The sequence below is a fragment of the Antechinus flavipes genome, chromosome 3 (assembly GCF_016432865.1).
Source record: "Antechinus flavipes isolate AdamAnt ecotype Samford, QLD, Australia chromosome 3, AdamAnt_v2, whole genome shotgun sequence".
NCBI classification, from domain to species: Eukaryota; Metazoa; Chordata; class Mammalia; order Dasyuromorphia; family Dasyuridae; genus Antechinus; species Antechinus flavipes.
The window spans coordinates 201558482-201680377 of NC_067400.1; the positions used below are offsets into that span (position 1 = coordinate 201558482).

Consider the following 121896-nt stretch of genomic DNA (forward strand, 5'->3'; position numbering starts at 1 on the left):
TTGAAATATTCATGTTTCTTTTCCCTTTACTCATATCCATTGCCACCAATTTTTTTTTTCAATTCTTCTCTTAAAATGCTTCTTGCAATTAATGGAATAGTATTGATAATAAAGATGTAGAAGCTAAGCCATACACTAGTACCCCAAACACAAACTATAGGAAGGACTTTTGAGGCAACACACTGTAAAATAACTGGAAATAAATTTGGTGAAAAATAATTTTAAATTTAGTTTCTTTCCTATGTAGTATAATTAATTCCAAGCAGATAAATGATTTAATTGAAAAACCACTTTTTTTTAACGGTTACATCTTTCAAAACAATGAATAGATGAAAAATTTATAAGCAGATAGGAAATAAGAAGTATTATAAAAGACAAAATATCAATCTTGATTGTATGAAATTTAAAAAATTTTAAGCAAATAAAAGAAAGCAGACAGAATGAAAAGAATATATGTGAATTCATCAAAATTCGAGCATTAACCATACCTGATAAAAGTCTAGTATTTTTAATTATAGGAAATTGACAAAAATTCCTAATATTAAAAGGCTTTCTCCAATAAACTAGTAATCAACATATATGAACAAATGGTTTTCAAAAGAACATATTCAAACTAAAAATAATCACCTGAAAAAATTGTTCAGTCATCGGGAATCAGAGAAACTCAAATTTTAAAATTCTGAGTTGTTTACTTTACACAACTTAAAACTACAACTATGAAAAAAGTTGGGATTAATTAAATGTTTCAAAGTGGGCACTGTGAGAGAATAGACATGATAATTCACTGCTTGGGAGTTGAAAATTAATCCAAATGTTATGAAAAATTGAAATTATTCAACAAAAGCCACTAGTTATTCAATTCCCAGTGACCCTTTTCCTTGAATGATGCTACAAGGGGAATAAAGACAACAAAGAATGACTAATATGTACAAAAGTATAAACAGAAGATAATTTGTGATGTCCTTTGTTAACAATGGGTTATAGCTAACTAAACTGTGATTTATTGATGTAATGGAGATTAGTGAAGTGGACAGAGCACTTGACTTGCAGTCAGAGAACATTGGTTTAGATATTGATTTGTTAGTACCTATATGACTACCCAGATCAAATAATTTCCTTTGCTATAAATTTCCCCATCTATAAAATGAGGAAATTAGATTAGATGATCCCTGAGCCTTGTTCCTGGCTTGAATTGATTAAATTATGATTATAGAATCATAAGTGATGATGGCATGAAGAATTCAGAGCAATATTTGAAGATTTTAATGAAAGGAAGCAGAGTAAAGAAAACAGAACCAGAAAAATGATATCCACAATGTAAAGACAACATCAATAAAAGGTTAATCAAATACTGTGGACAATGTTGACATTATATTACTTTAAAACCAAAGTACTTTATTACATATTACTTTAAAACCAAAAAACCTTTCTTTACATCAACAATTGGCAAGGTACAAAAGAACTATGTATGCTGTCACAGGAAACAGCTAGGTGACGCCATAATATACAGAGTATTGGTTCTGGAGTCAGGAAGATTCATCTTCCTGAGTTCAAAACAAAAGTCAAAAGTCCACTTTGGGTTAGTCACTTACTTCTGTTTGCTTCAGTTTCTTTGTCTATAAAACGAGCTGGAGAAGGAAATGGCAAACCATTCCAGTGTCTTTGCTAAAAACAATAACAAAAATCAAACAGGGTCACAAAGAATCAGACATAACTGAAATGACTCAACAATAACAATACTTTATCTTGTGTTTTGTCACTAATTTTTCTATTTTATTATCCTAAAGATCCATAATTTGATCTGAATGGATATCTTCAGGCCTTAATTAGTGATCTTCATGATTTGCAGTGGCCAAAATAATTTACACTTGGTAACTAAACTTATAGTGATTGATTTTCTTTACTTTTTGGTTTTTTTGCAATTTCATGTCTTTTTAATCTATTCTTCTTTTTTGATAGTATTTTATTTTTCCAAAAACATGCAAAGATCATTTTCAGCATTCACTTTTGTAAAACCTTGTGTTTGGAAAAAAAATTTTCTCTCTCATCCCCTCTTTTCTCCCCAAAAGAGCAACCATACAATATAGGCTAAACATGTGCAGTTCTTCTAAACATATTTTCATATTTGTCATGCTGTGCAAGAAAGATCAGATCAAAGAAGAAATAACATGAGAAAAAAAATTGAGCAAACAAACAACAAAAGTGAAAATGCTATGCTTTGATCTATATTCAGTCTCCATAGTTGTCTCTCTGGAAGCAGATGGCTCTTTCCAACACAAGTGTATTGGAATTGCCTTGAATCACCCTATTTTTTGAAAAGTGAAACCCATAGTGATGAATTTTCCAAACTAACTTTGCCTGGTTCTGAGATGATCCTTCCAATGAAGTCATACCCCAGTGGATACCTCTTCTTGATGAAGGAACGTTTCCTTCTTCCAAACTATGCCAGCAGAGTACAAACCTGATAGGTCCTAATAAACTAGAAAGACTTTGAGTATAGGTCATTTAATCTTCAAATAATCTCAACCTTCATGTCATTCACTTGCTCACAAGCCTTTAATGGATTCCCATTGCCTACAGGACAAAACCTGGATTCACCCTAACCTTCAAAGTCCTATATAGTCCTGCCCCAAACCCATACTTTTGCACAAGGAAGTGAAGAAGCACAATTCTATCAGCAAACTATTGGTTATAGTCTGAGTTGTGATTTTTCTGTGACCCCTATAACATACACATTGTATGCATATTCAAGGAGTAAATTGGTCATAATAGCCCTATTTCTTTGAACTATATCATCAGCTAAGTTTGTTCTCCATTCCCTATTCCAGGAGAAAGATGTTTCTTCATCAGCAGCATCCTTGGATAACCTAGTATTCTATCGCCTTTTCTCATATCAATCAGACTATGTCATCTTTTGCTTTTTCACTTCAGCAGGTAGAAGAGGTTCTTCTTCACTCCCTTGCACCATCCTCTCCACCTTGCTAAACCCTATATATTTTTAAAAGACCTATTCAAATCTTGTCTCCTCTGTGAAGCATTTCTTATCATGGAAAGGGACAGCTCCTCTCTCTGAAGTATTACCTCTAACATTTGATCACTTATTTGCTACTTATCCTTTACCACCTTTATTATTTTTACTTCTTTCAATTAAAAGTTTCTTCTTTACCTTTCACCTTTCCTCCTACTGGAAAGAAAAAGTTGTAATAAATATACAACTGAACAAGTTAAAAAAAACACTCATGTTACATTATCTTATTTGTAATAATTTTATTTCTAATCTTTCAAACAAGACTCTAAGCTCTTTGAAGGTAGGGACAGAGTTTTTTCCCTTTCAGTAACCTAGGATGGTGCCTCAAGAATTGAAAGGGACCTCTAAGACCATCAAATATAAATCATGCCTAATAAAACAACTTTTTAAAAAAAAAACTTTTGATGGAAATATGTTTTAAAAGATTGTACATATAATACCTATATCAAATTGCTTGCTGTCTTGGAGTGGGAGGGTGTTTTGTGAGAGAGAGGGAGAAAAATTTAGAAAACAAATCTTACAAAAATGAATGTTGAAAATTATCATTACATATATTTGGAAAAAAGACTATTGGAAAAAGATGACATTCAAGGGCAGCTAGGTGCCTTAGTGGATAAAGTGCTGATACCAGAGTCCAGAAGAGCTGAGTTCAAATCCAGTTTCAGATAGTGTGAGACTTTGGGAAAATTCTTAAATCCTGATTGTCTCAAAAAAAAACCCCCAACAAACTCAAAAACCTCACCAACATTTCAATACAATGCAATATAATACACATTTATTAAGGGCTTACAAAGTCTTGAGAATACTAACAAGAAAATGAAAGATAACCTCTTCCTTCAAAAAAAATCTAATAGTCTAATAAAGAATGCATGAAAGAAAGCTGAAAAGGGCTCTGAGGATAGAGTTAAACCCAAGCAAAACAACTAGTTAGAAATAAAATTGGCTGGAAATTCTGAGCCCTCTATAAAAAGAAAATTTGGGAGGAGTTTTTTGCTCCACTCTTCAGACCTCTGATCAGAAGGACAGAAAAAGCTAAGGGTTTTGAGGAAGCCTTGAGTACCAAAGCTGAAGCAATCTCCATGATGATGGTTTTACTAGGTGATGAGCTTAAGCATAGAATCGAATAGAAAAAAAAAATAGTGGGCTAGAAACATTATATAGAGCTTATCCAGGTTCCTATTGAAAATCTGGGATACAAAGAAAGAACACTGGGAGATGAATATAAACTGCTTGCATTCTTGTTTTTCTTCCCGGATTATTTATACCTTCTGAATTCAATTCTCCCTGTGCAACAAGAAAACTGTTCAGTTCTGCACACGTATATTGTATCCAGGATATACTGTAACCTATTCAACATGTAAAGGATTGCTTGCCATCTGGGGGAGGGGGTGGAGGGAGGGAGGGGAAAAATCGGAACAGAAGTGAATGCAAGGGATAATGTTGTAAAAAATTACCCTGGCATGAGTTCTATCAATAAAAAGTTATTTAAAAAAAAAAAAGAAAATCTGGGAAAGGGGCAGTTAGGTGGCACAGACAGTGGATAGAGCACCAGCCCTGAAGTCAGGAGGACCCCTGTGCAAATCTGGCCTCAGACATTTAACAGTTCCTGGCTATGTGACCCTGGGCAAGTCACTTAACCCCAATTGCCTCAGGGAAAAAAATCTGAGATAACCCACTATCTCTTAAGGGAATCAGTTTGCTTGTAGACATTACTAATTATTCTAAGGAATTTTTTTCCTTAAATAAACCTGAAATATGTGTCTTTGTAATTCTTCCCCATTCATATTTGTTCTGCTTGGCTTCCAAAGACAGAACAATTCCAATTCCTTTTCCATATGACAGTCATTATGTCCTCCTTTAGTTTTCTTTTCTCTAGACTAAACATACTTAGTTTCTTCAATATGCCATATCATACCATACCATTAACTGAAAATATCTAAATTAAAGCTAGATATTCTGGCTGACATGTCACATGCCTTATTTATTTCAAGTCCAGCAAAAGTCCCTGGATCTTTTGCTGAGGAATTATGAAAAACCAGAAAGCATCCCCACATTCTGTGATGAGATAATGTATGTAAAGTACTTTGCAAATTTACCAAGTACTATATAAATGTCAGCTCTGATAATGATGATGATAATGATTACTTGTGAAGTTGATTATTTGAATCCAAATGCATAACACATTTTATTCCTATCAAATTTCATCTTATTCAATTTGGCCTATTATTCTATTCTCTCAAGATCTTTTTTCAATTCTAAGTGTATTATCACATGTATCAAGAGGGCTTTATGTTAAAAATAAAGAAGAAGAAAAGTTCATAGACAATAAGCTCATAATATAATAGAGCCAGAAGGGACTTCCCAAATTATTTTGTTCAATATTCTCTTTTTCATAAATGAGGATCCAAAGCCCAGAGAATAGAAATGATTTGTTGAATTTGAGTTACACAACAAATTAGTGGCAAATCTGAGGTGAAAAACCTAGCATACAATAAGTTCCCAATTAATTTGAAGTGGCTGACAAAATAGAGTCTGTAACTGTGAGTTTCTATACAAGAGGTGAAGTAGAACACAATTACAATAACAAAGAAAAACTCTTAAGGGCATCAGAATTCACATGAAGGTAATGAGTCTGACCACAGGTCTAATGATGAAATTTGACTTACTCCTCTAACTAAGCTCCAGGTAAAGAATGAGACATACACTGCCAGGCATTGTAGTGGTCTTGGTTTTGTTTTTTGTTGTTTTGTTGTTTGTTTAAATAGATTTTCTTATGATAGATGGTTATAGGAAACTAAGTGGCGTAGTGGATAAAGTGCCAGGCCTGGAGTCAGAAAGACATCTTCGAGGGTCTCACTTCAGATATTTACTAGCTGTGTGACTCTGGGCAATCTCTTAACCCTTTTTACCTCAGTTCCTCATCTATAAAATGAGCTGAAGAAGGAAATGACAAGCCACACCAATATCACTTCCCAAAAAATCCAAATGAAATCACACTCAGTCAGATACAATCAAAAATGATTGAACTAATGATGGTCATATTCATTTTTTTTACTTTTTTCTTTTGCTTTTTTTTGGTAACAGCTGGAAATATGCTTCATATGATTTCACATTTATAATTGACAAATATTACTTATCTTTTCAATGGAAAGGAAGAGGCATTGGAGGGAGGGAGAGAATTCAGAGCTCAAACTTTGTTTAAATGTATGTTTAAAATAAATGAATAATTTAAAGTTCTTTTATTTAAAAAGAAGTTATATTCAGAGGTATGCTGGCATATTTTTAACAAGTTCTCAAAATGCATAAGTTTAATATACATTATTAAAATGTTTTCTATTAATTTATTAGTTTTAGGCAAGCAACAAAACAATCAAATTTTATTTGTAGCATTTGTCAATTTTTGAGGTGTTGATATTTACATGGAAAATTTAACATTCAGCTCTCCTGAAATGATTTAGGCTAGACTAGATCCAGAACATTCCTCATTACATTGATGATGGTGATATGCTTTTGGGAAGTTGAAAGCAATATAAGTAAAATAAAAGTTATTTCCAAAAGGTGAAGTAGAAATTCTGCCTTCTTTCCTTTATAATTCAATGTCAAAGACCTGTTCCTCCACACAAACTAGTGTCACACTTTATTTAGTTGAGTAAATAAATTGGTAAATATAAATAAGGCTTTTGAAATACTAATAACTAGAAAAAAACTTCAAAATATCATGTGAATATAGGATATTATTTTCCTATATTCACATGATATTTTGAAGTTTTCAGAGTATATTCAGACCTATGTTTGTATTTCATTGAAGGTTTTGAATCAATCATACAATGTTTGAACTGGAAAAGACCTTTGAGATCACTTGAGAAGATTGAATTATTAAATTTTGTCAGTCTATGAGAGTTCACTCTCTTCATTTTATAGATGGAGAAGCAGATTTGAAGAAACTGTGTCCCACTCCAGATCACTCAAATAGCTAGTGATTGAGCTTGGAGTCAGAACTAAGCCCTTTGACTTCCAGGCTATCATTCTTCCTCCTATTCCCTTCTGCCTCATTGGATTGGATTGCTACTTGAAGTATCAGTGATTCTAATAGCCAGTTTCTGAAAAATCTGGAAGGCATATGAAATAGATTACTTTTTAAGACAGCAACAAAACTATTTGCTTCATTGATAGAAATTTTAAGACAGTCTTTATTTTCAATCTATGGATTTTCTTTTGCCCCTCTTTCTTTCATGATTTATCATATGAAATTAAATACAAAACAACAACAAGAATAACAACAATCAAAAGTAGACCTGGTCAGCTTTATAACATATCCATCATTAAAATTGAATATGTGAGTGGTAGGAAAGTGATTTTGTGTTGAAAGATGCTTGTATAGTATGAAAATCAGGAGATAAAATGGTATGATACATAGAGGATAAGCCTTGGAATTAGGATAACTTAGATTTAAATCCTGTCTCTCTTTGACACACACTAGCTGGGACACTCTGTCAAGTCACTTAATCCTTAAGTGTCCCAGTCAACTCTCTCTTTTTTTATATTTACTTTTTAAAATGTTTTTAATTAAAGCTTTTTATTTTCAAAACATATGCATGGATAATTTTTCAACGCTGACTCTTGCATAGCCTTGTGCTCCAAATTTTCCCCTCCTTCTCCTTACCCTGCACCCCAGATGGCATGCACCCAGTCAACTCTCTAATGCTATATCAGAACAACTGCTTATCAAGAGTGGTAGGGGAAGTCTGCATTGGGTATTCTCTACACTGTTAAACTCATAGATGAGAACCAAAAAGAAAACAAACAAAAAACCCTATAAGTTATCTAATAAGTTATCTACAAAGGGAAAATTAAAATTAAAACACATTTTATGTGTTTTCTTACTATGTTTGAGGTAAATTATGATCTTTTCTCTACCAATTTCTCAATTATAACTCTTTTCAGAATTACATGTCACTAGTTTTTTTTTTTTATGTTGTATAGAATACATTATTTAAAATAAAACTTTTAAAGCAGATATTGGAAGATCCTGTAGCAGGAAATGTGAAGAAAATTACATCTCATGTCTAAGAATCATAGGGTCATAACTTTAAAACTGGAAGAAACCTTAGAGACCATCTTGTAGTTCAATTGTTTACAGTGGTGCCTGTACCTGACCCCATTTGGGGTTTTCTTGGCCAAGGTACTGAAGTGGTTTCCCATTTCCTTCTCCAGCTCATTTTACAGATGAGGAAACTGAGGTAAGCAGGGTGAAATGACTTACCCAGGGTCACTTAATTGGTAAATGTTTGAGGCAGATTTGAACTCAGGAAGATGGGTCTTCCTAACTCCAGGACCAGTACTCTATGCACAATGGCACTACCTTGCTACCCTAGACTCTTAGTCCAACATTATTCTTTTACAGAGAAGGAAGAATAGGAATACTAGAAATACACAGATACTCAGTAACTAATGAGCCCATAGATTCTCTGACCCTAAATCCCTTATACCATGCTGCCTTCAGCACTCTCTACTGTGGCATGAACATCCAAGTTGGAATTTATCAAGAATCTGTTGCCTGAGACATTTTTCTCACAATAAACATCAGGTGCTTGTGGCTAGAGTTTGTCTGTTTGATTTTTTTAGGTATTCACTGTCCATTTGCCCAGTGTTCCAGAAACTCTGAGCTCTCATGAGTTTGGGTACAGTAGTGATTTAGAGGGAAGAAAAATACTATCTAAATCATAGTCTCCTCTCTTCAGGATTTCTCCCTGAGAACTCCAGTGACCTTGCCTGAGAGAGGCTGCCCATAGTAAATCAGATCAGAGGAAGGCACAGCTCTAGACCTCCAGCTGCACAATTATCCCTACTTCTGGAGGAAATTATTATGAAACATTTATTTAGGACTTTTGGCTTCTGGAGGTGATTTACAATCATGAATTGCTTGCTCTTCACAATAGCCCTGTGAGGAAATGCAGAAAAAGCAAAGAGATTTGCAGATGGATTATACTCTTAAAATTATTCCTTCCACTTTTCTCTTCCTCTTCCCCCATTTCTTCCCCATGAAAGGAAGCAATTCACTAAAAATAAATCTAATCTTCCTTTGAAATAACCCGTTGATAAATAGAGAAATAGTTCAGAAGGAATCTTTATTTTCTTAAAGAATTTTAGATTCAACACCACTTCCCTCCTCTTTAAATGACTTTACAGATTGAGGATTTGGTTTGTTCTGTTCCACTTGCTTTGCATCATTCTTCTTCTTTTTTTTTTTTAAAGAAGTAAAAGCCACTTTAAAGATAAACAAGGATCTATCTCTAGGAACTAATTTCCAAGATTTATTTAAACATGATTCTACTTACCTTGTACATATACCCAAAATATACAAACAAAATTTTTTGCAGCTGGAGGGAAAAAGGAGAGATGAATGAAGAAGAGTACTTTAAATAACATTTTTTTCCCTATCTTGTGAACTTTTCCATTCTTTTGGAAAATCTCCATTGCAGGCAAGAGCATAGACTTTCTACCTCAGCTAGTCAGAAGCCAGTAATATCTGGATCTTGTTTCTTTGTTTTTTAACACTCAGTTATTAAAAGTCACACCTCTGTTCAGCTAGTCTGTTCAATACAATCTGACATTTTGGAGACATGGATGAACTGTAGAATCAAACTCTGTCCTTTGAGGACCTGTGAAAGGTACTTAAGAAGTTTGGTCTGGAGGACATTATGACATTTGAAGAATTGTCGTATTAAAGAAGGACTGGAGTTGTTTGCCCTGACTCCAAAGGGTGGTTCTAAGTGGATAAATGTGGCAAAGAGGCAGATTTTTTTATTCATTTTTAGGAAGAGCTTCCTCACGATGAGAGCTGTCCAAAAGTAGGATGAATGGGTAATGTGTGGCTCAGAATGGTTACCATTTAATAAAAAGCTAAAGATATTTGTAGGAGCAAAATAAAAGTTTATTGTATGTTCTCACGAGAAATGGGTGTCCCTTCAGTACAGCAAGAAAGGAGGGGGAACTTTTTGGGACAGGTTTTGCACTTTAAATTGTCTCTAATGCAAATACCTCTCTCACCACTGACCATCATCCTCATTGGCTGAGGGTCTTACATTGTAAATGCAGAAACTACCCAAGAAATTGAGCCAATAAGTACATAATTGCCCATATTTGATAGAAGAAGGAAGAAAATGATATCATGGAAGGTTAGCAGGAAGGGGACTTAAGTATGCCCTTGAGTCAATGCTCAGAGACCTTCAGGCCTACTCCAACTCTGAAGTAGATGAAGCCTTACTCAATTTTCACAACTATCTTGAGAGATCTCACCTCATCTTGTTCAGTCCCACCTCTTATTTGTACACCAAGAGCTCTTCAAATTTTTGTAACATAATTTCATATTTCCTATCTAATTCCTCATCTCCTTCTGGCTCCTGTCGGTCTTCTTGGGCTATTGGTTCCTACCTTTGTCCTTTTAACACCAGCAATCTAACAGTCCCTTTAGCTTTCCCTTCCAACCTAATCATTCTGGATAATGAGTTTTGGACTATTCTAGTTATCAATCAAATAGATCAGGTAGATCAAACAAGGTATGCAGGTAGGGAGTAAAAAAATACCATAAGCGCCATAAGACCAAACCAAAGAAGCTGCTTCCATCAGCTTCCTCCCAAGCCAGGACTACTAGGAAGTATTGAACAATGAGGTCCATATCTGTTCAGGAACATGAGCAAGTTTTCTAATGTTCTTAGTGATTTCTTTTACTAGATTTCCATTGTCATCAATCTTTATACAACATTTTGATAAATCATCAGCTTGCTCTAAAGAACAGGGAGGAATCCTCCCATTCTTCAATCAACAAATAATCCAGCACAAGTCTATGCTGTAAAAGAGCTTCTCTGGTTTGAGTAGCTTGGTCAACTAAAACATCTAGTGTCTTAGCTGTCTGATTGGTGATAATCTCAACAACTGCTTGAGGTTTAATTATCCTGTTCAACATATATATTGGGGTTCTATATCCCCAATTTCCATCTTGAACCCAGGTGGCTGGCCCATACTCTTTAACTATTCTTTCTGGAGACCATTTGCATCTCCAGGATGGATAATGGAGGATTCTAAATTCCATTTCCCTTTTCCCAAATAATCAGACAACTGAATCCCTAAATATTTGTCTAAGTGTTCAGGAAGAAAGAAAAATGTTGGCCTTATTAATCCAATGTAACAGATCTTCGTTCAATTAAGAGATAGGTGAGTACACTGTGAGTGAGGTAAAGGTGAAATTCCTAGGGGAAAATATATCAGCTCCCAAACAGGCAAACAGGCCTAAGTAATTAATGTTTAAAAAAAAAAAATCATACATAGACAATTACAATACACTGGTTTCATGGAGTGTGTTCCCATTCAGTGGAACACCCCTCCTCAAATATAATTTGAGGTTTCCCTTATCTTCAGCTGTCCACTCCAATAAACGTGGTGCCATAGGTCCTTTTGTTCTGATATGGTGTGTCCAGCCTCATTCCTGGGCCCGAATTGAAGTGTCTGAGGTCAGTATCAACTGGTAGGGTCCATCCCAGTACAGTGTCAGCTTCTCATCCTTCCAGAATCGGATCACAACCCAATCTCCAGAGAGGTGGAGCCAAGATGGCGGAGAGAACACATGCTTCATTCCAAACTCCCCTTCTACCCTCACTACTGATTACCAAATTCAGCCTCTGAAATAGTGCTTGACTGGTAAAATCCATGAATATTGGGAGTACAACAAATTACCAGCTGAAGATAACTTAGAAGATCTCCAGAAAAGGTCTGTCTTGTTGGGCAGGAGGAGACCAGCACAGGCAGGGAGGCAGAACACAGAGGCCAGTACACACTGAGCAGACCAGGGGCAGGGGGCAGACTTCATGGTGGAGAATTTGCAGGAAGGACTCTACCACAGGTTGGCTGCTCTGCTTTGGTTGCAAAGCAGTAGAACAGCAGAGAAGTTACACAAAAGCAAAAGTATCCCCAAACACCAGAGTTTCACAGGACCTGGTCACTCCCACTCAGCACCAGGACTAACTCAGCACGATCACAGCTCAGCCACAGTGCGGCTGCTCATCCCAGGGCAGTCGCACTCCCACAGGGCGGCCTCTCTTCACAGCTTGTTCTCAAGATAGCCACTCTCCATCTGTCCCTATTCTGTAGAGGAAGCTGATAACCTCTTTGCCCTAAAGGCCCCCAAGGGTTTTTAAAGAAATGAGTAAAAAAGCAAAGCAAGCTCTAACTATAGATAGCTTCAATACTGAAAGAGAACAGATTTCCAACCTTTAGGAGACTAAAAACAGACAGTCTCCAAACAAAACCCCAAAGGGAGATATAACCTGGTTCCCACCACATAAGGCTCTCCTAGAAGAAATTTTAAAAGATCTTAAAAGAGAGCTAGGAGAAAAATGGGGAAAGGAAAGAGAAGCTCTGCATGAGAATATGGAAAAGGCATATAATTCATTAAAAAAAAGATTTGAAAAAAAAAAATCCCTGAAATGTGAAGTGGAAAAGGTAAAGACCTTCCAGGGAAACAGAATTTGTGAATTGGGAAGAATAAAGAATTCCTAGGAAAGTAGGATTTGTAAATTGGAAAGATAAAATAACTCATTAAAAAAAAATTTGTGAAATGGAAAAAAATTCCATAGAACAAAACAACTCATTTAAAAAATCAATTGGACATATATAAAAAGAAGTAAAAAAAAAAAAAGTTAATGAAGAAAATAACTCATTAAAAATCAGAACAAATGGAAATGAATGATTTGTTGAGACATCAAGAATCAGTCAAGCAAAACCAAAACAATGAAAAAATAAAAAAAATTAAATATCTACTTGGAAAAACAACAGATCTGGAAAATAGATCTAGGAGAAATAATCTAAAGATTATTGGGCTCCCTGAAAACCATGATGAAAAAAACAGCCTAGACACTATTTTTTGGGAAATAATCAAAGAGAACTACCCAGATGTAATAGAATCAGAAAGTAAAATGGGCATTGAAAGAATTCATAGAACATCTTCTGAAAGAGATCCCAAAATAAAAACTCCAAGGAATATTGTGGCTAAATTTCAGAACTATCAGACTAAGAAAAAATATAACAAGCAACCAGAAAAAAAATTCAAATACCACAGAGCCACAATAAGGATCATTCAGGATCTAGCAGCTTCCACATTAAAAGATCAAAGGGCCTGGAATCTGATATTCCAAAAGTCAAAAGAACTTGGAATGCAGCCAAGAATAAACTACCCAGCTAAGCTGAGCATTTTCTTCCAGGAAAGAAGGTGGACATTCAATAAAATAGGTGAATTCCATTGATTCCTAATGAAAAAACCAGAGCTAAAAAAAAATTTGACCTCCAAATATAGGACTTTAGAGAAGCATAAAAAGATAAAAATAACTCTTGAGAACTGTATTTCTGTTACAGGCATACATAAAGAACACATGTATCATTTGATTTTACTGTTGTAATATAAAAAAGGGAATTAGAAGTGGAAAGGGGATTGTATCAGAAAAGGGGAAAAGTGGATGTAAAAAGAGGGAAATTACATCTCATGAAGAGGCAAAGGAAACCTATCATATCTGAGGGAATTAAGGGAGGGGGAGAAACATTGTGTGAATCTTATTCTCATCAGATTTGGCTCAAAGAGAAAATATTAGATATATTTGGTTTACAGAGAAACTTCTCTCACCTCATTAAAAAGTGGGAAAGAAAAAGAATAGGCTAAATAGAAGGGTATACAGAAATAATAACAAAAAGGTATAAGAAAAGGGGAGGGACTCAAAGGGGGGAGGAAGGTCTTCTAAAGAGGGAGAGCTGTGTGAGGCAAGTAGTGCCCATAAGTTTAATACAGGGAAGGTGGATAAGAGGAGAAAGGAAAAGAAAAGTATAATCTGGGGATAATAAGATGGCAGAAAATACAAAATTAGTAGTTTTAACTATAAATATGAATGGGATGAACTCTCCCATAAAGCAGAGATATATAGCAGACTGGATCAAAAGCCAGAATCCTACAATGTGTTGTTTACAGGAAACACATTTAAAGCAGGATGATATATACAGAGTAAAGGTAAAAGACTGGAGCAGAATCTATTATGCTTCATGTGAAGTAAAAACAGCAGGGGTAGGCATCCTTATCTCAGATCAAGCAAAAGCAAAAATTGATCTAATTAAAAGAGATAAGGAAGGAAACTATATCTTGCTAAAGGGTAGTATAGATAATGAACCAATATCAATACTAAACATATATGCACCAAGTGGTATAGCATCTAACTTCCTTAAGGAAAAGTTAAGAGAGCTGTAAGAAGAAATAGACAGCAAAACTATAGTAACAGGAGATCTCAACCTTGCACTCTCGGAATTAGATAAATCAAACCACAAAACAAATAAGAAAGAAATTAAAGAGGTAAGCAGAATATTAGAAAAGTTAGGTATGATAGATCTTTGGAGAAAACTGAATGGAGACAGAAAGGAGTACACTTTCTTCTCAGCAGTTCATGGAATCTATACTAAAATTAACCATATATTAGGACATAAAAACCTCAAACTTAAATGCAGTAAGGCATAAATAGTAAATGCATTCTTTTCAGACCACGATGCAATGAAAATTACACTCAATAAAAAGCCAGGGAAAAATAGACTAAAAAGTAATTGGAAACTGAATAATCTCATACTAAAGAATGATTGGGTGAAATAGCAAATCATAGACATAATTAGTAACTTCACTCAACAAAATGATAATAATGAGACGTCATATCAAAATGTGTGAGTTGCAGCCAAAGCAGTAATAAGGGGAAATTTCATATCTCTAGAGGCCTACTTGCATAAAATAGAGAAAGAGAAGATTAATGAATTGGGTTGGGCTTACAACTAAACATACTAGAAAAGGAACAAATTAAAAATCCCCAGTCAAACACCAAACTTGAAATTCTAAAAATAAAAGGAGAGATTAATAAAATTGAAAGTAAAAAAAAAAAAAAAAAACTATTGAATTAATTAATAAAACTAAGAGTTGGTTCTATGAAAACCCCTACAAAATAGATAAACCCTTAGTAAATCTGATTTAAAAAAGAAAGAGGAAAATCAAATTGTTAGTCTTAAAAATGAAAAGGGAGAACTCACCACTAATGAAGAGGAAATTAGAAAAATAATTAGGAGTTACTTTGCCCAACTTTATGCCTATAAATTTGATAACTTAAATGAAATGGACAAATACCTGGGTATAAGTTGCCCAGATTAACAGAGGAAGAAGTAAATTGATTAATAGTCCCATTTTAGAAAAAGAAATAGAACAAGCTATTAATCAACTCCCTAAGAAAAAATCTCCGGGACCAGATGGATGTACATGTGAATTCTACCAAACATTTAAAGAACAATTAACCCCAATACTATATAAACTATTTGAAAAAAATAGGGAATGAAGGAGTCCTACCAAATTCTTTTTGTGACACAGACATGGTAGTGATACCTAAACCAGGTAGGATGAAAATAGAGAAAGGAAATTATAGATCAATCTCCCTAATGAACATTGGTGCAAAAATCTTAAATAAATATTAGCAAAAAGATTACAGAAAATCATCCCCAGGATAACACACCATGACCAAGTAGGATTTATGCCAGGAATATAGGGCTGGTTCAATATTAGGAAAATTATTAACATAATTACTATATCAATAACCAAATAAACAAAAACCATATGATCATCTCAATAGATGCAGAAAAAGCATTTGATAAACTCCAACACCCATTCCTATTAAAAATACTAGAGAGTATAGGAATAAATAGACTTTTCCTCAAAATAGTCAGTAGCATCTATTTAATACTATCAGGAAGCATTATATGTAATGGTGATAAACTGGAACCATTTGTAATAAAATCAGAAGTGAAATAAGGTTGCCCACTATCACCATTATTATTCAATATCGTATTAGAAATGCTAGCTTTGGCAATAAGAGATGAAAAAGAGATTAAACAAATTGGAGTAGGTAATAAGGAAACCAAATTATCACTCTTTGCAGAATGATATGATGATATATTTAGAAAACTCCAGAGATTCTACTAAAAAGCTATTAGAAATAATCCACAACTTTAGCAAAGTTGCAGGATACAAAATAAATCCACATAAATCTTCAGCATTTTTGTGCATCATTAACAAAATCCAACAGCAAGAGATAGAAAGAGAAATTCCATTTAAAATAACTGTTGATAGTATAAAATATTTGGGAATCTATCTGCCAAGGGAAAGTCTATATGAGCAAAACTACAAAACACTTTCATAACACAAATAAAGTCAGATCTAAACAACTGGAAAAATATTCAGTGCTCTTGGATAAGTCAAGTAAATATAATAAAGATAACAATACTACCTAAACTAATCTATTTATTTAGTGCTATACCAATCAGACTCCCAAAAAACTATTTTAATAACCTAGAAAAAATAACAACAAAATTCATCTGGAAGAACAAAAGGTCAAGATTTTCAAGGGAACTAATGAAAAAAAAAAATCAAATGAAAGTGGCCTAACTGTACCAGATCTAAAACTATATTATAAAGCAGCAGTCACCAAAACCATTTGGTATAAGCGAAGAAATAGATTAGTTGATCAGTGGAATAAGTTAGGTTCACAAGACAAAATAGTCAATAACTATAGCAATCTAGTGTTTGACAAACCCAAAGATCTCTACTTTTGGGATAAGAATTCATTATTTGACAAAAACTGCTGGGAAAATTGGAAATTAGTATGGCAGAAACTAGATATTGATCCACTCTTAACACCATACACCAAGAAAAGGTCAAAATGGGTTCATGATTTAGCATAAAGAATGAGATTATAAATAAATTAGAAGAACATAGGCTAATTTACCTCTCAGACCTGTTGAAGAGGAAGGAATTTGTGACCAAAGAAGAACTAAAGATCATTATTGGTTACAAAATAGAAAATTTTGATTATATCATGTTAAAAATTTTTTGTACAAAGAAAACTAATGCAATGAACTGGGAAAACATTTTTACAGTCAAAGTCTTATAAAGGCCTCATTTCCAAAATTTATGGAGAACTGACTCAAATTTATAAGAAATCAAGCCATTCTCCACTTGATAAATGGTCAAAGGATATGAACAGATAATTTTCATCTAAAGAAATGGAAACTATTTCTAGCCATATGAAAAGATACTCCCAATCATTATTGATCAGAGAAATGCAAATTAATACAACTGAGATACCACTACACATCTCTCAGATTGGCTAGGATGACAGGAAAAGATAATGGTAAATGTTGGAGGGGATGTGGGAAAACTGGGACACTGATACATTGTTGGTGGAACTGTGAACGCATTCAACTATTCTGGAGAGCAATTTGGAACTATGCTCAAGAAATTATCAAACTGTATATATCCTTTGATCTAGCAGTGTTACTATTGGGCTTATATCTCAAAGAGATTTTAAAGAAGGGAAAGGGACTTATATGTGCAAAAATGTTTGTGGCAGCCCTTTTCGTAGTGGCTAGAAATTGGATGTTGAATGGATGCCCTTCAATTGGAGAATGGCTGAATAAGTTGTGGTATATGAATGCAATGGAATATTATTATTCTGTGAGAAATGATCAGCAGGATGATTTCAGAAAGACCTGGAGTTCATTACATGAACTAATGCTGAGTGAAATGAGCAGAACCAGGAAATCATTACACATTTCAGCAATTCTATATGATGATCAATTCTGATGGACATGGCTCTCTTCAACAATAAGATGGACCAAATCAGTTCCAATTGTTCAATAATGAAGAGGACCAGCTACACCCAGTAAAAGAACTATTTGAAATGAATGTGAACTACAACATAGCATTTCCACTCCTTTTTTTGTCTGCTTGCATTTTTGTTCTCCTTCTCAGGTTAATTTTACCTTATTTCTAAATCCAATTTTTCTTGTGCAGCAAGATAACTAATAAATATGTATACATATATTGGATTTAACATATACTTTAACATATTTAACATGTATTGGTCTACCTGCCATTTTGGGGAGGGGGTGGGAGGAAGGAGGGGAAAAGTTGGAACAGAAGGTTTTGCAAGGGTCAATACTGAAAAATTACCCATGCATATGTCTTGTAAATAAAAAAAGAAATCCCAATCTCCAACCTAAATTCTACGAACAGGAAAACCTAGAGGAGGAGTCTGAGCTATTAAACCCTTTTAATTGTAGTTCTTATAAATGTTATACCAATGATTTAACATATCTTAACAAATCTTTTGTCTCAAAAATAGAATCCAAGTTTCCCATATGAGAAGCCTGGAAAGAATGACTATACAATAATTCATAAGGTGAAAGCCCAACTTAAGAGAAGTTCCCTTAGTTCAAGAAGGTATAGGATATGGGAATGCTCCCCTAAGTACTACAGAAGTCAGGACCTTTAAGAAGGAAATGAGGCCCTTAATTGTTGCCTCCTAGAGGCAACTGGCAGCCAGCTTACCACTCCAAGTCTTCAGACCAGCATTTGGCAACCCAACAGAGCACCTGGATCACCTTGTTTATTATTGGAAGTTTATTATCTGGATTACATCTTAACTCTCTTTCTCCCAATTCCCTTGTACATGTATATATTAAGGTATATGTTAGTTAGCCCCTAGCAACAAACACTAACCAATCATAATGGGAGACATATTCTTGTCTCTAAGAACTCTGTGCCTGGAAAGAAGCTGCAGAACTCACACCCAGATGCCTCTCTAGGGCATGGAGACTGTCTTGATTTTGTGTTTGTTGTCTAGGCTCCAACATTTCTCCCTCCAGAATCTATTTAATATGTCCATTGTAATTTCTTATCTATTTATGTGTTGTATCCCCTTCTTGTAATGTAGGGTCCTTGAGAGTTAAGGGTTAAATTTTTGTGCTTGTGTTTGATTTTCTGTAGCACTATACAAGTATTTAATAAGATCATTAAATTCATCCTTGAATTGGTATTTGGTACAGGAAGGACTACATAAGACTGGCTGCCTAATGCAAATAACTTCTCAGGGTCCCAGTCTCTTCATCTGGTATCCCAGATCCTTCATATTTTGGTCCCCAGATACTTCTCCAGGTTTGCCTTATTCTATTCCCTTTTGTATATCATGCATTCTAGTTAACATCCTATATTTTCTCATTTCTGTGCCTTTGCTCAGATGAATTCCACAGCTGGCATGCCTGCTTTTTTCTGTGTAAGTTCCCTTATCCAATGCTTGCCCATCTTCCATGATTCCATTCAAATGTGAATTCCTCCAGGAAACATTTCTATGGTTAGTCAACACATATTTTAGAAATTGCCATATGCAAGACACTGTTTAAATATAAACAAGCCACATGACCTCACAGAACTGGCTGGAGAATGAAGGCAACAAAACTACCTTGTTACACAAATTGTGTGCAAAAACAGCTGTAGCACAAGGCAGAATGTGAAAATGCAACAAAGGCAGTTCAAATGTTATTAGAGTTTAGAAAGGAAAAGATTACATTTGTTCAGGCTTGGAAAAGGAAGAAAACTTCATGAAGGAAGTTTAAAGATTAGCTCAATCAATCAATAAACATTTATGAAGCACTGAGTATGTGCTAGGCACTGTGCTAAGTGCTGGAATACAGGTAGGACACAACTATCCACAACTGGATGGGTAAGAGGGTAGAGCACAGGAAAAAAGCATGTGTACCAGATTAAGGAAATTTTATGAGAAATAATATAGAGAAAAGGAAATATGGGTGTATTCATTACAGTGATTGGTGCATGAAAAGAAATAAAGAGAAATAATGTATGAGAGTCAAAATATGAAGCATCTTTAATAAAAAACTAAAGAGTATTTTGGTGAACTAACTTGGAGCTATAAGAAGTTTCTGCACAGGAGGATGATAGCAGGGTGGTACAGCAAAAAAAAGTTGTGAGCCAAAGATCAAACCAAACCTGACTTCAAATCCAGTTTCAGCCACTTATAGCTATGTGTTCCCAGACAAGTCACTTGTCTCAGTTTCCTCCTCTGTAAAATGAGCTAGAGAAGGAAATGGCAAACCAATCCAGTATCTTTGCTAAGAAAACCCTAAATGGGATCATGAAGAGCTGAACATGACTAAAAAATGACTAATAGAACTTGATTTCCTCACATATCAAATGAGGGTAATAATAGCACCTACTTCCCAGAGTTGTTGTGAAGATCAAATGAGATAATATTTATAAAATGCTTTGCAAATCTTAAAATGCTATATAAATTCTATTATTATTATTTTAGATGATTATTGAGGCAGGAGCATGTGATGGACAAGGCAGGAGAAAGAATACCTAGAAGACTATCATAAGAGACCAAGTAGGAGATGATCAGAATTAATCTGGAGCAATGGCAAAAAAAAGGAAAGAAACAAAACAGACTGCTATGATATAAAGTGATGACTCTATAGTATAGTAGAGAGAGGAATCAGAGGGCCTGGCTTAGAATCTCACCTTTCTACTATAGTTAATTGAACCTGAGAATGTCTCCTAAGTCTCTGAGTTCCAATTTAATCAATTATCAAAAGAAAAAATTGTACTTGATGACTTTGAAGGTCCCTCTTGTCTATAAATTGATATTTTCTTTGATCCCTTTCCAGTTGTAAATCTATGCTGTTGTTCACACCAGTGATCCTCCAAAGTTTGGAATATACTTCTGATGTAAATTGTGTCCCCTTTAACCTTTGGGAGGCCCTAAAACTGTGTCCCTTTTAAAGGGACCCCCTTGTGGGGGAAGGATGATTCAGGATCTCAAATTCTCCCCTGGGAAAAGCACATCTTTCCCAGACTATACCCTTTCCAAATTAAGTGGTCTCATTCAATTGGAGATCTTGGCCAAAGGCATAATCACCACCTTCTATTGAATTGGAGATTAGTTCCTGGGAGCAACTCTGAATAAAATAAATAATAAAATAACTCTGAAACCCAAATCTTTGCAGAAGTTCTAACAGAACCTTGCTCACTGCTGAAAATATTTTCTTCTCGGTGTAACCCACCTTTGCTATAGTCCTTGTTTACTAAGATGGCTGACTTCCTAGCAAGCTGGCTTCTTAGTGTTAATAAACCCACCCTTTGCCACAAACCTAGTGTCTGGGGATTTGTGGCATTAGGGTTTGTGAATTCCTTTGCAAAGCCTGACACTGGCCAAAGGAATCCCATTGCTGTTAGGAAAGCTCTTTCTCTCTATTCTTGCACCTTATCATTTGCACCTCATCACTTCCTACTCAATCTCACTTCTTCAAATTTTGTTTCCTTCAAGGTTCAGTTCAGATGTCAGTCACTTCCTCTGTGATACTTTTCCTTCATCTTGTATAATGTCAGCTACTCTAGGACAATGACTTTTATTTTAATCTCTGTATCCTTAGCAATGACTGGAACAAAGTAGATGTTTATAAATGCATGTTAATAGAATGATTGGTCCCCCCAGTTGCTACTTGCACAGCCCCCCCCCTCCCTCTCTCTCTCTCTCTCTCCTTTTCTCTTTCTCTCTTTTTCTCTCTCTCTCTCTCCCTCTCCTTTTCTCTCTTTTTCTCTTTCTCTCTTTCTCTCTCCCTGATTTTTCTTGTACAGCTTGATAACTGTGCAAATTTGTTTTGAAGAATTGCACATTTGACATATATTGGATTAATTGGATTACTTGCCTTTAAGGAAGGGGGTGGGAAAAGGAAGGAGAAAAACATTTGGACATGAGGTTTTGCAAGGGTGAATGTTGAAAATATCTATGCATATATTTTGAAAATAAAATGCTTTAATTTTTTTTATTTTTTTTTTATTTAATGATTACTTTATAATGACAACATTATTCCTTGCACTCGTTTCTTTTCCGATTTTTTTCCCCCTCCCTCCCTCCACCCCCTCCCCTAGATGGCAAGCAGTCCTTTAAATGTTGGATATGTTGCAGTATATCCTAGATACAATATATGTTTGCAGAACTGAACAGTTCTCTTGTTGCATAGGGAGAATTGGATTCAGAAGGTATAAATAACCCGGGAAGAAAAACTAAAATGCAGATAGTTCACATTTGTTTCCCAGTGTTCGTTCTTTGGGTGTAGCTGCTTATGTCCGTCATTTATCAATTGAAACTTAGTTAGGTCTCTTTGTCAAAGAAATCCACTTCCATCAAAATATGTCCTCATACAATATCGTTGTCAAAGTGTATAATGATCTCCTGGTTCTGCTCATTTCACTTAGCATCAGTTCATGTAAGTCTCTCCAAACCTCTCTGTATTCATCCTGCTGGTCATTTCTTACAGAACAATAATATTCCATAACATTCATATACCACAATTTACCCAGCCATTCTCCAATTGATGGGCATCCATTCATTTTCCAGTTTCTAGCCACTACAAATAGGGCTGCTACAAACATTTTGGCACATACAGGTCCCTTTCCCTTCTTTAGTATTTCTTTGGGATATAAGCCCAATAGAAACACTGCTGGATCAAAGGGTATGCACAATTTGATAATTTTTTGGGCATAATTCCAGATTGCTCTCTAGAATGGTTGGATTCGTTCACAACTCCACCAACAATGCATTAGTGTCCCAGTTTTCCCGCATCTCCTCCAACATTCATCATTATTTTTTCCTGTCATCTTAGCCAATCTGACAGGTGTGTAGTGGTATCTCAAAGTTGTCTTGATTTGCATTTCTCTGATCAATAATGATTTGGAACACTCTTTCATATGAGTGGTAATAGTTTCAATTTCATCCTCTGAAAATTGTCTGTTCATATCCTTTGACCATTTATCAATTGGAGAATGGCTTGATTTCTTATAAATTTGAGTCAGTTCTCTATATATTTTAGAAATGAGGCCTTTATCAGAACCTTTAACTGTGAAGATGTTTTCCCAGTTTGTTGCTTCCCTTCTAATCTTGTTTGCATTAGTTTTGTTTGTACAAAGGCTTTTTAATTTGATGTAATCAAAATTTTCTATTTTGTGATCAGTAATGGTCTCTAGTTCATCTTTGGTCACAAATTTCTTTCTCCTCCACAAGTCTGAGAGATAAACTATTCTATGTTCCTCTAATTTATTTATAATCTCATTCTTTATGCCTAGGTCATGGACCCATTTTGATCTTATCTTGGTATATAGTGTTAGGTGTGGGTCCATGCCTAATTTCTGCCATACTAATTTCCAATTATCCCAGCAGTTTTTATCAAATAATGAATTCTTTTCCCAGAAGTTAGGGGCTTTGGGTTTGTCAAACACTAGATTGCTATAGTTGACTATTCTGTCTTGTGAACCTAACCTTTTCCACTGATCCACTAATCTATTTCTTAGCCAATACCAAATGGTTTTGGTGACTGCTGCTTAAAAAGCTTTAATTAAAAAAAAACTTAACTCATTACTTTTTCCATTCAACTCTCCCTTTTCCAGATTTCTCTATTTGGGTTCTATAAGGGTTCTGCCACTCTCCTGAGTAACCCAGATTTGATATCATCCTTGCTTGACTTTGCAATAGTTGCCAAATCTTGTTGCATCTTCCTCCACAAAATCTCTTGTCTAAATTCCATCCTCTACATTCACAAAGCCACCACCCTAGTTTAGATCCTCATTAACTCTTATTAGTTTTTATGACAGCCTTCTAACTGTCCTACCTCAGGCCTCTCCCCATTACAATTCATCCTCTGAATAACTGCCAAAGTGATGTTTCCTAAACTATATTTCTACTCAGTTGTATATTTCATTAGCTTTCTATAATCTTCAGGATTAAATATGAAGATCTTAGACATTTAAAGCTTTTCAACACTGACTCCTTCCACTTTCCACTGATCCTTTAATCTCTTCTATCTACTTTATAACCAAGACATATGGTCTATTTGCTATTCTTTCCACGGAGTATTCCTTCTGTCCCAAAGGTTTTTTTTCTTATCTCCAGCTCTTAGAATTCTTGGCTTCTTCAAAACTCAAAGCCTACCTTTTGCAGCTGACCTTTCCCAGTCCCCTCAGTTGCTCTATAATTGTCTTCCACCTACCCCATATGCTTTTGTATGAATGTATTTATTGTCATGTTTCCTTTTTAAGTAGAATGGAAGCAACTTGGGGGCAGGAACTGCTTTTTGCCTTTCTTTGTATCCCTAGCATTTAACAAGTACACTGGTTGGCACATAGTAATAGTTTCTTAAATACATGTAGATTGATTGATAGATTAGTTCTAAACTTCAGGTGTTTTCTAGAGCTAATACTAAGAGTAAAATTAAAGGCTGAAGGAAAAAAGAATAATTCTTCATGTTAAACAAAAAGTTTCCTAGTTAAAAGTCCTACTAGCCAGGTCTGATGTAAATCCATATTGTAACTTGGCCATATTGGCATTGTCTTTTCAGACTGGCAACTCTGGATTTTCTCTGCTTAGCTCACTGTTTACATATAGAGAGAAATGAAAAGTATAATGGTTCTTCCTCACTCTGTAATTTGGAGAGGTACTTGTTGTATTCCATGGAAACATGAGTCACTTCCCCTTTGGCTACAAAGAGATCACTAGCTTCTTTTGAGTTGTAGCTATAAAATGATCCCTTAGTGATTATAGTATCTCATGTGGGTTCAATGTGGTAAGCAGCAAGGCTGAACCAAAGCTAGTGGTGCTCAGTGGAGCAAACTAGCCTGTCCTAACATTCTGCCCAGTAATCTTACCATTGTGACCTGGAGCCTTGAGTTTATACTTAACACCACATTCCTTATTTTCATAAATAAAATTTATTTACAATGACTCTAAAAAAGTAAACATTAGCTTTCAAGTCTTAAGCAATAAATGTATTGTTTAACTACTTTTTGAAAACTTGAATTAAATAGATCTTCAGAACATTTAATGAAAAATGGAATGGGAGAAAAGAAGTCATCTAGTCCAATTTCTACATTTACAGATGAGGAAATAGTAGTGTAGGAAAGGCTAAATTATTTGTCCAAGATCACACAGGCAGTAAAGGGCAGAACTATAAAGCACTCTAACTCCATGGTCAGTATTTATAATGCAATACATTTTCCTTTATTAGGCCGTAAGCTCTTTGAGGACAAAGACAGTTCTATGCAAATAGTAGATATTTACCAACTACTTGACAACTATATAAATAAACAAATAAATGCACATACACACACACACACACACAGACAATGCATGTATGCACACATGTACTTCTACATATGTATAACAGACAAGTATAGTTTAGTTGAAATACTTAGAGCATCTACTGTGCACAAACTGCCATGCCTAACCATTATGGGATATATGACCTCTATCTTCACAGAGTTTATAATTTGTTATGAGAGATAAATAAAGTGTTCAGTGACTTCAGTTATGTCCAACTTTTTGTGACTCCACTTGGATTTTTCCTGGCAGGATTTTCCTGACTGAAGTCGTTTACCATTTCCTTCTCTAGTTCACTTTAGGAGATGAGGAAATTAAGGCAATCAGAGTTAAGTGACTTGCTCAGGTTTTCCTTACTCCAGACCTGAATCTCTATCTACTGTGCTACCTGGCTGTCCAAAAAAACATAATATAGGGTCAAATATAAAAAGGAATGAGAGAGGTCCAAAGTTCTATGAAATTTCAAAAGAAGAAAAAATTATTTCTATCAGGTGAGGAAATAAAGGAAAGCTTATGAATCAATCAACTTATGAATCTATAAACTTTTATTAAGTGCCTACTACATGCTAGACTTTGTGTAAGTAAGTACATAGAATGAAACAATCCTTACTCTGACATTTACAATCTAATAAGAGATAGATGTGTGAGTATATGTATGCATATATGTTTGTATGTATATACATTCTATATGTAGAACAAACATTCAAAATAAATATACAGAAATTCATAGTTGTTACATACAAGCTATTTTTGGAGATATGCTAACATAGTCTTTTCATATTCACAATGATGGTTCAGGCTAAAATAAATTAGCATTTAAGAGGCAGAGTCAAGAAAGGCTTCATGAAAATGTGTGAATAAGCTAAGTTTTAAAGGAATAAAAATGTTCTATGAGTTGGCGGTGAAAAGGAAATACATACCAATAGGTAATGACTAATGTCATGCCATGGAGAAGGCAATAGAGTTCTGTATATGACAAATAGAAAGTGATTTTGATTGAATCACAAAGTGCTAGAGGTGGAGTAATGCCAAATTGTAAAAGGTGTTGAAAGCTAAATTGATAAGCTTATATTTTATCTTAAAGGCAATAGGGAAGCACTGGAATTTATTGGGTAGGTGAGGAACATGGTCAAATCTGTGATTAAAGAAAATGACTTTGAGAAGAGTATGGAAGATGGACTGGAGTGCTAAGAGACTTGAGGGAAGGAGGTCAATTAGGAGGCCATTACAATAATACAGGCAAGAGAGGATGAAGACCTGAACCAAGGTGATAGTTGAAAGAAGACAACAGATACAAGAGATGTTGTGGATGTGGAACACTAAAATCTGACAACTGAAGGAAAATGTGAGCTATAGCAAAGTGAAGAGTAGAAAATAGTACAGAAGTTGAAATCTTGGGAAATGGGAAGAATGGTCCCTCAGGGGAAAATAGGAAAATTTGGAAGAAAGATAGGTCTAAGGAGATAGAAAATGGATAATTCTGTTTTCTTTATTTGTAAAATAGGAATAACATCCATTCTACCTATTTCATAAGATTGTTTTGAGGAAAGAGTTTTACTAACTTTCCTGAGCTTTTCTAAAGAGGTCTAAAGGTCTTAAAGTGGCATTCAATATTCTTCCTAATATGTCCCCAACTATCTTTTTCAAGGTTATCTTTTTCATTTAAGCAATGAAATGATTAGAGCCATACTTACATGTTAGCACTACATAGGATGAAATAGAAGAGATATTTCTTTTTTTATTTTTAAAAATTTTTAATAAAGCTTTTTATTTTCAAAACACATGCACTGATAATTTGACAACATTGACCTTTGCATAGCTTTGTGTTTCAGATTTTCTCCTCCTTCCCTCCACCCTCTCCTCTAGATGGCAAGCAATTTAATATATGTTAGACATGTTAAAAATATATGTTAAATCCAATATAATAAACATTCATACAATTCTCTTGCTGAATAAGAAAAATCAGATCAAAAAAAGAAAGTAAATGAGCAAGAAAACAAAATGCAAGTGAAAAACAACAAAAAGAGTAAGAATGTTATGTTATGATTCACATTCAGTTCCTACAGTCCTCTCTCTGGATTTGGCTCTCTTTTATCACAAGACCCTTTGAACTGGCATCAATCATCTCATTGTTGGAAAGAGTCATATTCATCAGAATTGATTGTTGTATAATATTGATGTTGTTGTATGCAATGATTTCTTGGTTCTTCTCATTTCACTTAGCATCAGTTCATGTAAGTCTCTCCAGGTCTTTCTAAAATCGTCCTCCTGATCATTTCTTACAGAACAATAATATTCCATAGTATTCATATATACCATAACTTATTCATCCATTCTCCAATTGATGGACATCCATTCAGTTTTCAGTTTCTTACCACTACGAAAAGGGGTATCACAAATATTTTTGCTCATGTGGGTCTCTTTCCTTCCTTTAATATTTCTCTGGGATATAGGCTCAATAGACATATTGCTGGGTCAAAGAGTATGCACAGTTTGATAACTTTTTGAACATAGTACCAAATTGCAGTCCAGAATGGTTGGATCTGTTCATAGTTCCACCAACAATGTATTAGTGTCCCAGTTTTCCCATATCCCCGCCAACATTCGCCCTTATCTTTTCCTGTCATCTTAGCCAATCTGAGAGATGTATAGTGATATCTCAGAGTTGTCTTAATTTGCATTTCTCTGATCAATAGTGATGTAGAACACCTTTTCATATGATTAGAAATAGTTTAAATTTCTTCATCTGAAAATTGTTTAGCTCCTTTGATCATTTATCAATTGGAGAATGGCTTGGAGTCTTATAAATTTGAATCACTTCTCTATATATTTTAGTATTGAGGCCTTTATCAGAATCCTTAAATGTAAACATGATTTCCCAATTTATTGCTTCCATTTTGATCTTGTCTGCATTCATTTTATTTGTACAAAAACTTTTTAATTTAATATGATCAAAATTATCTATCTGGTATTCAATTATGAGTTCCAGTTCTAAATGAGACATTTTAAGGAAGATTGATTAGAAGGTTCTTATAATAATCTATGTAAGCAGTAAGGAATGTCTGGAAATAGTAGGCATGTTGAAATTCAACATATAGTTTACAAAGCATGTGTGCATACACACACATATTTTTTTTTTCTCCTTTGATTCTCAGAGAAATCCTGTGAAATAGCATTGCAAACTATCTTTTCTCCATTTTACATATTAAAAAACTGAGGTTCTAAGAGGTTCCATGATTTGCCCAAAAAAACAAAGTTCATAAGTCCAATGCCCTCACTCATCAAGTGATCACATCAAATAGAAGCCACATTTACCACATTAAGGGAGAAGGCTTTATCCAGAGCAAGATGTTCATGCATGTACTAACATTATAGCAAGAAGTCTTCACCTTATTCGTGTCATGGACCCTTTATTTGTCTGATAGTTTACAAAACCTTGTTCAGAAAAATGTTTTTAAATGCATAAAATAGAATTTATATGATTTCAAAGGAAGCAATAAACTTGAAACCAATTTTTCAATTGGTGCCCTAGGGATGACTAAAACTAGAAAAAATGGAGAAATAAGTTGTGCATTCTTTATTCTTCTTGTTTGGTTCTTTGCTTCCTTGCTTTTTATTTGTTTACAGTATTCTACTATTGGTGAAGAGGGTCTGAGAACAAGGAAAATTAATAGTGTGAAAAATTCAAAACAAATAATTTCAAAATAATACAAAGTAATCCAACATTTTTCGATTATTTAAACTCATTGGTGCATTTAAAAAACAATCTTCTCACCAGTCTTATTCACTGAAGATTCTCAACGTAGACAGAAATCAATAGTATGGTAAAAATGGATGTCTTTGATTTTTTTTTAAAATAAACTTTGATGCAGGCATAAGATGATTCTATTGCCCCAGTGGACTATTCCATTCCACCCAATGAAGACATGTTTTCTATGATAGGAAGTGGCAATATCAGCAGTTTCTAATTTCAAACAGGATTTGTTCTTTATATGAAGAAACTGAATGGATTGAGTGTATTTTTCACTGGGATGATTGATAGAATTATTATCTGAGATTACTACTGAGCCAAATTCTGACAAGCATTTGATGGTAATGCCACTAAAGTGATTAAAGCATTAGAGAACTCTTAATTATAATAACCCCTCCCCTAACCCATTTTTTTTCCCTCTTTTAACACATGGCACCAGCTTTGGCATCATCCCCAGCCAGATGCTTCCATATTTTTTTTTTTTTTGCTTGAAAAAAGATATCTATGGAGATACATTATGGGAATTAAGATTTGCAAAGGAATTATACCAGAAACTTTTTCAGATGAGGCAAAAAATGAATATTAAAGCTAAAGAATCTTTGTGTGTGTGTGTGTGTGTGTGTGTGTGTGTGTGTGTGTGTGTATAATGTATATAGTCTTTTGTGTGTGAGAGCAGTACATTTTGCAATATTTGCTTTTCATTTTGCAGATGAGATAGAAAAGACTGATATTGAAGACCATTATGTCCAAGTAAATATGAGTTTAATTCCAAATGTTCTCCTGATCAGTAGTGACAAAAATTGAACTTGAAATTTTTTGTGTGATTGGAATTCTAGGCAATGATAGTAAACACATATTTGTTTCTTAAGAGGAAAATGCCTATGATCTTATGGAAACAATGAGATTTGGAAGAGACATAAGGCTATCACTAGATGGTGCTATTATACTTCAGTAAAGGAAGTATAACAGATGAAACGCCCATAATTTCAAAGGAGACAAAACTAAAGAATGGAGCCAGTATTAAAATCCATTACCTCTGATGTCTATATACAAATGCTCCAAATTTAGGGAATAAGCAAAGGAAAGTAAAGGTCCCAAGGCATGAAAGCAAATTTGACCTCTTAAATATCAGTAAGAGCTAGATGAAAGTGACCATCCCTGCTCACACCCTACTCAATGTAGTATCACATATTAAGAAGGTCTATTTGTGAAGAAATTCAAGAACCAGAAAGGGAAATATGGTAGTGAATATTTGGATGAGGATTAACAAAGAGAAGAAAAGAAGGAATTTTTTCTTCTGAGTATGTTATTAAATGCATGAATAGAAAGTATAGTACAGTATATTGTGAAAATATGGTATAATGGGACGACTTCAATTATCCAGACATCTGTTAAAGCTTTCTCTTTGCCAAAAACAAAGCAGCTAATAATTTCTAACTAGTCTAAATGATAAGTGCCATTTTTATAAAGACATAAAGGCATTCCAAACTGGATCACATTTCACTAGGTTTTGAGAGGGTTAAGGAAACTTTGGGAATAAAGTAACTACTACCTTCTAGACATGGTGATGGAGAAAAGAATAGCCAAGCATAAGTTGATACACACCTGAGATTTAGGGAGGGTAGATTTCAAAGGCTTCAGAAGAAGAACAGATGGAATCACATGGACTAAAATATATATAGGAGAACTCATCCCAGGAAAGATTCTATTCTCTAGGATGAAATCAAAAGACGTGAAAGGAAACAAACTCAATCAGTTGGGGGAAAAGTGATTTGTCTATAGACATTGATGGGAATGCACAGTCAACTTTGATTTAAATATATACATAAGTATACATATGATAATCATATAGATACATATACACACATATATAACACAGCATGTGTGTGTGTATGTGTGTGTGTGTGTGTGTGTGTCCAGAAGATAAAAGCAAAGGTAGATAATAGTATGAATATAAAATTTGCCATGGTCCTATGAAAGTGTCCCAAGAAATAGAACTCAGATTGAGTTCAGACTGGTAGATGAAGTTAAAAAAGGATCCCTTGTGTGTTTAATGATGAGAATTAAAGAAGGGCTAGAATTATTGTCTGGAGAGGATAGGATGATAATTGAGAAGGCTGAAATGCTTGATTTTTATTTTGGTTCAGTTTTCTCTGCCAAGAAGAATGGTTTTTGCATTGGGAATAGTAGAAAAAAAATTTACTAAGGGGAATTAAAAACTAAGAAAAGTAAAGAGATAGAAAGAGGGCATCCTTTCTTTGACTTTGAATTCAAGTCAACTTTTTCAGACAAACTATGCCCGAAAAATAACAAAAGTATTAATGGATTTGAGTGCCGATCTGCAATAAGAGATATTTGAAAAATCATGGAAAGCAGACCTAAAAAAACAGGGATCTTGAGTTTAAAAAATGAGGAGAGAATAAAATCTTCCAACTATAGGCTAATTAGACTAAAATTCCTAGGAGAATTCTAGAACCAAACATTAAAGAAATTGAAATAGTGATTACAAAGAGCACATTTGGTTTCATTAGGAACAAGTCTTGCCATACTATTCTTGTTTCCTTTTTTTTTTTTTTCATCTGATGATTACTAAACTGTAGTTTAGTAAGTTTGTAGAACAGGGTAGGAGAGAGAGGTGGGTACCCTAGAGACACTTAACCTAACTTCATTAAGTGTTTTTGTTGTTGTTGTTATTGTTGTTAGTCATTCTATGTAGAGGACCAAGATATTGGAGAATTCTGAGAAAAGTATACTTGAAGCAAAGATACTTAGAGCAGGGTGTTAACTCAGTGTGATTGATGAGATGATGGTTGTCTAGTTCATATATACTTAGTACTTAGTATGGTGATATAATGGTTCTCCAGTTCACATATACTTAGTGTGTTATAATGATGTAATCATAATAAGGTATTTAAGGTCTGAAAGGACTGAAAATAGAGACATTCCATCTTTGACCATCCTCCTGATGGCTCTCCTGCATTCTACACTCCTTCACTAAGATCAAGGCTGGTCCAGAGATCCACCAGAGAGCTAGTTCGGACATTACATTTTGGCACCCAACGTGGGGTACACTACATTTTGAGGCTCTGAACATAAGGACCTACATTCAGTAGTATGACTGACATGATCATAAACTCAGTGGAAAAGTGCCTGTGACCCAGAAATAGAGTAAGTACAAAAGTTGACAAGCAGGAAACTTTAGTAAGGACTAAATTAGTGACTTTCATTTTTTTCTTAGCTGAAATGGGGCAAATACAAAAAAAAAAAAAAAAAAAAAGTCTTCCCCCCCCAAGGTAAATGTGTATAATGCAGGTTAATGAAGAAGCAAGGTTTGTTGGTAATTTGGAGGAAGATCATTGGACTCTTAAATATATTAGAGTGTATGTCTCTTTGGTTCTCTAAGAAAGAAAAATTAGACCCAGATATGTGGAAACTACTGGGAGAACAACTAATTGAATATTACAATGCTAAAGGTCCTGATTCAATTCCTGAGGAAATATTCTATATATATATATATATATATATATATACACACATATATATATACACATCATAATACAATTGGCTTCAAGGAATCCCACAAGTTTTTAAATAAGGAAAAATTTTAATGTGGACAGCCAGACAAGGAAGTGTGAGGACAAAGAGCAGGACGGGGATGGTACTGACAAAGCAGCTGAAAAGCATGGACAGGAAAGGAGTTAAGTATAGTGCTGATGAACTTAAGGAGTGTGGTGGTTCTCAGAAGGTGCCATTAGAGCATTTTCCATCTCCTGACCTTCCCCACTCAATTTCACCTTTATGGGTGGAGAGAGGAGGAGGTGTGGGAGGGGCAGTGACACCATCAGCATCATCCATGCAGCAGTTTTGTCCACCCCCTATGACATGATTACAAAAGGTATTAGTTAAAACTAAAGAGGAAGGATAGGATATATCTGATTTTAAAAATAGGAGTATTGTGATTGAAGAGTTTGACTCTTCAGGTCAAAAGAGAAGATACATTCCTTTTACTCTGGAAATTATCAAAGATCTGAAAAGGCTTGCCCTCTATATGGGTCTACATTGTCTTAAGTTAAGATGGTATTAGAGAATTTGGCTTATGAAATTTTAACCCCCAGAGATTGGAAATCTATGGCAAAAACATGTTTCGAACCTGGACAAAACTTGTTGTATAATAAATTCTGTAGAATACAAACCCAACAAAATAGACAACCTGGAGTTAATATACCAGTCACCTTTGATCAACTATAATCAACTAGCAGGTTTAGGTCCTGATGCAGACACTTTATAGCAGATTAATTACCCTATAGCAGCATATAAACAAATTGCTTCTGCTGCTATCAAAGGTGAAGCCTTCACAAAAATAGTGCAAGGTCCAAATGAACCCTTTGCTGATTTTGTGGGATGTCTACAGATAGCCGCCATACAAACTATTGGTGAAAATGCAGCAACAGAAATTATGATAAGACAACTTGCTAAAGAAAATGCTAATGAGGTTTGTAGAAGAATTATACTAGAACTACATAAGGATGTTCCTTTAGAGGAGATCATAAGACGCTGGCCACAGTGGGCACAAATACCTTTTATACCCAGGCTATGATGCAGACTTTTCAAGATCAGAATATGGGAAGACCAGGTCCTTTTGGCAAGGGACTTTCAGAGAGACTCATCAATGCTTTCAATGTGGGGCATTTGAAAGTTCAATGTTGGCATAAAGATAGAGTGAAAAAGCAGGATGGGAGAACAAAACCCTATGTCCAAAATGCAACAAAGGCTTCCATTGGACATCAGAATGTAGATTGACTTAGGGAAATGGGAAGTAGAACTTGGGTCCAGGGTCTCAGGTAAAAAACACTTGGGGCATGATGGCAAGCCAATGTTACACCCAGAGAGTCTTTAGAAGTTCAGTAATCTGACATGATCAATCATCCGAGAAGCAACCTTATTGGGGAAAGAGATTACAACTGGGGAGAATAGAGTTGTATGCAGCTGGGACTACTGAGCGAAAACTGTCTCTTTCCGGTCAATAGATCCCTTGCCTCTAGATACAGTAGGCTTCACCATTTCACCTCCTGAGAGTGCTTACAAAACAATGTCCATCCATACACTAATTTGGGAAACTGAGGAATGTGTAGCTAATATCCCAGTCCCTAATATAGGTAGACAATGTGTGACTTATCACCCAGGATAAATAGTCACATTAGATTTGCTGATACATACTCCTAATAGGCAATTTGATAATATTTGCCCAGATTTTGACTCCCAACAACAGAATCCAGGAATACTTTAGACTGCAGCTGTTACAGCTGACTGTCCTATTCTCACTATCTATGTAAATGCCATACCATTAAAAGGATTGGTAGACACGGGTGCAGATCTTCAGTCATTAGACGTGCCAACTGGCCCAGTCATTGGCCAAAGATTAAGGCAGACACCATATGTGTGGCATAGGAGGATCAATAATAGCTGAAGTTAGTGCTACCCCTTTGAGGTGGATACTTGAAGGTGAAAAATGAGTTTTTCATTTTGTAGTAGAAAAAAATCCCTATAAATCTATGGGGAAGAGACATCTTACAACAGTTAGGATTTCAATTGAGTACTTCAGCTCTTACTTCAGCTTAGTACTTCAAGTAGGGCTGCTGTTAAAGGCCTGCCTGTGCTCTCATCTCTTCCCATTCAATGGAAAACCACACCAGTGTGGGTGGAACAGTGGCCCTTAGCAAGTGAAAGAATTCAGGCCTTATTAGATATAGTATAAGAACAACTTGACCAAGGACACTTAAAACCTTTTCTAAGTCCTTGGAATTCCCCTCTATTTGTTGAGAAGAAGAAGAAGAAGAAGAAGAAGAAGAAGAAGAAGAAGAAGAAAGAAGAAGAAGAAGAAGAAGAAGAAGAAGAAGAAGAAGAAGAAGAAGAAGAAGAAGAAGAAGAAGAAGAAAGAGAAGGAGAAGGAGAGGGAGAAGGAGAAGGAGAAGGAGAAGGAGAAGGAGAAGGAGGAGGAGGAGGAAGAGGAGGAGGAGGAGAACAAGAAGATAGAAGAAGAAGAAAAAGGAGGAAGAAGAAGAAGAAGAAGAAGAAGAAGAAGAAGAAGAAAGAGAAGGAGAAGGAGAGGGAGAAGGAGAAGGAGAAGGAGAAGGAGAAGGAGGAGGAGGAGGAAGAGGAGGAGGAGGAGAACAAGAAGATAGAAGAAGAAGAAAAAGGAGGAAGAAGAAGAAGAAGAAGAAGAAGAAGAAGAAGAAGAAGAAGAAGAAGAAGAAGAAGAAGAAGAAGAAGAAGAAGAAGAAGAAGAAGAAGAAAAGAAGAAGAAGAAATCTGGAAAATGGAGGATGTTGACTGATTTAAGAAAGGTAAATGAACAGATGGAAACTATGGGAACTCTTCAGTCTGGCCTTCCATCTCCTACTCAATTGTCTAGATAATGGCCTCTTTGAGTTATAGACATTAAGGATTGTTTCTATTCTATCCTTCTAGATAAGGAGGATATGAAAAGATTTGCCTTTTCAATACCCAGCGTTAATTTAGCCGAGCCTTATAAAAGATATGAATGGACAGTTTTGCCACAGGGAATGAAAAATAGCCCTGCTATGTATCAAATGTATGTTGCTGCTGCTCTTACTCCAGTAAGAAAAGCTTTTCCAAAAGTTATGTTGTCACATTACATGGATGATATCTTGGGATGTGAACCTGAAGAGCAAATGTTAGAAGGATGTCTACAAAAGACCATAGACACACTAAGGAACTACAAATTGCATATAGCTCCAGAAAAAAATTCAAAGACATGCTCCTTTTCAATATTTAGGGTATGACGTATATCCTAAGGTGCTTACAGCACAAAAACTTTCTTTAAGAACAGAGAAGTTGAACTCCTTAAATGACTTTCAGAAATTGATAGGAGATATCCAATGGCTGTGTTCAGTGTTAGGCTCAACTACCTACCGATTGCAACCATTATACCATGTTTCCCCGATAATAAGACACTGTCTTATTATTTTTTTGGACAGAAAAACACCAGAGGGCTTATTTTCAGGGGAGGGCTTATTTTAATGAACATTGACAGCAATTTTAATAAACAGGCAAATGTGAACAAAAAAAAGTACCTTTATTCAATAATGATCATGTCATCTTCTTCAACAACATCATCATAAGTGTCCATACCCTGAATTCCATCCTGGATGTCTTGCGCCTCTATTTCCTTCAGAAGAAGTGGACCCAATTTGTCATGTCCAGCAATATTAGCTCTCTTTAAATGAATATGTCTTGTCCAGGTAACCTGCTCATAGTGCCCTGGCGACACAGCTGTCAGTAATTTTATCCCATGACTTCTTCACCCAAGTCATGACTTCTTGCAGTCAGGGCTTCACAAAGTTTCCACGCTGATTTCTTTCCATTCTATTTTCAATGTAGTCATTGACTTCCATGCGCAAATGGTCCTTGAATTGTTTATTGCAATATCAAGGGTGTGGAGATAGGCAGTCATTCCTGAAGGAATCATTACTTGATCTATTCTTCCCTCTGCAAGGAAGTTCTTCATTTCTTTAGCACGGTGAGTGCTGGCTGCATTCTTCTTTTATCCTCCATCATGCCCCCTGAGTTCTTCTTTTATCCTCCATCATGCCCCTTTTATCCTCTATCATGCCCCCTCACTCCCACTTACATACCGGGTTTTTATGTTGTCCTGCCTCAGCTCTCCTCCGCGGCACTACTCTCAATGGCTCCAGCAAGCAAATCACCGGGGAAGAACAGGATGACACACTCACTGCTGTAGCTCTGATTGGATGCAGCTCGGAGCATGGAGTGCGTTTCACCCAGGGGGGAGGTCGGGGAAGGGGGGACAGTGCATACAGAGGGTACTGTAATGTAGCGTGTAGCACAGGGGATCACCTTCACTACAGTAGCAATCTCAATAGGGCTTATTTTGTGGGGAGGGCTTATTTTCGGGATAGGTCTTATTATCGGGAAAACATGGTATGATATTTTAAGGGGAGACACTGCTTTAAACTCACCACACCAGCTTACAAAAGAAGCTTAAGAGGTTTTGAGAAAGGTTGAATTGACTTTATCCAATGTGGTTGAAAAAGTCACTCAAAAACTCTTGGAAATATCAGTTTTTGCTACAAAAGAGACACCCACAACAGTCCTTCATCAAGGAGACAGTGTAATAGAGTGGGTGAACTTCCCAGCACAATCAGAACAAAGCTTTACTCCTTACCCAGTGCTTGTGACTAGAACTAAAGTTCTAATAAATAAATTAAAGGCCATTAAGCAAGCAGTAGAATTATCTGGGATAAGACCTGACAAGATATATACCTTTTATACCAGTGCAGAAATTAATGTATGCTGTGAAAACATCCCAGAGTGGCAAATTTTATTGGTCACTGCTCCAAATTTTACACATGGGTCTCCATTAAAGATAACACAGCTATTACATAATTGGCAATGTTTTTGAAGAAAAGGTTTCTAAGTTTCCTCTTAAAGGACCAATTATCTTTATAGATGCATCCAAACATAACATTTGTACTGTATACTCTCGTTCCTTAACTATAAAGAGAGTAGTCAGAAATTCTTTTCAGTCCACTCAGCAGAATGAATTGTATGCAATCATGCTAGCTCTTACTTATTATCAAGGAGATGTAAATTTAATATTTGATTCAGCCTATTAGTAGGTGTGGAACAATATATATCAGCTCTTTAAGGAATTTCAAGAGCAAGTGAGAAAACATCAAGGTAAGATTTATATCTTGCATGTCTACTCTCATAGTGGACTTCTAGGTCCTATTTTTGATGGAAATTCAATGGCAGATCGCCTTCTAACCATGTTAGCCAATACTTTATTTCAAGCAGCCCAAGAATCACATTCTAAATATCATCAGGCTGCTTGAGCTTTACATTTGCAATTTGGAATAACAAAAGAGGAAGCTAGGAGCATAGTAAAAGCTTGTACAGCTTGCCTTCCTTTCCATGCTCCTATACTCTGTCCAGGGAATAACCCTTGTAGTTTGAGACCAAGTGAAATTTGGCAAATGGATATGACCCATAATAAATCTTTTGGTCATCTGCCTTTTATCCATGTTATAGTAGACACCTTTTCAGGATTTACTTTTGCAATACCAGCAGCAAAAGAAACAGCCCAAGTGGTCACTGAATTCCTTATACAAATATTTGCAATTATGGGTGTGCCACAAGCAATAAAAGCAGATAAAGATTTTGCATATACTTTTGAACATTTTGCACACTTTTATACATAATATCAGATTTTACACACCACTAGCATATCTTTTAATTCTCAAGGAGTGGCAATAGTAGAGAGAAGAAAAAGAGACATCAAGAAGCTCCTCCAAAAACAAAAACAAGGGGGAGTCACAGGTAACCCTAGAAAACTTTTAAATTTAGCTCTTTACACTATTAATTTTTTTTTATTTTTGATAAAGATGCACTGGCTCCAGCAAACAAGTTTTATAACCCACCAGAAGGGCAGTGTCCAGTGCAAGCAGCTCCACTATCTTTAGATAATTGCCAGGTGATGTGGAGAAATCCAGAAAGTGGTGAATGGAAGGGACCAGATTAACTGCTTGGGGGACGGGTTTACTTGTATTTCTACAGATGGAGAAGGAATCAGATGGATGCCAACGAGCTGTATTCTCTTTGTCCATCAGAGAGAAAAGGAGAAGACCCAAAAAACATCTGGTGGATCCATCTCTGACTACCAACACCACTGAAAAAGCAATACAGTGAACATCAAAAATTGTCAATGAGACTACTGCAGGACTTCAAAACCAGCAGGAAACTTTGGAATCCCTGACACATGAAGTAATGGATAATAGATTGGTTTTGAACTACCTCTTGGCTGCTGAAGGAAGTGTATGTGTGATTGTTATTTATATCTCCTCTTTCTAGGACTTATGGACATGTATTATTCCTCATGTTGATTCACGTTATTTGTTACATCACTGTGTTATATTACTATGTGCTTATGTAATACCTCCCATGCTGATGCATTTATGTTTAGTTTCAAGTAAGACTCTTCAGCCCAGAGGAATCCTGCTAACAGCATCTGGTTTGACTCCCCACTTCCTTTTTGGTGTTTTCACCTCCCTTCCTGAGAAGTTAGGGAGGGCATGATCACCTCCTTTTTGGTATTCTCACCTCCCTTCCTGAGAAGTCAGGGAGGGTGTGTCCACCTGTGTTCTAAAACAAAAGAAAGTGGGAGATGTAGAGGATCAAAGATATTGGGGAACTCTGAGAAAAGTATACTTAAAGATACTTACAGCAGGGTGTTAACTCAATGTGATTAATGAGATGATGGTTTTCTAGTTCATATATACCTAGTACCTAGTATGATGATGTAATGGTTCTCTAGTTCATACATACTTAGTGTGCTCTAATGATGTAATAATCATACTGAGATATTTAAGGGCTGGAGAGGACTGGAAATAGAGATATTCTACTTTTGACCATCCTCCTGGTGGCTCTCCTGCCTCTTGCACTCCTTCACTAAGATCAAGGCTGGTCCTGAGATCCTCCAGAGAACTAGTCCAGACATTACAATACTATTCTTATAAAAAGGATGGAGAGATGCAAAATAGATAATGATATAGTTTGCTGGATTATGATTGGGTAGAATGGCTAGACTGGAAGAAAAGTCACTAATGGTTCAATGTTACTTTAGCAGTTCTGCCATGGATTGCCTCCCTTGAGCCTCTTCCCATGATGAATATTTTTCATAGTAGTTTCAATAAAAGGCATGGATGGCATCTCTGTAGCTACTAAAACTCTTCAAATCCAGGCTTTAAACAATCTTCACAAACTTTATTGTGCTTTGCTCTTTAAGTTTGCCCAAAATAACCTTTGTTTCTTACACACAATACTCCATCTTCTGTCTTCTTGTCTTTCTACTGACTGACCCCCATACTCATAAAATACTCCCCCCTCATTATCTCCTAAATCCCTCTTATTTTTTTTAAAAAAAGATTTCCAGTTATATGTAAAAGCTTTTAATATATTTTCCAAATTGTGAATTCCAAATCCTCTTGCTACCTCCTCATTGAGAAGACAAGCAATTTGATGGAGGTTATACATGTAAAGTCGTGCAAAATATTTCTATATTAAGCATTTTATGAATGAAAAAAAGAAAGAAAAAGGTTTTAAAAATATGTCTCATTCTGTATTTAAACTCCTCCATCAGTTCCTTCTCTGGATGTGGATAGTATTTTTCAACATGAATCCTTTGGAATTATATTACTGAAAATTTTGATTATATCAAGTTAAAAAGTTTTTATGCAAACAAAACTAATACAGACAAGATTAGAAGGGAAGCAATAAACTGGGAAAACATTTTTACAGTCAAAGGTTCTGATAAAGGCCTCATTTCCGAAATATATAATTGACTCTAATATATAAGAAATTAAGTCATTCTCCAATTGATAAATGGTCAAAGGATATGAACAGATAATTTTCAGATGAAGAAATTGAAACAATTTCTAATCATATGAAAGAGTGTTCCAAATCATTATTGATCAGAGAAATGCAAATTAAGACAACTCTGAGATACCATTACACACCTCTCAGATTGGCTAAGATGATAGAAAAAGATAATGATGAATGTTGGAGGGGATATGGGAAAACTGGGATACTAATACATTGTCGGTGGAATGGATCCAATCATTCTGGAGAGCAATTTGGAACTATGCTCAAAAAGTTATCAAACTGTGCATACCCTTTGATCCAGCAGTGCTACTACTGGGCTTATACCCCAGAGAGAACCTTAAAAAAGGGAAAGGGTTGGAGAGACTAACATGAACTGATGCTGAATGAAATGAGCAGGACCAGAAGATCATTATATACTTCAACAACAATACTATATGAGGATCAATTCTGATGGACCTGGCCATCTTCAACAATGAGATGAACCAAACCAGTTCCAATAGAGCAGTAATGAATTGAACCAGCTACACCCAGTGAAAGAACTCTGGGAAATGTTAAATACAATATATGTATACATATTTATACAGTTATCTTGCTATACAAGAAAAATCAGATTTAGAAAGAATGTAAAAATAACCTCTATTGATCTATCCCTCTTTTTTTCTGCCTGCATTTTTGATTTTCTTCACAGGTTAATTGTACACTATTTCAAAGTCCGATTCAAAGCAAAATAACTTAATGGACATGTATACATATGTTGTATTGAACATATACTTTAACATATATAATATGTATTGGCCAACCTGCCATCTGAGGGAGAAGGTGAAGGGAAGGAGGGGAAAAATTGTAATTTGTTACTATGAACTATGGGAAATGAGTGTGGACCACAACAAAGCACTTCCATTCTATCTGTTACTGTTTGCTTGCATTTTTATTTTCCTTCTCAGGTTATATTTTACATTCTTTCTAAATCTGATTTTTCTTGTACAGCAAGATAACTGTATAAATATGTATACATATATTGTATTTAACATATACTTTAACATATTTAACATGTACTAGACTGCCTGCCATCTAGGGGAGGGGGTGGAGGGAAGGAGGGGAAAAGTTGGAACAGAAGCTTTCGCAAGGGTCAATTATGAAAAATTACCCATGCATATGTTTTGTAAATAAAAAGCTATAATAAATTTTTTTTAAAAAAGGAATTGTATCGCTGAGAATAGCCAAGTAATTGAGTTACTTAAAGTCTTTAAAATATTGCTGTTATGTGTATAATATTCTCCTAGTACTGTTCACTTCACTTTGCATCAGTTCTTGTAAGTCTTTTGAGGTTTTTCTGAAAACATCCTGCTCATCATTTTTTATCACACAATGATATACCATAATTTGTTCAGCTATTCCTCAACTGATGGGCATCCCATCACTTTCCAATCTTTTACCACTACAAAAATAGTTATGATAAATATTTTTTGTATATATAGATCCTTTTCCTTTTTAAAAAAAAAACTCTTTGGGATACACACTTAGTAGTGCTATTTCTGGGTCAAAGGGTATGAATACTTTTATAATCCTTAAATAATAGTTCCAAATTGCTCTCCAGAGTGATTGGGTCAGTTCATAGCAATGAATTAGTATTTAAATTTTCCCACATATACCTGTCAAATTATCCAATTTCCTTTAACATGTCATTTTCCCTTTCTGTCACGTTAATCTGATAGATGTGAGGTTGCATTTGAGAATTGTTTTAGTTTGCATTTTTCTAATCAATAGTGCTTTGGAGTAATTTCACATTGCTATAGATCATTTTGATTTCTCCATCTGAAAACTGTTCATATCCTTTGACTATCATTTGGGGAATAACTTGTATTCTGATAAATTTGATTTAGTCCTCTCTTCTCTCTCTCTCTAATAATTATGTGTGTGCATGCGTGTGTGCATGTGTGTGTATGTGTGTGCGTGTGTGTGTGTGTGTGTGTGTGTGTGTGTGTGTGTGTGTGTAAATGAGGCCTTTATCAGGTAAACTTGATGTAAAAAAATTCCTTCAGTTTTCTGCTTTCCTTTTAATCTTGGATACATTGCTTTTGACTGAGTAAAACTTTTCAATATAATTTAAATTATCCATTTTACACCCCATAATATTTTCTCGTTTCATATAAATTCTTCCCTTATCCATAGATCTGACAGGTAAACCATTCCATGCTCACCTAATTTGTGTTTAAATTCTTTGTGTTTTACCCTTTATGTTTAAATCATATACCTGTTAGCATAGCATAGTATTTTCACTTTTTTTTTTTTTTTGGTTGCTTTTTGTTTGCTTTTGTTTCCTTTCTCCTGTTTTTTCCACTTTGATATGATTTTTCTTGCACAGCATAACAAATATGGAAATATGTTTGGAAGAATTGTACATGTTTAACCTATTATTATTTTCTGTCTTTGGGAGGAACGATAGGGAAGAGAGGGAGAAAATTCTGAACACAGGATTTTGCAAAGGTGAATGTTGAAAACTATTTTTGCAAGTATTTGGAAAAATAAAATACTATTTTAAAAAAAGGAAAATAAGTCATAAACCCATTATCTTATCATTATTTTGGTATACAGTATGAGATGTTGGCCTATAGCTATTTCTGCCCAAATGTGTTCCAATTTTCTCAGCAATTTTTGCCAAATGGCATTTCTTGTCTCAAAATCTTGGATCTTTGGATTTTTCAAACACTAGATTACTGTAGTCATTTACTACTATGTATTATGTATCTGATCTATTACACTGCTCCACTGTTTTCTTAATCAGTCTTTTAATTTTATTGGACTGCATAATTCATTCACATTGTTATACAAATTAGGTTTGTATTATTCTCCATTCTTCTATTTTGTTCCATTGCAGTCTTCCTTCCTCTGCTTCTTGTTTCCTATAATGACAGTATTCTGTCTTCTTAGTTATTTTTGCTTAATCAACTTTAGGAAGTTGATCAGGAAGATTTAAGTTCATATAGGGCAAGTCATTTAACCTGTTTACCTTCTTATCTGTAAAAATGGGGATAATTAATAGCACATGTCTTCCAGAGAAGTAAGAATCAAAACAAAAGTACTTAGCACAGTGCCAGGCAAGCTGCTACTACATTGCTACTATTCTTATGGCCTTTTTTATTCCCTGTAATCTCCTTAATGCTCACTTTCTAACACCTTTCCCTTTGATGAACATTTCTCTGGGGGCTGCATCTTAAAGGTGTTTCAGGTCCCTCATTTCTGGAGGGACCCATTTCACAGGCTTTAGTTTCTCTTCCAGATGACTTCTGGTGGATAACTTACCTTAGCTGGATGATAATTCCCTTTCTGTCAGGCCTTGTGGTGCCCTATAAACAGGATGGCACTTTGTCCCCATTTCCTGTTCCTCAGATCTGATTGAGTACTGTTAATAAACTGTGCATTATCATAGTGCTGTTCCAGGTAGAACAATCTTCTGACTTCTCCAGAGCTAGGTAGGGGACTAGAGCTAGGTAGGGGACTAGGGGATATGGGAAGGTCAAGAAAAAGACAGGGTTGAGTTATTGCAAGCCTGTAGAGTCAGCTTGTACAGTCCTGCAAGCTGAAATTGTTATTTTTTTGTGCATAATATAATTCCTTTTTTGGGAGAGGTTTGCGAGGTACTGAGAAGATGAGAGAAAAAAATCTATTCCTCCATATTGTTTGTTATGTGACCCTGAAATATTAATGGTTTTAAAGGATATAGAAAATTTAAGAACATTTGCAGGCAATGAAGAATTGTCCAATAAACAATGGGAAAATAAAAGGGGTAGGAGGGGATGATTATGGTGATAAGGTGTCAGATGGGAAGAAGCAGGATCTTCTACTACCACTACGAAGTAGAAGAATTGGCTTTTGATAAGAATAGGAGCAGAGGAAAGAATGGGGAGGTAAAGCATAGAATATTAAAGCTTTTTTGAGATGTAAGATAAGAAGAAACTCAAAGTGAATGGCCACTATTCTCTCAGTAAAGTATAGGTGAAAGCTTCTCTTGAGGATATTTATTGTATATTATATACTGTTAATATACTGATGTGACGCCAGATTTAGCTCATCTGGCCTCTACTGTTAGTAATTCTAATACATCTATTCTGTCTTCATCTTGATCAGTATATATTCTGGCAAGTCTGAGGCCTCCTCAGTGGCTTAGATTCCGCTTAGCTCCTTCTCAAACTCCTCCCTGGTTCCTCCCCTTATACTCCAGACTCTGCCCTTGCTCCTTCTCTCCAGAGGCTGTAAAGGTTTCTCCTGAATCCTGAAAGAAATTTACTTAATCATCTATGATTCTGCCTTGCTTAGTCATATTTGGTTGAGCCCATGAGCCAGTGCGTGTAATAATTGGCAAATTTTTATGAGCCATTATAGATTGTTTCTGACATGACTTCTTCATATTGTAAACCATTATTATCTAAGTCTAAAGCTATGCTCTCTCAATCTCCTAACACACTTCAACACTATAGTTTTACACACACACACACACACACACACACACACACACACACACACAATATTGGGCAGGAGAAACTGATGACCCTTTTGATTTTTGTATTGGCCCTTTAGGGAAACAGAAAGAACAAATATGTCATCCATTTTCAAAGAACTCACAATTTATTAAAGATTTGACATGATGTTGAAACATAATCAAAAGTAAAAATGTTATAAGCATGTTAACAGTAGCAAAAAATATTATAAGCATTCGGAGGAGTAAGAAATAACAGTGGTAGCTTCTTGACAACAAACAATTTATTGTTGACAACAAATAAATCTTACACAATGAAAAAAAAAAAAAAAGATACCATATCGATATCATTAGAATTGTTAGGCCAAGACATTACATTTCTAGAATATGTTATTTTGAACAGATACTGTAATTTGAACCTTTGCAAGACAAGAAATTTTCTACTAAAGCTGAACTAGATAATGAACTATTTCTGCATTATATGAAATAAAAAATATGAAAATAAACATAAATCAAGTTGCTTACAAATCAGAGACTTTCTTATCTGAAAAAAAAAATACTTCCCATATGTATGTATATACATATACACATATATCTGAGATCCAAAAATATATTAATGCTAAAAATATTTTGCCTAAGATCAAAATGCTTTTTAAAAAGTTGTCAAAATTCTTGCAATTCAAGGAACCATGAGATTATTACTGTTGTCTTTATTACTCTGTCATCTATTAAGATAGATACAGCTAAATATTAAGACATTTATATAATCCACTAAAAAAAGATATAGAATTGGTTAACAAGAAAGGAATGGTATATGGGCATTGTAAAAAAGTCAGTTTTCATTAAAAACATAATTTATATGTCATAAAGCCATGAGTATAAGCAATATATACATATATTTTTAAATGCTATTTCAATAATTTATTTGTGAAATTGATATATTTGAGAAATAAGTGGAAAACATTAATTTTTCTACTTATAAAAAATAAATCCTCTGAAAAAGCATTTTAGGCTGTCATTTACACTGGAATCTTTTATAAACATGCTTAAGGTGACTATGAAAAATTAATAATTAAGGATGAAATGTTAAAAAAAAAAATAAAGGAAAAAGACTAGCCTAAAACAAAGTTCAAAAACATTCATAGTATTTGTATCTTATATATCAATCAAATAAGCATTTTTCAAGATAACAGATTCATTTTAATTCAAGTCTTGGGCAGTATTTTGAACTGAAAGGTGCTCTGAAAAATGATACAAATGATCTCTACAGTTAGGTTTCAAAGAAAGACATCTTCTGAGATATTTTCTGATTGAAAAAGTTTGCGATTCTTTTTTTGTCTCTACCTTAAATTCAAACTGAAAAAGTTTGCGATTCTTTTTTTGTCTCTACCTTCAATTCAAACTATGTTAGAAGGTCCATAAACAGGTGAAAAACTGACTTTAATATAATTTATGTTGTTCACTTCATGTCGACTTTGAACTTTATGTGTGTTCAAAATGTACTTTTAATCTTTTTATAGTAGCTGAACAGCAAATCCAATGAATTTACTGGGAGCCACTTTAGTTCATACACAAGTTTCACATCTTCCTCTATGGTAAGAGTTTTTTTTTTTTTCCATTTTCTTTGCCTGTGCCAAATTAGCTCTATTTAACATATCAATAAAAAAGCATCTTCCATACCTGAATCTCTTGATTTTGTCCTTTTAAAAAAGTCTAAAATATATTTTATTATTACTAAAATACTCTGAATTTAAATTTTCAAAAAATAAAAATTTATCTATTCTATAGCTGTCACATAAAAAGTATCCATTTTTACCATAATTATTTGATTTGATTTACAAATAAATGTTCTAATTCTTCTCTAACACATTCAAAACTACATTTTTGGTTCATCATCTGAAAACTAAATTTAATTTTACTTAAATTATTAAGTTAAAGTTATAGACCACATCTTAAACAAATGGATATAATCAAAAGCTACGGAGTTGCTAAGAGGCAAATTAGACATTTCTGAAGAATATTTGAGACTATTATAAAAATTAGCTTTGCTAAATTCCAACTGGTAGATGAAGTGAATGGTATTGTTATAATTGAAATAAATTAACATTCAACAGAAATGTTTCACAGATATAAATACCAAGTTACAAATATTTAATGATTGACATATTATGCTTTCAAATACTTTGTTGAAAATAAATTATTTTATTCAGTTAGAAATAAAATCTTAATTTATACTGAAAGTAGTGATTTTATTTTAGTGAGGTGAAAAATCCACTAATAATTCTAAATAGATACTTTAAAATCAACCTTTTATTAAAAGAATTTCTGGTTAAAAAAAAACCCTCTCCAAATTACATTTCTTAAAACTTTTATTAATTAATTTAAAATGTATATACTTAAATAGTATTGTAGAGATAATATAGAAAACATAACAAGTTTATATAAGCATTTTAGAAATCACTCTTGATAGAGAAGTCTAAATTTAGTTTTCATTCTTCATGAGATTTTTTTCTTGAAAAATCAAATTATTCAAATTGAACTAAAATAACTACCAAAACTTTTTTTCTTCATGTTCATTCTAGTACTAGTAAGAAAATAATTGACTGGCAACAATGAAGGTCCTAGGGTTTAATGAACTAGATGCTGTCATGAATCCAGCAAAAGAATATGATCATTGCTTCTAAATTTATCAATTTCAAGAAGCTTAAAAGGAATTTTCGCTCTATATAAACTTTATAACTCTTTTCAATAATTAAATGTTAATTTTGAAATAAAGTTCCTTGGTTATCATAAATATGGCATATTTCTCCAACTATGGTTCCAAAGAGTTTCTGCACCTTCATTTTAGATACTTTAAGTTACTCTTCTTTGGAAGTAGCATTTTATTCCTTTCATGACATTAAAAACTACCTAAATTAAAAGAAGTTAAGCAAACCATTTTATATAGCCTGTGGAATATCCAATGTTTCACTTTTATGATACAATTTATACTTTACAAAGAATCGGGTTTCATTATTATTTTCTATGATTCTGCATTGCCAATGCACCAACACATTTTAAAAATCAGAACTTGAGACACATACATAAGGAAACATATGTAGGATGACTGAAACAATGATCCACTGTGATAATGGTTATCTCATGTGGTTTTACTCCAGAAGGGTTTTATGAAGCATTTTTCTCATTCGTTTATGTTTTCCCATGGAATCCTCTTGTGGCCTTCTTATGGTCATGTCGAAGACTTCGGATTGTACTATTGATGGCAGCCACACATGCTTTCCAATCATATCCAGTTTCTGTAAGGTCATAAGATGGATAGTTCTCCTGAAGAAAGTCTGATGGCAAAAACCCCAAACATATCACAAGTTATTCTGTAATACTGAAGTATGATGTGGAACAAGTTTAAGGTTTATTCATACTTTCATAGCTATTAAAAATGTCTACAATGACAGCAACAAATTCTTTCAATTATAATTATTCAGCTATGACCATCAAAATGACAAACCACTTGTCAACATTCAAATGGCAAGACATATCTTAATAAATAATATCCTGGTGACACAGACTTGTGGAAGTCTATTACCAAAAAAGGAAATGTGTGTGTGTGTGTGTGTGTGTGTGTGTGTGTGTGTGTGTGTGTGTATCTAGATGTGGCTATATAAAAAACATGCTTGTAAAGTGAATAGTGATATAAGTAAATGAGAGCTAGAAGAGACTAGCCCCAATTTTTAGACAGGGTTAACAAAGCCAATGAAAAAGTTGGTCAAATGTATCTGTGATCAGTAACAGGTTCAACAGGTTAGAGAGCTGTTACATAAGAAGCTTGTTCTCCACGTGGCTTCACGTTTTATTTTATTTCTTGGGCATAGTTAATAGTCACGGTTTGGGGCATAAGAGTAAACTGTTTTACTGATGATAAATATATAATATTAGTTTTTAATACAAGGGACAGCATGTATATTTGGTAGTTTTAGAATCATATGTGATGATTTTTCTGATCTTTGTTCTATTTATATATTCAATTCAAATAAATTAAGGGTTCCTATATTCAGATCCATAGGAGGCTGACTCTTCCTAGTACTAATACAAAAGATCCAAATGTTTGGTCGTTAGTGGAAATGGAATTTTCTTTTCTGTTATCAATTTTAAAAATTAGGCACATTCCATGTTCTTTTAGCAATTATTTAAGCTTTTGTCATTCATAAATTTGTGTTTCTGGAAAATCCTAATTCTTAGGGTAAAAAGTCCTAATGTTTACTACCAATTAGATGAAATCACACATAAAATTTCATCTAAAGCTAGAAGATATCAGCTAGTCCAAACTCCTCATTTGGAAGGTCAAGTGACTTTCTTTTTTATTTGTTATAAACTTATCTCACTCATTTCAAATGGTACTCTCTTGCACTGTGCTAATTTTTCAGGATTCAGCGAACAGTCTGTTTGTCTTTTTCATACTACTTGTGATTTTACAGATTTAACTAAAACCACAAGTTCTTGCCTTTTCCCTAATCTGGAATGAGCTAATCTTTCATTCCACATTCATATAACATATATCTATGTTTCAGTTATATCACTTTTAATCCATTAATTTAGGAATTTACAGAAGAAACATGCCTTCCTTCCATCTAATGGTAAAAAAAGGAAATGCAACATGTTTTTGGAAAAGAGTAATGGTAACAGGAGTTTTTCATGCCTTTTTATCATTCAACAATCCTGTATTAAGTTCCTTCTATTCGTTCTAAGTTCTAGGAAAGAGAGGAAAACTAATAAAAATCAATAAGTAAGATACAATTTTCTCAATGAGCTTGAAAACTAGTAGGGGTATATGCTGTTATGGGCCAGAACTCTGAACTTGAAACAAAGGATTCTTACAAGGTACTAAGTCAGTGGAATTGAGGAGACAATGGTTAAATCTAGTTTAGCATTGATTTAATCCTACAACAAATAATGGTTTCGTTGTGATATAATGATTGGTGTATACTCAGTGTGGAACATATAAGCTAGGAGCTTTAGACAGGATGGACATTCGGAGGGAGCTAGAAGCTGAAGCTGGCAGAGGCAAAGGACTGGCGGCAGAACCTTTCAGAACCAAGGAGAGAGATAGGCCTCTAAGAAAGCTAACTGGGCCACAGCAAAAGAGACAAGACTTTGAAAGAGATAATAAAGGATTTGGACTTTAATATCTGGCAACTCTTGTGGTGATTACTGAACTGAAATGAAGGCTGCTCCCAGAGACCCCAAGAAAACCGAACAAAAGAACATTACATTTTGGAGAGAACCCATTACATGTTTTTGGAAAAGAGTAATGGTAACAGGAGTTTTTCATGCCTTGTATTCATTCAACAATTAAGTTCCTACTATCCGTTCTAAGTTCTAGGAAAGAGATGAAGACTAATAAATTAATGATTTAATTTATTAATAAAAATTATTTATAAATATTAATAAATAAGATACAATTTTCTCAATGAGCTTGAAAACTAGTAAGGGCCTATGCCTCAAAGATAAATAGAAAATAATACATGAAAAAATGTGCAAGAGAGGTACAAAGCATCATGTCAAGTCTTAGGTTTGGGGGGAAGAGGAAGATCGTTTCTGACTGGAAGGAGGGGAGTCACATATGAAGCTCATAGGTTTCATGTAGCATGTGGCATTTGAATTAGATCTTAAAAGTGTGGGTAAAGATTTTAAAAGGTAGGAGTTCTAAGGATAGAAAACATTCCAAATATTAAAGAATAACATGAAGGCATATATGTGAGAAATTAAGCAGTCTAAAGTGGATGAAACATAGAATACAAATTGGCTAAGTTCAGAAAAGTAAAGGGAGGCTCTATTGTGAAAGCTTTTAATACCATTGTTAAGAACAAATCTAAGGAATTTAGATTCCTTCTTTACAAGGAAGATTAATCTTGCAATAATATATGGTTGATATAAGAGAATAAAGGGAGTTGTGATATATCTATTGAAATACATAGTCCATAAAAGTGGAACTTGTACCTTGGTAGAAGTGAAAAGATAAAATAAATGCAGTAAATACTGTGCAAACAGAATGAGCAGATCTTACTCTGTAACTAAATTATCTTTTTTTCTACTTCAACTCTTAAACCCAAATGTTCTCCAAAGGGAGAACCAAGCAAGTGAATGAGTAAATGGCAGTACCACTGAGAGTAAGAGAGTTCAGGAAGAAGATATTTAACAAATTCAATAAGTATGGGTCCACTGTGCTGAATTCTATACAAAGTTCAGAGAACATATGGTCCTGCTCTTGTAGAACTTAGTATACAATAAAGAATTAATGTGTAAACAAATATGGTTTAATAACCGTTGATGTGTTCACTCAGCCAAATGCTTTTTAAGTTCTGATGTCAAAAATTATTACCAATTAGGGAAACTCAAGGAAAAGTTCCAAGGAACAGGTAACATTAGAAACATTAAGAAAGTTACAAATTAAAAGGGGTATAGAAGAGAGTGGGAGGGAGTACCAAAGACTATGAACAAAGGCAGAAAAATCTAGGATGTGCATGACAGTTTTTCTGGAGTGTGATGGAAGACAGTAGTACAAAACACTGACAGAGAAGTGGTACATGGAAAGAGCTCCAAGCCTGAATCAGGAAGACTGATCTTCCTAAGTTCAAATCTAGCCTCAGACACATACTAGCTGTGTGACCCTGGGCAAGTCACCTTACCCTGTTTACCTTACTTTCCTCATCTGTAAAATGAGCTGGAAAAAATAAGGTTCTTGTTAGTTTTCTGGAGGTCTTGGAGCAGCCTTCTTTTCAGTTAAGTAATCGCCACGAGAATAGCCAGGGATAAAGTCAAAATTCTTTATTGTCTCCTTGCTTGGGGCTGGGCAGCTTTCTGGAGAGCCTTTCAGACTGGCCTTGGTCTTAGTGGGTGAAGTGCAGGAGGCCAGCCACCATGGGGTGTGAGATAAAGTGAATGAATCTGTCTTTCTTGGCTCTGAGAGACTGAGTTCCAGCTTCCAGTCCTCTTGTCTTCTCTGGCTCTGACCCTGGCCGAGTTTGTCCCACTTTATATGCTCTATTTTAATTACATCATCATAGGTATGAATCTTATAGAACTATATTAAGTACTAAGTACGTGTACTGAACTAGAGAACTATTAATCACCATTGTAAAATAGATAACCATTGTCTTATCAATTCCACTGAGTTAGCACCTTGTAAGAATCCTTGTTTTAAGTACAGTAAAGAAATGGCGAACCACTCCAGTATCTTTGCCAAGAAAACTCCAAAATGGAGTCATGAAAAATTAGACACAAATAAATAACAATAATGAGGATGCAAAGCTAGAGGGTGCCAATTAATAAAGAAATGTGAATACCAGGTTATTTTTACTCAATAGATTTGATGAAATTAGACATGAATAAAGAAGTTCAATTTGGCAGAAATGAATAGGATGGGTTTTTCTTTGGGGGAGTGAGGAGAATTTCCCAGAGAGAAGCATTGAAAAAAGGCTATCCTAATCATCTAGGTGAGGATAACAAGAGGTTGTTGTAGGAGGGGCAGAATTGGAAGAGAGGATCACTGTGGTAACAGTGATTATGAAAAGCGCTGCCCAAATAAGCTTCCTTAAGCATAGGCCCAATCATATTACTAATTTGCTCAAAATACTTTAGTCACTTTCTGATAACCTCTGGGATAAAATAAAATCTCCTTAACCTAACATTTAGGACTCCCCAAAATTTGACTTAAACCTACCTTTTCAACTCTATTTCAAATTACTTTCCTTCACTTCATTTTATGTTCCAGCCAAAACGAAATAAATTTTAAATGAGACATGAAACTTCCTGTCACTGGGCATACACACAGGTCACTTTCCATGCCTAGTTTCTGTCTTTCAGAATCCTTATCCTCCTTCAAGAGTAAGTTTAGTGGAAACTGAGTAAATGCCCATCAATTGGAGAATGGCTGAATAAATTGTAGTATATGAATATTATGGAATATTATTATTATGTAAGAAATGACCAGCAGGATGATTTCAGAAAAGCCTGGAGAGACTTACATGAACTGAGCTGCTTCTAAAAAGGAAGTTCCTCATGGGGAGCTCCCTGAATTGATGAAATCCTAGGTACGACATATTAGGATTTATCAACACCATAGTCAACAAAATAAAAAAATAGAACATTTCATCAGTTTCTTGTCCCTCAGAGTATCTCAAATTATCCCCATTAAAATTCTCATTTTATTTTGGTAAGTATTAATAGGAAAGCAATGATTGTGTCTCTAGTATTGGACACTCAAGTTTATAGAATGTGGGACCTGCTGTCAGGTGATTTGGGGAAGAATCCCAACTCTGCCATTTATTCTCTACACCACTTTGGACAAGTCAACCTCTCTGGCCCTCAGTTTCCACATCTTCAAAATGAAGAGGCTGGACTAGAACTTTTCAATTCTTCAATACTCATATGAAAGTTTTCCCTTAGGATTTCTGCACTAAAAATAGGGATTGATAATGAACCTTAAGGAATTTTTATTGGGAGACCTTTCTGTCCTTTTACACTAGAAAACCCTTCCTTCTATGTGTGGAGCACTGGAGTCAACAACTTGGCATTGTATTTCTAAGAGGCTGCAGATGTCTGCCCCAGAGTAATATAATTTAGCCTTTAATGACTTAAACCACATGAATTTATAACAATTATTATTTTTATAAGTCTTCATTTAAAAGGGCAACAATATTGATATCATTTCTAAATCACAATATGTCTGTTACCAATAATCTTTAAGGGTCTTTCTATATAAAAGCAGAAAAATAGAAATCTTTTGATGGTTTAAATGTTGAATTAAATTGTATAATATATAACAACTAAACATCTAAAATTTTGTTGTTACAGGATTTGTAAGAACAGTGAACCTAATACTATCTTGAATCTTCTTTAAGAACCAAGTTCATGGAACTATATATAGTTCTAACTTCTCAATTAGATTTTAAACCAAATATGAATGATGGGAAGGTATTTGTTGACTGTAAAAATGGTAATTCCTACAAAGAGAATACATATAGAATTCTTAAACAAATTTCCATCCTATGCTTGCAACAGACTCAAAAAGTATATAAATGTAAGATACTTGCAGATGCTATGGACATAAATACAAAATTAAAGCCATTCCCTTCCAAGAACTTACAATTAAAAATCTTCTGTAGTGACTAGACATTTTCATGCATGACTGTTAGTTCCCAGAAGAGTTTCTGACTCAAAAATCTTAAAGAATCATTAGATCTAAATGTGATTTTTGGTCTTTCAATCCAACTCTCTTTCCTTCTAATGTTCTGCAACATCCATGACAAATTCAATTTGTGCTTCAACATTTATAACTCAGAGGTTATTACTTTTACAGCAGGTAACCTGCTTTCTTTCTTTCTTTCTTTTTTAAAAAAATATTATATTTTACTTTCCCCCCAGTTACATGTAAAAACAATTTTTAAAATTTATTTTTAAAACTCTGATTTCCAAATTTTCTCCTTTCCTCCCTTTCTATACATCCCCTCACTGAGGAGGCAAGAAATGTAATATAGGTTATATATATATAGTCATTCAAAACATTCCCATATTAGTCATGTTGTGAAAGAAAACATAAACCACCTTCCCCTCAAAAAAAAAAAAAAAAAAAAAAAAAAACAACCCTCAAGACTTCAAAAGCTGTATTCAGTTACTACTAGTTTTTAATTTGAGGATAAAGTGAAAAAAAGGGGCAGCATCATATGAAATGACAATATGAAATAGATTTGGGAAAACATAGTGGTTAGTGACAGGAACCAACCATGACAATGACATGCATTAAAGATTACAAAAGTTTGTCATTTGTTATATTTAATTCATGGACTTAGCCAAATACAGCTTAGCAAAGCAGTGTCATACTGATTAAGGAACTTGCTTTTGGGGTGGGAGAGGGGCAACTTTTAATATAGAGTCAGAAGGAAGAAGGGGAAAGGGCAGAGTCTAGGAAGTGACAAGATATATAATGAGAAGCTGAGACTATCTTAAGATCTGGGAAATTTTAGTTCCCGTCATGAATTGTTTTAGATAGGCTAATAAGACAATTTGGGAAAACTGACCTGACTATGATTGCTAATAGACACAGGATGGGCTCATTTTAATAATTCTTGAGAATAAGCTGGTTTAGAGTTCTCATCAGGGTTGGATAGCACTTTTCATCATAAGTCCTTCAGAGTTGTTTGATCATTGTATTGATAATGGCTACATCATTCACAGCTGACCATCTTGCTGTTACTTTGTACACAGTCCATGTCACTTTGCATCAACTCATAGAAATCTTTTCCAATTCTAAGAGAATCATGCTCAGCATTTCCCATAGCATAATAGTATTTTATCATAATCACACACCACAATTTGTTTAACCATTCTTCAATTGATGGGCATTCCCTAAATTTCCAATTCTTTGCCACCAGAAAAGAGCTGCTTTAAATGTTTTTGTACATATAAGTCCATTTTCTTTTTCTTTTTTGGGATAGAGTGGTAAAATGCTATCCATTCCTGATGAGAATTCTAAATCAGCTTATTCTCAGGAATTGCTAAAATGAGCCCCATCCTGTGTCTATTGTCAATCATAATCAGGTCAGTTTTCCCAAATTGTCTTGTTAGCATATCTAAAACAATTCATGACGGGAACTAAATTTTTCCAGACCTTAAAATAATCTCAGCTTCTTAGCATATCCGGGATAGGGACCTAATAGTGATATTGCTAGGTCAGAGAATGTGCACAGTTTTATAGCCTTTGGGCATAGTTCTGAATGGGACCAGGTGAAGATTTCTCAAAAAGTCTATGAGATGCAGTGGATCACACCCTTGGCCTAAATTTCAGGAAGTCACATGATCCCTATTCTCAGAGGACTATAGGGCAGAAAAGGTCACACTTTGGGCCTAAGCTTCAGGAAGTTGTGTGACCCATAGGAAATAGTTATCATTGCTGGCCATTGGTCAATAATGGTTACTTCCTTTTCAGTCCATCAAATGAAAAGACTGGGTGTTTTGCTATTTAATCAGATTCACTATTTCTGTTTTGTTATACCAGGCACATGCTGGGAAGATGGGAGCTGAAAAGATCTATATCTGCTCAGGTGTGCTTGGGCCTTTCCTTGAAAGAAATAAATACTTCCTGTTTGTATCTGAAGATGCCTTTGAGTAGTCACTTTGGGTAAGGGAGTCTAACCTGCATTCCTCACAGCTTATGAGGGCTCGCCTGGGAACTGTGATTTCCCAGAGAGATGACTGGGGTTCTGATGCAGGGCAGGTGCCAAGTTGGGTTTTCTTGGACCATCCTTGAGATCAGACCCTCAGGCTCCCTCTCTGTGGACTATGGGCCTGAAGAGAGGCATCCAAATACAAAAAGGAGCACAAGTTTAAAGAAGAAGCTCGAGGGCAAATGAACAATCAGGTAACTTGTGTGCACATCAATCAGAGGGAAGGAGAAGGAGCAGATCAGAGTTACTTTCCCCAGGATATTGCCTGTGTTCTTGGGTTGTCCTTAGGCTGAAGGGGACTTTGGAATCATCAAGGCATGGTGATCCAAGGTTTAAGGGTGCTGCCTAGTAAGCCAGAAAGAAGTCCTGATAAATGGCACAAAGCAGGAGCGCTCTGGATGACTGCTGAACAGGGGCAACCCCTCTGGGCCTGGAGATCCAAGTCAAGAAGTCAGCTCTGTGTGTTACAGGATCTCAAGCCATGAGACTGGAGGCACATAATAGTCCAAACCAAATCTTCAGATCAAAAAAAATCTAAAATATCACCAGAGTGTGCACTTGATATTTCCTTCTTTTGTCTAGGGAAGGGATGGTCCTTTTTCATGTAATTTTTGTCTGTGCTTATGTCTTTATGCAGAATGAATGTCTCATGTCTGTTCTGTGAGGTAGGTTTGACTTTCTCCTGTAAACTTCAGCTCTGGCCAAGCTGGGGGCTACAGGAAAAAGTTAGCTAATTTTTGAGAGCAATGATGGAGAGTTTGGCAATTGGTCATTTCAAGATTGCAAAAGTGCCTAGGATAAGACAAATGTTATATGAGTATTAACTCCTTTATTGGATTTAATTGCTTCATATTTGGTAAGTTTATATGGATTTCTAGATGTGACCAACATATAATACCAACATTGAGATAAATATATGTAAATATAAAATAAGTGTATATAAAGTAATTTGGAAACACATTCAACTAAATTAAGGCTTCCACAAGGAGGATAGTGCATAGAGTAAAGAGAGTCTCTTTCTCTTTCTTCCTCCTTCCCTCATTCCCTGACTGCAGCAGGGACACATGGACTAAGGGGTTAGAGGGAGAGAAAGAAACTGCTCAATCAGTTCAGTGAAATTTGTTATTTGAGGTATGATAGTAAAAGCAGTTTTATATAATTTGTAATACTTTTGCACTGACTTTAGAAAAAACCCCAGAAAAGCTAAAAAGCAGAAAAGCTGCTTTTAAAACAAACAGCCTAGTCCACAAGTCTTTTCTGATTTACAGAGGGAAAAAAAAGAATAAAAACTTATCTTCATTAGCTTTGCATTTTAGGGAGGTGGAGCCAAGATGGCAGAGAAGGCACACACAACTCTCTAAGCTCCTCTCATTCCCCTCATAACCATTTAATTCAGCCTCAAAAATAGCTCTTCACTGCTTAAATTCATGAAGATTAGAAGCACACAACTTACCACCATACATCAATCTGGAAGATCGCCAGGAAAGGTTTGTCCTGAGGGGCCAGGAACAGACTAGCACAGGCAGCGAGAGACTAGCGTCCTGAGCAGACCAGGGGCGGGGGAGATCTCTGTGGTTAGAGAAGTTATAGAGACGACTCTGCTATAGGCTAACTGCTCTGCTTTGACTACAAAGCAGTAAACTGGCAGAGAGATTAAGGTCTGAAACAGAAGGTACTCTAAAAAACGCCAGAACCTAAAAAGATCTGGCTGTAACCACTCAAACCCGGAAGTGACTCAGGCAGACTTTAACGCAGCCCTGCGGCCACATCCAGCAGTTCGGGGCTTTTGCGGGGGCAGTTACTAATCTGCACGACAGTGGGGCACAGCCTGGGGCAACAGAACTTCCCCAGCACATTGTGCTTCCCGGGCAGACAGTTCAGATCCCTACAAATCCATTCACTGCTCAACTGTTAATACCCACAGCCCCAGGGCAGGCTTTGGCTTGGGAAGTGAAACTCTCACTGCTCCAGTCTAGCCGTAGGGCAGTCATTATCTCACCCAGAGGGGGTCCTTTGAAGGGCACTTTCCCAGCTTGGCCCTGCAGGCCTGAGTTACTCCCAGGTGGGGAACTCTTTCCCAGAGCACTCCAGTACTCCCTGCTTTTTGTAGCCGGCTGGCAGGACAAGATACCCGTCCATACACCTTTCACTGCTCTGCAGAGGAAGCTGGTAACCTCCTGGCTCTGAAGGCAGACCCTACAGGCTTTAACAAAATGAGTAAAAAAATCAAAAGAACACTTGATAGTTTCTATACAGAAAGAGAACAACTTTTCAACCCTGAAGAGAATAATAGCAGACAGTCTCCAGACAATTGTTGGTCTCAAATACAAAAGGCTCTCCTAGAAGAGACTATTAAAAACCTTAAAAGAGAACTAGAAGAAAAATGGGGAAAGGAAAGAGAAGCTATGCAAGAGAGCAACAACTTCCTAAAATGTGAATTAGAAAAGGTAAAAAACTCCCAAGAAGTGCAGAGAAACAGAATTTGTGAATTGGAAAAAGAAAATAACTCACTAAAAAAAAAAAAAAAAATTAGTGAAATGGAAAAAAATTCCATAGAGCAAAACAACTCAGTTGGACATATACAAAAAGAAGTTAAAAAAAAAAAAAGTTAATGGAGAAAATAACTCACTAAAAATCAGAACTGAACAAATAGAAATGACTGATTCATTGAGATATCAAGAATCAGTCAAGCAAAACCAAAAAAATAAAAGATTGGGAAAATGTCAAATATTTACTTGGAAAAACAACAGACCTGGAAAACAGATCTAGGAGAGATAACCTGAGGATCATTGGACTATCCAAAAATTATGATGAAAAAAAGAGCCTAGATACTATTTTACAGGAAATCATCAAAGAGAACTGCCCAGAAGTAATAGAACTGGAAGATAAAATAGGCGTTGAAAGAATTCATCGAACATCTTCTGAAAAAGACCCTAAAATAAAGATTCCGAGGAATATTGTGGCCAAATTTCAGAATTTTCAGACTAAAGAAAAAATTTTACAAGCAGCCAGGAAAAAACCAGTTCAAATACTGAGCTGCCACAATAAAGGTCACACAAGATCTGGCTGCCTCAACATTAAAGGATCGAAGGGCCTGGAATCAGATATTCCGAAAGGCAAAAGAGCTTGGAATGCAGCCAAGAATAAACTACCCAGCTAAGCTGAGTATTTTTTTCCATGGAAGAAGATGGACATTAAATGAAACAGAGGAATTCCATTTGTTTCTAAGGAAAAAACCAGATTTAAACAAAAAATTTGATCTCCAACAACAGGACTCAAGAGAAGTAGAAAAAGGTAAAAGGAACTCTTGAGAACTGTATTTCTGTTGTGGATATACATAAAAACCATATGATTAATTTGATTTTACCGATATAAGATAAAAAAGGGAAGTAGAAATGGAAAGGGGTTAGTGTCAAAAAAAGGGAAAAAGGGATATAAAAAGAGGGAAACTACATGCGACGATGAGGCAAAGGAAACCTATCACATCTGACGGTACTTAGAGAGGGGGAGGAACATTGTGTGAATCCTACTCTCATCAGAGTTGGCTGAAAGAGGAAATAATTGACATATTTGTTTTACAGCGATTCTTGTCTCACTTCATTAAAAAGTGGGAGAGGAAAAGGGAAAAGGAAAAAGAGTCATAAAGGAAGGGTACAAGAAAGGGGAAGGGATTTAAAGGGAGGAGGGAGGAATCCTAAAGAGGGAGAGCTGCGTGACACAAGTGGGACCAATAAGTTTAATACTAGGGAAGAAGGGAAGGAGGGAAAGAAAAAGAAAAGTATAATCTGGGGATATTAGGATGACAGGAAATACAGAATTAGTCATTTTAACCGTTAATGTGAATGGGATGAACTCTCCCATAAAGAGGAGGCAGATAGCAGACTGTATCAAAAGTCAAAACCCTACAGTATGTTGTTTACAGGAAACACATTTAAAACAGGGAGATACATACAGAGTAAAAGTAAAAAGCTGGAGCAGAATCTATTATGCTTCAGGTGAAGTCAAAAAATCAGGGGTAGCCATCCTTATCTCAGATCAAACAAAAGCAAAAATTGATCTAATTAAAAGAGATAAGGAAGGAAACTATATCTTGCTAAAGGGTATTATAGACAATGAAGCAATATAAGTATTAAACATATATGTACCAAGTGATATAGCATCTAACTTCCTAAAGGAGAAATTAAGAGAGTTGTGAGAAGAAAGACAGCAAAACTATAATAGTGGGAGATCTCAATCTTGCACTCTCAGATTTAGATAAAACAAATAGAAAGAAATCAAAGAGGTAAATAGAATATTAGAAAAATTAAGTATGATAGATCTCTGGAGAAAACTGAATGGTAACAGAAAGGAGTATACTTTCTTTTCAGCAGTTCATGGAACCTACACAAAAATTGACCATATATTAGGACATAAAGACCTCAAAATTAAATTAGAAAAAGAGGAGGAAGGCAGAAATAGTAAATGCTTTCTTTTCAGATCACAAGGCAATAAAAACTACATTCAACAAAAAGTGAGGTGTAAATAGACCAAAAAGTAATTGGAAACTAAATAATCTCATCTTAAAGAATGATTAAGTGAAACCGCAAATTATAGACACAATTAATAATTTTACTCAAGATAATGACAATGGTGAGACATCATACCAAAATTTATGGGATGCAGACAAAGCAGTAATAAGGGGAAATTTTATATCCTTAAAGGCTTACTTGAATAAAATAGAGAAAGAGAAGATCAATGAATTAGGCCTGTAACTTAAAGAGCTAGAAAAAGACCAAATTAAAAACCCCCATCAATTACTAAACTTGAAATTCTAAAATTAAAAGGAGAAATTAATTATTGAACTAATAAATAAAACTAAGAGTTGGTTTTATGAAAAAACAATAAAATTGGTCAATCTGATTAGAAAAACGAGAGAGGGAAATCAAATTAGTAGTCTTAAAAATGAAAAGGGAGAACTTTCCACCAATGAAGAGGAAATTAAAGAAATAATAAGGGGTTACTTTGCCCAACTTTATGCCAATAAATTTGATAACCTAAGCGAAATGGATGACTACTTCCAGAAATATAGGCTTCCCAGATTATCAGAGGAGGAAGTAAATTGCTTAAATAGTCCCATTTCAGAAAAAGAAATAGGACAAGCTATTAATCAACTCCCTAAAAAAAAAAAATCCCCGGGACCAGATGGATTTACATGTGAATTCTACCAAACATTCAAAGAACAATTAGCCCCAATGCTTTATAAACTATTTGAAAAAATAGGGAATGAAGGAGTCCTACCAAATTCCTTTTATGACACAGACATGGTACTGATACCTAAACCAGGTAGGTTGAAAACAGAGAAAGAAAATTATAGGCCAATCTCCCTAATGAATATTGATGCTAAAATCTTAAATAAGATATTAGCAAAAAGACTACAGAAAATCATCCCCAAGATAATACAACACGATCAAGTAGGATTTATACCAGGAATGCAGGGCTGGTTCAATATTAGGAAAACTATCAGTATAATTGGCCATATTAATAATTAATTTAACAAAAACCATATGATCATCTCAATAGATGCAGAAAAAGCATTTGATAAAATCCAACATCCATTCCTATTAAAAACTCTTGAGAGTATAGGAATAAATGGACTTTTCCTTAAAATAATCAGTAGCAACTATTTAAAATCAGCACTAAGCATCATATGTAATGGGGACAAACTGCAACCATTCCCAATAAGATCAGGAGTGAAACAAGGTTGCCCACTATCACCATTACTATTTAATATTGTATTAGAAATGCTAGCTTTGGCAATAAGAGTTGAGAAAGAGATTAAAGGAATAAGATTAGACAATGAGGAAACCAAATTATCACTCTTTGCTGATGATATGATGGTATACTTAGAGAACCCCAGAGACTCTACTAAAAAGTTATTAGAAACAATCTACACTTTAGCAAAGTTGCAGGATTCAAAATAAACCCACATAAGTCATCAGCATTTTTATATATCACTAACAAAACCTAACAGTTAGAGTTACAAAGAGAAATTCCATTTAAAGTAACTACTGATTGTATAAACTATTTAGGAATCTATCTGCCAAGGGAAAATCAGAAACTTTATGAGCAAAACTACAAAACACTTTCCACACAAATTAAGTCTGATCTAACCAACTGAAAAATATGAAATGCTCTTGGACTGGGCGAGCAAATATAATAAAGATGACCATACTACCTAAACTAATCTATTTATTTAGCGCTATACCAATCATACTCCCAAAAAACTATTTTGATGACCTAGAAAAAATAACAACAAAGTTCATATGGAAAAACAAAAGGTCAAGAATTTCAAGGGAATTAATGAAAAAAAAATCAAATGAAGGTGGCCTAGTTCTACCAGATCTAAAATTATATTATAAAGCAGCAGTTACTAAAGCCATCTGGTATTGGCTAAGAAATAGACTAGTTGATCAATGAAATAGGTTAGGTTCAAAGGACAAAACAGCCAATAACTTTAATAATATAGTGTTTGACAGACCCAAAGACCCCAGTTTTTGGGATAAGAATGAATTATTTGACAAAAATTACCGGGAAAATTGGAAATTAGTATGGCATAAACTAGGCATTGACCCATACTTAATACCATACACCAAGATAAGGTCAAAATGGGTTCATGACCTAGGCATAAAGAATGAGATTATAAATAAATTGGAAGACAATAGGATAGTTTACCTCTCAGACCTGTGGAAGAGGGAGGAATTTATGACCAAAGAAGAATGAGAGATCACTATTGACCACAAAATAGAAAATTTTGATTATATCAAATTGAAAAGTTTTTGTACAAACAAAACAAATGCAGACAAGATTAGAAGGGAAACAATAAACTGGGAAAACATTTTTACAGTCAAAGGTTCTGATAAAGGCCTCATTTCCAAAATATATAGAGCATTGACTCTAATTTATAAGAAATCGAACCATTCTCCAATTGATAAATGGTCAAAGGATATGAACAAACAATTCTCAGATGAAGAAATTGAAACTATTTATAGCCATATGAAAATATGCTCCGAATCATTATTAATCAGAGAATTGCAAATTAAGACAACTCTGAGATACCACTACACACCTGTCAGATTGGCTAGAATGACAGAGAAAGATAATGTGGAATGTTGGAAGGGATGTGGGAAAGCAGGGACACTGATACATTGTTGGTAGAATTGTGAACATATCCAGCCATTCTGGAGAGCAATTTGGAACTATGCTCAAAAAGTTATCCAACTGTGTATACTCTTTGATTCAGCAGTGTTTCTACTGGGCTTATAACCCAAAGAGATACTAAAAATACCAAAATGTTTGTGGCAGCCCTATTTGTAGTGGCTAGAAGCTGGAAAATGAATGGATGCCCATCAATTAGAGAATGGTTGAATAAATTGTGGTATATGAACATTATGGAATATTATTGTTCTGTAAGAAATGACCAGCAGGATGAATACAGAGAGGACTGGCGAGACTTACATGAACTGATGCTAAGTGAAACGAGCAGAACCAGGAGATCATTATATACCTCAACAATGATACTGTTTGAGGATGTATTCTGATGGAAGTGGATCTCTTCGATAAAGAGAGCTAATTCAGTTTCAATTGATCAAGGATGGACAGAAGCAGCTACACCCAAAGAAAGAACACTGGGAAATGAATATAAACTGCTTGCATTTTTGTTTTTCTTCCCGGGGTTATTTATACCTTCTGAATCCAATTCTCCCTGTGCAACAAGAGAACTGTTTGGTTCTGCACAAATATATTGTATCTAGGATACACTGTAGCCTATTTAACATGTAAAGGACTGCTTGCCATCTGGGGGAGGGGGAGAGGGAGGGAGGAGAAAAATCGGAACAGAAGTGAGTGCAAGGGATAATGCTGTAAAAAATTACCCTGGCATAGGTTCTGTCAATAAAAATTTATTTAAAAAAATAAATAAAATAAAATTTTAAAAGCTTTGCATTTTAAAAGTATGGAGATTTGAGAGTATGCAGTTCTGAATGGGAGGAGGTTAAAAGAGAACAAAGAAAGCTGATGTCAATCAAAGTAAACAGACAGTAAGTGAAGAGGAGGTTTCTTCTGGAATTCTTCTTAAATTGTAAATTTGTTAAGCTTCTTAAAACTATTTTGTAAGATTATTATCTCTGAGAAATAACCTTTGAGTTACATAGGTCCCAATGAAGGAATCAGCTTACTGATAATCTACAACCTTGTTAAACAGGAATAACTTATAATGATTGGCTTTTATATCAGAAATGTTGAGCTTAAAGGCTACCTCCTCAGGTATAAAGATGGATTGTAAATTTTATGATGATCTCTTACAATCATATGAGACAATCACTGTATGTGCTAGGATTGTGAGTTTGTTTACTTTAAGCACAAGGGCTTAGAAATTTGTGTGTAAATATTGAAATATTACTACTAGAAATTTAAAGCTGTATTTGATTTGATTTGATTAAAAAATAGGTTATTAAAACAAAGTTCTGGTAGCTTATCTTAGGGGATCACATGTTTGTATCCCCTAATTAGATGAAATATGTTGATTTATAAAATGTATATTGGGTAATTTGCAAAAATTATGAGCTATGCTTTAATTTGGTGCCAAGCTCTGCTGGACATATGTATATGTTTTATGAAATTTGGTCCAAATTTATTTAGATATTAGCCAAACTGTGAATCTTAAAAATTTAAAAAAACAAAGAGGATTTTAAAAACAAGGGACAGAGATTTTTCTTGTTCAGCAAAATAACTGTATGGATATGTATAAATATATTATGTTTAATATATACTTTAACATATATAACCTGCCATCTAGGGGAGGGGATGGGAAGGAGGGGAAAAGTTGAAACAGAAGGTTTTGCAAGGGTCAATGCTGAAAAATTACCCATGCATTTATCTTGTAAATAAAAAGCTATTTAAAAAAAAAGGGACAAGATTGATTTGCAAAAGCAATTGATAGTTTGAATGGAACATCTAGTAATCACAAGTACTGATTTTTTAAAATAACTTTTTAATTGCTATGTACATTAAAATTGGAAATGACTGTAAATAACATGAGATTCCTATCCATTTTTGTGATAGCTATGTTATGTTTATTTGGCTATCACTTATGAAAATTGTGAAATTGCTAATTAAATTGAGGTTACTGTAATATTGAAACCTAAAAATTATTAGGTATTATATGGGTTATGTAGACACCAGATGATAATAGGCACCAAAGTTGGGGTTTGGTCATGTGAGGAATTTGAATTGGCCATTATCTTTGGTAAAATGTAGATTTATTATGGAAAGGGCAAGCTCCTAGTGGTACTTGCCATTTGCCAGGGAAAAGGAGACACCCATGAGGTTGGGCCATACCGTTGACTGATGGACTGGATCCTGGCGGGAACTTAGCACCCTAAAAAAGTTAACTATGAGAAGTGGGGTTGGGAAGTGTAGTGGAGTTAGAAGAGACATCATGTGGAGTAGGGGAAGGGAAAAGGGAAAGCTCTAACAGCTTGGAAAGGAAATTTAACTCACCCTCCCTCCCCATATTGGTTGCAGCTATTTTTTAGAAGTGAGAGAACAAACTCTACTCACTGGAGTTTATCCTCTCCCCTCCTTTCCCCACTCTCTGCCTCCCTCCCCCCAGTGATTAAATAAAATTACTTTAACATTTATTGTTTTTTATTGTTTAAAGGAATAGCTTATATTTACTTGGTGTTAATAACTGAATGTTTGTTTTTATTTTTCAAGTTTATGGCTGCCTTAAGGCAAGGTCATTTTTGATGCTATATCAAAGATTCCACTGCTTGGCAAGAAATTTTTAAGAGGTTTGTTAGACCTGCAAGTTCTCTGAAAACGATTATTTCTACCAAGGTCTCCATCTGTCTTCAGCAAATTATTTAATATTTATTTAAGTGCATTATGGTCTCCTTGTTTAATGAATATGATAACAAATATGACCTACAGATTTCTTGAAGTATTCAGGAGAGAATTTTAACCTGATATCCCTGCACTAGTTTTGACTGGGTTTTGAAAGCAAGGCACATCTTATAGGTTATGCACAATAGTTTGTAAGATTTTTTAGTTTGTTTGTTTTTATATAGACCCGAAGCCTCTGATTGGTGATACTTGCTATTGAGATGAAATCTCTTGGGACTATAACTAATATTGCTTTGAGTTTCAAATTTGGATATGATCGCCTGATGGATCATTAAGTCAGTAATCCACTATTGCAGAGAAATGTCATAAATTACTCAGAGGGATGCCTTACAGGTATATGTCTTATCTGGGCAGGCGCTGGGAAGACTTTAGCCTCTGTTTAAGGCAGAATCTTTCTGACTCAGTTTCCCAGTTCTGTTTCTTTGCTTCCTATTTGATTATTCGTTAGATTGGATATGAGATAGAAACTTCATGATTTGTTGTCAGAAATAAAGATGCTGTCATGTATGTGCTTTCAGACTGAGGCCCTAAAGAATTAGGTTTGACTGATTATATTATATTATAATCATGTCTCTACTTTTTTCTCTTAGAGCAAATTTCTAATCAGAGTAAGGAGTCAGTGAAAGGTATGAGGCATAATACAAGTATGTAGATGATATCTTGATCTGCAGTTCAGCCTTGGAGGCTTCTTTGACTGCAGCCATAAAACCTTTCACTCTCTTGCTTTCTGAGACTTGAGTTTCTTTTGTCTGAAGGCCTACTTTGCCTAAGTATTTGAGCTACCTCCCGTCTGCTCACTGGGAGAGGAAGTAGGCAATCTTAGCACACCCTGATCAGGCCAAGATTTTTAGGACTCTGAAGACTAAACTAATCTTTTGCCTAGGTCTTAGGCTTACGTAAAGCCTTTTATACTGTACATTGATGGAAGGGGGTCAAGTCCTAAGGGTCTCTGGAATTAACAGTGAATTAGTGCATTTTAAAAAATAAGGCTATAGATAATAAATAAGGCCTCAATTACTTCATCTGAAAATTGCTGATTTTTTTTTTTTTTGGTCATTTATCATGGGAAAGGGCTCTTACTTTTATAAATTTACTCAGTTTTCTGTATGTTTGAGAATTGAGGTCTTTACCAGAAAAACTCGATTCAAATTTTTTTTTCAAATTATATTACTAATTGTATTTTCCTCCAGCCTTTCCCCCCTATTTATTCTCTCCTTTCATCCTGTTCCTCTTCAAAAGTATTTTGTTTCTGACTACATTCTCCCCTCATCTACCTTCCCTTCTATCAACTCCCATCCCCTCTTCTCTTATCCCCTTTACCACTACTTTACTATAGGGTAAGAAAGATTTCTTTACCCAATTGAGTGTTTATGCTATTCCTTCCCTCTTTGAGCCAATTCAGATGAGAATAAGGTTCTCTTTTTCATTTCCCTTCTTTCCCCTCTATTATAAAAGCTTTTTCTTGTCTCTTTTATATGAGATAATTTACCTCTTCTATCTCCCCCAATTTCTTTCTCACCCCTTAATTTCGTTTGTTTTTTTCTTATGCTATCATCCCTGATGTGTTTGAGGTTTAGCACCAAATGAAGAGATTGAGGATGGAAATTGGCACCAAATGTTGGGGATTGGTCATGTAAAGAATTCACAATGGCCATTCTCTTTGGCAAAAGGTAGGTTTATTTAGGAGAAGAGGGTACAGGCAAAAGCAAAATAAACACCAGGAATGCTAAATATGAAATAGACTTGGGAGAGCATGTAACAATTAATAATAACAGAGAAGTTCCCCAGGGGAGCTCACAATTAACCAGGTGAAAGGACATACTCCATGAAGCAGTAATATGCCATTGACTGGCAGAAAAAATCCATAGATGAGTTTAGCACTCTAAAGAATTAGTTATCTATAAGAAGCAGGAAAAACACCATGAAGCATGGGGGAGGATGTGCGAAGAAAAAAGACAACATAAGGCACAGGGAAGGGGATGGGAAGAAAGACACCATGAGGCAGAATGCAGTGGCAGGTCAAAGCAAAAAGATTCAGTAAAGATTTTGTTGACCACAGATAGACTTACAAGGGAAATTCAACTTCAGGGGTTTAATATAATTTGGATTTTTGATTGGATACAATTAAGACTATAATTTGCAGAAAAGTACCTATATTGGTATAGATAGTTAATTTCAAAAGTTTTCCTATACAAGTGAAATCACAAGTCTAGTTGATGAGGTCCTAGATAGCTAAGTGGGTTTTGACTGGAAAGAATCGGAATTATTGTCCAAGCTACTACCTAAGGCAAGTACAGAGGAGCTCAGATACAATCATTTTTTTAAGTGGACCTTCTGTTCTTAAATAGGCCTTTTGTTCCTTGTTGAATTCCTAGAGTTGACAAAATCATCAAGATTCTACAGTTTACTATATCAAATCAGAAGACCTTGTTATGGTGTCAGTTATGATGTTATGATGTCAGCTCCCAGGTTATTTTTCCCCTCTGAAAGAATCTACCAGACAAATTCTTAAGGAATTTAGTCCAACCAAATGAGTCTTTCTTCATGTTAGACCTAATTCCTTTTAGGAGGATAATTTTTTTTAGGGTTAGCCTGCCAGTCAATGGCATAATTCCCCAATCTTTGTAGGATTCATTGGGAACTGCCCACTTTATGGAAGCAAATTATTTGAGAACTTGCCATGCCTAATACATTACAATGCTTATACTAATACTATAATACTTCCTTTGTTGACATCCCTGGTTAATTGTGCATGCTACTAGGGAACTTAGCACCAGAGTCTTTCTCCTTGTTAATGTCCAACTTCCTTTCAGCCTGCCAGTAAAAAACATAATAATTATAAAATCTTTACCTCTTGATTTGGAGAAAGTCTAAGCTTACAAATTCTTTTGAGACACTTTATGCCACTGACCCAAAATCCTAATATATTTTTGGGTCCAAATCCCCATTCCCCAACTTTTGCTAGATCCTACAGGGAAAGTTCCAAAACCTCAATATATTGTTGGGGTCCAGTATCCCCATATTCCATCATAGTCCTTATCCTTTTGTCTTTCTTAGTTTCCTAGTGCCAAAAAAATACAAATAATAAATTTAACATTAGATTCTTTTTTTTAATAGCTTTTTATTTACAAGTTATATGTATGGGTAATTTTACAGCATTGACAATTGCCGAACCTTTTGTTCCAATTTTTCCCCTCCTTCCCTCCTCTCCCTGCCCCCCCCCCCCCAGATGGCAAGATGACCGTAGATAATATTAGATTCTTAAACTACTAATATAATTTTCTAGATTGTATATTATTTATACATTGGGGAACAAAATGGTTAATATAAAAAAGAGCACAGCAAGGAATAACAATTACTAGTGGCATGAAAAGCACTATTCTGTGGCCATATATATTTTCAGGAGTAGAACAGAATAATGAATAAAAGAATAACTGACAAGAACTTTTTCCTATTTCTACCACCTTTGTAAGAAAAATCTCTAGGTTAATGGTCAGAGTGTCACTTTATTAATTCAACTTTTGCTTTGAATTTAAAAGGTCCAACAGGAAGAAAGTGTGTGAAACACTTTACTCAGCGAATGCAAGAATTCTTAAGGGCAGAAACTGTGTTTAGCTTTGTCTTTGCATTCCCAATACCTTGTATTGTGACTACCAAAAATTGGGACTTGACAAATGCTTCATTCACTGAATTAGTAAATCAATGCATTTAAACTTTTCCCCAAAACTATTTAACAACTTCCTTGATTAAGATCCTAATTAAAGGATATATTGAGTGGAAATTACAAGCAGAGTTAAATAAGAGTTCAATTTCTGGCCCCAAACATAAAAAAAGCTTATTTGTGCTTTTTTGCTTCTTTTTTTTTTCCCAAACAAAATGTTTTTATTTACTAGAATCTCTCTAAATTATAACATACCTCTGAGAGCATGAATCCTATTACAGTCAAGTGGACACATGCCACGTTCCAGGCTGCCATATACATTGCTTTTTACCAATACTTCCTCTGTAAAGAGATGACGAATAAGGTATCGAGCTGAAAGCTCTGGACGAGATTTTCCCTTTGCCACATAGATAACTGAAAAAGGCAACTGTACATTTCTCCATGGGTAACCAAGAAGTTCTAGAAGCACAAAGAAAAGAGAAAGACATTTCTATAGTTGATTTTGAAAAAAAATTAACATGCTTCTAAAAAGCCAAGATAAAAACAAATGGGTCTGCTTTTTATAATCCTATTGTTTGGGCTGAACCTGGCTCATAGAGGTACCTTGGTAGTTTATGTTTAATATTAAAACAAAATTAGATGTTTACAAGTCATTCAAAAGTAAACAAAAGATCATTTATTTAGCTATGCCAAGAGAATATTAAACAGGGATAGGCATCAAGAGCTCTAGATTTGAATTAGCTGAGTGAAGCTTCTATCACAACCAAGCCTTCTATTCTCAGTCAAGCCTCAGGAGTCCCTCCACCTCTTGGTTGTATAGAACTCCAGGGATGAGAAAATGAAATCAATAATTTGAATCCTTAGTCCTGTGAGCCAATAAGGTTTATGGAATATTATACCTTTACAGGAAAAACAGACCTAACCTTCATGGCAAGAGATGTTAGTATATTGCCCCTATGTCACCTCCTTGATTAGAGAAAACAAGAAGTGTATACAACTTATTTGCATGGGATAAGAGCCATTGCTGTACATGTTTCTGTTTATTTCCCCATTTTGATATAAAAAAGGTAGGTTTCAAAGTTATGTTTTCTACTCAATATTAGGCTCAAGTTATTTTTAAAAAGTCAACAGTAAAATACTAAAACACTATTTTAGCAACTGAACTAAAACACTACTTTTAGAAGTGTTTCCATTTTTCAGCTGTATGATCCAAAAATGTACTATCTTACAGTACTGTTTGAGGATGTATTCTGATGGAAGCGGATCTCTTCAATAAAGAGAGCTAATTCAGTTTCAATTGATCAAGGATGGACAGAAGCAGCTACACCCAAAGAAAGAACATTGGGAAATGAATATAAACTGCTTGCATTTTTGTTTTTCTTCCCGGGTTATTTATACCTTCTGAATCCAATTCTCCCTGTGTAACAAGAAAACTGTTCGGTTCTGCATACATATATTGTATCTAGGATATACTGTAACCTATTCAACATGTAAAGGACTGCTTGTCATCTGGGGGAGGGGGTGAAGAGAGGGAGGGGAAAAATCGGAACAGAAGTGAGTGCAAGGGATAATGCTGTAAAAAATTACCCTGGCATGGGTTCTGTCAATAAAAAGTTATTTAAAATAAAATAAATAGAGTACTGTCTTATCCCTTTATCATCATCTATCTATGGTCATAGTGATACAGATTAAAAACTAAACTTGATAAGTCCACATTTTATTTATGAAAAAAAGTTGTGAAACTTTACATTAACCAAAAATCTGTGTAACATTTTTTGGGGGGAATTATCTTAGAGAAACAGAAACTGATTTTATAGAATTAGCTTATAAAGTCACAAATAACTGTGTCCCCTTTTGTTATGAGCCAGAACTATTCAACAGCACAAATCTAATGCTCTTTCCAAAGAAACATACACACACACACACACACACACACACACACACACACACACCCCTGATAATTAATCCCATGGATAAAACATGGGAACTTACGCATTGGTTCTAAAGATGGCAGTTTCTTAGATGAAGAAGCTTGAGGCACTTCAGGTGACAAATTACTGTCCCATATTGAAGTTTGTATTCCATTTCTTCCTAAGGCAGGCACTTTCTGAGACACCTGAGAACTGACTTCTCCACCTTTATCATTATAATTCATGTCTACACACACAGATTGCTCTGAGGTGACTGGAAGTATATCTTTGTTTTCACTTTCCTCCTAAAATACAAAACTGTAATTAAAGAAAGCTTTACAACAAATATGCTAATAACAGGCTATCCACCAAACTCAAAATTTAAAATGTATCTGGTAGTGAACTACCCAGGAATGAACAGACTTTGAGGAATGAGGTTGAATTTTTGCAATAATTTGATGAAAAGTAAGAGTAGGAAGAGATAAAGAATAATAAAGGAATGGAAGAAGGAAATGGTGGTAGACAAAGGATAGTTGACACTTCCACCTACAAAAATCAACAAGCACTTACTATGTGCTAAGCACTGTGTAAAGGCAGGCATCAAAAAGAAACAAGAAACTATGTTTTACTCTGAAATTTTCATTCTAATCAGGAGACAATATATAAATGAATAAGAATGTACAAGAATATATGGAAGGAAATCTGAAAGGGATAGAGAAGGAAATGACAAACCACTTCAGGATCTTTGCCAAAGAAACCCCAAATGGATCACAAGAAGTTAGAGAATATGACTGAAAATGACTAGGAAACAACCTTAGAGAAGAAGACTCAAAAAAAAGCTATCTATAGGAGTAGTCTTTGGGCCAAGCCTTGAAGGATGGATGAGAGAATTCTAAAAGGCAGAAAGAAGTAAAAGAATATTTCCAGGCAAGGAGACATACAATGTAAAAAACACAAAGATGAGAGAGGTGCTGGATATGAGAAATAGCAAAAAGACCAATAAGGCTGGATTTACAGCCTATGTGATAAGAAATCAAGTTTTAAATAACCCTAAAAAAAAAAAAAAAAAAAAAACCTAAAAAGAGCCAGATTATAAAGAGCTTTAAATGACAAGAAAAGGAACCTATATATAACCTGAAATTTATTAAGTTGGGGAAGGAAGGGAAAACACATAAATGCACAAAGACCTATATATTAGGGAAATTACTGTAGTAACTGTAAGGAAGATGGACTGGAGTAGGATTAAAGCAGGGAGTAGACTAATTGGAAATCTGCTATAATGCATTTGGTAAAGAGGGATGATGACCTGAACTAGATTGGTAGCTATGAAATTAATAATAATGAGAAGTTGAAGATGACACTGGGGGAAAAAAAGAATAAAAAATTGGAGAGTAGGACTTTGAGAAAAGAAAGATTGGGGAGTAGAACTTTGAGAAAAGAAAGCTAATGTGTTCTGTTTTGGACATAGTGAATTTGAGATGCCTATATTCATTTAGTGAAGCCCTTGGCTTAAATCGTACTAATCTTTTTATTTTAGGATATAATGCAGAAAAAATATTAATGAAGCTTAATAACAAAAAAGACACTATTTGTCTATGACATACAAATTATCTTTTCCATGAAATACTCATACTCTTCATCATTTAAAGTTGTGAAGGAGAAGTGTAGTATTTCTCAGAGTAAAATGCAAAGAACAATATATGTAACCTTCCCAGGATTCATATCACAATTACAATTCTACAGAAGGTTAGTATGTTTAGAAAGCAGTCTGCCACGGGAAAAAATAATTTATATATTAATATGATGAGACGTAGATGGACTTCTTCACTGGCAGACTGGAACTATTTAACCTTGTGGAATAAGCCAAGGCCATTTTGGCTTACTGTTTTGGTGAGCAAAAGAATATTGATTCTAGCATTATAGATCTACAATTCCTCACCTAATGAAGAATAACAACAGAGTATAATAAGCATATATGTGTATGTGTAAGTACATATATATATATATATATATATATATATATACACACACATATATATATAAATATATATATACACATATATATGTTTATATTTAAAATATCTTAAACTCAGTGACATCTTCATACTACAAAGAAAAATAAAAAGGCAGCCTGCTCTTATTGTTTTTAAAAAGCTTGACCCAAAGTTTGTACCAGGAGTGACAGTTATAAACACAATGAAATAATTTTATATATGAAAATTAACTTACAGGCCTCATTTTGGCTTCACGGCATAGACAGCGAATCATAGCATTTACATTGGTAATGCAGGTTTTCCAGTCTCTTCCATATTCACTCAGATCATAGTTTGGAAAATGTGTTGCAAGAAATTCTATAAATGGAATTAACCATTTAAAAATAGAATTTTTAATTATAAACAAAAAAAAACCCTTTTTTTAGACAAAAATTTAAATATATAATTTTCTCCAAATTTGATTTTTCTCCCTCTATCTCCTGAGAAAAGTCAATCTTTTTACTCTTCAGAGTTCTCTTTAATTTCTCCAAGAAGTTTCTTAAATGCTAATATAGAAACCAAGTCTTAAGTTTTATTCCAACCTTGAATAAGAAGTTAGCATATTTCAGGGTTCCAAAGCCATTTTAAATCAAGTATAACTAAAGGCAGAAATAGATAATTTAATTACTGTTTATTGGTGCTCTACATTCCTAGTCTAATCTTTTCATTTTATAGAGGAAATAAATAAGGCTAAGAAAAGTTAAATAAATGACTTCTCTAAGATCATAAAGGCTGTTAGAAGAGTTAAAACTATAATTTAGATACCATGACTCCTAGTTCAGTCTTCTTATGGCACTACCTATCTGGCTTGGAGATAAAGGAAAAAGGTTCACTAGGATAATGTGTGAATATGTTTGTATTTCACATTTTCTTCAATGGCAGAGAGATAATTATAGACTTACGTTAAAAAAAAAAAAAAAAAAAAAAAAAAGAGGATTTTACATTAAAGAACTGGTGTTAGTTTACATAGAAGAACCCAAGTATCTGATGTTAAATTTAATTCATGACATGTATTTTGCTAAGATTTTTTTGTGTTATTTTAAAATTTAATTTAATTTTTTGTGTTATTTTTAAGAAACATTAACCTTCATCAATGGACCAGATGTGAACAAACTTAACTGTCTCTAAAATTTACACAAAATTCCTAATTTGTAAATTATTCCACAAATATTTTACATACCTCTTATTGCAGCAACTTTATTGGGATCCAAAGTTCTTCGACCTCGTGTACTGACACCCATAACACTACATAACAGCATTTCCTTGGGGAACAAAACTCGAACCAAGTAGCGTGCTGCATACTTGGGTTTGGTCTTTTGACGAGCTTTCATCAAATATGTCCCAAGAACCTTTACATTCCTCTTTGGATCACCAATATACTCTAAAAAATTAGATTCAAGGAAAACATTTAATTTTTTTTTTTAAATAGGGCACTAAAAGAAAGGGGCTAGTTGGATTAAGTAAACTGAATTCTCTATTTTCTATACCCAAACCTTAAATTTTTTTTTTATACTTTTAAGTTTCTTATACTACCACTTACTCTTTATTTCAATGTTCTCTTTTGGTGTCATCTTTATTTTCATGAATCTTTACCCCTTTTTGTCCTGATCTGCATTCTTTTAATCCCTTGTATACAAGGGGACTTTATACCAAGTTAAATCTTTCTTATCTTTAGCAGTAGCAATAGCAGGATATAAGGAACTGTAGATCAAGACCTCTCTCTCTCTCTCTCCCCACTTTTTTCCTATTAAAATGATAAAGTCAAAAAAGCAATAGATAATTCTAAAAGGCTCTTCTACTTTTGTCAAGCAATTTTAATTTAGTGAGCTTTTAATGATTAATGAAGAAAAACTTAGTACTTAGAACTAGAATCAAAGATTTTTTAAATTTTGGTTTAAATTGAGATTTTTAGAGAATGAATCTTTGGATATGTATAGCTACTTCCAAAATCAAATTATAATGTTAGCCTGAAGGGAAATGATTCATATGCTATGGACTGAGTTTACCTCTGTCATAAAGGATTCTAGTGGTACCAAAAAAAAAAAAAAATTCAGAATAGAAATAATTCACTTACGCTCTTTTATTTTATAAGTAAACTATAAATAACATTGATTTCCAGTGTGGATTGTTCAAAACTCACCAAAACTAGGATTGATGCAGATAGAAGATGGATGTAATTCTTGACTAAGTATTGTACTTTCCTGTGAAAATGGGTAACCCGTCATAATAGTATTCCTTCCCAAACAGTCTTCAGGTTTTGTGGGTGTCACTGTAGTTATTACTGGAGAACTTTTTGCAGCTGAGATAGTATTTTCAACAACTGTGTTGACCAACTTGTTTTGCAAAGAAAAGTCAGGTATTTTGTTAACTACTCCTGTAAATGGTTGATACAATGAATGTGTAGAGACAATTGTAGGAAGAGTTGGACTCTGTCTGAGATCTTGTTGCTGAGATTCAATTTTAAGTGGTGTCTGAAGAGACTTTCCCACAGAATTGGTTTGAGCATGGTTTTGTGGTAGCACCACTGCTAAAGATGGGTTATGACCTTCCTGTCCAGAGAGAGAGATCTGAATGCTAGATTTCCTTTCCACCGGTTTTTGTACTCGAATTTTTCCAACAGGTACATGATTAGAACTTCTATATGTAAAACCAATTGGTCTCTGTAATATTAAAGTAACAAATAAATTCTGAGAAAAAGTATAGTGAGAGTTTTAAATAAATGTCAGATGAACAAATTATACATTTGGTCTAGCACCATGACTTCACAATGTTTAAACTATCTCTTTGGAAGGAATCTTAGAAATCACTTAGCATCCCCATCCTGACCCAAACATCAAGTCTTCTATAAACAATAATAGTAAATAGTAATTTACCCTTTTACTTGAACATTTCTAATGACAGAGAAGTAGTCATCAAGCAGTCAATTCCATTACTAGGGGATTCAAACCATTATAAGTTCTCATAGTAATGACACAATGTAACTAATTTTAGTTCTTTATTTTGGAGTACACAGAATAAATTTAATTGCACTTTCAAGCTAATTCTAAGAGGTGATACTGAGGTGTATTAAGGCAAAGAAGATACACAAAGGCATAAAAATGGGGAATAAAAAATATAATGTATAAAAAAAGCAATTAAGGACAGTTTGGACAGACCAAAGAGTACAATAGGAACAGTTATGTTTCTAGCTAGAGAGAGAGGTTTTAAATGTCAAACAGAGGAGTTTCTATTTTATCCTAGAGGGGGAAAGCTGACAGACTTTGTCCAGCTAAGAACTTCAGAAAAATCATTTTGGCAGCTACATGAAGGCTGAATTAGAATAGGAGAATTGAGGCAGGGAGACAAACTCATTATTTCAGGTGGAATGTAATGAAGGTTATAACCTAGAATGGTGGTTGTATAAGTGAACAGAAGTGGGATGTATATGAGACATTGGGATGGCAAAGTTGATAAAATCTGGTAAATAACAAGGGGAGATAGAGCGAAAAATTAAGGATAACTTCAAGGCTGTGAACCTGGATAATTAGAAGGACAGTATTAATTTCAATAGCTATAGAGAATTTCAATAAAAGGGGTAAATTTGGGGAGAAATAATAAGAAGTTCTTCTAAATATCCAATAAGCAATTGGTGAGATCAGAGTGGAGCTCAGGAGACTAGGATCAAGCATATAATGCAGATTTTGGACTAAAAGAGAGAATAGAGAGAGATGGGGGCATAGGAAAGTCCTGGAGTTATGGCCTTAGTCAGACAATATGAATTACAATGGATTACAAAGCGACAAGGAAGGGAATAGTTAAGACAGATAGACATATAACCAAGAAAGAGAAGCATCATAAAAACTCTGAGAGGAAAAAATACCTAGAAGGAGAGGGTAATCAACAGGGTCAAATTCTGCAGAGTGTTCAAAAGATAAAGACTGAGGGAAAAAAAGTTAGATTTGGAAATTAAGAGATTACGTGATACTTTTCAGTGCCAAGAGCTCCACAGAGCTCTTCCCAATTCCCTTCCAAATAACTTTTAAAATGTCTCAGAAGGAAGCAGGAAAGAACTTTTAGCTACACAACAGAAAAGATCTGTCTGACTGGGATTGGAGTAGAGAGAGGTCTAAAAGTCTTCAGTAGCAATCATGCTCACAGCAGAGGATGTGAAGTTCTAGGGTAATCCACAATAAGGTATCATCCTCTAGCAAGCCACAATGAGGTTCCGCCCTAGTAGCCTAATCCCCAGCACAGTTCACCAGGAAGGCCTGGACCTCACTGCTGACCAGAGGTGGAAAAGTTACTATAGTGAAGGATAAAGGCACAAATTTAGCTGAGGACAAAAGTGTCAAAATACATGAAGCCTCAAGAAAAATATGATTCGGTCTCAGGCCCAAAAAGAACTCCTGGAAGACTTTTAAAAGGATTTTTCCCCTCTGAGGTTTTAAGTAACTTGCCCAGGGGCAGGAAGAGTTAAGTGTCTGAGACCAGATTTGAACTCAGGGCCTCCTGACTTCAAGGATGGTGCTCTATCTACTGTACCAATTAGCTGCCCTTAAAAGATTTTTTAAAGTAAATTAGAGGGGGAGGATTCTGGGAAGATGGTGGAGAAAGCTGATAAATTTCAAAATGACCAGATTTCCTCCACAAATAGAACATATTTCTATGTTCCACAAATAGACTGGTGAAAATCAAGAAGACTTGAGACAGAAGAGAGGTCCTCCCAGTACAACCCAAGATCTGAAGAAAGTCCCCAGACTGGGGATTAATTCATGTGAAGTGCAAACACCTCCAGGTTAGCTCCACAGAAACACCAAGTGGGGAGCACTGAAGCTAGCTGGGTGTGGCTGGAGCCTCAGTAGGAAACACACAAGTGTTTCCCAGTCGGTTCTGGGTCCTGGAAGACTAACCTTTATTAGTTAGAATGTATTGGGTTGCAGCTATGTTGCACACCCAAGGTCCTGAGCAAGAAAAAGCCAGCACCCAGGAGTACAAAGACAGTGAGTGGGGCAGGGACATCACTGTCTGGAGGCACTTGCAGGAGACTCTTGTTTTGGGGTTCCAAGTTAGAAGGGAGAACTGAAGTGAAGCCAGAGGCACCCCATAATTAGAGGTGCTTACACTAATATCTCCTATTTTTTAAAAAAATTAATCACCAAAGAAGAAACCCATTATAGAAACTGACTATGGGAGCAGGTAAGACTAGGGTTCATTTTCAGAGAAGGGTACTAAGTAAAAAGAAAGCTTCCACTCAAGAGAGTAACATGAAATGGCTTCCTGCCCAGAGAGAACTCAAAAAAGAATTTAAAAATCAAATGAGAGACACTGAAGAAAAACTAACTAAATAAAAACCATCCAATAAAAAATAAGAATATGAAAAAAAGTTAACTAGCTAGAAAAGGAGATAGAGTCTCAAATATGAAAATAACTTACTGAAAAGGTTCTGGAATCCTGATAATCAAAAAATTAGGCCTTTGCTCAAAAACATCATATTTAGCAAAATTATTTATCAATATTGAATGAGAAAAAATGGACACTCAATAAACTTGTAGATTTTCATGACTTTCAATCAAACCTGAATTTAATAGAAACTTTAACATAAGAACTAAGATCAAAGCTCAATTTCAAGGAACTCAATATGGACAAATTGTTTATGTTTTTTTTTTTTTTTTAAATAAGGGAAATGTATACCATGTTTAAGACTGACATAAACAATAGGGTAGCTCAAAAGAAAGATTAGGGTAGAGTTTAGGTAAAAATAGTAATCATGTTATACAAATGAGGTACAGAAAGAATAGATACAGAGGCAATGGGGAAGAGGAAAGCTTATAGTTCTGAAAACCTCACATCAGCAATGGGTTAAATATTTAAATATATAAACATTACATATATACCATGAATGGTATACCACCCTCCAAAATCTATAAAGAAATAAGAGGGAAGAAATGAGGAGATGGGGAAGCAAAGGGTTAGGGAAAAAAACAAGGGAATGATCCCTAAGAGGGGGGAGGTTTAGTAAGAGTAAGGCAAGTTAAAAAGCAGAATTAAAGCAAAGAGTCAGAAGGGATAAGAAAGCTGTGTGTGGATGTGGGTATGGGTGTGTGTATGTGAATGTGTGTACATGTATATATCTACAAATATATGTAAATATATCCTTTCCTAATTATAGAGTTATTAGAACCTGTTTGGGGTGGGGTGGAATGAAAGGGGGAAAAAAAAGAATAAAGTAAAAAAGGTATGCAGCAGAGAATAAAAAAAAAAATCTACAAAGAAGTGAAGAAAAGATTTTATATATACAAAATATATATTATATATAAAATATAATAAGATTATGCATATAATTTACATATACAATATAATAGCATATATATAATTTCATATATATACACATATACACACACACACTTTCTTGAACTGGTAGTTTGTTGTTATGCATTTTGAATCCTCCCTCATGTTCTGCTAGGCACATGACAATGTTCTCTTTTGTTCTGTATCCTTTTATGTTTTTCTTTTTTCCTTATTCTGCTTTTTTAAATTAAAAAAATGTATAGATATATATATAGATATATTTTTAAAAGCAAATTATAAAAATACAAGAAATATTCCCAAGAAATGAGAATAATGCAAGAGAATTATAGAAAAAGAATTAACAGCATGGAAAAATGATATACAAAAATTCACTAAAGAAAACAACTTCCTAAAAACAATCAAATTTGTCAAATGGAAAAGAAAGTAGAAAAGCTCACTGAAGATAATAATTCCTTAGAAATAAGAATTGAAATCTCCTTTAGTCATAGTATAATATCATTGAGAGCAAGTTGGATTTGGAGACAGAAGACCTGACTTTGAATCTGTGGGGGGGGAAGGGGAGAAGGGGAAGGGTTGGTAGAGGAGGAAGCAGAAAAAGGAGAGATCTTTGAACAAGCGAGTCAGCTCTCCCTCATTCAAATCCAATTCATTTACATATCATAGCTGTGAGAACTGGATGAGATTTAGTTTCCATACAGTTACATTTTTTTAAAAAATCACTATCAGAGAAATGAAACTGAAGCTTAAAGTGGAACAAAGGAAATGAAATTTATAGGGGGATTACCAAATCACTCACGGGAACTATGACTACTGAATGTCAATAGGAGTTGTAATCAGGGGTGGGGTCTTATGTTCATGTGGGAGGATTAGACACTCCACCTCTGTAGTCCCCAGTCAATAAGGGCAAAAGGAGAGCAACTTGCATTTCTGGACAAAGAATAAAAGAAGTGTTTTGCATTTCAAGGGTGTGCTTACCAGTTAGACACTCACTCTTGCAAGAGTGTAAATAAAATTATTTTCATACAGCCAAAAAAAAAAAAAAAAGAAAGAATTAAGCAAGAAGAATCTGGTGTACTTCATGAGACATCAAGAAACAATAAAACAAGTTTTTTGTTTTTTTTTAATGTGGGAAAAAAGTGACATTTCTCAGTGGAAAAACAACTAACCTAGAAAACAGACCCAGGACAGATAATTTAAAATTACTGGATTATCTGACATCTTCCAAGAAATTATCCAGGAAAACTTCCCTGACCTACTAGAATCAAATAGCAAAATAGAAATTGAATGAATCACCACATGAAAGAGATCCCCAAATGAAAACTCCTAGGAACAATATTATCAAATTCCAGAGCTCACAGATCAAGAAAAAAATATTACAAGCAGTCAAAAAAGAAACTATTCAAGTGTCATGGAGCTGCCATGTCACTTTTTTTTTTTAAGTCTTTTTTTAGTCTTTTTAGTCTAAAAAAAAGAAAGTCTTTTTTTAAGACTACACAGGATTTGGCAGCTTCCACCATAAAAAACCAGAGGGCTTAGAATATGATATACTGGAAGGTAAAGAAGTTAAGATTATAACCAAGAATTGCCTACCCAGCAAAACTAAATATAAAAAAGGGAAAAAATGAACAGTTGACAAAATAGATTACTTTGATCTTCAAATACAAGACTCAAGGGAAACATAAAAAAGCAAAAAAAAAAAAAAAACAATGAAAACTTAGAGAGATTCAATAAGGTTAAACTATATGGCAGGATAATATCTGTAAATCTTAAGAAATTTATTATAAAAACAATTAGGAGAAATATATATTGACAAAAGGTGTGAATATAATGTGACTGATGGGATAACCAACAAAAAACAAAGGAATTATGAAGATTGCATTGGAAGAGGTAGGGGGAAAGAGGGAGAGATAGGATGGGATATATTATCTCACACAAGAGGCATGAAGGAACTACTATAATGGTGGGGAGAAGGGACAAAGTCACTCTCATCAGAAATGGTTCAAAGTGGGAACACTCAGTTGCATACATAAAGCTATCTTACATTGTAAGGAATAAAAAGGGATAGGAATAATATAAGGCAGAGGGGGATGATAAAAGGAAGAATATATTTATGGTGATGATCAGAAGTAAAACACTTGTGAGGAAGGAAATAGTGGAAGAGGGAAATAAACCATTGAAAAATAGCAGGGGAAATAAATACACAGTTATATTAACTTTAAATGTAAATGGGGTAACCCATTAAATGGAAGCAGTTTGCAGAATGTTACATGTTGCTTAACAATATGTTGTTTAGAAGAAACACATTCGAAACAGGCACAATAAAAAGTAATGGGCTGAAGCTGAATCTATTATAATTTAGTTGAAACAAAAGAAGGCAGGGTAGCAACGATGATCTCACACAAAACAAAAGCAAAACCAGATCTAATTAAAAGAGATAAGAAAGAAAACTTTATCTTGCTGAAAGGTATCCTAGACCATGAAGTAATAATAATAATAAAAATTATGCACCAAATAGTATAGCATTTAATTTTAAGAAGTTGAATTAATTACAGGTAGAAATAGACACTAAATCTATACTAGTTGGGGGGATATTAACTTTACCTTTTCAGAACCACGGTCACCTAACTGCCCCAATTTTGTCACCAACTGCAATCTAAATACAAAGCTTCCTAACTTTATGTCATCCACAAGTGTGATAAGGTCACTGTCATCTAGGTCTTAATGTCACAGATAAACATGATAAATAGAAGAGTACTATAGCAGCATTACTTGCAGTTATCCTTTAGATTGACAGCCATTACTGTTCTCTGAGTCCCATCATTCAACTATTTCCAAATCCACTTAATTTTACTCTCTAGTCTATATTTCTCCATCTTTTCCATCAGGCCATTGTGAAATATCATGCAATTTTTTTTTTTTTTTGCTAGAATTCAGATGTCATGTTTATAGCATTACTTCAAATGTCCAGTTTAGTTAACTCAGTAGGAAAAACATGGATTACTTGTGACTATTTCAGTAGTCTAGGTAGGTCATAATGAGGGCCTGTACTAGAATGCAAGTAGTAGAAATGGAGAAAAGAAGGATATGAGAGGTACCACAGAAGTGAATGGGTCTTAGAAAATGATTAGAGTGAGAGCTGAAGGCAGTAAAAGATAACACCAAATTTTCAAACATGGAAACTAAGTTAATAATGGTACCAATGACAGAAATAGGGAATTAAGAAGTAAAAGAGTTAAGTGAAAGATAATAAGCTTGCTTTCTGACAAGCTGAATTTGAGGCTATTGCAGGACATTCAAGGTGCCACCAACAAGTAGGTCAGTAGGCAGTTGAAATCAATGATCTTGAACTTAGTAGAACGGTCAAGATTGGATATATAGAATTAGAAATCATCTCCATCAAAATAATAGTTGGCTATGGGAATGAAAGAGAAAAAGAGATAGAGATGGGGGGGGGGATGGGGTAAAGAGAAAAGGGCCAAGGATATATGCATACTAAAAGGAGCTTGTAAAAGAGCCAAAAGAAAGTAAGGGAAAAAAGCCATAGTTGTTAGTTCTGGATCATTTATACTAGCCTGATATCTTTAGGAACAATGGAGGTTTATGATAACTGTAAAAATATTATTATTACACTCACAGGTTTGAGAAGCAAGGGTTTCATCCTAGTATGCTGCATTTCTGAAACCTTTTCATGAAGTAGGTCAAACTTCTTATCTAGTTTCTGGATTGCATCATACATTGCCTAAAATAATAAAAATATTTTAGTGGTTCTTGTTTTAAAAGTAAAATAGTGAAAGTGAAAATTCCACTAAAACCAGTTTATTCTAAGTGAAATATGAAAATTCTTGTTAAATTCTTTTTAAAGATTTAATCTTATCAATTAACCACCTCATTTCATACAGATACATACAAAATCATAGATATTTAAATATGAAAAGAATCTTAGAAATCACCAGCTTAACCATTCATTTTTATAGATGAAAAAATGAAAAGTAAAGTAATAACTTTCATTATAAGCATTAGTCCAAAAGTGCCATCACAAACCTCAGTTTATTATAAACAAACTTTTGTCAAGTATTGAAGAATATCTTAATACTGGAGAATATTTGTTAACACCTACAACTATCAATTTCATGACTGGGCACTTTTACATCTTTTTACGATAAAATGATTATTTAACTGTGTAAAGTTACATCAAGCCTTAGTGTTACCCTAGAAATCCTAATCTAACTCCCCATAATCTATTCTGTTAAATCCCTTAGGTTCTAGGATTAGTTCTACTTCTACTTCCTTACAGAACTTCTCTGGTGCTATCAACCACTTCCACTATTCCATGATAAGACTGTATAAACCATATCTAATATGGATATATCTACTGTATCATTTTACATGATACACACACACACACACACACACACATATAAACCACACACACGCATATTTGGATTGTATAGACAATTAAGTATGATACAAAAAATAATTAAGTGAAAATTGCCTTACTTCTGTATTTGTGGAGGCTAAACTAGTTCTGACTATACTTAGAATTTGCACTAATAATAAAGTCCTATATGTTTCTTCCTAAATAGAGTGGTTCTAGAAGATCTTGCCCAGATTCTCTGATCCTCTCTAATCAAGAGGATCCTGAGTGGTTAGTGAAAATCTAGGGAGTTTAGCTATATTCTATAGGAGATCTGAATGGTGTGACTCAAAACATGTTTTCCAAAGTAGCCATTTTTCTTTAAAGAGACATGACTTAAAACCTAAAGATCAACCATGTTTCTACATTCAATAATATCAACAGTATATGTGAATAACTATTTTAATACTATGGTAACGGAAAAGACAAGCAGGTTGGTTTCAGAAAAATCTGAAAAGACATATTAAAATTTATATGACATGAAGTAAGCAAAACAAGGACATCATACAGCAATATTGTAAGAATGATCAACAGTGAAAGACATAGCTACCCTGATCCAGATATTAATCCAAAATAAGTCCAAAGGACTCATGATGAAAAATGTTATTCTCCTCCAGAGAGAATAAACTCTTAATGTAGGTTTAAGCATACCTTTTTACTTTATTTTTATTGTTTTATTTTGTGTTTTCTTTTTTTAGCATGGCTAATATGAAAATGTTTTGCATCTCCTCATATGTATAACTGAAATCAAAGTGCCTGCCTTCTCAAGGAGGAGAAACAGACAGGAAGAAGGAATAAAATTTGGAGCACAAGATTTTTAAAAATCCCATTAAAATTCTTTTATATGTAACTGGGAAATATTTAATGAAATAAAAAGAGAAAAGCACCTAAATAAAATAATGAAGAGTAGTTTTTAATTTTTGAAGAATTTAACACTTGATTTTATCATAAATATCTTAATGCACTCTCTAATCTTAGCTACATAGTAAATTTCTTTGTAATGCAATAAATGTGATTTTTATCTTTGAATTAAATTGTTTTTATTTTTGGAAAACTTTAATGAACCACTATTTTGCTTTAAGAAAGAATGACTTTCAAATTAAGATTTTTCTTTTACTTGCAAACAAAATTGATTAAAATCAATAACTTTAAATAATAGAAAACAAAAAAAAATTTGAAAATGAAAAAGCAAAGTAGAACTATAGTATCACTATTAATCTAAACTGAAACACTTAAATTATGTTATTCTAACTAAAAATAAGAATAATCCATGTAGGTCTACATTTAACAAAGTTCTAATTAATAGTAAAATGATATATTACATGAGATATAGAATTTTTTAAGGTTTTCGAAAATAACCTAGGGTCCATAAATTTAATACCTGGCAATAGTTAAGGACTTCCATAAGTGTTTTCTGATAATTTCCTGTGTAGGATGCTTCAGATGTAATACTACCCTGTTAGTATTAACAAAAGCAGATAGTTAATATTTAATATCACAACAGATCAAATGAAGTACTCTATTTAACAAATTACTTCTTATTGCATGGTTTTTTCCAGTAAAAAATATGGACTTAAATTCTTTATTATAAATATACACTTGGCAATGAGCAATTTAAATTACTTACACATTCATAATCTGGCTCATATTCATATACAACACTTCCTCTATCTTCATACTCAGGTTCTTGAGCACTCATCTAAGAAAAAATGTATTAAAAAAGATCAAAGAAAGAGTTGAAGAAAAGTTCAGGACAACTGTAAACTTTGAAGAAGCACTAAGAAAGGCCTGTTTATAACATCAAATAGAAAGGACTGACTATTAAAAAAAAAAAAAAAAAACATGAAAAGGTATACTTGCAGAATTATTTTCTCATTAACGCTACCATGGTTAAGGAACATATAACTTTTTATATTAATTTAACTCCTTATATACTTCAGAGTATAAACATAAATATGTCTTAATACTAAATATTGCAATGATGACAAGGAATACAGTCCATATAGAATATTAAAAAATATAAGAATATAATTTTAAAAACAAATCCAACAGTGCCACTCAGTGGGGGAAAAGGAAAACAACTTGAATACCTATTTATTCTTTAGTATCCAAAACTACACAATGTAAAAATTCTATTCTTCTAAGTATTAAAAATGTTTTTTAAAAACTGAAGCAGATGTCTTTGTAGTTAACCTCTTTTCAAGTTATGTAACTGAAAAATAACTGACCTAGCAGTGTTACTACTAACTGAACAATTGGGGACAAATTTAATGATATTTTGATATAATGATAGTCTTAATGTCAAAGTGCTTTAAGCTTTTCAAAAAGCTTTCACATAAAGTACTTCAAAATCCCAAATAACATATATCTATTATACTTTAAAGCTCACAAAGTAGCACATTTGCTCACAATGATGTGAAATAGGCCAATTATCTCCTTTTACAAAAGAAAAAACTGAGATTCAAAGGGGTGAAGTAAAGTGCTTGCATATGCTGTCATAGGTTAGAAACAGCAGAAACCAAGCACCTGAACTCAGATTCTCCTACCTTTATATGTAGAAAGAACTTTCAGTCCTATAATAGTGCTAAGTCAGGCAGAGGGGGAAAAGGCATTGTACAAATAATCAGAAAATATGGATTCTAATGCCACTTTAATCTGACCTTAGGCATCTTCACTTGTAACATGCCTATCCTGCCTGTCCATCTCAGAGTTGTGAAGAAAATCAAATGTGAAGGAAAGTGCTTTGTAAATTTTAAAATGACATAATACAAATATAATTATTAGTTGAATCTCACAATAATTCAGAGAAGGCATTATTTCCATATAATAGATGAGATAACTAAAGCTCAGACAAATTTAATGATTTATTCTGGGCCATCCAAAGAATTAAAAACTATTTTTCTAAATTAATTAGATCATTTCTGTTTAAGTCACAATTACTGATGCTTGCTTACACTTGTTATAATAGGTCAAGAAAACAAAAAACAAACCCAAACCCAGAATAGGCCATGGTAACACATGAAAAAAGAATAGGAAGAACAAAATTTGAATTTTGAAATACATACTGTATTATTTTCCAATGAAGAGGCAATCCGTCTTCTTTTATGCAAAACTAGAAACTCTGTTTCCTCTCTGTTATGACCACTTTGCTTTATTTCACATGGATGTTTTATCTGTGAAACTATTTGGTTGCCCAGTACTGATAAATGTTCACCTCCTGAAATTCAAGGTAGAAAAATGATTTATGACTGCTTGCCATCTAGGGGAGAGGATGGAGGGAGGGAGAGGAAAAAATCGGAATAGAAGTGAGTGCAAGGGATAATGTTGTAAAAAATTACCCTGGCATGGGTTCTGTCAATAAAAAGATATTATAAAATTTTTTAAAAATTTCATTTAAAGCATTAAAAAAAAATGATTTATGTATTTACTACCTAAATCTGTCTAACTGAATAAAACCCAAATTGAAAATTGTTCTAATCCCCCCTTTGTATATCAACACAAATTAAACTGTCATTATTTTGAAGTGACAAAACAAAAATATCTTTCTAGTGGTAATTTAGAGTAAGAGTAATTGTTAAAGAGGTGCTTTTTAAAATTAGCTTGATATATTTACCATAAATATGATTAAAAATTTAAACATTTAAAATTATGATGCCATATTATTCATCCTTGATCAAGGAGAAATCAATAACATATATCTTAAATAACATTACAATTTACTATAGTATAAATCCTGAGGTGAAGGAGCTACCAAGGGGAAGTTGTACTTTGAGGAGAGAAAGACTGGGAGATGCTCTGAGAAATTAGCCTGATGATTTAACATAGTTTTTGAAATTATTTTTATACATATATTTCAAATGAATTGTTTTGTTTTAGACTTTTTGTAGAATACAACTATATTCAAAGTAAACTTTAAAATGGGAAAATTGCTTAAGTTTACCTCATCTACACTTTTAAGGACAAACATAATCTTTTTCTTTATATACAGCCATAATTTTGAAAAATATAACTATGAGAGTATCTGTTCTAAAAAGGACATTCTGAAAATTTTCTATTTGAATATCATAAATTCTACTAAAGTATGGCAACATAGTAATCTTTTTTTTTTAATGGTCATAGGCCAAGAATTTGGATAGTGCTCTAATATGTAATAAAACCACATTAATTCAAATTTCTAACCTGTGATAAATCCAATTTAATGCATTAAACATTTATGAAAGTCCTACTAAGTACCAAGCACTGAAGATTCAAAGAAAAAATATATAAACATTCCAGCTTTTAAAGAGTTTCCATTTTACTAGAGAGAAACATGCATACAGAAATATAAATGACAGCATACAAACAAAATAAATAAACAAAAGCATTTCAGGAAGGTATTCATTTGCAGAATCAGGAAAGATCTATTAGAATAAGTGATATTTGAATTTGAGTGGACCCTTGAAAGGAACAAGGGGCTTCACGAGGAGGGGTGGAGAGAGGAGGAGAACAAGGAAAGAGAACATTCTAAACTTAAGGGGACCTGAGGAAAAGCTATGAGGTAAACAGGTACAGGAAATGGAGTATCATGGACAGAGATCAGCAAGTAAGTCAGATTGGCTAGAATGGAATTATGTCATCATAAATTGTGCTCTGGAATAGTTTACAAAAGCTCACTTATTCCCTTCTCACACTTTCATCACAGATGACTTCAGTATACTTACCTTTTATGGCCAAATTGATTTTGTACAAATGAAAAAGAAAAAGGCATATATGTCAGGAGTTACTGATATTTTTCCAACCACCTTTCTTCAACAGTAATAGTTTGTTGTTGTTTTTTTTTTTTCCCCTCAAGTGCTTGCTCCTACTCTACCCTACCCCTTCCCTAAATCCTTCGGTTGAGGTCTAGCTTTGGGGTACCTAAATGAAATTAGGTTAAGGTCCAGTGGCAGGTTTGGGGTACAGATTCGGCGCAAGGGGGTCTAGTACCGGCACTAGTTCCCAATAAAAGCATTTATTGGCCCGGAGAGCTAGATTGATAAAAGAGCTTTATTATTAGGTGAAGATAGAGATAAGGAGGGCACTGGACAGAGGGTACAGTGGACAGAGGGTCCTCACATGGCGACCATGTTTGGAATCTCTGCAAAGAGGGGTTCCCAGCGTGGCCTTTTTATAATAGGAGACTTAGCTCGAGGGGCTTTCGGGTATAGCCCCAAAGTTGGCTCAGATCCGGGTGAGGCTGGGAACAGGTCAGATCTTCTATTGGAATTCAAAGGGACCAGGATTTGTGAATTAAAGGGCAATTTACATTATTAACTAGGAGAGGATGGGAATCTAGAAAGGAATCTTTCCCACATCATTCCCCCCTCAAGCAGTTGGAACTTAAATTCATTTAAGGAAAAAGACATGGGACAAAGTCTCTTATTGAGACAAAATTGAAGATTTTCTCCTTCCAGGATTTTCCAAGTTGGAGGATCCCCTCTTCACTTCTTTCAGGGATCTTGAGAAACTGGTCCCTTAAAATTATCTCACTTGTAGTATGAAACTCTTCTGAGTAGACCTGGCCTGGCGCTTTCCTTCCCATTTTTTGTTTTGTTCTAAGGGTATTTTTAGAGTGCAGTTTCTTGTGCTAGCTTTAGGCTAAAATCCAAACATCTGTTTTCATGGCTGGAAAAAAATTGGTTATTGAAATTTTGAGAAATATTCTCAAGTTTTCATTTCAAGAAGAATGAGGTGGGGAAAAGCCCATTAATTAATTGATAACTTTGAAGAGAATTGTTTCATTTGAGTGATAATGTCAGAAGCTAGATTGTGAGAAAAGAGGCTGATTTCTAAGAAATGGGCTTCCCCTTCTTGATCAGGAGGAACTGTAAGTCATAGGCCAGCACAAAAATGTTTTGCTTGCTTGTATTTGCAACCACAGTAGTAGCAGCAAAGAGCCTCACACATACTAAGTGCGAAAGAATTTTATCAATCAGGAACCCTTATGTAATACTGGTGACTGAAAAAAGGAAAAGAAGAAAATTTTAAGGATCCTGAACATAGTTGGGAGTCTCATCAGGAATGAATCGTTTAGAACCTAAATCATTTAAACATATATATATAGAGAGAGAGAGAGAAAGAGAGAGAGAGAGAGAGAGTCTCATCAGGAATGAATCGTTTAGAACCTAGATCATTTCAACACACACACACACACACACACACACACACACACATATATGATTATAAACATTCAAGATGACTTAAGTACTGACAACAAAGAAGAAAAAAAGCAAATATAATTTTCGGTTATATAATTAGAATGTCCAGATTCAAAGAAGTAGTAACTCTCCCATAACTTTCTTTAGTCAGACTACATCTGTATACTTTGTACAGTGCTCCATTCTGGGTACGACATTTTAGGAAAGACATTATTAGGATGGAGCACATTAAGAAGAAGATAGCAAAAGAGAGGAAACACGTGAAAACTGGTTGAAAGAAAAGGATGAACTATTTTAGCTTGGAAAAACAAGGCCTTAGGGAAGAGTATTGACTGTCTTCAAGGATTTTCAAGAGTATAATAATGTGGGAAAGATTCCTACCTTTGATTCCCAATCCCCCCCTGCCTTCTCCCCCCCCCCCCCCCCCCCAGTTAATGTAATTACCCTTTAACTCACAAATCCTGGTCCTTTTGAATTCCAATAGAAATCCGGATCTGTCCCAGCCCCACCCGGATCTGAACCAACTTTGGGGCTACACCCAAAAGCCCCTCGAGCTAAATCTCCCATTATAAAAGGGAGATGCTGGGACCCCGTCTTTGCAGATTCCAAACATGCTAGCCATGTGAGGAACCTATGTCTGGTGCCCTCCTTATCTCTACCTTCACCTATCTCCTTACTTCCAAACCCAATAAGAAGCCTTTTTTATCATTCTAGCTCTCAGGCCAATAAATGCCTTTATTGGGGATTCACGCCACTACTAGACCTCATTTGCGTTGAATCCAGGGGGTTTGCAGGGGAGCTCTGTTTAACTCCCTGTACCCCAAACCTGCCACTAAACCTCAACTAATCCGTAATTTCATTTAGGTACCCCAAATCTAGACCTCACATTTGGTTCCCTGACAAAATGAACACCGGAAGCTAGATAATTTGGCAACCAAACCAAACCCCAACCTTTTCAGGGCACTCATAACCAATCTGGGTTTTGAGATGTTCAGGCAGCATTCTTCCGGGAAGAATTTGAGCTCCTCCTTTTGTCTCACTCTATCTCTAAAGGTAGTGGGGAGAATATCTGTGTTCTGTCTCACCCTACTTGCATTTCAGGTGAAAAGGCCTCTACTCTTACCAGGAAATCCAGAACTCTGGACAAGATAAAAGACTTTTTTCTTTCCTTATTTTGCAGTGGACACTGCAGTCCTCAAGCGGGCGACTTGCAGTCGTTGTTGGAACTCTAAGCTCTGGCACAATTCTTTAGGAATTGCTGAGGACTGACCAAAGGCCTTCTTTTGTCTAGCTCTCTGTCTCTAATAGATACGAGAGAGGCTGCAAGGATTTGGAAAACTAAAAGTTTTTACCTGTCCACAATCTAGCCTCTAAAATCTTTCCGGGAGCAGATGCTTTGCTTGAGGAAATTCTCTCGGTCCAAATCCTTTCCAGAGACAAAGGCCCTTCCTTTGCATCTCAATGCATTTCTAATCTTTTTTTTCCTGTTACCAGAAAGCCCTGCTCTCAGGCAGGAACTCCCTGACAGAGAGGAAGTGTCTCTTTAACACAGGCAAGAGCAGAGCCAAAACACACCCAGCACATTTGTTTCTTTTAAAGCTGAAAAACTCAACCTAGTGAAACGTAGAACCCACCCACCTCCTCAACTTTTTCCGGGTCCAAAACTCGATGTTTCTTCCACTCTGCTGCTAATAAAACAGCTGTTGGTTTACCTTTTTACTCTCCAACCTGAAACTCTCAGCTCTTTTCTTCTCAGGGCAACTTCTGCCTCCTGAGGAAAAAAAACACTCAGAGCAGAGCAGAGGTGCCTTTTAATACAAATCTCTCCCAGAGTTAGGCCTTTAGGTGCCCCGGAAACTGTCTGAGGAGACCCCAGTCTCTGTCCTGAGTTTGAGCAGGAGGAACAATGGAGAAACTGCGTCACATCACAGGAGTTGAATTGGCCCCTGGCGTCCTGCTCCCTGGGAGGGAATTGGGGTCTGGCCCTGTTTCCCCTTTTATGCAAGGCAGTCCCAACACCTTAGGGACCGGTAAGGTGGGTTGGCAATGCTGATACTTTACACTCCCTCTGACCCCTTTCACCCCTTCCCCCATAAGAGTGGGAAAATGGGGGGGAAGGCTCAGGACCTTTGCTTACTGAGGAACCATTTTTTTTTTTTTAAAGGCAGCACAGTTAAAAGATTTCTAAGAGCTTAAATTGCATTCTAATCTTGACTAGATATCAAGGCCTCCTGCCTACTCGGACTTCTTAGTCCACAGCCTGAACCAACCCCAGGAGAAATTAGCTTTCCTGTAAATTAAGAATGAAAGGGCTAAACTCTAAGCTACTTAACACTTTTTACTATAGACAAATAATCTTTTGCTCCCAGCATTTTTTTCTACTTCTCCTTGTTAGATGGGCCATCAGCATTCTTACAGGCAGCCCACAGAAGGGACCTGATGCATCTCCTGCTGTGGCCATCTCAACCCTGAATGACACCCTGGTTTTAACCTGCTCCCAAGAGCAGGGCTTCAATCTTTGGACTCTCAACTGCCCTTGAGCCTGGAAAACATGGGATAACTGACTGGGAACGACTGATCAGGACAAACACCCCTTAGATGCCCTGCTGCCATCCCCAAACCCCACACCTCACCTCCTGGCATGAATCCCCAAATCTCTACGACCCTTGCCAGCTTGAAGCAGTTAAGAGGAGATCAGCGCCTTTTTTCCCACATGCCTTTGGAGGTGACTGCTTGAGGGGGGGAGAAGAGGAGACCCCCGAACTTGGAAAATCCTAGAAGGAGAAAATCTTCAATTCTGCCTCAATAAGAGACTTTGCCCCATGCCCTTTTTTCTTAAATGAATTTAAGTTCCAACTGCTTGAGGGGGGAATGATGTGGGAAAGATTCCTATCTTTGATTCCCAACACCCCCCCCCAACACCCTAAAGTTACCCTTTAACTCACAAATCCTGGTCCCTTTGAATTCCAATCCAGACCTGTCCTAGTCCCACCCGGATCCGAGCCAACTTTGGGGCTACACCCAAAAGTCTCTCGAGCTAAATCTCCCATTATAAAAGGGAGATGCTGGCTGGTGCCCTCCTTATCTCTACCTTCATCTATCTCTTTACTTCTAAACCCAATAACAAATCTCTTTTATTATTCTAGCTCTCCGGCCAATAAATGCCTTTATTGGGGACTCACGCAGCTACTAGACCCCATTTATCACCGTATCCTTGTGCCGAATCCAGAGGGGTTGCAGGGGAGCTCTGTTTGACTCCCTGTACCCCAAACCTGCCACTAGACCTCAACTAAACCCTAATTTCATTTAGATACCCTAAATCTAGACTCAACAATAATGTAGGAGAGATTCTATTTGTTTTTCTTGGATATAGAGAACTAAAGGGAAGATGTAGATAGGCAGATTATCAACTAATCACTACAACAAAAACACATCTCTTTAACATTAATATTCTTCTGATTAGTCTACAGGGGATATCTGAGATCACTCAGATGAGTAAAAATTGCAAATAATTCCAAAAGCTACATTGGTCAAGTGTAAAAACACCTATAGCACATTACCACAAATGACTTTTATTTAAGAATGCCTCATCAAAAAATGGTGAAAGGATATAAACAATTTTCAGATGAAGAAATTCAAATTATTTACAACCATATGAAAAGATGGTCCAAGTCATTATTAATCAGAGAAATACAAATTAATACAACTCTGAGATACCACTACACACCTGTCAGATTGGCTAGGATAACAGGGAAAGAGTGTTGAATGTTGGAGGGAAGGGAAAACTGGTACAATGTTGGTGGAATTGTGAATGCATCCAGCCATTCTGGAGAGCAATTTAGAACTATGCTCAAAAAGCTATCAAACTATCAAACCTTTGATCCAGCAGTGTTACTACTGGGCTTATATCCCAAAGAGATCTTTGTAATGACCATGTATTTAAAATCAGCCTGAGTCAGGAATTCAGATTAAGGGGAAAATCTTTAATCTTTATTGAAGTGAAGAGGTGAAAAAAGATTGTGATAGCAATATGGGCAGCTGCGACAGGAAGCCAGCCAGCAGAGAGAGACCTGAGCTGAAAAGCTGTCGCAATGGCAATGCCAGCAGTCTCTCCTTCCCCTTCCTTTTCCATTCCCCTGCCTCCACCCACCAAAATCATCATTTACTATACAACACATCAGGACTTGCACAAAGAGTGGGTGGGGCTATTCTTTCTCCAAGCTTATATATTAATAGAGTATGGTCCAATTACTATTTAGCCTCACGGGCTTGGGACCTCAGTGCATCAACTCAAGCCTCAGCCCATTACAGATCTTAAAGAAGGAAAAGGGACCTGTATGTGCAAAAATGTTTGTGGCAGCCCTCTTTGTAGTGGCCAAAAACTTGAAACTGAGTGGATGCCCATCAATTGGAGAATGGCTGAATAAATTGTGGTATATGAATGTTATGGAGAAATGACCAGCAGGAGGATTTCAGAAAGTCCTGGAGAGACTTATATGAACTGATGATGAGTGAAATGAGCAGGACCAGGAGATCATTATGTGTGGCGTTCTCTTCTTTTATATAATATAATCATTCTCTCTGGGAACAGGTTTCTTGGGGAGGTTTTCTGGAGTCAGCCTTAATTTCAGTTCAGAGTAATAATCACCTCAAATACAGCCAGTTGATAAAATCCAAACGTTTATTTTCTCCTTTCAAGTCTCGTCTCTTTCCTTGGGCCCAGGTAGGTTTCTTAGAGGCCTATCTTTCAGTGGAGAAGCGAAGGAGGAGAGCCTGCCACTACAGTGATGTGAGATGGGATAAATGAATCTGGCTTCGTCTCCGAGAGTGGGCTTCTTCTGAACTAACTGTGACTGACTCACTGAAGCTCTTTTTATGCTCGGTGTAAAAGGTTGACTCCTCCTCCGAGAGAGTGGGATTGTGGGTTTCTGACTTGTGAATCTCATACTGAATACTGATTTGTGAATCTCCCAAAAGTGTGAACTCCAATGAGTATTTAAAGACATTAGTGAGCTAGAGAATTTACTAAGTACCATGCTAAATTAGGCAACTGACTTATCACTTTGTAAGGATTCTAACAATTATGTACTTCAACAACAATACAATTATGATGATCAATTCTGATGGATGTGGCTCTCTTCAATAAAATGATGAACCAAATCAGTTCTATTTGTTTGATAATGAATAGAACCAGCTCTTCCAGAGAAAAAACTCTGGGAAATGAGTGTAAACCATTACATAGCATTTCCAATCCCTCTGTTTTTTGTCTGCTTGCATTTTTATTTTCCTTCACAGGTTAGTTGTACATTATTTCAAAGTCCAATTCTTCTTGTACAGCAAAATAACTATATGGATATGTATACATATATTATATTTAACATATACTTTAACAAATTTAACATGTATTGGTCTACCTGCCATCTGGGGCAGGGGATGGGAGGAAGGAGAAGAAAAATTAGAACAAAAAGTTTGGCAATTGTCAATGCTGAAAAAAAAATTACCCATCATATATCTTGTAAATAAAAAGCTATATAAATAAAAAATTTTAAAATTTTAAAAAAAGGACATATGACCAAAAAAAGCGGATGAATCATCTTCATAAGAGAGATAGGATAATATTTGGATAGCCCAAGTACTATAGTATATCCTAGAGAAATGAAAAGATCAAGAAGAAAATCTCCCACATACTGGCATACCTATAGAGAAGATATATGGAAGGACATAGACAAAAATGCAGAAGATCCAAAGGCACTATGGAAAAGAATGTGGTGGGTGGGGTTATAAAAAAAGTATCCATATAAATAGCGAAGTATCATTAAAGTATCAAAACAAAACATAATGGCACAAACTCTTTCCCTATAATAAATTAATGGCATGAAATTCAAAATAATATTGAAAACTCTGAGCATTTATTTCATTTCTAGGGGCCTCAATCCCTTTGCCTGTAAGAGTGATTTTATGATTCTAGCATTTAAGTGAATTATCAGAAATGCTGGCCACATTAAAAAAAAAAAAATTCTCACAAGAAAAAATTTTGATATACTCCCTAAACTAATCTATTTATTTAGTGCTATACCAATCAGACTTCCAAGAAAATACTTTAATGATCGAGAAAAAATAACAACAAAATTCATATGGAACAATAAAAAGTCGAGAATCTCAAGGGAATTAATGAAAAAAAAAATCAAATGAAGGTGGCCTAGCTGTACCTGATCTAAAATTATATTATAAAGCAGCAGTCACCAAAACCATTTGGTATTGGCTAAGAAATAGATTAGTTGATCAGTGGAAAAGGTTAGGCTCACAAGACAGAACTAGTCAACTATAGCAATCTAGTGTTTGACAAACCCAAAGATCCTAACTTTTGGGATAAGAATTCATTATTTGATAAAAACTGCTGGGATAACTGGAAATTAGTATGGCAAAAATTAGGCATGGACCCACACTTAACACCATATACCAAGATAAGATCAAAATGGGTCCATGACCTAGGCATAAAGAACGAGATTATAAATAAATTAGAGGAACATAGAATAGTTTATCTCTCAGACTTGGGGAGGAGAAAGAAATTTGTATATGTCTAAAATTTTCTCTTAAAGCCAATTCTGAAGGCAGTAAGATACCCACTATATTCATCCCCCTCCATTCTTTCTCTCAGATATAATAAGTTTCCTTTGCCTCTTCATGAGATGTAGTACCCCCACTTTACCCTTTTTCTGGTACAATGTCCTTTCCACATCTACTTTCTAGAACAAGGTATACATGTATTCTTTATACATCTTTACAGCCGAAATATAGTTCCCAAGATTAATCTTTACCTTTTTAGATTTCTCTTGAGTTCTATATTTGTAGATCAAACTTTTTGTAAAGTTCTGGCTTTTTCATCAAAAATAGGTGAAATTCGCTTAATTCGTTGAATGTCCATCTTCTTCCCTAGAAAAAGATGCTCATTCTAGCTGGGTAAGTTATTTTTGGTTGCATACCAAGTTCTTTAGCCTTTCGGAATATCATATTCCAGGCCCTTCAATCCTTTAATGTGGATGCTGCCAGATCCTGGGTGATCCTTATTGTGGCTCCTCGATTGGGTGGTGACCTGAATTGGGTTTTTCTTGCCGCTTGCAATATTTTTTCCTTCGTCTGAGGGTTCTGGCATTTGGCCACTATATTCCTTGGTGTTTTGATTTTAGGATCCCTTTCAGTGGGTGATCGATGAATTCTTTCAATGTCTATTTTATCCTCTGTTCCTATGACTTCTGGGCAGTTCTCTTTGATGATTTCCTGGAAAATAGTGTCCAGGCTCTTTTTTTCATCATACTTTTCTGGGAGTCCGATGATTCTCAGATTGTCTCTCCTGGATCTGTTTTCCAGGTCTGTTGTCTTCCCCAGAAGGTATTTCTCATTCTTTTCCATTGTTTGATTTTTTTTGGATTTGCTTGACTGATTCTTCTTGTCTCCTCGAGTCATTCAATTCCAATTGTTCAATTCTGATTTTCAATGAAGTATTTTCTTCACTCACTTTTTAAATATATTTTTCTAATTGTCCAATTGAGTTCTTTTGTTCTATGGAATTTTTTTCCATTTTGCCAGTTTTGTTTTTTAGAGAGCTATTTTCTGTTTCCAGTTCACTAATCCTATTTTTCAAGGATTTTATTTCTTTATCCAATCTCTCTTTAAATGAGTGGGATGACTTCTCCAGACTCTCTTGCCAAGCCTCCCTCTCCTTTTCCCATTTTTCTTCTAGCTTCCTTGTGAAAGCCTTTTTAATTACTTCTATGAGATTCATCTGTGCTGAGGAACACCCTTTGGGGATTCACCTGGAGAAAGTCTGTTTTTAGTCTCCTCAGGATTTAGAGTCTGCTCTCTTTCTGTATAGAAGCTGTCAAGGGTTAAAGTCCTCTTCAATTTCTTGCTCATTATGTCAAAGAATCAAAGACAAACTAGCAAAAAGAAAAAAAGGAATCACCCCTAATAATCACTGCTTTTTGGGGGGAGGGGTTGGGTGGTGTTACTGAGCTTCCTCTACAGACTGCGGGGGCAGCAGCGAGGCACTAGCCTGACTGTGCGGCGACTGCGCTCTGAGATCCCAGAGCATGCTGAGTCACTGGGGGGGGTGGGGGGGTAGGGGTGGCCAGGTCCCGAGAGACTCCAGCTGTTTGGGGTTGTATTCTTCGCCCCGGTGTTTTTAGCTTCTCTGCTAGGCTGCTGACTTGCTGCCAGGGCAAAGTATCCAATCCTGTAGCAAAGCTCTCTCCGCATAGACGGCTGCGATCACACCCCACCCCCTCTCCAGTCTGCTCGGCTATGAGCTGCCTGCCGGCACCCTGCGCCCGATCCAAAACCGTCCTAGCCCTCGTGCAAAAACAGACCTTTCTTGGCGAATCTCAAGGATGGTTTCTCTTTGTAACTATTTGTGGGGTTTTTTTCAGTCAAGCATCAATTCTTGTAATGAAATGGATAGTGAGAGAAAACGCAGAGCTTACACAGTTGTATGCCTCCTCTCCGCCATCTTGGCCGCGAGAAAGAAATGTGTGACCAAAGATGAACTAGAGACCATTACTGATCACAAAATATAAAATTTTGGTTACATCAAATTAAAAAGCCTTTGTACAAACAAAACTAATGCAAACAAGATTAGAAGGGAAGCAACAAACTGGGAAAACATCTTCACAGTTAAAGGTTCTGATAAAGGCCTCATTTCCAAAATATATAGAGAACTGACTCTAATTTATAAGAAATCAAGCCATTCTCCAATTGATAAATGGTAAAAGGATATGAACAGACAATTTTCAGATGATGAAATTGAAACCATTACCACTCATATGAAAGAGTGTTCCAAATCATTATTGGAAATGCAAATTAAGACAACTCTGAGATATCACTACACACCTGTCAGATTGGCTAAGATGACAGGAAAAAATAATGATGAATGTTGGAGGGGATGCGGGAAAACTGGGACACTGATGCATTGTTGGTGGAGTTGTGAACGAATCCAACCATTCTGGAGAGCAATCTGGAATTATGCCCAAAAAGTTATCAAATTGTGCATACTCTTTGAACCAGCAATGCTACTACTGGGCTTATATCCCAAAGAAATACTAAAGAAGGGAAAGGGACCTGTATGTGCCAAAATGTTTGTGGCAGCCCTGTTTGTAGTGGTTAGAAACTGGAAAATGAATGGATGCCCATCAATTGGAGAATGGCTGGGTAAATTGTGGTATATGAATGTTATGGAATATTATTGTTCTGTAAGAAATGACCAGCAGGATGAATACAGAGAGGCTTGGCGAGACTTACATGAACTGATGCTAAGTGAAATGAGCAGAACCAGGAGATCATTATACACTTCGACAACGATATTGTATGAGGACATATTCTGATGGAAGTGGACATCTTTGACAAAGAGACCTAACTGAGTTTCAATTGATAAATGATGGACAGAAGCAGCTACACCCAAAGAAAGAACACTGGGAAACGAATATGAACTATCTGCATCTTTGTTTTTCTTCCCGGGTTATTTTTACCTTCTGAATCCAATTCTCCCTGTGCAACAAGAGAACTGTTCGGTTCTGCAAACATATATTGTATCTAGGATATACTGCAACATATCTAACATATATAGGATTGCTTGCCATCTAGGGAAGGGGGTGGAAAAATTTGAACAGAAACGAGTGCAAGGGATAATGTTGTAAAAAAAAAAAAAAACAAAATTACCCTGGCATGGATTCTGTCAATATAAAGTTATTATTAAATTATAAAAAGAAAGAAAGAAAAAACTTTGATATAAATGCCATGTGGGATTTGAAACTTGTAGTATTAATCATCACTGTAACCTTTAGAATTGTGTTTTAGAATCAACAAGCTTTTTATAAAATGTCCCTTTTCATGATCGTTAATTTCTGAATTTTCAATTACTATAGATTCATCTTTTTCTACACGATTTATAATAACAATCTAAGAAAAGAAAAGACAAGGAAGCTTGGATGCTATATTATCTAAAATGATTTATCTAGCAATTACAATGCTACAATTTCTTTGTCATGTTATGGAACATTGCGAAACTTAAAGTATTTACTAAATAGATTGATTCAAGTTATCACTGCACAAGTATATTTTAATGTCAGTTATAAAAATAGAAGCTAAATTTTAGATATAAGTGGTAGTATAGTAATGGTAAAATACTCATATAATCATAGGATCTTAATATTTTGACTTTTAAAAATACTGTACAATCATATAACCTCAGCACTGGAAAAGACCAAACCCTGTCTATTCTTTTTACCCCTATTTCCTCTCCTCTTATTTAATTCTCAAAACCCTGAAGTCTGATTTCCAAATCTGAAAGCAATTTGGAACTATGCCCAAAAAAGTTACTTAGTTGGACATGTTGATTCAGCTACACCACTACTAGTCCTATGTTCCCAAGACATCAAAGAAAGAGGTAAATATCCTTTATGTACAAAAATATTTATACCAATCTTAACATTCAAATGAAATTGCTCTATTCAGTACCAATGAACAATTAGTTGCTGATGGCCTTTTCTCAAATATTATCCTTAAGCTTTTGGCATCATTTGATACTTTTGATTGCTCCTTCCTAAATAGATCCTTCAGTTTTCCTAAAGTTATTGTTTCTTCTTCTACCTATCTGCCTCTTCTTTCTTATGCTCCAGAGTAGATCAGCATTGAAATCTTTCACACTATGGATATATCCTCATATCTAGGCCTTCTCTTCTCTCTCTACATTTTTCCCTAGTAGTGATTTTAACAGCTCCCAAGAATTCAATTATCAACTCTAAAGAGATAGTTCCCAAATACTATACTATATATTCAGACCTTTCCTGTGACAAATTGAGAAAAGAATTGGATTTAAATAGCAAGCAGTAGTAGAGGAAGATACAAATTTGCAGAGTGGCCAGAAACCTAACTCTGGAAGAAGAGGACAACAGTGATCAAAAATGGAAAAGAAATATCAAGATTTCTTTAGTTAATCATTTTCATTATCTGTAACTACGAAATCATCACATTTGAATATCATAGTCCCTGGAGTACTGCCAAATGAAGTAAAAATGACATATACATTTATAGAAAGCATGTCCTGGAGGCAGCACAATATTAAGGGCACAAAGCATTCTTGGGATTTCTGAAACCAGGAACAACAGCAAATGACAGGAAAGAATCATGAAGGTCATTATTACTCAAAAAAAGTAATTAAGAGGGTATTGACAAGTATTGATTCGTGTATATTTTCTCATCTTTATGAAACTTTATGAGAATAATTCATGGATTTATCGGGAGTGTCGTTGAAAACAGGAGAAGGAAACAACTAGGCTTTTATACATGATATTCTATAACAGAACTTATCTTTCTAGTAATAAAATCAACTAAAAGGTGCAGAGAATACAAAAGCCCACTGCTGGGACTTTTTGCTTCATCAGATTAGGAAAAGCAAAAGCTCTACTCAAAACAAAGTATATCTCTTACATATGTTAAAATTACAGAAGAATCTTTAATCACTCAGTATTTATTGTTGCTGTTGTTATTCATGAACCCATTTGGGGTTTTCTTGGGAAAGATACAAGAGTGATTTGTCATTTCCTTCTCCAGATCATTTTATAGATGAGGAAACTAAGATAAACAGAGTTAGGTAACTTGCCAAGAGTCATACAGCTAGTGAATGTCTGCAGTCAAATTTGAACTCAAAAAGATGAATCTTCCTGAAGGTTGTTCTGTCACTGTAACCACTGTGCCACCTAACTGCCCTAATATTTATTAAACAACATCCAAATCTAAGGCAGAGTACTGGAAAACTGAAATAAAGAACTCTAAACAGCTCCTGGAATTTAAGTGGCATCAATTTTAATAGGGGCTACAACATGTAGTTTCTTCCTCTCCCCTCCTCCCTGAATTGTATGATATTCTTTGTTGTGGAGAATTACATAAACAGAATATTTCAGTTGGTAGCAAAGAAATGTTTCTGGGCATCTAAAATTATCATCTTCCTGTCTTCTTCTATTCCATCTCCCACCCTAACATTTTACTTTACCAGGACTGATGAAGGAAGTGACTTAGTGCTTCTGAGACTAGAGCTACTATTCTCTAACCTTCCCTAAACCAAATAGGGAGGAGAAGGAAATAAAACAAATGTGAAGACTGAGGATTTGAGACCCAGTGAGAACCACTGATGTAGGCAGATGAGGAATTCATACAATTCCAAATGACACAAAAACTAATTTCCTAGAGTTAGGATCAAGGATTTGAGGTTAGAAAGGTCATTATAGATCATCTAGTCTAATATTATTTCATAAAGTAGATTGAGGCCCACAGATGAGATAAATTGATTTGCCCAAAGTCTCACAACTATTTAAATGACAAAGGTGGAATGATGAAGAAATTTTTGTTTGTATAAAACCCTGTGTTGTCTGTACATCAAGCCCCAGAACATTGAACCTCCTAAATACAATCAATAATGACTCAAATAAGTCAAAGTATTCACAAAGGGGAAAACAAAAATAAATGGATGAAGAATATATAATGGCCAGATTATAGTTAATTGGAAGGATATCCCATTGATTTTACTGACCAATACATACATTTTGGAAATATACCACAATTGAACATTGGACCACATCCATAATTGAATAGAAGGAAGAGAGAAGGCTGGATAACCTCTGGGAAATTATACAAAATTTTTAATGACCCCATGCTTCTTCCTGAAAACAAAATCTCTTCATTTTAACATTAACATTCTTCCACTATATTAACAATGGAACCATCATAGTCCCTGAAAAATCACACTTGGTCACCCAAAGAAAGATAGTAAAATAAAAGGTATATAAATTTCCGTTTTTTGTTCTCAACAAAAGGCAGCATGATTCAGGGAAAAGAGCCCTAGATTTAGAATCATGAGTTCAAATTCTGATTGACACTTCTCATGGGGGACTTCACTTCCCACCACCTTATTTTTCTTATCTTCAAAATTTTGGACTGGACTGGATCAGAGATAAAACTTTATTTTTTTGTCTCTATATCCCTAGCACTTAGTGGCACAGTAAAAGAGGTGTCAAACACCAAGTCAAACGACATTCTCAACTGTGGCTCAAACCCTTTAAAAATGTAAGTAGGATATAGTTAACAAATATAAAAGAGAACATAATGTTATTATATAGTTTTGTCAATATGCAGCCCATATGTAAAGTTCACTGGTTCATTTCTATTTTAATTTGACAACACTGAACTACAAGGCCAATTCCAATAATAACTAAAATTTATATGATGTTTTATATATCTCAGTACCTAGCAGAGTGATTACCAAAGGATTATGTGCTTCTAAATGTTAATAGACTTAAATATATTTCACCAGGATGGATTTCCTTTATAATTCTCTTGCATATTATGCATTTAAAATTTTTTTTGGCCTTTCTTAGATCCTAGTACTTAGCACAGTTCCTGGGCACGTTGTAGATGCTTAATAAATGGGTGTTAATCTAAGTGTGTTTCACGATCAGTTTCCTCGGTCATGTTAATGTATCATCTAAAAACGATTTTAGGGAACCTGGCTTTGTCTTCCAGGCACTTAGCACCAGACTGCTCGGCACCTACTAGGCAATTAATAAATGCTTGGCAACTTGAATGATTCTGAGGAAGGTTCCGCAGGGCTCCAGCGGAGTCCAGGACACACAAAAAGGTTCCGAGCCATGGCCTCGGAAAATGCTTCTTCCCGGACGTTCACAAAGGGTTTTCGCCCTGGGAGCCCAAACAGAGCCCGCCACCTGTCAAGGGGCATTTGATTAAATGGAAGCACGAACTGATCGAATGCACCAAGCACTGGGGCCAGAGAACCTAGTACCAGTCGCCCTTTATTAGTCACTACTTACGGGTTCGCCCCATGCCCAGCCCTTTCCTCATTTCCTCGCGAATCGAGAGTGTGAAGCCCCGAGAACACCGCGTGCGCAAGCGCACTTCTACTTCCCTCCCCGCGGTCCCGGTCTTTCTTCCGGGTCTCACCCGCTCCTCCCAAACCCTCGGAGTACCAAGAGGGAAAGGGAGAGGGAGGACTAAGGGGGTTGAAAGGAAAAAGGATTTGAGCTTGAGACCCCACAAAACAATAGACGATACTCCTGACCAATTGGCGGCCGCGACACACCCTCTTTCGTGGGCTGGCCAATCCAGAGTAGTGCCGAAGAAAGGGGTGGGATCGAGAGAGCTCCTTTCTAAGCGTTTCCTGAGGGCCGTTAGGAATGATGACAGAGCGTTTTCCTTTCCTTCCATTAGGTTGCAGCGGGCCAGGAGAAAAGCACCCCCCCAATTAATGAGAAGCTTGCAACGCTGCTTTACCTTGCTCCTCAGACATGTCTAGACCCTGGCACTGTGTGTTCTGCCACTCTGGCTCAGTCTCTGCGCTGCCGCGGGCTCGGGTTTCCCTTGGCACAGGTGGGTGGGGATGGAAGATGGCGTTGAAACGGAAGGGACTAGACAGGCAACGAGAATATCAAACTATTTTAAATTTCTGCGGCTGCGCAATGGCTCCCAGTTAGAACAGTACCCTCCGGGCACGGGCGGAAGCCCAAACGGAAGCAGAAAGTGCCTCTTGCCCTGTTGCTGCTTAGTTAAGCAGGTTGAGATTGACTCATTCCCTTCCTGCTACTTCCTTTTGTATCCTTTGCTTAGTAGCGTTTATGCAGATTGAGTAACCTACTCTTCCTGCCTTCCTTCCACCTCGAGTAGCAAGCAAGTCGGGGTGAAACAACTTTCCTCCTTTTCCATCCATACTAACTTTAATGTCATAAATAGGAAGAAGTGAATTCCCATAATGCAAACAAGTTCAAAGCCAAACCAATGGAAAAGCTCAACAAACAGCACCCCGCCTCCCCTTTTATAAAACTCCATGTAGCTAGGTGGCACAGTATAAATATTATTATTATTGTGCACTTAATTATCCTTGACCCAATCCTATTTTCCCTCAGCTAAGTAAACAAAAATAGGAAGCCAAAAACTGATTTTTCATGACTCCCAATAAGCATTTAATAAGCACCTCGTTTGTAAAAAACATTTTTTTTTTTTTTTATCACCGCTTCCCAGAATGATAGGAAGTAATTATGGAAAAGGAAAAGAAAGTTTGCTCCATAAGCAAAGAAGGAGAGGAAGGAATAGTTTACCTATCAGATCTTTGGAGAAGAGAGGAATTTATGATCAAAGATCAAAGAACTAGAAAGCAAAGTGGACACTTCAATTACATTAAAAAGGTCTTGCACACAAACAAGATTAAAAGGGAAGTACAAAGTAAAAAGCTGGGGGGGAAAAAAAAACTTTATATCCATTGTCTCTGATAAAGGCCTCATTTCTAAAAATTTGGAAGACTACAAGTCAATTGATTCAAAGGATATGAACAATTTTCAGATGGTGAAATTAATACTTATTGTCATATGAAAAAATGCTCTAAATCACTATTGATCAGAGAAATGCAAATTAAAACAACTCTGCAGTACCACCTCATACCTCTCAGATTGGCTAAAATGACAGGAAAAGATAAGGATAAATGTTGGAGGGGATATGAGAAAACTGGGATACTAATGCATTGTTGGTGGATGGATGTGAAATGTTGCAACCATTCTGGAGAGCACCTGGAACTATGCCTAAAGGACTAGAAATTTGTGCATGCCATTTGAGCCAGCAGTGCTGCTACTGATTCCATATCCCAAGGAAATCATAAAGGAGGGGGAAAGGCCCCTATGTGCAAAAAATATATATAGCGGCTCTCTTTATGGTGACAAAGAATTGAAAAGCGAATAGATGCCCGTTAATTGGAAAATGGCTGAATAAGTTATGGTATATGAAAGTAATGGAATATTGTTGTTCTATTAAAAAAATGATGAACAAGCTGATTTTAGAAAGGTCTGGAAAGATTTACATGGATTAATGCTGAGCAAAACAAGTAGAACCAACAATACAGTATACACAGTAACTACAAGGTTGTGCGATGATCAACTATGAAAGACTTGGTTCTCAGTGATTCAGTGATTCAAGGCAATCCTAATAAACTTTGGATAGAAAATACCATTTACATCCAGAGAGAAAACTCTGTAGAATTAATGTAAATTGACATATGCTACATTTGCTTTTTTTTTCTTTTGTGGTTTTCCCTTTTGTTCTGATTTTTCGCTCCCAACATGATTCATAAAGAAATGAGTATTTTAAAGAAAATAATGTACATGTATAATCAGAAAAAAAAAATTTAATTTTTTTAAAAGGAAAAGAAAGGGGGGTGGAGGGGAGCAGATAAGAACTATGATATGAAAGCAGCTCAATATGTGTTCAGTGAAATCAGTTACCTTTTGGTTTTGCCACTGACTGTGGTCAAGGCACTACCTCCCTGGATATCAGTTTTAATTGTCTATTGTGAACAAGGCACTGTATGATGTAATGAGAATCCAAAAATAAAGAAGTCTCTGTCGTTAATTTTACATTCTACTGAGTTAGGGTTAATAGAAATTCATTATACATCTATAGTGTGCTAAGCATTCCCTTAAGTACTGGGGATACAAAAGAAAAGGATGACACTATTCTAGTTTTTAAAGAGCTCACAATCTAATGAGAGAGCAAATAAAAAAGAAGCTGAAAGAGGTGGAGAAGGAAGTGCAAATCACTGTATCAGATATGGGGGCATAATGAAGTCCTGCAGCCCTGGTGGGAAATGATAGGAGGAGACGTGAATTGTAGACTTGATTTCATCTTGTAGGATAATAAGTTACTGGAAATTATGTAGCCCAGGAGAACATTTGGGGAGCGTGGGTAGGAATGATGAGGTGAAAACAATGAATCCCCTTTTAAATGGTGGGCAATCTCAGATGAGCTGTTATGGCTCTCCTCTACTTTCTCCATTCAGAGGGATGGAAATGCCCCAAAGGCAGAGGTACTGGGGAGGTCTAAGTTTCATAGTTGGTATTTATAGGATGATGAGTTTCTGAAGATTTTGAAGCATAGGAGAGAAATCAGGTAGGAAATGATAATTATAAAGTGAGAAATTTGGATTGAGATCCTATTCACTTGGGAAATGTTCTGCTCATAGCATCAAGAAACCATAAGCAACCATAAATAAAATAGGAATCAGAATCTGAGAAAGAAGAAAAATGAGAAGAAATCATGAAAGAAGTGGTTAAGCCAGGTAGCTTAAACCTACCTTATGGCCAATTTGCCTTGCTTCCATCAGTTTCATATGCTAAATGTTAGGCAATATCTAATACTCTGGAGGATGAGTCTCCTTGTGATATCATTCCTCCATGAAAACTCAATTGATCAACAATTGAGGAACATAGGCCTGAAATAGTATTAAATCTTAAGCTCTACGTTTCCAGAAATTCTGACCAATCTAGTTCTGTAAATATAAAGAAAATTTTTGTGGGGAGGAATTTTCAACAAATTTAAGCATTAAAAGAGTGATGATATATCCCTAAAAAAGGAAACTATTGCTTGCACATGTATACTAAAATTAGAACATATGATTAGCATGGCCCCTCTGCAAGAATGACATTTAAATTCATAAGGTAATCCATATTTTTAGAGAATTTGAAATAAAAAATAACACAATGTTGACTTCTTAAAAAAATGTAAATGTATTCCCTTAGCAGTAATGTTGAACGGAAATAAAAATAGGGATCACTAAATGTAGACCAAATACTGACTAGAAAGCCACTTTAATATCATCTGTATTCTATTGAAACTTTTTTTGTTAAATGTTTCATAATTACATTTTAATCTGATTCAGGTCTCAGGGATGTTATAACTATATATATATATGTGTGTGTGTGTGTGTGCATGTATGTGTGTATATATATACTATATATTTAACATGTCTGCCTTAGATTATGGTAAAGAAGATAAAATGTCCACCAAAGGCAGGTGAAGAAAAGCAGAGGTACATTAAAAAAGAAAATCTCAACAGTTAAACTTAATCTCTTTTCTTATCCCTTGGTCTAGTGCCGATTATACATTAATGGAATGTCAAATTAGATTACCTATTAGATAATTATGAAAGCAAAGAAGCAGCATATTGATTTTGTTTGAAAAGTATAACCTAAAGACTATCAACCCCTGAAATGACTACTGTTCTATTATAATCCTATAACAGCAATGTTTGAGGGAGCAGATAGAATTCTGATTCATTACTCCTTTGGAGTAATAAGAAAAGAGCACCCAGTTTTATGGCCCTTTTGTCCCATGGAGAAGGATGAGTCAGACTCTAGAGATAACTATCCATGCCTCTCCCTAAATAAGTCTAAACACTTTTCATAGCTTGCGAAGATATACATATCTTATATGGGCACACACATATTATAATGTTAAAATAGGTGCGTATTTGTACAACATAGAATTTATATATTTTCTATAATATATATATGTGTGTGTATGTATATATACATATATATATATGTGCATATATATGTATATATATATATATAGAGAGAGAGAGAGAGAGAATGAATAGGAGTGGTATTTTTCTGCTTTGGAATGATTTAATTTTATTCCACTCTCCCCAAATTGATTAAAGACACTATAAAATGCCCGAATATTTCTCATGAAGTGGTACATCCTGGAGGAATAGAAGTTAAGAGCAATAAACCTGTCTGCTTTGACCTTTGGACTTCTCAGATATTCTTTCTCCCTCATATCACCTTAATAAGTACTCAGTAAATTTTTGATTATTAATTGGAATGAGTCTCTAGACCAGTAGTTCGCATTTAGTGATTGACAAATCCTTTGAGATTCTTTAATGTTGCTTTAGACAGTAAATAATTGCCAAATTATGTTACAAATGTATTGCTTCTCTGTGAAAACAAGCATAGGCATGTTTGGAATATTATAGGTTTGTTTCTTAGCGATACAAAACTCTCATGATCATATATGCACTACAATTTTGGTGTCCATGCAGCAATTACAACAAATTCTGATCATTCCTGAATAAGTGCAACATATTCTTGCATATTTTTCAACCTGAAATTAAGTTGTTTCCAATTTCCACAAGGATACTATTCCAGTTCAAATGCATTTCCAACAATTATTCAAATACATATGTACACCCTAATTTACATTCTGTATACTGCCCCACAGTAGCTCCTTTTTCCTTTCTGTTACCCTGTAATTATATCTTAACAGTTAGGTAATTATATGACCAAAATGTTACAAACATTTGTGTTTTTACAGTGCAAATGTCATACTGTCTGAAAACTATGATCAGTGGTCATGTACATTATAATCTATCGTGAAGCATTACAAATGTTCCATAGGAAAAAATCTTATGTTGCCTCTCATTGCAGTATCAAGACTTTTCCAATTAATATTCTACATTTCAAATAGATATATGCACTGTTATGCCACAGTTCTCTTTTATTGTTCTGACTCAGTCTCCCTAATTATCCTGACCCAGTCAGTTTCAGCTTAAAACTCAGTCCTGCAGAACCTCTCCTTCCTCTTTATCAGATTTGATAAGGATAAAAGATCTTATGTTTTAGGATATCAGAATGCCTTTCCCCATCCCAAGATGCCTCTCCCCATCTCCAGGGAGCTCACCCACCCTGTCAGAGTCCTGTTCCCACTCTCAGTACCCTAACTCCACGCCTGCCATCTCTCCCTTTAAATAAATCATTAAATACTCTGTAATCTCTATCTTGCCTCAGTTTCTCCAGCATTACATTTTGGAGGCTTCCCACCAAGATGTTAGAAAATGAGCAGGATTAGAGATAAGAGACTTTCAGGTCTCCTCCTTGGGCATCAGGGTGGCTGGAAATCTGAATTCTTGGCCTGGAGAGGCCAGCCCTCTGGATTTTTTTTTTTTTCCAGAGCTTCCAGGAAAGAGAGCAGTTTCCAGCCACAGTTGTGCCTGACAGTAGACACCTCCATTTCGGCCACAGGAGAGTAAGTATGGAAGTCTGGAAGTCTTAAGACCTGTTCTATTCTGTCTGTATGTGCTAGCATCTGGATTCCCAGAATAATGAAATGCTGATGGGCATAAATTCTGGGTGTGGTGAATTCTGGACACAGGGGTCACTACCTGGTGCCTAAGACACATCTGGTTCTATGTGCCAGTTGGCATGATTCTGGGCATTCCAGAATATAAATCTGGATGTTTTTTTAAAGACACCATCTGACTAAAAACAAAAAAAACAAAAAAACTCCGTTTGGACTCTGGAAGGAAAAACTTGGGAACTGACAACTTCCCTCAGAGGCTATTCTAAAATTTCCATTTTAGCCCTTGGTCTGTGTGCTACATGTTTTTGACTACATAGTCTCATGTCCATGTCTGTTATGTGACTTGTCTGTCACTTATTTGTGAATTGTTTGGTTCAGAGCTCTGCTAAATTAAGGAATTTGAGAATTGACTGTTTCAATGTTGCAATTGTACTTAGTATGAAATTTATTTGTGATCTTAAACTTTTAAAAACTGGCGCTCCGATAATTTAAATTCAGGTGTGGCTTGGATAGAGCTACCCTAGATAAGGTCTCTGGAGGAGACCTCCAGAGTTTACACTGATTGCTTTGAACTCTGGCTGGAGAAAACATCTGGTTAGGGACTTTAGGATGGTTTTAAATTGTGGGAAATAATTTTATTTGCCTGCAGGCTAGATTTAGTTATCTTTGAATGTAAGATCTTAAGAACTTGTTGAAGTGAAGTTCTGTTAACATGTCTCTAGGTAAAGAAAGGTCTGACTTTTCTAAAGGCTTCAACACTAGTAAAAGTTGGGGCTTAGGAAAAGTCCATTGGGAATAATGGCCATGTGGGGCCAGAGAGAAATTCATTATTTGAAATATGATAGGAAAAGCAGTTTTATATTACTGGGAATTTAAAGCTGTATTTGATTGGATTTTAAGTTGAAATATAAGTTATTAAAACAAAATGCCAGTAGCTTATCTAGGGAGGTCATATTTGTATCTCCCAACTTAGATGATATGTTTCTTTGTAGAAGCATTGGGTAATTTGTAAACTATACTCTGTTGGGTATATATATTAAGTTTTATGAAATTTGGTTTTAAAAGGTTTTTTAAAAAGTGATTTAAAAGACAAGGGACAAGAAAGATTGATTTGCAGAAGCAATTAATAGTTTAAATGGAGCATCTAGTATTGGTTTGGGAGTGTTTAAAGAATGTTGGAGAAGGTTTGAGCAAGTAAGCATTGGAAGGAGAGAGATAGAGATGAGACAGGATGATGTGAGAGAAGGTAGAAGAGAGAGGAAAATAGCTTTCTGGAAATGGGGAACAAAAAAGCACAAATCCCTAGTGAATTGGCCATTTGCCAGGGGAAAGGAGGTACCCCATGATGGGACCCTAAAAAGATTGGCTGTGAGAAGTTGGGGCGGGGAAGCAAGGTGGAATGGGGGAAGGATGACCATGTGGACAATCTAATCCCTCTCCCCCCATTAAGATGATGATTTGTTGTAGTTTTTTGACAAACTGCAGCTCCTTGCTGGTTCAAATATTAATTGCTTCTACTGTTTAATTGATATTTTAAAGAATCTTTTTGATTCTTTTCTGTAGAATTGAGTATTCTGTATAAGTTTAATTGATTGTATCCTTAGATTATGCCCATCATTTAAAGGGCTTCTGAAAGTAATCGTTTCTCCTTGCCCTTTTGAAAATGTTTCTGTTGAAATTAGGCATGGACCCACACTTAACACCATATACCAAGATAAGATCAAAATGGGTCCATGACCTAGGCATAAAGAACAAGATTATAAATAAATTAGAGGAACATAGGATAGTTTATCTCTCAGACTTGGGGAGGAGAAAGAAATTTGTGACCAAAGATGAACTAGAGACCATTACAGATCACAAAATAGAAAATTTTGATTATATCAAATTAAAAAGCCTCTGTACAAACAGAACTAATGCAAACAAGATTAGAAGGGAAGCAACAAACTGGGAAAACATCTTTACAGTTAAAGGTTCTGATAAAGGCCTCATTTCCAAAATATATAGAGAACTGACCCTAATTTATAAGAAAACAAGCCATTCTCCAATTGATAAATGATCAAAGGATATGAACAGACAATTTTCAGATGATGAAATTGAAATTATTACCACTCATATGAAAGAGTGTTCCAAAATCACTATTGATCAGAGAAATGCAAATTAAGACAACTCTGAGATACCACTACACACCTGTCAGATTGGCTAAAATGACAGGAAAAAATAATGATGAATGTTGGAAGGGATGCAGGAAAACTGGGACACTGATGCATTGTTGGTGGAGTTGTGAAAGAATCCAACCATTCTGGAGAGCAATCTGGAATTATGCCCAAAAAGTTATCAAAATGCGCATACCCTTTGATCCAGCAGTGCTACTACTGGGCTTATAGAGATAAAGAGATACAAAGAGATACTAAAGAAGGGAAAGGGACCTGTATGTGCCAAAATGTTTGTGGCAGCCCTGTTTGTAGTGACTAGAAACTGGAAAATGAATGGATGCCCATCAATTGGAGAATGGCTGGGTAAATTGTGTATATGAATGTTATGGAATATTATTGTTCTGTAAGGAATGACCAGCAGGATGAATACAGAGAGGCTTGGAGAAACCTACATGAACTGATGCTAAGTGAAATGAGCAGAACCAGGAGATCATTATACACTTCGACAATGATATTGTATGAGGATGTATTCTGATGGAAGTGGATTTCTTTGACAAAGAGACCTAACTGAGTTTCAATGGATAAATGATGGACAGAAGCAGCTACACCCAAAGAAAGAACACTGGGAAACGAATATGAACTATTTGCATTTTTGATTTTCTTCCTGAGTTATTTTTACCTTCTGAATCCAATTCTCCCTATGCAACAAGAGAACTGTTCGGTTCTGCAAACATATATTGTATCTAGAATATACTGCAACATATCTAACATATATAGGACTGCTTGCCATCTAGGGGAGGGGGTGGAGGGAGGGAGGGGAAAAATTGAAACAGAAGCGAGTGCAAGGGATAATGTTGTAAAAAAATTACCCTGGCATGGATTCTGTCAATATAAAGTTATTATTAAATAAAATTAAATTTAAAAAAAAAAGAAAATGTTTCTGTTAAATATGAAAGATAATTTGTGAACTTACTGAAACCAATTTATTACTGTTATCAATATGAGGTTATGGTATTTCTAAAAGTTTAATATTTTAAAGAATCTCTTGGATTCTTTTAGGATATTCTAAGTTTTAATTGATTGTATTAGGTCATCCTGAGGTCATTTAAAGAGCCTCTGAAAATAATATATTTTTTGTCCTTTTGAAAATGTTTCTGTTATGGACAATATGTAATTTGGAATATTTGTCTATGTATTGGGTATTTTTAAAAGCAAACTGATTTGTATGTATAATGTTATGATATGAAAGAAGTGAACTTACTGAAATAAATTCTTACTGTCACAAATATAAGGTTATGGTAAATATCTGTTTAAGATATGTCTGAAACTTGGTTAATAGAATTTGTTATTAGAAGTAAAATTCCTTGAGCTTATAATTAATGCTATTTGGGAGTTTTAAAGCTCTACCCTCTGACAGTGGGATAATTAACTGGAGTAAAAATGAATTAAAGCTATTTTATCCTGTTTTGCTGAAAGTTAAGTTTTAACTGCTTATGTTAAGGTTGTGTCCCTGCATTTTTTCCTCCTGTAACTAATTACTATAATCAGAGCAATGGTCAATAAGAAACTGTTACTGCAATTCAATTATGTCATACTTTGCTATTTCCAATCTGGTTATATGTTATACCTTGCTGTTTCCAACTTGGTTATATGTAATCATTATATCCTGAATACTTGGCAAATGAGTAATTTGCCTGTTCATCTATCTGTTACTGAATATTTGTGTCTGTGAATATTCAGGTTTTCTAAATAATGAGAAGACAAGAGCCTAACTGCAGTTTTATCTATTGGGAAGCTGCTGGCCAATTCATACTACCCTCTTCACATTTTAGATTTGTGTTTTTTTGTTCTAGATTTTTTGTTCTAGATTTTGGTCAAAGTTACACGTATTGACTTGCTTCTGAGACATGGATCGGCCCATCTGAAGCTTTGATAGCAGGGAGCATGGCCACACCCATCCCCTCCATGGACAGAGAGTCTCCTCAGCAGGAAGCAGAGAGTTGGGAAAGTGATTGAATTATTGTTAAAATTTTAACTCTGTTTAAGATTTGTTAAAACTGGGATTTGTTAAAAACTGTTTAACTATTGCTGTATGTTTGAGGGAATTTTAGGAAACTTACTGTACTAGTTAGTCTATTATGTATAAGAATTGTGATTCACTCTTGTGATTTATATGTGGAATAATCATTTGATAATTTCTTTTCCGTGTAAAAAAAGGGAGGGAGAAAACTGGTTGAAACTGGTTGGGAAATTGGGAAAAACTGATGTATTTTTCTTAGGCACTTCTGCCCTGCCCCCTATTTCATTAGTTCAGATTGAATTGAAAATTATTTAAACAGTCCTTTTTGTTTTTAACTTCTTGCTTAAAATTCACTGGACTATGATTTGCTAGTTATGTTTTAACTTTGAAATCCCTTATTCTGCTGGAATTGCCCTGGTAGACTCAGTTTGGGGGATTATTTTTTAGAAACAACCAGAAATCAGACACCTGTCCTAGGACTGGCAGTCTCTCTGATCTGTTTCTCCACTCCTGTTGCCCCAGTTCCTTAATTAGTTTTTGAGCATACTTAAAAGGACTTTGCAGTATTGATATCAGGTTTCTAAATAGTTCAGGGTTGCTTGCCTTGGTCTAACTGCATAAATTGCTCAGAAATGTTTCCTAATAGCAGCTCCTGTTCTATCAAGAGGGACAGGTGGAGCTACTCCAAACCCCACTTTTTCTTTCTTTGGACTCCCTGACAGACTTGGGGTGCCCTCTTAGGATGGGCAGCAGGACTGTCTTGAGCACTGCTACTCAGCAGAGGCCAAGTTAAATGCACAAATGACCACAGACCTAACTCACAGTTAACTGTCCATCTCAAACTGGATTCTCTAGTTGAGATGCTCCCCAACTGCAGGGACCTAAACAGGGAGGCCTGTGTGTCTCCCTAAATGAGGAATGCTGTTTGATGCTAATAATTCTGGGGTTATCAGGGAGAGACTGGTCCTTGCTATAAGTCCTTGCATTTTTCTAGTTTTAGTTTGGTTTATTTGCTTTACATAGGGTTGATCAAAAATTATGGTGCTAAGACCTTCTAGAAGAAGGTAATTCAATATTTTGAATATTCAGAAGAAAGAGACTGTGGAATGTTATGTCACAGTTCTCTTTTATTGTCCTGACGCAGTCTCTCTAATTATCCTGACCCAGTCCTGACTCAGTTTCCCTGCTTCTCAGTCCTTCAAAACCTCCCCTCCCTCTTTATTAGAATGTTTGATAAGGATAAAAGATCTTATGTTTTAGAATATCAGCATGTCTCTCCCCATCTCCGGGAAGGCCCACCCCAATGTCAGAGTCCCGTTCCCCCTCTCAGTACCCCGACTCTACCCCTGCTTCAGTATACCTCCTGAGTCTGAGCCATGTGTATATAGGTCATTGAGAAACTCACATTGTTTGTTGGATAGTCTCATTCAGCCCTAGGAGCAAACCATGGATCCATTTGGTCCCAGTAAATCTCTCACTTGAAATAAATTATTAAATACTCTCTAATCTCTATCTTGCCTCAGTTTCTCCAGCATTACAGCATTACATCCAGCATTACATTTCTATACATTACATGTATATAAATACTATATATATATACATGTTGTTAAAAAGCAATATATACAATGGCACTTGAAGTATATTTATTGTTTAAAACAGAGCTTTTCTTTAGCCAATTGAAAACTAAGTACTTTAAAGTAATCGTTCACATTTGTCAGTTAGTTGGCTAAAATTACTAAATGAATTTTTTTCATCTCAGAAACAGTTCATAAAATTATCCTTCCATTTTCTACAAGAAAATTTTTTGTACTTGAGCATCTTCACTTCATTCTTATTTTAAATTAAAATATTGAAATAAGTTTGATTCAAAAGCAAATTTAAGACTATTTGTCTGGTGTTGAGCCAATATTGCAAATCTTTGTTTAAATAAAAGAATAAAACATTGAAATTAATTTTATATTTTGTATTTAAATATCCAAATTGTAATTTATTTCACTAAATAGCTTAAATATTTATATTCAAAAATTGTAAAGAAATTTCATATAGTCTTATAGATGATAGTAAATTATGAATTTTTGCTGAATTATTTTTGATTCTTACAGAATATCTGACATAAAATAATTGTTATATATTATTCATATAATTATTTTTAATGTTATATTCAAAGTTTTCATAATTATATGTAGCAGGACATTTTATATATTATAATTATAATTACATACTACAAATTTTAATTTGGAGATTTTATGCACAAAAGTTATCATTGTAATTAGTATAAACATTTAACAAAGACATCTGAAAAAAGTGTATTAAATTACCCTGGGTGTTCAGAGCACCTTTTTGTTGTCTTTATTGTTGAAAAGGGTCCATGGAATAAAAAATGTTGGGACTCACTGCTTTAGGCTTCTACCACCAACTACTGTATCTAACCCCAAGAATTTCGCATACAATGTAGAAAACATTATAAATACAGAAACTGATACTCAGAAAGTTCAGGCTCAATCCTTTCTAATTATGGAAAATACAAAATTCCAATTTTGAATATTTTATACCTTTCTTTTTTCTTTACTTCCAGAATCAAATCCTAGTCTATTTTTGGACTTCATTTGGGATCGGTATGATTTCATCTGTAGAAAAGTTGGGACATTGTTTTACTTTCAAATAGTTCTGGAGTGGGGAGGGGATATAACCCACAAAAGATTCTATGGAATTCTGGGTGTTATGCCACAGTTCTCTTTAACTGTCCTGACTCAGTTTCCCTGTAAAAGTTTCCCTTGTCTCAGTTTCCTTAACTGTTCTGTCTCAATCTCTTATAAATTAGCAAGATAAAAGAGTAGATTCCTGACTGTTTTGTGTCCTCAAGGATTTACAATATTCCTTTAGAATATTCCAAGATAATCCACGATATCTTTACTTCTTTGTCTCCGGATTTTTAGGGTTTTATGGCTTCCCCTCCCTGATAAAAACTTTCCCTCCCTTTCTCTTCTTTGTCTCCAAAAAGGTATTTAAGAAGTTGGGGTTCCTCCATTCATGGCTGGAGAATAGCGTCTGGCAGCTGTATGCTGGACGCTGGATTCTTTGGGTCCTCCAGCCCTGGGACCAATATGGATTTCTTGGTCCCAGTATACTTATCTGTCTGACTAGATAATCTGAGATGAGAGTCCTGTCCAATCAATCTTACTCTCCCATTAATAAAAATATTAAAACTCTCTAATCTCTCTCCTGCCTCAGTTTCTCCGGCATTACATGGGGAGATGTGATCTAGAAACTTTTGAATACAGAGTTGGGGAGGTAACTTAGAGGCATATTATATTATCTTGTCTAAGTTTCATCAGAGATATATTTGAAATGTCCTGCATATGTGTAGAGACTTGTTGAAGTAATTTTGCAACTGGAATTTCTTGTATGCCTTAGTATTGCAGAAATCTAGACTTGGGGGGAGGGGAAGGGAGAGGAGTAGCACTTTTGTTTTAAGCTATAATTGTATAGTTAGTTTTCTGGTTTATTTCCTTAAAATTCAGACTAGTTTCTTTGAGATAACTTTGATAGGGCTGAATGCTTTTATATTATCATCCATTGTATTACTATACTGATTAAGAGTATAGCTAATAAGAATTGCAAGGATGTTATATAACCTTAGGATATTGGTGCTTAACAATTTGCTTATAGTGAAATGGACAAAGGACTGGCCACCTCTCCCCTTCCTCAGTCTTAGCTTAAAGGGCCTAGAGAAGGGTCTGCTCAGCTAGATTAGGGGACTTCTTTTGCACTTCAAAGTGCCAGATCAACAAAGCTCCCAAGGATATCTGTTCCATGAGGGTGGTCACCTAACCCTGATCCCTATCTATGTTAAAACATCTGCTTTTGTAGCTTTCTTCCTCTAAAGTCGAGTTACTGTTTAAAGTCAAAGGTGCCTGCAAGGGTGAACAAGAATGCTTATAAGGCTGTCCCTACTTCAGTTGGGCACGGAACCATACCAGAATCCTACTGGAGGTCCGTCCTGGCCATGCACACCATCTAGGCCAGTTACAAATAAATTATTTCTAAATTATGAATTACTATGGCCGTCTTGAATTTTATTGCCTGGGCTATTTCACTAGCATAGTGAGAGTTCACCTTAATTATTCACTACAGTTGCCATGGTCTAGAAACCCTGGGTAATCAATCCTAAGTTTAATTTTTTTTTGGAGGGGAAGTAAAAATTCCACAGCTCTTTAGAGTCTTTTCTGAGTTTGATTTCCTTTTAAAATAGCCTGTTTATCTTATTCAGGGATGAATTTGGACCTACATTTGAATTGTCCAGAGTGTTTCAAGGACGCAGAGGAAATTACATCTTGTCTCCTTCTCTTTAGGACTGAAACATGTTCGTATGCATGGGTCCAAAAAAGAGGGGCTTTCTAATGAGAGAGAGACAGAACAAATACCCTATCTCTCCTAAGTCCCACAGGTATTCAGTGAAATCCAAGCTTTTCCTGTGAAGGTAGAAGCTTGATTTCCTATCACCTACTTTTTTCATTATCTTGACTTGTAGCAGGTGAAATTTTTATAAAATAATATATGCTTCTTAAAATTGATATTCACAAATTTGGAGTGGGGTGTAACTCTTAGATTCACCAGTTGAATAGACCTGAACCTCCTAAAAAAAGTTAATTTCCAGATTAAGCACTGTGTCATGGACTGAGACTCTTTGCTATACAGTACTGGGAGATATATTTGAAAAGACAATCATGTCTTTTCCCCAAGTCAGCAGACTGCTATCCAGAATTGACATTACAGAAAAACATGCCCCATTAGTAACTTGACTGGTTTACTGGATTAAACAAATATTTAATTGGAGTAGGGAGGAGAAATTGTAAAAGGAAAATTTGATGATTTGTTCATGTGTTAACACATTGTTAACAGCCTGATTTTCCTTTACAAATTGTGAATAGCTCTCATTTTGAATATGAAGGGGGTATATCACTGGATGAATGAAAATTATTCATACCCTCTTAAGAGCTTTAAATAGCACAGCCTTGGAAAGGGAATAGAGTTTGTAATTTAGACTCAGAGAAGTTTTGGAGTATGACATCTTCATGAAGGATTAAGGGGATACTAATTAAACTGACAAAAATTATTTTATAGAGTTAGAAAAAATAAAACCAAAATTGATCTGGAAGAACAAATAGTCAAGAATATCAAGGGAATTAATGAAAAAAAAAATACAAAAGACGGTGGCCTAGCAGTACCAGACCTAAAACTGTATTACAAAGTAGTAGTCATCAAAACCACTTGGTACTGGTTAAGAAATAGAGTCGTGGATCAGTGGAATAAATTAGATACACATAACACAATAATCAATGACTATAGTAATCCCAACAGGTGTGATAAGAACTCATTATTTCACAAAAATTGCTGGGAAATTTGGAAAATAATATTTCAGAAACTTGACCTATATCTCACACCTCATGCCAAAATAAGGTCACAATGAATACATGATTTGGGTGTAAAGGGTGATACCATAAACAAATTAGGAGAGCACGGGATAGTTTACTTATCAAATCTTGGGAGAAGAGAGGAATTTATGACCAAAGAAGAACTAGAAAATATAAAATGCAAAATGGATAACTTTGATTACATTAAATTAAAACATTTCCACACAAAACCAACACAAGATTTAAAAAGAAGTACAAAGCTGGGGGGAAGGGGGGAATTTAACAGGCAGTGTTTTTGATAAAGGCCTCATTTCTAAAATGTATAAAGAACTGTGTCAAATTTATAAGAATACAAGTTATTCCTCAATTGATAAATGGTCACAGGATATCAACAAACAATTTTCAGATGAAGAAATTAAAGCTATTTATAGTCATATGCTAAAAGATGCTCTAAATCACTATAGATTAGAGAAATGCAAATTAAAACAACTTTGAGGTACCACCTCACACTCTCAGATTGACTAAGATGACAGGAAAAGATAATGATAAATGTTGGAGGGGATATAAGAAAACTGGGACACTAATGCATAATTGGTGGAATTGTGAAATTATCCAATGATTTGGAACTATGCCCCAAAAAGGTATAAAACATACCCTTTGATCCAGCAGTGCTACTACTGGTCTGTATCCCAAGGAAATCATAAAGAGAGAAAAGTACCCACATGTAGAAAAATGTTTGAAGCAACTCTTTTTGTGGTGGCAAAGAATTGGAAAGTGAATAGATGCCCATCAATTGAGGAATGGCTGAATAAGTTATGGTATATGAAAGAATGGTATAAGGAAAATATTATTGTTCTTTAAAATGGAAAAGCTCATTTTAGAAAGACCTGGAAAGAGTTACATGAATTGATGCTGAGCAAAGTAAGTAGAAGCAGAAATATAGTATACATAGTAACAGTAAGATTGTGTGATGATCAATTATGAAAAACTTGGTTCTTCTCAGCAGTTCAGTGATCCAAGACAATCTCAGTAAACTTTGAATAGAAAATACTATCTGCATCCAGAGAGAAAACTATGGAGAATGAATGTAAATCAACACATGTTATATTCACTTCCCCCCTTTTCCTTCTGTTTTTTTTTCTCTCGTGGTTTTGATTTTTCTTTCCCAAAATGATTCATTAAAGTAATGTGTATTAAAAAATAATGTAAATGTATAACCAAAAAGATAAAGAAAACAATAAAAATAAAAGAAAGAATGAGAGGAAGACAACTCAATACAGAATTTGGAGAGTGGGTGTTAAAGAGTTTGAGTCACATTAAGAAAAGAAACACATACTGAGAGAAACAGAGAGCGTACATAGAATAATATATTTGCCTAATGTTTTAGAAATGCTGAGTAGTAACTGTTTAATCCTTTTTTTGAGGTTCCACATCTCTTTAGAAATTTTTCTGAGGTTGTTTTATTTTTTAATTTAAAGGTTTAGATAACCTGATACATTTTTACTGGCTTTAAGAAGCACAACCTCTGACAACAAATAGGTGAACTAGTTATGTATTCAAGAGCGAGACCCGAAACATTAGAGGAATCAGTAACCTTTAACACGTGTTTCTTTTATATACATCTTATTATCTTCACATTCTTTGGGCCTTCTTTTCCTAAGGATACTGTGACTGTGTGTCAATAGGAAATCATACCAAAGGTTTATTAGGGGAATATTTGGAAGCTACTTTTCTAATTTTTATGCCATCTAAATCACCACATTTCATATTTTGTTTTGTTCTACTTTTTGGCATAGCTGAAAATGGAATTCAGAATAAGATCTCCATTTTATGCTTCCTAAAGTCATTGCTAATCAAAATTTCTCTAATCTATAAAATAAAAATAAATAAAAAACAAGACCTGGAAACAACTCATCTCATTTGTCTTTGCCTGAAATTACAAAACTCATCAAGACAAATAGGA

The 121896-nt window shown here is 35.1% G+C and overlaps 1 protein-coding gene and 1 pseudogene across 2 annotated transcripts; one reads left to right on the top strand and one right to left on the bottom strand.

The window, feature by feature from the left end:
- Nucleotides 1–47087: 47087 nt before the first annotated feature.
- Nucleotides 47088–106828, bottom strand: BEND2 (BEN domain containing 2). Of its 2 annotated transcripts, none has more exons than XM_051984425.1 (11): nucleotides 104259–106828; nucleotides 87274–87425; nucleotides 85836–85907; nucleotides 85590–85664; nucleotides 83429–83533; nucleotides 75647–76166; nucleotides 74687–74887; nucleotides 73703–73824; nucleotides 71556–71778; nucleotides 69819–70022; nucleotides 47088–48076 (listed from the first exon to the last, which is right to left on the bottom strand). In XM_051984425.1, exons 1-11 carry the CDS (start codon nucleotides 104650–104652, stop codon nucleotides 47931–47933), a joined length of 2214 nt encoding a protein of 737 aa, XP_051840385.1. In that variant the 5' UTR covers nucleotides 104653–106828; the 3' UTR covers nucleotides 47088–47930. The 2 variants fall into 2 exon arrangements, with proteins under 2 accessions (XP_051840385.1, XP_051840386.1); XM_051984426.1 differs by having other exon boundaries at nucleotides 104719–106826.
- A 1017-nt stretch (nucleotides 106829–107845) lies between these two features.
- Nucleotides 107846–107939, top strand: LOC127558471 (uncharacterized; annotated as a pseudogene).
- Nucleotides 107940–121896: the final 13957 nt, after the last annotated feature.

What these genes read in the sequence shown, in the direction of transcription:
- BEND2 (XM_051984425.1), bottom strand. Translation starts at nt 104,652, where the DNA reads ATGGAAGGAAAGGAAAACGCTCTGTCATCATTCCTAACGGCCCTCAGG. An exon ending in TAAAGTTGCTGCAATAAGAG is followed by an intron (nt 73,825 to 74,686) that starts GTATGTAAAATA and finishes TTCCATTTATAG; the next exon opens with AATTTCTTGCAACACATTTT. An exon ending in GCCATCTTTAGAACCAATGC is followed by an intron (nt 70,023 to 71,555) that starts GTAAGTTCCCAT and finishes TTGTGCTTCTAG; the next exon opens with AACTTCTTGGTTACCCATGG.